General features: G+C 56.1%; 4 protein-coding genes and 2 long non-coding RNA genes across 8 annotated transcripts; 2 read left to right on the top strand and 4 right to left on the bottom strand.

Annotated features, from left to right (window-relative positions):
• Positions 1-17,845: 17,845 nt before the first annotated feature.
• LOC309850753 lies at positions 17,846-19,821 on the bottom strand. The gene is made up of 2 exons (XR_014304429.1): positions 18,855-19,821; positions 17,846-18,171 (listed from the first exon to the last, which is right to left on the bottom strand). It is a non-coding gene; the product is annotated as an uncharacterized lncRNA (long non-coding RNA).
• Positions 19,822-23,447: 3,626 nt separating this feature from the next.
• LOC309850756 lies at positions 23,448-24,899 on the top strand. Its single transcript, XR_014304432.1, has 2 exons — positions 23,448-23,790; positions 24,308-24,899. It is a non-coding gene; the product is annotated as an uncharacterized lncRNA (long non-coding RNA).
• A 3,572-nt stretch (positions 24,900-28,471) lies between these two features.
• Positions 28,472-39,806, bottom strand: GPR142 (G protein-coupled receptor 142). Of its 3 annotated transcripts, none has more exons than XM_082707730.1 (3): positions 39,005-39,806; positions 32,464-32,622; positions 28,472-31,702 (listed from the first exon to the last, which is right to left on the bottom strand). In XM_082707730.1, exons 2-3 carry the CDS (start codon positions 32,584-32,586, stop codon positions 30,968-30,970), a joined length of 858 nt encoding a protein of 285 aa, XP_082563856.1. In that variant the 5' UTR covers positions 32,587-32,622; positions 39,005-39,806; the 3' UTR covers positions 28,472-30,967. The 3 variants fall into 3 exon arrangements, with proteins under 3 accessions (XP_082563856.1, XP_082563855.1, XP_082563854.1); XM_082707729.1 differs by lacking the exon at positions 39,005-39,806 and adding an exon at positions 33,466-33,604; XM_082707728.1 differs by lacking the exon at positions 39,005-39,806 and adding an exon at positions 33,466-33,590 and having other exon boundaries at positions 28,472-31,839.
• On the top strand, positions 38,444-42,981 carry BTBD17 (BTB domain containing 17). The gene is made up of 3 exons (XM_082707727.1): positions 38,444-38,592; positions 39,816-40,092; positions 41,646-42,981. The coding sequence occupies exons 1-3, from the start codon at positions 38,508-38,510 to the stop codon at positions 42,718-42,720; spliced, it is 1,437 nt and encodes a 478-aa protein (XP_082563853.1). The 5' UTR covers positions 38,444-38,507; the 3' UTR covers positions 42,721-42,981.
• A 545-nt stretch (positions 42,982-43,526) lies between these two features.
• KIF19 (kinesin family member 19) lies at positions 43,527-69,200 on the bottom strand. The gene is made up of 20 exons (XM_082707726.1): positions 68,783-69,200; positions 67,216-67,296; positions 56,554-56,664; positions 55,831-55,918; positions 55,403-55,539; positions 54,251-54,376; positions 53,723-53,917; positions 52,170-52,316; positions 50,653-50,775; positions 49,221-49,386; positions 48,383-48,557; positions 48,055-48,253; positions 47,174-47,444; positions 46,963-47,084; positions 46,336-46,469; positions 45,972-46,077; positions 45,673-45,769; positions 44,747-45,144; positions 44,394-44,553; positions 43,527-44,159 (listed from the first exon to the last, which is right to left on the bottom strand). The coding sequence occupies exons 1-20, from the start codon at positions 68,819-68,821 to the stop codon at positions 44,029-44,031; spliced, it is 3,006 nt and encodes a 1,001-aa protein (XP_082563852.1). The 5' UTR covers positions 68,822-69,200; the 3' UTR covers positions 43,527-44,028.
• Positions 69,201-72,220: 3,020 nt separating this feature from the next.
• DNAI2 (dynein axonemal intermediate chain 2) lies at positions 72,221-101,217 on the bottom strand. The gene is made up of 13 exons (XM_082705037.1): positions 101,101-101,217; positions 94,901-95,094; positions 93,333-93,494; positions 92,182-92,303; positions 89,267-89,409; positions 88,181-88,294; positions 83,530-83,669; positions 82,328-82,450; positions 79,874-80,097; positions 76,374-76,509; positions 75,740-75,886; positions 74,728-74,955; positions 72,221-73,681 (listed from the first exon to the last, which is right to left on the bottom strand). Exons 2-13 carry the CDS (start codon positions 95,081-95,083, stop codon positions 73,595-73,597), a joined length of 1,809 nt encoding a protein of 602 aa, XP_082561163.1. The 5' UTR covers positions 95,084-95,094; positions 101,101-101,217; the 3' UTR covers positions 72,221-73,594.
• Positions 101,218-105,292: the final 4,075 nt, after the last annotated feature.

The following is a 105,292-nucleotide window of genomic DNA, read 5'->3' as shown; positions in this document are numbered from 1 at the left end:
GTGTAAAAGCCCGTAGACATGATGCAGCCAGCTTTATTATCCTCATGTGCGAACTGGAGGCCCCGGGTGGGAATAGAGCAACCCCCCAGGTCACGTGATAATGGACATAAGGCTTAGGTGTGGCCTTTGACCTCCTGTCATGAAACCATACTTTCAGAACCAGAAGGAGCTGCAGAGTTGTCCAGAGAGCACAGAACGTGCTCATCTGTGAAATGGGGTAAAAATCTGTGCCCCATGTGATCTCTGTGAAGATTATGCCAATCCACAGATCTGAGAGCCCTTGGCCAGAATGCCCATGAATTGGGACTTTCCGGCCCCAGGCTCGACACCCACCACTGCCCGGCCCCGGGTCTGTGTAGGGAGAGAGCATCTCGCAGAAACAGGGGCGAGGCTGGCGCTTAGGCTTTCTTCAACCTCAACCTCGGGCTTCAGAACCAGTTGCGTTGTTTTATTTAAAAAGCAGATTTCAGGATGACTGGGTGGCTCGGTAGGTGGAGCTGCCCGCTCTGGATTTAGGCCCAGGTCATGATCTCCATGACTGTGAGATCCTCGGGTGGAGGGCGGGGGGTGGCCTCCCTGCTAGGGGTGAGTCTGCCTGGGATGCTCTCTCCTCCTCTCCCTCCCATGCACATTCTCCCCCCACCCCCTGCCCAATAAATAAATAAATAAACAAAAAAAAATAAATAAAATCTTTAAAAAATAAAAAGCAGATTTCTGGGTCCCATTCCGGATGTAGAACCCAAGTCTCTAGTCAAGAGCCTGTTCTACAAGGTGTACCCCCCCACACATGGGATCAGGGATGCACACTGACCTTGAGAACCAGGGAGGCAAGGTTTAACCAAGGATTGTTGCAGGCACCTATGAGGAAAGGAAGGGGAAATGCAGGCAAAACCCAGAAGGCTTGCAGGCTTGGGTTTCCTGCCCCTCCGGAAGGAGGGACTTGGGAGCGTGCGCGTAAAGGGTGACGCTGGGGTTAGGGAAGCACAGAGCGGATACCCCGCAGAAGCACTCCAGGAAATGAGGGCCTTGTGGTTTTCTCTATTCCTCCCCCACACCCACCCTCGGCCCCTCCTGTGTTAAAAGCGTGATTAAGGGTCAGGAAGTTCCTGTGAGGCTTCTCCTCCTTCGTCTTGCCCTCCTGCTCCTTCCCCTCCTATTTTCCAGCCCCGTCTGTAAGTCCTCCCAATAAGGGCGCCGCTCCTCCGAGCTCAAGACTCCCTCAGACTCTCTTTTCAGAAGCGCTGCAGAGGTCGGTGGGCTGATAAAGTGTAAGAGCCGCCGAAATACAGACCGGCCTCGGCTACTTCCCTGGAGGGGAGAGGGATGGCAGGCGTCGGGGCCGAGAGGCTGCTGCTGACGAAGGCATGTGGTCACGGAGCAGTCGGGTTAGATGGCCGTGCTCCTGGGAACGGGGTCTTGTTGGGGAGACAAGCAGTGAGAGGGCAAGGTGTGGCGTCCCCAGTGGGAGCAGCACTGCAGGGAGAAGCATTGCTGGGACGCTCGTCTGTTGGAAGGTGAGGATCCCGAAGATGGAAAGGGGGCCGAGCTCAAGAAAAAAAATAGGAGCCAGTCCCAACCACAAGCCCTCATAAACATTTTCCTGGCGCTGACCCTTGTAGGTTTCCTCTTCCTGGAGGTCAGAGGCGGCCATCACTGAATTATTTTCGGCTGGCGTCTGGTCTTCCCCCTTCTTATCCAGCCTCCTCTTTCTAGAAGTGGTGAGACTCCAGAGGAAAAAAGCAAGTCCTCTGGAGGAACGTGGTAGCCTTGGCAGCTGGTTTAGGGGATTTGGGGTCACGGTGAAGTAGGAGAAGGAAGACAATTTTCCCTCTACCCTTCTAGGTTCTCAGCTGGGAACTCTGTAACACATGACCGTTAATAGGAGGAAAAGAAACAAGTTTACAGGAGAACCATATGGGGGAAATGAGTAACTCCAAGAGGTGATTTAGAATTCAGGCCTAAATACTATTTCAGCTAAGACAAAAGAAAGTTCTGGGCAAGGCCAGTACTGGGGAGGGGACCAGGAAAAGTAGGCAAATAAGAGAATAAGATTTGTTATGCAGATTGACGTGGGTGTTGGAGAATTAGAGCCTTGTCCTTCTCTTCCTGGTAGAGAGAGGGAGACACGCTTACCAAGGGGAGATTTCCTTTATAAATGTAAATTTTCCCTTACAAAAGGGTAACTGACAGTTTCCAGAGCTTCTCCGGGTGTCTGCTGTTTCTCAAAATAATCGGCTCAAAATAATCCTTATGCCAAAGAGGCATATTTTGAGGAGGCATGCTCTGCCACTCTTCAGTGACAATTTAGGAAAAACCACACCCGGTAAGCTTCTTTCATGTTTTCCAAAGAGCCACACACCTGGCCATTAGCTACAAGAACACCTGGAGGTTTTTGCATCTAATTTCCATAGGTGATCTTGCTCATTCAAAGGTACCTTTCAGATTCAGCTGCCCTTTTTTTTTTTTTTTTTTTTCTGCCCTTTTTCTCCCTCTGCATTATGCACTGTGACTGTTTCCTGCTAACAGATGTGGGACAGGAGCCATAGACTTTGAGCAAAAGAGGAGTGGGTACTTGCCCCATGGGAGCTGGTGACTCCTGGGCCTTTGCTTGTCCAAGGTCACTTTGATCAGCTCCAATGAAAGCAGCCCAAGCCGTAGAGATTGATTCCCTGACAATCCTTTTTGCTCTAATATCTTACTGCATTTCAAGACAGTCATCCTGCTCTCTGCACCGCTTCTGAACCCTGGGCTGAAAACAGTGGCCCCCTTGGGGTCCTAGGGCCCACTCTGTCAATCCAGTGTGGTCCAGGAAAGCCCTCTCAGAGGGTGCCCACCCACTGCTGTCTGACTTTCCAGCACCCCCCCTGCAGGGACTGAGGGGTTCTCCCCAGGGCTGGAGCCAGAGCCACAGCCTGACCTGACCTGACCTGCTGTCCCCCCGACCCAGTACAACGTGCATGTGCACGGTCAGCTGTGGACAGCACTTCATGGCTGAAATGGCCTGCTACAGGGAAGGAAGTGGGAGACGTTACAGAATCACCCAGGATGCACAGTCTGTCAGTTAAAGCATGATCGCCGCACGAGGAATCAAGTGACTGGGTTCAGGACTCTGCCTAACTTCCATGTTCTAGGCTGTGTAGCTGCGAAGTCATCTGTTCACCTCTCTTGGGCTGTTTCTCACCCATATAATGACAGTAACATTTACTACGTGCTAAGGATGATTATAAGCTATGTATTAACTCCTTTGGTCCCCCAACATTCTATAATATGAGTTATAATGACTCTACCTGCTTATAAATGAGGAAACTCAAAGAGGTTGAAGTAATCTGCTGAAGACCAAGAGCTAGTCAAAGATAGTTGACTCCAGACCTTGGCCTCTTTGCTCCTACACAGACTGTCTCTGTAGGGTAAAAACATAGTACTGATTTAGTGCTGTATCACAAATTACCATGAAATTCAGTGGCGTAGAGCAACCAATGTCCATCAGGACATGCAACCTCTGTGGGTCAGGAATCAAGGAGCGGATTCAGGGAGTGCCTGGCTCCGAGTTTCTCATGAGGCTGCAGCTAAGGTGTTGGCCTGGGCTGTACTCATCAGGAGGGGAGTGGGCTGGGCTGGAGGGCCCATTAACAAGATGGAGCCCTCACATGGAGCTGGTTGTTGACTGGACACCTCCGTTGCTCTCCTAGTGGAGCTCTCTCCACAGGTTGTTCACATGGCCTCGGGACATGGTTGTAGGCTTCGCCCAGTGCAATTCCTCCAAGAGGAGGCAAAGCAGACACTGGAATTGAGCCACGGACAGTACACGCATCTTTTCCACAGTAGCCTACTGGTTACACAGGTCTGCTCTCTTGGGTATGGAAGGAACCATACAGAGAAGCAAACTTCAGAAGGTGGGGCCATCCTGGAGGCTGGCGGTCGCAGATAGTGACAGAGAGCAGCTAACGGAGGTTGGGACAATTAACTTAGAGAATAGATGTAAACACGCTGTAGAGGTTCGGTAGGGCTGTTGTATCACAGACTGGGTAGACTTAGACAAGAGAAAAATGCCCTTTCACTTGTCCGGAGGCTATCGGTCCCAAATCAAGATGTCTGTGGGGCCATATTCCCTCTGACGTCTCCAGGGAAGAATCTTTCTTTGTCTCTTCCAGTTCCTGGTGGTTGCTGGTGATCTTTTGTGTTTCAGGCTCACAACTTCTTCACTCCAATCTCTGCTTTGTTGTCACATGGCCTCTCCCAATGTGGGTCTTTACATGGCCTCCTTCTAAGGACAGGATTCATACTGGACTTAGGGTCCACCCAACTCCGGTATGACCTTATCTTAACTTGTTGACATCAACAAAGACCCTACTTCCAAGGAAGGTCACATTCACAGGTACTGGGATTAGAACTTCAAAGTATCTCTTCAAGTGTGGTGTGTAAAACCCCGTATATATGTGAGTCCGGATTGTCTTTAAATTTTTTTTTTAAGATTTTATTTATTTATTGAGAGCATGCAGGCAGGGGGAGGAACAGAGGGAGAGAGAGAGAATCCTAAGCAGACTCCTCACTCAGTGGAGAGCCCCACACTGGGCTCAATCTCCTGATCCTGAGATCATGACCCAAACTAAAATCAGGAGTTGGACAGTCAATCGATGGAGTCACCCAGGTGTCCTGAGTCTTATCCTTAATTACAGCACAGCTGGTTGAAATTGCTGATGGGAGCAGAGGGTTAGCTTGGCCACCCTCCTGGAGGCCAATGCCATTGCTATGGCAGCCTTTAGGTCACTTTGAAAGTCCTGCTGTCTTGGCCATTTTCCCCAAGCCCAGGCTGCTGTCTCTCACTGGAGTGTCCTCATACTTCCCAGTGGGTTGTAGATTTGATTCACCAAATTTGTGTCCATCAGATTCTTCCTTAGACCCTCCATTTGCCAGCAGCTGATTCTGTTCCATGACTTTCTCACCCGACTGCCCCAAGCATCTCCGAGGCCCATGTCTCCCTCCCTGTTTCTGAAGCCACTGCTTCTCTAAAAGTTGTTTCTTGGTGGAGTCCCGGCACTTTCCCAAGGAACACCACTCAGCCCCTTGTTCCTGGCCCTCACTGGCTCCTTGGCCCAGCCAGGCACCCGGCGATGTGTGTCAGAAAACTGCCCAGCTGGGCAGTGGTTCCCAGTCCCCGCTCTGCCTCCAGTGAGCTGGGTGACCTCCAGCAAGTTTCTTCAGCTCTTCCTACAAGAGCTCTGAATTTGGCAGGTGCATTCCAACGACTCTGTACTGCATACTCCCACTGTGCCAGGCACGGGGTGCAAAGGCAGCTGAATCACAGTCCCTGCCCCCGAGCAGCTCTGATCTAATCAGCAGGAGTCATGTCAACAGGTCGCTGAGATACGGGATGATAGCAGGTATGGAAGTACGAGAAGTGCTGTGGGATCAAGGACAAGGGACTGCAGGCTAGCTGGGAATCTGGGTGGAAGAGCGTCCAGAAGAGAAGGAGCTAGACGTGGGATTTCAGGTCAGTGCCAAGCTCAAATAGTTGGTCATGAATGGATGTCACAACCAGCAACTCTCAGCTCTGATTCAGCCCACAGAAATGTTGTTTTATCCACCCAATGTTTAAAATCGGAATTGACTACTACAATTTAAAAAGTAGATTTTACATGGAAATCTGGATTCTCAGGTTCTCTTAGAAAACTGGAAGATGTGGCAGCTCTGGGCCCACATTGCTCCCCAGTGACCATCAGCTGGAGCACTCGATTTGCCCCACTCCCCTCCATTCCCTCTCGCCTCTCCTGCTCAGCTTTCTTTCCCCGACGCTGCCCGCCTGACCCTCGTCAGCACTGCAGTTGGTGTTCCCTTTTCCAACACCCGCTGCCGCTGCCGTGTCCTCACTTTTGTGGGGCACCGTATGCCAACTCCGGCTGGCTGGTGATTCAGTCCCAAATCCACACAAGATTTTGGGAGAAAGATGTTGGGGGCACACTCAGCCTAAAAGTTGAATTCTGAGGATGTTGGGGAGGTAACCTGAACTTGGTGGTGACAAATGACCAGAATGAACGTTTTCACGTTTCGGGAGGCCGGAAGTCCCAAATCAAGGTGTCAGCAGGGCCACGCTCCCTCTGTCCTTCCTTGCCTCTTCCAGCTTCAGGTGGCTCTAGGCGTCCCTTGGCTTGTGGCCATATCCTTCCCATCTCTGCCCTTGACCTCATGTGGCCTTTTCCTCTGTATCTCTGTGTCTTCTTTCTCGTTTCTTATAAGGACACTCATCCTGGGTGTAGGGCTCCCCCCAATCCAAGATCATCTCATCTCAGTATCCTTATCTTAAGGACACCTGCAAGCCTTTATTCCAAGCAGGGTCATATTCTGAGGATTCTTAGAAGAAAGGGAGAGACACCATTCAACCCACCAGCCCCCAACCCACTCTGTTCTAGTTATCTATTGCCGTGTGACAAACCATCTTAACCTTTAGTGACTTCAAACAGCAAGCACCATTTTCTTAGCTGTCACGTTTTCTTTGGGTTAGGAGCTCAGGAAGGGCTCAGCTGGGCAGTTCTTGGCGTGGACCGTGGATGGAGCAGGAGCAGCATGGAACCGAGGCAGCTGGGGCCCCGACAGGCATCTTTCTTCCTGCAGCCCCAAGGCCTCTCCCTGTGGCCTTCTTAGGTGGGCTGGTCTGGGCTTCCTCACAGCCCGGCAGCCTCAAGAGTTCTGCCAGCTTTGTGGAGAGCAAGGCGGAGAACTTGTATTTCGTGATCTGGCCTTCAGCGTCACCGATGGTCACCTCCGTGGTGCTCCATCCTGGGAGGCGGTCACAAAAGCCCACCTCAGTTCACACCAAGGTCTCTGCTGGAGGGCATCTCCCTTTCCAGAAGCAGGCGCTAAGGTGCGGCCAGGTGAGTTATCACAGTCGAGTTATCACAGCTAAGAGCCACGCCTGCCCCCAGGAAGGGGGCTGGGGACCAGAACCACAACCAGGGCTTACTGGCCGCAGCCAGTTTCTCTTCCCCACGTCCCTGTCCCCTGCCTGACGAGGCTACCACCACTCTCCAGGATGGTTTGGACATGATCGGGATGCCCACAAGGCCAGCTTTCGGACGGGCAGCCAGGGGACATGCCACTCCTGTTTGTGTCATCGTAAGATAGTTTCCTGTTCTAGAACAAAAGGAATAATGCCTCACCAAGCTGTCCCTAAATGTAGTAGCTTCAAACAATTTATGTATCTCTCTCATGGTTTTGTGGGTCCAGAGGGTTCAGCTGGCCAGTTCTCCCCCGTGATGGAGGTGGTCTTCTCTGAGACAGCAGTTGGGGCCGGATGGGGCTGGAGTCCCAGGTGGCAGCTCAGGGCTCCTCCGTGTGGCCTCTCGCTCCCGCAGGATGGCCTCCACCTCTCAAGGGGTGACCCGGGATTTCGAGAGCAGGTGGGAACGCCAGTCCTCTCACAGCTAAGTGCGAATCTGGCTCAGCATCTCTCTCGCCATATTCCACTGCTCAGAGTAGTTACAAGGCCTCCCGGATGCAGGGTAGGGAGGAACGGGCTCTGCCTCGATGGGGTGGTCATCCGCAGAGGGCAAGAACAGAGGCCTGCTACCTTCAGAGGCAAGCTACGCAGAACCAGGGACAGTCCCCGTTCCTCAGGCTCCTGAGCTGCCCAGCTTAGATGGGCTGTTCCTGTGACCACCCAGAGGGCCCGGCTTTGGCTGGAGCATGGGGACCCAGAAAGCCCTTCAACTGAAAAGCTGCTGGGCAGCCTTAGTCCCCTCCCCCCCCTCCCCCAGGTGCCGCTGCCTTGCCCTGGGCCACGGGAATGTGGGCCAGCACAGGCCCTGGGCACCAAGGTCAAGGCTGTGATATCGAGGCCTGGACGTGGCCAGCATCCAGCCCGGCCTCCCTCCCTCACCCTGACACAGCTCTGACCAAGCAGTTGCATGGCTTCGAGGGGGTGGTGTTGGACCGTCTGCTGGACAGCTGTGCAGGCCCCGATGTGGGGGCGGAAGGGCAGTTGAAAGCGGCACAGGGAGCTGTGCAAACAGTCGTCTCGTTGCATCCGCGCTGTGGCTGTATCTCGTTATTGGAGAACTTGTCACCAGCACCGTCTGTCTGTAGTTCTCCATCGCCGAGGAGATGGAGACTTGCTTGGCCAGCCTTGCCCCTCCTGCTTGTTTTCTGACCTGGCCCCCTCCCTGGCTCGGGGCAGCCGCTCCCCTGTGACTTCGAGCACATTCCCCAGCCTTCCAAACCAAGAGCGGGCCACCAGCTGCCTCCTCCCTTCTGCGTTCTTTCCCTGCCCCTTGTGCCATCCTACTGACGTCCTCAGGGACCTCAGGGTGCGGGGCACCAGGGTCACCGGGAACCACCCGCCAATGCTCGCCCCGGGTGTGTTCACTTCCTGAGGCGTCTGTAACCAACCACCGCACACTGGGTGGCTTCAAAGAACAGAAGCAGCTTCTCTCCCAGGTCAGGAGGCCGGAAGTCCAAGATCAAGGTGTGGGCAGGGTGGGAGCCTTCTGAGGGACAGCCCATTCCACGCCCCTGTCCCCGCTTCTGACGGCTGCTGGCCACCGTTGGCTCGCAGTGACCACGGATTTTTGCGAGACACCATTCAAACCGGGACACGGAGGCATGGGACGTTCACCGAAAACCCCCCAAAGAATCTTCCCACCAGGACACTCCGCTCTCCCGGCTGAGACAGGCAGGTGGGCAAGAGACAGGCCTTCCACGGAGATGGTGACTCAGCGGCCACTGCCCTCTTCCTCTAGAGAGTGGAAACCCCGTGATTCCATCCCACGTAGGGGCGTTCCCAGGCTTCCCGTTCCCTCCCACCCTACTCTTCTCAGATCTGCGCTCTCACCGTCTCCCTTGTGACCGCGGCTACCTCTGTGTCTCTGGGGCAAGGGATCCCTCCTTGGAGCCTCCGCTTCCTTACCTGTAACCCAGGGTTACTAAGAACCACCTCTTAGGGCCGTACTGAGTCAGAACTCAGTTTAACTTAGCGGTTCCTGGCCCAGACCTGGGCCCTGGAAGGTGCCAGTGAGTCAGCGGGGAGTCACAGCCGCGGGCCGGGCCCTGCCCTAACACGTTAGCTGTTGTGTTCACGGCTTTCCGTGTGTTATCTGAGCTAAACCTCAGGGCTCCAGGAACGAGGTACTATTTTTATCTCCATTTTATAAAACAAGGAAACTAAAGTTTAGAGAGATTAAGTAACTTGCTCAAGGTCATTCGGTGAGTAAGTGGCCTGTGGTCTGAGCCGAAACCCTGTTTTTCCCACTGGAGACTGACCCTGAGCCCCGAGGCTCTGTAGAAGAGTAAACACATCTCCTTGGCTCTTGGGCCCCCATGGGGGAGGGGGCTGTGGCCCCTCCCTCCGCCTCCAGCGGGCTCTCTAGACTCGCATACCCCCCCCCAGAAGGATCATTCCTTGTTACCTCCTTAAGTGGCTTACCTTGGTGATTTATGGAGCCACAACTGTGCTCATGGGGGAGATCTTTTCAGGTGTAATTAAAAAATTGGGCAAAGTTGAAGTGATTTACGGGGCTGGGGGTGGGGGTCAGTTCAGCCAACATCTTCTTCCCCTGTCCCCAACGCAGACTTTCCTGCCCTTTGGTGGTGGACAGCCAAGCACTCCAGGAAACAGGAATACCCCCCACTCCCTGCTGGTCCAGAGGAGTTTAGGAACATGGCTAATCCTAAAGGCTGCTCAGACCTGCCCTAGCAGGGGTCTGGTGAATTAGAGCAGGGGTCGGCTAAGGGCAAAAGACATTCCTGGGCCAAATGTGGCCCGCTGCCCGTTTTTATAAATAAAGTTTTATTGGAGCACAGCCACATCCATTTGTTGACAAATCTGTTGCCTGCTTTCATGCTATGATGGCAGAACTGAGTAGTTTTGGTGGAGACCCTGGCCCGGAAGTGGAAAGTCCTTGCCATCTGGCCTTTACAGAAACCTGCCAGCCCCTGAATTAGGGGAGTCCCTATACTGCTCTTTCTACAAGATTATTTCTCTCTGGGCTGCTGTTTGGGTTGATAGAGGAGGGAAGAGCTTCTTCTGTTCTGAGTAAGAGTTCTGGTCCTTTGGAGGGGATGTGTTGGTGTTTCTCCCAAACTTGACAGCTCGTTCGGGACAAGATCAGGTCGCAGTCCGAGGCAGTGCAGACTCGGGACCCAGGTCATTCTTGACCCCCACCCGGAGCACACCATTGGCCGCGGAGCAGCTGCAGCCTCCAGGAGATAACCGCTGCTTGCTTCTGTCCCCTTGGACCCCCATGTCCCAGGTGGAGGGGCTGAGAGCCTCTGTAACTTGAGTTTAGGTATTAAAGTGACCTGGTTTATGCAGCTCGCTGGGGGGACCTGGGCCCCCCGCCAGTCCTTTCTCTCCCTCTCTCCCCCTTCAAGGGAGACATCCTGGGGACCTGTCCTCCTGGTATGGGCAGAGTGACAGTCGGTGGGGACTGCTGCTATTACAAACAATGGTGGTCTCTTTAAGTGGTCCTTTTCCCCCTGGCATATCCTGGGTTCCCCAAGGATTGTGCCCCCAGCCACTTTCCGAGACCTGGGAGGGGCTGTGAGCAAGGGAGGGCTTTTCCTGGGTGGGTTCTAGGCACCTGGGGAAGTCGGCACCCACACCCATGGGCGAGGAGCTTCAGCCACAAATAAACAAGTACAAATGCACATGGCCTCATTCCTCCTTGCTGTCCGGCGAAGGTGTGCCAGCCCCTGGCTGTGCCCTTGGCCACTGAATACAGTTGGCCCAGGCTGGCTTCAGTGCCTGCTGAGCCATCAGCATGCCCAGAGCCCCAGCTGCAAGCTGGATCCTTGGGAGGATGACCTCAGCACCACCCCCCCCCCAATTATGGTGGGCTGCTGCCTCAGTGATTGATTTTTTTTTAATGTGCTCTGTGCTGACTCTTCTGTCCTACAGCATCCTTCTCTCTGGCACCATGGCTCCTGCCTGCAGGCTGGTCTGGCCAGATACCCAGGGAGGAACATATGTCCCATACCTGGGGTTCAGAGTCCGAGGGAGGAGCCAACTCACAGGCAACAGGGAGCCACACCTTCTCTTCCAGCTACCTCCCCTGGAACCCAGATCCCGATCCTGGCCGATCTCAGCCAGTGACACCCTCAGATGGAAGGTGGTCACGCAAGATGGAGTGACCCACACACAGGTATAGAAGAACAGCTAGCCAGCCATTTAGCAGAGCTGGAAAATTCTGGAAGACCACAAAATACATCATTACGTTATTATATTTAACCACTGTGAACATTTACAAACTTTTTATCACAAAAGGAATTAATATTTTTAAAAATTATGAAACAAGATCAGAGTTGTTTGAACTTGAAAGAAGATATCCTGATGCCTGCCGACCTCCTCCACCCGCTTCTCTACCTAACCCCATTCCATCCCCTAGAGAAGCCAGTTCGGGCAGTAGCTTTCCAGACATTTTCTGTGCTGGATCGTTTATGTCTGGAAACAATTCCATGAGATGGGCAGGTCAGATAGCGAAGTTGCCAGTTTACAGGCAGCAAAAGCGGGGGTCACACAAGGTTAGAGACCCCAGAAACAGAGGGACAGAAGGAGGGTGAGGCCTCCAGTCCCAGGAAGGAGGCCAGTGGGGAGCGGGTATCCCACAGCCGGACACTGGGCAGATCAGTGCAACCAGGAAACCCACTTTCTCCTTCTACTCTGCTCTTAGCTTTGGTGTAGACTCAGCCTCGCCTGTTCTAGAATCCAAAGATTAGTGTGTGTTCAGACCCAACGATCACAGAACAAGACAAGATGAATTCCCACTCCACTTTAGAAGAAATTATATGTGTACTTTCTGGCAAGCTTTTTGACCTGATGAAAAACGTGCTTCACACAGATAAGTACTATGTTGCAGGCGAAGTCAGAAGTGTTACAACCGTTTCACTGTCAGAGTAAACACAGCTCCGTCCTGGGAGTGAGTGGAGAGCACTGATCTGTGAATCTTTTTATAAACACTTAGCAACTCCATAGCAAGGAAAAGAAAGCAAATTTGCATTCGTCATATTCCTCAGGCAAAATACAATCTGTTCTCCCAGGAAGCAAGGGAATGTCTGTTTTTGAGTTTTCTATAAAATCAGCATTTCTCTCCTCCTTTAGAACCGACACAAAGTCTGATCAGAGTGTGAAAGTCCTATAGCTAGGACAAAGAAAGTTGAGCCATCGTCCTAAGTCTATACCTGTGGCGTAATAAGAAATATATTCAGAGGCACCTGAATGGCTCTGTCGGTAAAGCGCCTGCCCTCAGCTCAGGACATGATCCCAGGGTCCTGGGATCAAGCCCCGTGCTGGGCTCCCTGCTCAGGGAGAAGCCTGTTTCTCCGTCTCCCACTCCCCCTGCTTGTGTTCCCTCTCTAGCTGTGTCTCTTTCTGCCAAGTCAGTAAATAAAATCTTTTTTAAAAAAAGAAAAAAGTATGTGATCTTTGTCCTCTGTTCCAGGCATAGAGCTCCTAAAGCCCTTGTCCTTTCCTAAGTGAGAGGAGGCGCTTTTGGTACTTAGGACAAGCCCTTTGGGTCACACCTGAGTTTATGCTAAAGAGGAGACTTAGTGTGGGGTCCCTACAGAGCTTCCCTCTGGTCTGTCCCTATGGGGCTGGGTAAAAGGAAGAGCAAGTCATTAGAACTGAGAAGCTTTCAACCCCTTCCACCGATGGAGGCCGTGCGGGAGATTAAGCTGTATAAAAGAACAAGATTTGTCAGGCTTCTGGGCTCCTGCCTCCTCTGGGCTCGTGTGCTGGGAGGGAGCATGGTGCCCCCCCCCCCCCCGCCATGTGGACAAAAGACCTGAATAGACACTTTACCAAAGAGGACAGACAGACAGCAGAGAAGCACGTGAAAAGACGCGCATCACTAGCCCTTGGGCCAACGCAAACATAAAGCATAATGAGGTACCACTATACACCTATCATAATGGCTTCAATTTTAAACACGGACGCTGTCAAGCCTGGGCAGAGAGATGCAACCCACCTGGAACTCTCATATGTTGCTGGTGGAAATGCAACATGGGAAAGTCACTCGGGAAAACCGTTGGGCAGTTTTTCATAAAGTTCAACGTGAGCACGGCCGGTGACCCAGCAATCTCAGCGTCCGTACGTTTCCCCCGGGGCCAGCTTTGTCGGCCACAGCACTAGTGACATGGGGAGCCAGATCATTCGGTATCATGAGGCCGGCCAGGGCTCTGTGGGAGGTTTGGCAGTGTCCCTGACTTCCAGCCCCTAGACACTGAGCATGCGACCATCAAAAAGTCTCCAGACATTGCCAGATGTTCCCTCGGGGGCAAAATTGTGTCCAGTCGAGACCCACTGCTCTGAGAAAAGGAGAACTTTTGTTCACGCGAGAGCTGGTTGTCTAATGTTTCCAGCCTTCCGTGCATGATCACTTAACCCTGGAAATAACCCAAATGTCCTTCCACACATAAGTGGATGAACAAACTGTGGAGCCCGCGACTGCGGGATCCAACTCAGCTGTAAAGGGAGAGAGCTCTTGGCACTTGCAGTGAGAAGGATCCCAAAGGCATTATTATGAGTGAAAAAAAAACGGTCAAAAGGTTACGGGCGCCGTAGACTTCCACTGCGATGACCTGTTCTCAAAAAGACAACCTCAAAAAAAAAAAAAAAAAGAAAAAAAAAAAGACAACCTCCAACTTAAAGGGGGGCGTTGAGGAGGTCGAAATGTCCCGACCTGATCTGATCATGCGGGGAGATGACACGAATCTGAACCCCAAAACACCCAACGCAGATAAAAATCAGTTTTATTCTGTTAATTTTAAAAAATAAAGTAAGAGCAAAGAAGGGGAGGCTGAATTAAGGGAGAAATGGGCTATTCTAGTCAATATCTTCTTCCTTTAGGGTGCCTGGGTGCCTCGGTTGGAGAAGCATCTGCCTTTGGCTCCGGTTGTGATCCTGGCGTCCCGGGATCGAGCCTGGTGTGGGGCCTCCACCTGCAGGCGTGTTTCATGCTGTTACTCAGCGCAAGATGGGAAGTGCCTGGGTCTCTGAGAGACTGTGGAGCAGAGCAGCCCCGGCAGCTGAGACATTCCCCCCTCCAGACCCTGAGATGAGAGAGAAACTTTTGTTTTATTTTAGAAAACAGTGGTGGTGTGGGGGTGCGGGAGCGGGGAACATGTAGCTAAAGCCTTCATGTTCCAACCTATTTAAGGAGAAAGGGAGAGGAAAAACTCACTTCTGTTTGCTTTCTTCCCTTCTATTCCGTTTTTTCTGGGTGATTCCAGTTGCCAAAGAAAACAAAGAGCTGGTGGGGCAGCCCCCGGTCTCCGTGCAGAATCTCGGGACCACCCCTCCAGGCTGCCGAGAGCCGGGCAGGACCAGGGAGGACGAGACGGGTGAGAATGAAAGGGAAGGAGAAAAGAGCATCAGAAGGAAGGCCCACCGGCCCACGGTGCAGAACCAGCACTGGAATGCATGCAAAACACTTTTCTTCTTTATTTGTGCAAGATTCCTAAGAAGCAGGCAGCTCACGGCTGCGCTGTTTCAGAGGGCAGCTCCGGGACAGGCAGCCTGGCGTGGTCATACTTCCAGGCTGCTGTTTCCCTGGGTACTTAGCTCATGTCAAACACAGGACAACCCTCTGAAGTGGGCGGTGGTTTCGTTCCTGCTTCAGTGATGAAGTAAGGGTTACTTCCCCAAAGTCGCCCAGGTAGGAGGCCGCCAACTCAGAGTTCGAGGCCAGGCTCTGACATCATAGCTGGTGCCTGCACCTGTCTGACCTGCGGCCTGGCTCATGTTCTAGGTAGGAACGTTCTAGGCAGACATGACAGCAGCCACCTGAGTCCCCAGGACTCTCAGGTGAGGTGGGAAAAGGTGAGGGGGGAGCCAGCAAACCTGGATGCAAGTTCTTGCTCAACCACCTGCTGTGTGACTTCAGAGAAATCACTTCCCCTCTCTGGGCCTCTAGTTCTTCTTCTGGAGAAAGGGACTGTCCTGAGGATTGTAAGTGCAGCACAAACAAAGGAGTGTCATGTCAATGTCACATGCGGGGGGAGTGTAGGACGGGACAATATCTTCTGTCCACTGTCACATTCTGTCCTGGGAACTTGCTGGTGGCCCCTCCAGTTCTAGGATAGTTCCATTCCATTCCGGGGCACATAGCTGAAACTGTATTTTCCTTTTCAATAGGTCCTGTAGTCACAGGTCAAACATTTGAAGTCACAAAAAAGGTATATCATGAAAATACCTGCTCCCCTGGAAACGACGGAACCCTTTCCTTGGGTCTCTGACCAGAGACGACCATATGCACTGTTTTCCTTTTCTGATTTTTACCCAAATGGGAGTTTGTCAATTGATTCATTTATTCATTCATTCACCGAGACTCGAAACCAGCCAAACCCGCAGGCTGTTCTGCTCCTGCTTTACTTTTCTTTAGTTTTCCCATTTCACAATGTCACTGGGACCCGTGTCCAGCTCCGTGCTCCAGTTCCTTGTCCTGGGCGTACCGTAAGTGTGTGGAATCCCTCACCTGCAGAAGGCACCTCAGATCCCTTGTCATTCTTATAAGCAATGACCCTTAGGTGCTTTTACAGCTGTGCGCCGTTGGGCGTTCCGTTTCTGGAAGTGGTGCTGCTGGGTCACAGAATCTGTGCACTCGGTAGGTTCTGCCAAACGGCCCTCCGTGGAGGATGTGCGTGTCTACAGTCCTGCCGGCGAAGCCCCGGAGTGCCTTTCTCCACCCTTGCCAGCTCAAGGCACTGTTGAAACTTTGATCTTTGCTCATCTGCTCTGTGGAAAATGGGCCCTGGGCGTTGTTTTTGTTTGATTCTTTTATTCAGAGTGAGGTTGAGCATCTTTTTAGTGCCCCGCTCTGGACTGGCTCCTTTCCGCACACAGCGGAAGGCCAGGGCCTTGCCTGCTACGCCCTCTGCAAGATCCAGGACCGGGTTTGTGTTTCTGTCCCCCAGGTTCTTGCTGAGTCACTCCAGAAGGAAAGGGCAGCAGGCTCGGGTTATTTCTGCCCCGGGAGCCATCCGAGCTGCCAGTCCTGGGAGGACCTTGGTCTCTGGCATCGTCCGTGGGCATCCAGCACCCAGCACAGGCACGCAGGATCGTTGTGCCTGTCTGATCCGGCCTCCCTGGGCCCCCAGGGAGAGATGGGGTGTGCAGGTGGGGATCAGGACAGGCATGTTCATGAACTAGGCATGGAAAGGTCTCAGCTAGATTTGGAGAGGGCACACTGGGAAGGAACGAATGAGCAACGTCCTGAGCTATAAGTAACAGAGTGAGAGGAGCCAGGCCAGGTGCAGTGGAGGGGGATGTAGCTGTTGAGAGAGGCTCCGGGCAGGGTGTGCAGTGAGCCACAGTGAAGGGGTCGGGAAAACTGGGAAGAGATCCTCACGGGCAATCTCCAAAAGCATCCTGCATGAGATACACCCTGTCCCGGGCGCTCAGTTCACCACCACAGCAGGGCTCGTGCTAATCCCTGGCTGGAGTCTGGAGCAGAGACACTCCCTTGGTGCTCACAAAGGATTCAGGCCACCTGTGTGACCAGCGAGAGGCGCGGAGGGGCCGGGGACGCTCGCTGCCCGTCTCTGCGAGGTGGCTCGGCGTCCGTGCGGCAGCCCAGGTCAACTTGTCATTTAACCTCAGTGCCGCCCCACGCGTCTGGTTGCGTCTTGCTCCTGGACAGAAGACACCAAGAGGAGCCAGTGGCTAGGTTCCTGGGCCCTGGGGAGTCTGCCGCCGTTATTTCCAGACTCAAACAGAACGCACATTTGCACAGGAAATTGCTGAGGCAGCGTCATCCTGGAGCCCCACGAAGCACGGGGCTGATGTGAGAGTCCATGACCTCTGGCTCCTCTGAGCCCACAGGAGAGCTGAACGGTGGCATCTGTGAACTGCAGTAGAGCCCAGGGCCCTTCCTAAGCTGCACCCCTATCTTTGCCTGGCCTGTCTGCTCTGCTGGGGTCGATGATCCAGGGCTGCTCTTCAGCAGCGGACCAAGAAAGGGGGGCCTTCTTGTATGTTGGACCCCCTCTCCTGGTCCATTCCGGGCTCCCGGTGCTGCTGCTTGGTACGCCAGCTGCTGGTACCAGAGGGAGCATCCTTGGGTGAGGAGCGGGCTGGAGGGGTTGCTGCTGCCTTCCTGCAGTGAGCTTCTTCCGGCCTTAGCCACAGCCCACAGTGGAGCTTTCTAGAACTGTAGCCACAGTGCTCTCCTCCTCACCCCCACTCTCTCCCCAACCTCCCTGGGGGAAATGTACAAAAGTTGAGGTAGTCCCCAGGGGCTCCAAGAAAGGCTTAATTGCTTTCTGAGAGAATTGTCCCCTCCTCTCTCCAGTACCTCCCTCTACCTCTTCCCCAGCCGCTAGAGGCCCTTGCTTAGCGCGCGAGGGCTGAGGACCTGTGCTCCCTGGCTGTGTCCCCAAATAACCAGCAGCCACACGCCGAATAGAAGCCAGCTTCTCCAAATATACTGCTTCACCTCCTTTGCTGAAAAATAAGAACCCTATGTTTGGGGGAATACATGTGCATTTTTCTGTGAGCCAGGCCCTCGCTGACAGCAGATGGACGCTGGCCCGGGCCAGCTGAGTCAGCCAGACTCCGGAGCGAGCAGACAGTGCGAACCGAGGCCTGGGTGGGAGCCAGCCAAGGAAAGTGGAACACAGAGACATTAAGAGGCTTTCACCCAGGTTAGTCAGCACCTTGGGCTACTCGCTTCGGGTCGAGGGCCAAGCAGAGGGATGCATGTGCTTTGGGAAGTGTAGGCTACTAAGAATCAGTAACAGACCCCAAATATGGAATAATTATCCAATTTATAGATAATGGTTCAAATTACAGATAATGGTATAATGGCTCACATGCCTTAGAAATATATTTTGTACTCATATAATACACCAAGGCACATTTTTTTTTTTAAAGATTTTATTTATTTATTTGAGAGAAAGAGAGCAACTGAGACCGCGAGTGGAGAAGGAGGGACATAGGGAGAAGGAGAAGCAGACGCCCCGCTGAGCAGGGAACCAGACACAGGGCTCGATCCTGGGACCCTGAGATCATGACCTGAGCTGAAGGCAGATGCTTCACCGCTTAATCGACTGAGACACCTGGGTGCCCCTCAAGGGAGGTATCCTTGACGGGCCAGTGGCTTTCCTCCACGTGGTGATCCAGGAACCCAGGCTCTTTCCTTCTGGGTGCTCTGCCATTCCCCAGGGCCTCATTGGCATCTGCATCTAGTTGACAGAGGAGGAAGGGTAGGAGAGGGGAGGGACACCTGCTTCTTAGGGCCTTGGCTCAGAAGTGGCACACAGCTCTTCTGCTCACATCCTATTGGTGGGGATGGGTCACATGACCACACCTAGTCACAAGAGCTGCTGGGAAATGTAGTTTTTGCCCTTTAATGACAGCTACAAGGGGAGCAGGGATTTCAATGGACCTCTAACCACCTCTGCCAGAGGATGAAATCAAGGCAGTTGGTCCATGCAACTGAGAGAGACCAATTCATTCTGGAACTTATTTAAGGAACTATCTAGAAGAAGAGTCTGGGTCTTAAACTAGAGAGTCTGGCTTCAATAACTGGCTAGAAGAGATTTTGCTTTTGCCAAGGACCAGAAGATCTAATAGCATCAGAATGGGGTAGAAAGACAGGAGAGAGTTAGTAGAGAAGCCAACTCCTAAGGAACCTGGATTATGAGGCCTAAGAAGCTGTGCTATTCACCCACACTTGGTCTGTCTATCTATAAATAGTTCGTGTCCAAACTTCCTGGCTCACCAATTGGAACTGGGGCCCCTGGCAGAGGTTTCATGGACAATGGTTTGGATGCCTATGTGTGGAGGAGGGCCACAGCCAGAGTGCAGGGTGAGTTCAAACCCCAGGGTTTGGGGTGAAATAGGAATGCTACCTTCGCCTTCTCACCCGGGGTCAGCCTACGCAGCTTGAAGCCATCTCCGTGCGGGCCTCTGGGTTAGGTCTCCTTTGCTCAGTAACAAACCGCCACAAACCTAGAAGCTTAACAGCACCCATGTCAGCTCCTAGTTTTGTAGGTTAGAAGTCTCGGGTGGGCGCGCCTGGGTCTCCGCTTAGGGCCTCAAAGCCAAAATCAAGGTGTTGGCCAGGCCGAGCTCTCACTAGAGGCTCTGGGGGATAATCTGTCCCCGGGTCATTTAGGTTGTGAACAGAACAGGTTTCCTGGTTGCATGGGGTTGCAGAACTGAGGTCCCCATGGTCTTGCTGACTCTTGGCTGGAGGGTCTTTCTCAGTTCCTAGAGGTGGTTCTGAAATCCCTTCCATGCAGAGCGCCCGTCTTTCAAGCCATGACCCGGTACATTGAATTCTTCCTGTGCTTGGAATCCCAACTCTCCCATTGCCACCGGAGACTTTGTTTTTAAAGCGTTCATGTGATTAAGTCAGACCCACCCAGATACCTGTCCTGTTTGAAGGTCAACTGATGAGTAACCTTAATTTCACTGCAAATCCCTTTTTGCCATATGACCTGGTCTAATTATGGGAGCAAACCCCAGGGAAGGAGGTCATGGGGACATCTTAGAATTCTGCCTTCCACAGCACCTGAGCCTTTGTATCTGGGACCTAGAGTGGTGTCCGAGAAAGAGACTTTTGTCTTCTGGTCCAAAAGCTGCCCCACCTGGTTCCACCCAGCCTTGGCAGGTTGAAGGACAGGCCTGGCCACAGCCCTTACCCTATGCAAGGGAGGTCTAAGAACAGAGGAATGCAGCTGACCACCCCCGTCAGTTCCTTTTCCTTAAAGCCTCCCAGAGACTGGGCCCCCCTAAGGAGGAGCTCAATGTTGCACAGGGCACTCCGCACCGAGAGAAACAAAGGCAGTTCCTGTTATCAGGGATCTCAAGGCAATGGCCCTGACTTGCCTCCCCCGCACCCCTGACCTCCCGCACTCAGGTCTCCTGCTCTGAAGAGAGCCGCGTAGTTCTCCGGCCTCCCCACCTTCTTGCCTCAATCCTCCCTCACACCCCCTCAGGGAAGGGCAGGCCTGGGCACAGTGACTTCAAGCCTTGGCAGCTCCCTGGCATTCCCTGACCCACTTCCTGGCCACCCAGATGGTTCCCGGCCTGGAGAAGCAGCTCCTGGTCTGTCCCCCATGGATGGCCTGCCCCTGGGGAGGGCAGCGTCCATTGGAATCAGGAGGTCCTGCCCCCCTGGGCTTCTGGCTGCTGCCGCTCAGGTTTGGCCCTGCCACCTCACGTCCTAGACTTGCCTCTGGCCTGTTGGTTGGCTCCAAGCTTCACTGAGGGTCTGCCCTGCACACGTTTGCAGCACTTTCTGTGACACGTGTCTAGGTCCTTTTTATGCCTTTTCCTTGTAGCCAAGACAGGTAGGGCCTCTCCCTCCACCTGAGGCCTGCTGCCTTCCATTCACGGCTGGAATTCAGGAATGTGGGGGTCTGCAGCAAAAAGCACTAAAAATGTTTTCTTAGCTGAAGGCCCGTGTCCTGGGGCCACCGAGAAGAAAGACCCTTGCGTGGCCCCCTTTCCTTCCCATCTCGGACTTGGTGTCTCGGCCCCACCTGAGTGGACCGCGGTCTCCCCTCTTGCAGGCAAGTGCTGGGGGCTGGGGGACTGGAACAGGCCCCTCTTTCGATGGTCCATCCCAAGGGCAAAAGCAAAGCTCCGCGGGAGTCTAGCTGCGGGCCTGGGAGCCCTTCCTTTCCCCTGGAGCCCCGTGGAAGGCAGCAGGAAGCACGGCGGGGCTCTCTGCAGGCAACAAGGGGTGTGAGGGGAGCCCTCCTGATTCCCTGGGGCTGGGACAGACCCTGCAGCCTGCTGGACAGGGCTGGTTCCCGAGGACGTTCCCTGGTGTGCCGGGATGTGATGTCTGCCTACGGGGAACTTTGAAGCTGGGAGGAAAGTATCCCGTTGGCCACATGGTTATCACGCACGTAGCCGGAGTGCATTCACGAAAGCGCGGATCGTGACGCCCGTGTGTCCCACGCCGAGCAGCTGCTGGGAGTCCCACAGTCAGCTGGAGCAGGCCAGTGCTCGGCTGGGGCCTGCGGTGTTGGTAGGGGAGGAAGAGGCGAGAGGCTGGGAGCCCAGACTGGAGGGCAGGCCAGGGGAGGAGTCCGGGTCCCATCCTGGGGCCCTGGGAAGCCACTGGAGGGCTCCGTGCGGGGACAGTCAGGACTGCCTCCAGAAAGAAGGCTCTGCCTACAAGGCGGGGAGGGTCAGGCCTGAGCCTGGAGGAGGGAGGCCAGGGGACCCTCTGGAGAGGGGACAGGCCTGTGGACAAGGCCCCCTCCTACCCGTAAGCACCAAGAGTCCACAGTCGAGTCTCTCAGGAGAATGACGCCCCATCTGATCTGGCACCAGGCAGCTCTGCCAAAGAAGACTTTTGTCTCCAAGCCCTGTCTCTCTTCACGTTTTCTCCTCTCGACCCTTCGGGTCCCCTGCGGCTTCTGCACGGGGTGCCACTTCCTTTCCTCCGGGACTCCCTCCGGACACCAGCCTCTCTCCTTAGCTTTTCAGGGACCAAGCCCTCTGTGGGATGCCGGAGAGAGAACGCAGAGGCCGGACGCAGAGACCCTGAAGCGCTTCCAGGCTGTGTGGAGGGCCCCTGCCCACTGCCCCGTCTTGCGAGTGTGCTGAAGTTGGGGCGCAGAGGCCTGCAGGGGAGCAGCGGGGGTTTGGGCAGTGCCCGGCCCCGCCCACGCTCAGCCTCCCGATGCCCGGGCCTATGTGAAGCCCGCAAGGTCCTCGGACTACGTGGTCTCCAGGCCTTGGGACTGAGAAGTCACTGCCAGGTTGTGACCACACCCCTGCTGTGGCTCTGTGTGGGTGTGTGTGGTTGTGTGTGTGTGTACGGGTGCGTGCAGACCTCAGAAAGCGGAACCAAGCCCTTGGAAAAATCAACAGCCACACCTGTTTCTCACCCAAATTCTCGTTCCTTCATAGTAGGTGTGGCGCATCCACTTGAGGTGGGAGAGGACCAGAGGCTGGAGGGGGAGGGGCCCGGCGGGTGGGGAAGGGGGCGGGGTTTGCACAGACACAGTGGCCACATTCAGAAGCGGTTTCTGCTGCTTCTTTCCAACAGACCCAGGAGTCACCTTGACCCACCTGACCGGCATAACCCAGGGGAGTTGGCCTTAATCCTGGCCTCTCTTGGGCTCAAAAGAATCCAGATCACAATAGGTAGGGTTAGATTACTCGGGCCAGTAACTCACTCCACAGATAGAGAAACTAGGGCTTGCAGAGGCCTGGGGTTCTGGGGCCAGTATGGGATACACACTGGCAGCCAGGTCGCCTGACCTCCCAGGGTGTCTGACCCCCACCCTCCAGGTCACCTGACATCTCAGACCACTGCCCCCCCCCACAATGCAGTGCGATTTTCCCTATGTGGGAAATCCCTTTCACTGCACTACTTAAAATAATTGTGGGGGATCCGGTGGGGTCTGGGTTGGTGGCATGGGCGGTGAGAGAAGTCTCCCAAGGAAGAACAAAAAAGATTGTTATTGCATAAACGGCTACGGAGCAGCAGGCAGGACAGCAAAGGAGAGACGGTCTGCCACGAGGCGGTGGTGAGAGGCTATAGTTACAGGGCGGAGGGAGGGCGTATGGGGACAGGTGGAACTTTCCCCTTTTTGGTTCCTTAGGAACTACTGGGGCTCTCTGTAAATAGCCCATCCGTCAGTTAGGGCCTAAGGCTTAATGAAAGTCTGTTTGCATCAGCTCAGGGGTCACTATGGGCCCTTTGGCCTCATTCAACTTTCCAATGCTCAAGCCCGTTGCCTCAAAATGTCCTCTACAATGATCAAGGAGTAACTCTTGAAGACAAGGGATGGAGATCATGGGGTCACCTTAGAATTCTGCCATCCACAGGGGCTGAGGCTCCTGCCCCCCTACCCGGCTTTACTCCAGGCCAACCCCTGGGAGGAAACAGCCTCTTCCACCCCTGGCTGCCTCTGTCCATCAGGGAGATGGACCAGAATCCCCAATCCATTGATTATTAACAACGGAGTGGGCGGTGGGGTGGACACACCCGGGGGCGGACTGCTTGCATCCCAGAGGCTGGTTCCCTTCCGGCCCAATTGGCAGAAACCCACAAGTCTCAGGCTGTGGTTTCAACTTTCAAATCAGGAGTGATCAGGTGCTCACAGGTTGCCGGCGGGGAGAGAGCCCGGAACTTGGCCTCTCTTAGTGCAGCTGCCTCCCCAGCCAGCACACCCTTACTCTCTGTTTTTGCATTTCTATCTGATCTCCTCGCTGACATCATAAAAATGAGTATTCACTCATTTAATAAATATTTATAGAGAGCGAGCGCAAAGCATCAGGAGAGGAGCCGGAGAGAAGGCGCCGGGAGCTTGCCTTCAGAAGGTTGGAAGGAAAAAGTTGTGCACAAAACCAATGGGTTCTTGTCCAACTTCTGAAAGTTAACTGGCTCTGTAACCGAGCTGTCACCTAACCTTTCCAATTTCTGGTGTGCTTGCCTGAAAAACTGGGCTGATATGCACAGGTTGTTGGTGACAGACTGAGTCTACAGATGGACAATGGCCAGACCATCCATAAAAATAGAACTGTGACCCACAATCCTGCAGCAACCAGCTCAGGAATCCAGTCATGGTTTGTAGGAAGCGGCCCAGGAAGCCAGCGGGTAGCTGTGAGTGAGACACGCAGGGCTTCGGACCACTATCTCTAGCAACTGGTCCCCAGAAGCCAAACAAGAGCCTTGTAACAATCGACCCCACATGGTGTGGACCTGATTGAATGACAGCTTCCCTAATTCTTGTCCCTGCTTAGGACCAACCAGAGAATACCAAATCTGCGCCTAACCACTCAGTCCTACAGGATGCCCCGTGGCTGGTTAGCCGCCCCTCGCTGCAGCTGTGCTGGCCCTGGTCTCTAGCTTCCCTTTGCGGCACATCTGAGGTCTTCTGTTTGTTCCACTATATGCTTTCCTGCTCCCCATTCCCCTCGAGTCCCTGTGAAGCATGGGTGATGGTGGCTGACCCCTCGTAGCAAGCTCCAAGCTCCGAAGCACTAGCCTTTGCTGGTTCTCCTGTGGGTGGCTCTCATCTGTTCCCATGCTGGGGTCAGAGCAGTGAGGGGACGTGCGAGTTGGTTAAGAGCTCAGGACTTCTAGAACGGTAAGGTGGAAAGACTGTAGGTAGGAAGGCTCCCGGCGAGGACCAGAGCAGGTGTTCCGAGAAGGGAAGCCTCCGGAGCCTCCTGACCTTGCCTTCTGAACTTTCTCCAGGCCACCGATCTGAGCTCGATGGTGGCGGTATTTGGGTCAGCCTCCTCCAGGTCCGTTCTCCTCACATGCTGGCACGTGAGCACGAGAAGGACATGCCCCAGTGTCCTTGGCATTAGAAGTGCCAGCTGTGGCCAAGCCAGCTGTAGCCAAATGAGCAAGTCCGGTTACCAAGGACCACTGAGGCAGGGCTTTCTAGGCCCATCCCCCACTACGCCTTGCCTGCAGATTATCTCTGGATACATGTCCAGCATCTGGGGGGACACTTCTGAGTGCCTGGACCCAGGCTAAGCTCCCACAGGCACAGGGTGATCAGTGGGTCAGGGAGGGCCGGAGTCCCCAGTTCAGGTAGTGGTGGAAACTTCTCTCTCCCCAGCAGTGCTCCAGGGGCCATTGTGGTGGTGGTGGTGGAGGGGGTTGTTGCCTCCTTTTGTTCCCAGGTCTCCTCCAAACTCAGCAGACCCTTCAAAAGCATCTGGGCCCCTCCATCCTGGCCTCACCCTCTCGCCTGGACTAGCCGCTGGTCTCGGGGTCTCCAGTTTCCCACCTCGATCTATTCTTCACAGTGCCACTGGTGGGATCTTTCTAGAACGCAATCTTGAGAACCTTCAGAAGCTCAGCCTACCACACAGAGAGGCCTTTCAGGCTGGGACCAGCCCAGCTTCCCAACTTTACACCAAACTACTCACTGTTTTCACCTGATTCCGAGAGTTAGAATAAAGGGGCATGTGCTGGCGTGTAGTTGGACGTGTAGACTTCCTCTCGCACACCCCTTCTGGCTCTGGGCTCTCTGCCAACTCCAGCATCTCCGCAGGCCTTGTACAATGGTTAGACGTACAGACTCCAGAGGTAAAGGGGCCTGGACCTGAGCCCTGCCTCTCCCCACCCAGCTGCGTGTTCTTTGGGCAAATAACTCTACCTCTGCGACTCTCAGTATGTCCATCTATAAAATGGACACAGTAATTCCTGCCTGGTGGTGTTAGTGTGAGGATTCTATGAGATGGTGCGCACAAAAAACTCAGCCCCGTGCCCGGGACGTGGGAAAGGCTCCGAAGACGCTACCTTTTCTACAAGGTGCTGCATCCGGGGCTGAGCAGCTTGCCCATGGACGTGACCACAGGCCCCATCTAGTCCAACCTCCATCCATACCCTGAGATTGGAAATGACTTCCCAAGGTCTTGCAGCGCGTTGGTGTCAGAGAAGGGTTAGCTGCCTTCTTTGTTTGTAGAGAGGGCACTTGGGAAGGGGTTGGGGTCACTCTCATTGCCTCCATGAGAGTTCGTGACGCAGAAAATTCTAGAAGGGTGCTATCCCCTGGGCAGGAGAACCAAGATAGACTAAAAGCAGTAACACCTGGCATGTCTTGGTGGCGGACAATCCCCAGATCCTTTCTGGCAGGGCCTGCCGCTCCCTCAGGCAAAGGGAGAGCCATCCTTTTCTGGTAGGGGATGCCCCGCTTGGAGGGGGTCCTCGGAACCCCTCATCCACCCTAGCCCCAGCCCCAGCCTCACCATGTCTGCCGTCCCAGAGGGATGGTGTGGCGCCCAGCACAGCACTCACCAGCCATCTCGCCTCTGGAACCCTCCAACCAGCCTGGTGGGCACCTTAACCAGGAGGGGACATCCTGGCGCGGACACTCAGTTCCCACGTTCCCAGGCCCAGGACCCTTTCAGCAGGTGGCTGAAGGAGCTCTCCCCGCAGCCCTGCCCCCTCACCCCTCCCTGGGAAGCCCACTGATCCCAGCCCTGCTCTCCAGCAATCCCCTCACACCCCGGGAGACTGGGTCACTCGGTCCTCCTCCCACAGAGAAAGAGCAACCCCCTCCCCTCCTCCCCTTCTCCCCTTCTGGGCCTGGATGCCCTCTCTGAGACCACAGCCAGCTCGCACACCCCTTCCCCTGCCGGCGGAGGACCCTCTCCCCTTCCGCCATCCCACCCCCGTGGCACCCGCGCCCCTCCTCCCACTCCGCTGCCCTCCCCCCAGCCTCTGAGGGGTGCTGTGGTGAAGCAGGGGCCCATGCCAGGGCCTCTTGGCATTCCTAGCCCGGCCTGCTAAATATACATCCTGAGTCTGGGAAGGAAAACACCACAGACCAGTTAACTCTTTCACTTCCAGCAGCCGCTAGAGGGCGGCCACGGAGGGGTGCTGGCAGGCCGGGGGTGGGGGCGGTTCCCAAGGATCTTCTGCCCAAGCTGAACAGGAGGGCAGGAGGGCAAGCCAGCCCCTCTCAGCAGGCCGGAGGGATGGGGTCTTGGGGTCAGGGCTCCGGGGTCGCGGATGGGGGGCACCTGTGGGAAGGAAAGCAGCTGTGCTCGCACGCCCACCCCCGGCCCCTGCGCAGGAGGAAGGCAGGTGGGGCCCCCTTGCTCAAATCTCATGGTGGCCTGGGGTGAAGTCAGGCCCTCACCCACTCAGCTCTCCTTTTACAGAGAAGGGGACGGAGTGTGGGGCAGGTGGCCCACTTTCCTTTGGGCAGGGGGTGGGAGGGTTCCCCTTTTCAGGCTGCTTGGACAGAGGAGTGAAGGCCTGAGATAGGAGGTGGCCCGCGTCTCACGCCTGGCCGGCCCGGGATCAGCCTCCACCGTCCCTCCTTCCCTCCGGGGTGGGCGAGCCCCCCCAGCACGGCAGCCCCAGCCTAGGCCTGCCACCTACACCCCCTGAGGCCTGCCAGGCTGTCCTAGCTAGGACCGGGGGTCAGCAGGCTGGTGAGGTCAGTGGGGCTGGCAGGGCTGGGGTGGAGACTAAGGTGGGGGGAGGCAAAGTCTCTCCCTCCAGCTCTGTGACCAGAAGGTGGAACTTGGCGGGTTCCAGGGAAGGTTTCAGGCAGGGATGGAACCACCCTGGGTCCCACCTCTGCTTGTGACTCACTGCGGGGGTTTGGCAGTCTCTCTCCTCCCTCACCTCCCCAGCCCCTTTCCCTCCATCCTTGTCACGTGGGGCCGCTGCCAAGGCTCAGACTTTCTTGGATGCCCAAGCGGCTGCCGTGGCCGGGACCCCCTGGCCAAGGGCGTGGGGCCAGGGGGAGATGGACTAGGGTGGGGTGAGTGGGACCCCAGAGGCACTGATCGAGGGGCAGGCTCCCCACCACGGGGAAGGCAGTGCCACTGACCGGGATACCAGCGGGAGGGGCTGGCTGGACCCTGCCATGGGTGGGGGAGGCGGCCAATGAAAGGGCCCTTTACACAGTGCCACGCACAGGAAACCATTCCAACCACCAGAATGAACTGGGAAAACTGCAGTGTCCTGGGGGCCCTCTGGGCTCACCAGCCCCAGCGTGGCAGCTGGCATGGCTTCACGGTGGAGGGGAGTGACAGGGGGAACAGCGGATCCCTCCTGCCTGGCCACTCCCCAAGCTGGCTGCAGGCCCCAGGGCAAGCACTCTTTCTTTGCAATATCTTGGATCTTTCTACAAATCTGGCTTGAAGCCCGGCGGGTCGGTTTCCATCCAGCCAGTCCTGCAGCGCCCCCTGCTGTCTGAGACCATAGCGACAGACAAAAGGAGTGGGTGGGCCCCGAGACCCTCTGAAGGGCTCAAGCTTCACCTTTGGCAAAGGAGCTGGGCGTGGGGAAAGGCAAGATCCCCAAGATGACGTGTAAAAAACCGTCCAATCGTCCCTGCTACAGCATCTGTCATCTGGCTGGCCAAAGGGCTCAGTGTTTAATTCAGTAAGTCCTGCTTGGGGTAGGGGGCTGGGGGACCCTCTCCAGCCTCGTTGCCGAGAATAGCAGGTTCTCTTAGAAGCCTCTCCCCTCGTCCCCTTCTTGCCCACTGCCACTCCCCACCCTGACAGGACAGGGACAGCCGTGGGCCCCTTTGACCCAACCTGTGTGCCCCTTTTTTGAACAAAAAGAAAAAGGAAAAGAGTGAGCGGTAGAGCCCCTCAAGGGGAAAGCTGGGGGAATCTGGAAGCAAACCAGCAAAGCTGCACCAGGGCCGCGGGACTGAGCACGTGGAGAACGCACGCGGGCGACGCTGGGCGTCCAGGCAAGTCTCTGAGCCCCGGCCGGATGGAGACGCTCTGGGGGTGGTGGATGCCACAGAGGGGGACCCTGGAAGCCTGGCCAACAGCACATTTGCCCTCCTGCCCAAGCACAAGGGAGAAGGGGGCCAGCATTCCAATCAGGAGTCGGAACATAAGGAAAACGTTCTGAGCTAAAAGGTCCACTTGATGTGGAGTTGAGACCGGCTGGAGCAGACTCTGCGGATGGACTGGTACAGGAGAGACGGTGAGCCACGCCACGGCCACCCCAGTCTTGCCCTCCTTTGGGACGTCATGGAGAGTTAATAATAAAAACGCACGAAGGCAGCGGCTAGAGCAGCTTTAATGATGCCCCGCATGTCCGTGATCCAGATATCCAGGGGAAGAGCTCTGCGTTTTGTTAAAGGTTACAAAGACATTTAAAAGGAATGTTGCTCAAACCATCTTATCAGGAAACTATGATCGTGCTTTTCAAATCTGGTAAGTCGGGGACCAAAAAGTTGTAAGCGGCGCAAAGCACTGCTGAAGACTCCCATCCCCCAGTCTGTTGCCCCTCCCACCCCCACCCAGTGCACCTGCAAGGTGCTGGGAAGATGGGGAACCAGCCACCCTGATCTCCACCAGCGGAGGGCCTCTTGCTCAGCGTGTCACTTCTCTGGGATCCCATTTCCTCCGTCGGAAAAACGGTGACTATACCCAGGGTTGTTTGGAAAAACTGGTGTCGCCTCAGCCTGTGGGTCCGTGTGAGGTCCCATTCACGTTAACACCCTGGTTCTGGTGGCTTCATGCCCCCACCTGTGCCAAACCCTCCGTGTCCCCACAGAGCCTCCACACCCACTTCTGGAAGCATCTGGTTTCGTCCGTGATCAGAAGCCGCTGCATGCATGGGTCTTATTCCATTGGCCCACTGGCCCATTGAGAGGGTCCGGTCACTGGTCTCGCCCCAGCTGCAGTCCAGCCTTCCATGACAATGCTCTTTTTTGGTCCTGGAGGGCTCTCAGAGGTTTCTTCTAAGGGGGGTAAGGTTGCCCCTCCACGGTGTTCCACTGGGTTCTGCATCAGAAAGGCGCCTTTCTTTCCCGTGCCTCCCTCTGTAGGCGGACCGGGAAGCATCGCTCCAGCCTCTAGAGCCTGCTTTTCCCCGAACTCCCTGGCCTTGCACGCCCCCCTCCTTGGGGGACCCTCCGTGCCCAGAACGAACTCAGGGTCAGCCTGGACCCTGCGCTGCCAGCAGTGATGGTGCTGGGGGTCCCCCTTCCTCTCTCTGAGCACGAGACCTGATGTGTCCCAGAACTCAGAGCTTTCAGAACAGAGAAGGGTCACGTGTGGCCTGTCCCATGCACGAGGTTTCGGTTCCAGCTGCCCAACCGCAGACAGTCTGCAGGGAACCACTGTGTCCACGCTCCCTTGTCCTGCCTCAGGTCAGGTCAGGCTTGACCACTAAATGTGACCGTGGCAAACTTGGGACAAATATTTTGGTTTTCAGAGCTCTTAAGAACTGTGGATAAAGGACGGAGGGCCTGTTTTTTCCCTTTTTGGGTACGGCTGAAAGTCCCCTCCTGGTGCCTCTGTTCTGGGGAGAAGGGGAAAGCCGAATATTTATTTTGCACTGACGGTGTGCCCTGTGCATTTCTGGTTCTTTCTGCTGGGCCATGCCACTAAGGGGTTGGGTGCTAGTGGGCCCCGGCAAGGACCGCCCATTGAGGGGGAAAGGTCAGCTCCGCTGGACTGACTGGGAAGCAGAAAGCAGCCACTAATGTGTTTACCCAAAGCCCAGAGCAGGTGGGAGGTCCATCTGCTAATCTCTCCCAGCTGCCTCTCCCGACTGGCACCATGGCAGAGAGAAGAGAGGGGCCCAGGAGAGGCTGGGAGGGGCCCGAGGCACCTGATCTGCTGGGCCTTCCTCCCCCCGGGGTGGAGCAAGAGGCCCTCCTCCAAGTGGAGCAGGCTGGGTGTGCCCTTCCCATCCCTCGTCCTCGGGGCTGAGAAGCACTTCATGTCTCATCAGGCAGCAACAATGAAAACCCGAGGGCCCTTCTGGGGCCCTGAACCTGTTCTGGCTCCAGGGCAGAGAGTTAAGTGGAATGGAAGCAGGATGATTGAGACTCAAGGGGTGGTGTCACCCCAGAGCTGGGACATCAAATCTGCTTTCAGATCACCCCTTTTCCCAAGCAGCCATCGTCCCCTTACTCAGCAAAAGCATTAGGTTCTCCCAGCCTCCAATATACAGGGGATCCTACCCATGGTTTCCTTCCATCCTGGCCTTACCACTGGAAGCCAGAGAAGTGAGAGGTAGGCTCTGGAGGGCTGGGGTGGGGTGGGGGCTGGAAATGATTCTTGTCCATCCGCCCGCCCAACCATCCATCCATCCATCCACCTGCCTGTCCATCCATCCATCCATCCATCCACCTGTCCATCCATCCACCTACCTGCCTGTCCATCCATCCATCCGCCCGTCCGTTCATCCAGCCACCCACCCATCCATCCATCCATCCACCTGTCCATCTTGCCTTTCATTCATTCATCCAGCCCCCATTGATCCGGCCTTCGTAACATGCCAGGTGAAATATCCCTCATGAAGGAATGTCCAGAGCAGCTGACACTCTTAGCCTATGCCTGGAAGAGCCCTCTCCTTGTGCCAGGAAGTGGAAATTGTTGGTGCAGCTAATTTGAGAGTTGGATAAATTGGACACCCCTGCACCTGGGGAGCCGCCCCTATAGGAAGGAGCCTTCCCTGCCCCGCCCTCAGGTGGCAAAGTAGGGTGTTGATAAAGTTTTGCGAGGACACCACAAGGGCAGCAGTAGCTCTGGCCCTGCTGGGCCCTGCCTCTATGGTCCTGCCCCTTTGGGAAGTCCTGGGGGCTTTAAGGCAGGGCCCACCATCAGGCCCTCTGGCCGTGACCCCAGCGTGCAGGGCAGGTGGGCGTCATGGAACACCTCTCGGACGGTGGCCCGGAAAGTCTTGCTGACAAAGCAGTAGAGTCCAAAGTTGACCGCGGTGTTGAGCATGGCCGCCATGTTGGCCACGTCCAAGGCCAGGTGGACCCTCCAGTCCCGGTGGACAGGGGCCACATACAGGTGGTAGAGCATGACGAAGATCCGGGGAGCCCAAAGGAGGGCGAAGAGTGTGGTGACGCCCAGGAGGATGGCTGTGCTCTTGCCCACCCGGGGCCGCTGCCCACTCGGGCTCCGCCTCCGTAGCCGGCAGATGATGGCCGAGTTGGTGATCAGAAAGACTCCACAAGGGATAAAATAGACCGTGAGGCAGTGAGCCCACTTGAGGACCTCATCCAGCATGCTGGGGGGGTCCACGTCCCTCCACACGTCCAGCCACCAGTAGAAGGGGATGCCGGTCAGCACAGAGACACTGAGGACAGTGGCGATGGACCGGCGGGTCCGGCCTGGGGACGAGGTGGCCCGGTGCTGCAGGGGGTGGCACAGGGCGCTGTAGCGGTCCACAGTGAGCAGGACAGCAATCCAGACTGAGGCATGATTGGCGGCGAATTCCAGGATGTTAGCGGAGCGCACCACAGCCCGGGGCACCTGCCGGGCCAGCACCGCCCCCTGCAGGAGGAAACCCACGAACACGATGACCACCTGGGTGACGATATCTGAGGCCGTGAGTGCCAGAAGGTAATAGTAGGAGGGCTTCCTGGTCCTGGTGGCCAGCCGGGCCAAGGCCACTGTGGTCAGGAGGTTGACTGATGGCGACAGAGGTCACAGAGGGCAGAGGGGTTAGAAGGGCTGCTTAGACTATGTTTCCAAGGGGTTATTCTCATCTTTCTCCTCTCCCTGGCTTCTCTTTTCCTCTTCCTCGACCCTTAAAGCTCACTTTATCAGGGAGGCTAACCAGGTCAGCCGTGCCCTGTCCATCGAACCACCACAGGCCGTGGTCTTCACTTGGGGGCAAGGTGGGTCATTCCCCAAGGCTGAGACCATCTGTCCTTTCCCGACTCCACTTCCCGACCTGTCCCCTAGCTCTGCTGCTCTCGGAAGCAGTAGACGGTAGGGGAAGATTTCAACCAAGCTGAGGGCAGTCCTACATGGACTTAGCCTAGCACAGGGCCCACTGCAGGGGGTGGGGAGGTGGCGTGGAGAGGGCTGTCTCTTCTGGTGACCCCTTGGCTTTAGCCAGGAGCACCCCACATCCTGGCCCCTCACTTTTACTCCTCACTAGGCTTGGTTCCCCAATGACCCAGATGGCTCTATAAAGTCAAAGGGTGTCTTGGAGTCTAAGGTTCTGGGTCCCAGGGTTCAGCACAGAGGATGGACACCCATCGAAGCTGGACCCCCATTTCTGCCCACCCCCAATGCTTCCCACTCACCAGGCAGCCCCAGGCCCAGCAGGGCACTGTAGTAGATGACAGGGATGATACCAGCCACACAAGGGGACTGATCCGGGATTTCTGGCCAATGGCCTTCCAGCTCCTGGCTTGGCCCACTGCCATTGACTGTGGGCAACGGGGTCGCTCGTGGTGGGCCAGCTAGGGAGAGTGGAAGGGTCGGGTTAGAGCATTAGGTCTCTCTCCAGCCTGCCCCTGCCCCCGAGATCTTTATTCCCCCCATTCTCTGCATGTCCCCTGGTCAGGCCCAGCAAACGGGCCACCCCTATGGCCAGGTCCAGCCCACCCCGTCCCTCAGGGACCTGACTCCCCCATTAAAGGGAAGAAGTCCTCTGTGGCATTTCTTGCTGCCACAGCACTATTTCTCCATTGTGTTTCTCGAGGCGCATCTTCTGCCTGGAAGTCAGGGCCCTGAGACAGGCCGGACGGCACAGTCAGGGAGGCGGGGGGCCTCCGTCTGAGCTGGGGTCCAGAGTGGGGCTTGGGCAGCCATGTTTTTAGTGAGCGGTCTGGGTGATTCTCACCCACGGTGACTCACAGCAGCCACTCGGCTCTACTCAGCAGTCGCCCCCTCTCGAAGGAGTGACATTACAGGGTTTCCTGCCCTTCTTCCCTAAAGAGCAGCCCTCTTTGTCGGCGAGCACTACTGGAGCTGGGATGACCCTGGTGCTCAGGTGGGGAAACTGAGTCTAGAGGAGTTAGGTGACCACATAGTCTGGTCCTTGCTCCATTCAGCCTACACTTTAGGTCTCTAGGTTTCATAGTCCAGGTTTAGATTTCCCGCTGAAGGCCCCCCTCCGCCGCCCCAGTCATCCCTGCCCTCCCCCTCTCCCCCGATGTTGTACCCCCTCCCCCACCCCAGCTGAACCTAGTTTCCCCGCCCACCGCTCATTAGCAATCCATTTCAAGCTTCTTGATCCCCCATCTGTCCCTCACCTGCCTGCCACTGTCCTCTCCCCTCCCACCTCGTTCTGGATACTTCACCTGCCTCCTGCCCCTCAAGCGTCATGCTCCTGGGTCCTGAGTCCTAGGTCACCTCGCGGCTTTTCCGGGGGGGTCCCCGCAGCTCCCTCCCAGCATTGCCAGCTCTCCAAGGGGTGGTTTGCCCTCTTCCCGCAGCACTGAGACTGGGCTGGTCAGTGCAGAGAGGTGGGGTGGTGGGAGGAGGGAGGAGGAGGAAGGAAAGGGCGGGGCCGAGCTCCGGGGAGTGAACCGCCACCGTGGATTGGGCCTGGAGCAAAGCAGGATCCCAGAGGGTGCACAGGCAGGGGTCAGGCTGAGAGGGAGGCCTTGAGGAAGGGGCTGGACTGGGGCTCTGGAGAAGCCGCCTCATGTTCAGGGCACTCTGGGGACTGGCCTGGGTTCAGCCATGGCATTGACATCTTGAGGGTGAGGACTTCCGGAGAACGCAGAAGGATCCCATCCGTGGCATCAAAAGAGAGGAGGGCATGGGGGGGGAGGGGGGACCAGTGCAGAGCAGGGGTGAGGCCGCCATGGGCAGGGCCCAGATCTGGAGAGAGGCCCCATAGGCTAGGTCTGAAGGAGTCAGCTCTGTAGCCGCAGCAGGCAGTGGAACGAGGAAGAGGCTCCCTGGGGGCTTTGGGCCTGGAAGGGTAGCTTGAAGCCCTTGCAGTGGTGGCAGCAACCTCTGGGAGAAGCCTGGCTGGGCTACTAGCAGCTCCGGGAGTCTAAGACCCAGTGGCCCCCACGAGCGGTTGTTTTCTTAGCCTTGGTGGAACGGACCATCCCCCCAGGAATATTAGTCACTGGCAAGTAAACAGCAGCAGGTGCAGGGAGCGCTCTGGAGAGGCTGGAATCTGTGCCCACTCGCTTCCCCCACTCCCACAGTGGGCACCCGGGACAAATGTGTGGCCTGACTCCGGAGGACATCTGAGGTCCAGTCTGGAATCACTTCCCGTGCCCATCTCGGGGAATGGAGTAGGCTGGCCTCTGGGCTCGCTCAGATAGAGCCCACCTCTGGGGCTGGGGCTACCTGGACCCTCACCTGCGTCCCCCTCTGCACACCCACCCTGGGCTAGCACAGAGGACTTGCTGCCCCCTGGTGGCCGTGTTCTGACCCTATAGGCCCCCAGAGAGCACCGACTTTGGCTAGGTCCTTAGTCAGGGTGGCTGGGCAAGCCCAGAACAGCTACGACCCACTCTGATCCTCAGGCCCTGTCCGGGACCCCAGCCCCAGAGAATGCAAGAAGCACAAATAATTCCCGGGGCCACCACCTCGAGGCCATGGGTCAAGGAGGAGCCTCTCACAGTCAAGTTGAAAAGACCAAGGGTGTATGCAGAGCTCTGGCAACATTTCCTGAGCGCTTACTCTAGCTCCTACACTTGTCACCCCCCAAGCTAACTCTGGTGACCTCTATCTATTTCATACAAGAGGGGACGGAGGCTCAGAGAAGTTCAGCAACTAGGCTTAGGGGCCGCCGAGCCACCATGTGGCGGTGGGAACATGAACTCAGGTGTGTTCTCTGCTCCCCCGTCTGGAGCAGTTCACTTGTCCTGGCCTCCTGCAACCTTCCCTGGGAGAACAGGCACGCAGGCAAGAAGCTCGGGCTTTAGAGAAGAAGGGGATGTGGGTCAGACAGAGCATTCAGGGAGAAGTACTGCTGTCGGTAGTGGGGAGGGGTTGGGGGGATGGGGAATATCACACTAGAGGGTGTTGGGGAGGAGAGTAGATCTGCCACTATGACGACACAGCCTGGCTTCCCAGAAGCTTCCGGTAGCCTGTGACTTACTTCAGGGAATTTATTAGGGAAAGATTCCTTCTGGTTTATTATTAGTGTGTCCCGCTGAGTACACAGGCCAGGAACCTAAACTCAGGATCCCCTGTTCCCCAATCAAAGCGTCTGAGGGCACTTCCCTAGCTCCGGAAGGGAGATGTTACAGGTCTAAGGCAGTCCACACTCTAGGTAGGGCGGGTCTGGGGGCCCACCGCTCTGGGGCGCGCACTATCCCCCCGATCCAGCGTCTCATCATCCATTCTTTTTTTTTTTTTTTTTTAAGATTTTATTTATTTATTTGACAGGCAGAGATTACAAGTAGGCTGAGAGGCAGGCAGAGAGAGAGAAGGAGGAAGCAGGCTCCCTGCCGAGCAGAGAGCCTGATGCGGGGCTCGATCCCAGGACCCTGGGATCATGACCTGAGCCGAAGGCAGAGGCTTTAACCCACTGAGCCACCCAGGCGCCCCCTCATCATCCATTCTTATAGATACAGAAAACTTTCACCTTGTCCCAAGTTTGCCAGAATTTTCAGTGGCTTTTACAGTACTAGAGATTCCTTGCCCACTGGGGATCCTATCTGTCTGAAATAGCTTCCCATGTAGGGACCCAGTGTAGAGTCATGGGAAGAAAAGTCAAGCAGAAAAGTGGCATTTGAATCTCGGCTGCCGTGAGATCTCAAACGAGTCACTTAGGTTATAAACACTCTTTGTCTCAGGCAGGAAGCAGCACTCCTTTCTGGGAACTGTTGTCGCTTGGGAGCTCATCAGACTTGCTCTCAAGGAATGATGCAGCTTCCAGGTCCACAGGGCAAAATCAAACAGAGTTCTCAGATGCTCTGTCTCGACAGCTGTGCGGGGCCAATCCCTCCTCTCTCTCTCCTGCTCCAAGATTCTCACACACGACACACATGCACACACACGCACACACACACAAGCACGCAGGCATACACGCCAACAACTCTCAGACTAAGACACCAAGAACGTGGGATGCCTGGGTGGCTCAGTCAGTCAAGCTGCTGCCTTTGGCTCAGGCCATGATCCCAGGATCCTGGGATCGAGTCCCGCATTGGGCTCCTTGCTCAGTGGGGAGCCTGCTTCTCTCTCTGCCTCTGCCTGCCACTCTGCCTGCTTGTGCTCTCTCTCTCTCTCTCTGACAAATAAATAAATAAATAAATAAATAAAATCTTTAAAAAAAAAAAAAGGAAACCAAGAACAGAGAATGCCTATTTCTGGAAAGTCAGTTTCGAAATTGTTAGAGGAGGTTCAGGAACAACAAAGTTCACAATCATAGGAGGTGGGGCCCCTCAGAGATTGGAGGGGGTCAAAGGTGACCCTTCTGAGTCTTCTTGGTATTGTGGGGGCTCCCGATCCCTGCACCCTGGGAGTGCGTACGTGACAATCACCCAGTGTGCTTAGAAAATACAGGTGTCCCCGCCTCTAAGTAGAGAAGAGTTCATGGGAGAGTCCAACACAGGTGGACTACACCTTCTGGAAAGGCAGATGCAGCCCCAAGGAGGCTGGAGTCAAGAAGAGTTTACCGAAAGCTGGCTTTCTGGGTAGTGGGTTCTTGTACCAACGTCTCCTTATCATCAGATAATGCTCCTCCTGAAAAACATTGCACTTGGGAACAGGGGAGCTCTTGGGGGCCCGGAGCCCCATCACACTGAGGCTCTGTCTTGCTGGGCCGGGCTGGGGAGGTGGTACAGTCCATGGGAAGGGCAGGCAGGCAGCCAAGGGATGGTGGATCTGGACGAGGGGAGCCAGGCGTGAAGGTCAGGGCAGCCGGGAGGGGTTTCCGCTGGGCTGGAGAATTCCATCTCTGCCAACCCGGATGAGGCAGGTGCCAGACCCAGTTCTTGCTCTCTCTGCAGCTCTGGAGTGGGGGTGGAGCGGTCGGTGTCTCTGTGTCAGCCGGGAGCAGAAATCAATGCATGGACATCTCTGGGACACAGAGAGCGTGGGAGGGCAGGCTCCATCCCGTCAAGGACCCCGCCTGCCTCCGGGGAAACTGAGCTGGATCTCTCGGTCCATTGGTCCATCCATCGAGCTTAAAGGAGTCTGTCCCAGGAAGAGCTGGGCCAGGCCCCACTTGCTCCCCCAAAAGGTGAGGCTTCAACAGAGCACAGGGACCCACCCACTCCCCCTAGACCCCGCCCTCCTCTCTCTATTCCTTTGGATTTAGAAGAGCACTCCTCTGCACGGACCTAACCAAGACCGTGACCTAGCTGTCTGCCTCGATTTCTCCCACGGTTGGGGTGGGATGCCAGCTCTGCTGTGCGTCTCCCTGAGACTCTGGGAAGGGAAACATTACATCTGGAAGTTAGAAGCTGGTAAAAGAAGCCTTCTGAGAGGTGTGCCTAGAGACGGAGGCCCTCGGAAAAGTGAGTTGAAGAAAGTGACAGGGAAGCCAGGCGCCCACCTCAGCATCTTTAGTCCCCGAGCCCAGATTTGTGCTGTCTGCTGAGGGCCGGCCTCTTGCAAGGGGGCCAGCCATGCTCTGGGCAGAGGGCCTCACATGCAAAGGGGCATGGCGCAGTGGATCCCTGCTCTGGGCTCAGCCCTGCCATCTTGGTTCACCTTGATCCTGAGGGATGACGGTCACAGTCCCCAGGGGACCACTCTAAAGGCCCATCACCCTCCCGAGCAGGCTAGGAATAGGCTTTGACAAGGAACACAAAAGTGACGCGGTGATCTCATGAGCCCCTATTCAAGACCCTCGCCCTGCTCTCTGCAGAGCTAACCCAGCCCAAAAATGCAAGAAGGGGAGGGATGGGGGCCCGAGCCGCTGTTTCCCTCTCCTCTTCCAGGCCCTTCCTCTGCAGCCTGCTCGCCATGGTGCTTTAGGCAAGATGCTGCCAAGAAAACTTTGTGCCAGGACGGAGACCGGGCCTGGGGGTTGGGGAGGGGACTGGGGACCCTCTGGGCTAGCTGCTGCCAGAGGTCCTGGAGCCCCCAGCCTGCCCTGTGGAGAGCCTAAAGCCTCCCAGGAGAGAAATGACTCGCTCTGCTGGGTGGTGGAAGACGTGGGGGAGGGTGCCGGATCTGTCCCCCTTGGGGGCCCATGGCAGCACAATAGCCCCAGGCTGCCGCTCTCTGGCTTAAGTGGTTGCCTGGGCAACAGCTGGGGCCAGTTTCCACCAATCCTCAGCAGAGACTGGGTGGGGGGAGGGAAGCTGATCAGGAAGGGGGGTGCCATCCCCTTGTGCTGAACCCTATATAAGGAGGAGGGATGTGAGCACCAGTGGTCTGGGCTTCACTGTCTTTCCAAGGAGCTCAGGGGCGGGGCACAAAGATGCTTCGCCTGGGCTCTGCCAAGCCTGGGTCCTGGGCCAGCTTCTGGGCCATCCTGACCTTGGTAGGTCTGGCCACTCGAGCAGGTGAGTGGGCAGTGGGTGGGGTGGGGGAGTGGGGAGGGCCGGGAAGAGAGGCAGGCCCCTTCGGCCCTAGCTGCACCAGGCCGGGAGGGGGCGGTGTCCAGCTCCACGCCTGCCTCCGAGGGAAGAAGGGCTGGGAGGCAGGCCTGGCTCTTGCAGACAAGAAGACCTTTCTAGCGTCCATTGTCCGGGACAGCGGACAGCGGGGCCCAGGCGGCCAGGAGGAATGCGGTCAAGTGACAGCTGGGGGAGGCGGAGCTGGGAAATGAGCAGCCCACCCACCTCCGACCTTCCCCGTCTCCCTCCGTCTCCCTGTCTCTTACACACGGATGCTCTGCTCTTCCACATGGGCGTGTGTGCATGCACGCGCGTGTGTGTTGGGACAGGTGCTCACGGGCTGCTGTCAGACACCTACCTTATCTCCCTCGGAGGCTCCTCACACTGTTCTCTGGGGAAGCTGCTGGCAGCCTTTTCTCTCCCCGAGTTTTCTGTAACGGAGCGCATGTCCCCATCTGACCCTCACGGCGTCCCTGGAAACACAACAGAAGGGCCCAGTCTCAACACACAGGGGCCCTGGGAGGCCCCCTCCAGCACCAGCTCACCCTCGGTGTTTTCTCTGCCCCCCGCCCCAGCCTTCTCAGTGACCCAGCACCGCCAACTCATCCTTTTCAAGGGCCTGTACAGGGCTGGCTCTTGTCCTCTGGCCGGCTCCTTCCTGTCACTTTCTCAGGGAGCCGTCCCTGATTTCTGCCCCTCAAGTAGCCCTGTCCTATCACATCCCTTATTCATCATGATCCCAAACTAGGGTGCTTATCTGTGCGCTTGATGCCCATCAAAGGAGCTGGTGGGTGCTTGTCTCGGGAGAAGAGAGGAATGGGGGCCACAGTCCTCGCCTGGTGCTCCGGCGTCATGGACACCGGTTCTGGGCATTCTGTCCCTCACTGCTTCACGATCTCTTCTCGCCAGGAAGCTACTCCCCGTGCAAGAGCATCCTCTCGGGGGGGGGGGGGGGCTGCTTAGGGTCAGGCTGACAAGCTTCCCCACGTGGGAAGAGCTTTTGCACACATGCACACCTCCCCGGGCCCCACGGGCACAGACAGGCAGGCACGCAGCCTCCCCGGGCCCGCGCCCGAGTATGCGCATCTCTTGCTGGTCCCTCGGCACCCCTGGCTGGCACCCCCAATCCAGGGCCTTCCTCAGCCGGGCCGTGTCCCTTCCCGCCGCAGCTCAGAGAGCCGACGTGGGCGGCGAGTCCACAGGCACCTCCATCAACCACTCCCAGACGCTCCTCCAGCGCCTGCAGGAGCTGCTGCGGCAGGGCAACGCCAGCGACGTGGTCCTGCGGGTGCAGGCGGCGGGCACCGATGAGGTCCGGGTCTTCCACACGCACCGCCTGCTGCTGGGCCTGCACAGCGAGCTGTTCCGGGAGCTGCTGAGCAACCAGAGTGAGCTGGTGCTCCAGGAGCCCCGGGACTGTGCCGCCGTCTTCGACAAGTTCATCAGGTGGGCAGGGGTGCAGGGGAGTCTTCCTCCCTTTCTGAGGCCCTGGTTTCTCCGCTTACATCATGTCCATCCCCCCGACCGCATCAGGATGACGGACCCACGACCTTATAACCATCCCTCCTCCCACTGCCTTCTCCTGAGACGCAGCGGGACTCCCTGCCCTCGCCTGCGAGCCCTGGGGCCTCTGATGCTCTCAGAGCTGTTTCCAAACCTGGGCTTAAGCGCTTTTCAAAAATGCAGATTCCCGGACCCCGTTCTGCATCGTTGGCATCAGGTCTGGGGTTGGGCCCGGCAGTGACTTGGTTTTTTAATTAGTTAATGATTAATTTTTTATTTTAATGCCTCCATGTGGCTTTCGTGTCTGGCCAGGTTTCTGAACCTCAGGGCCGGCTGGGGGTAAGGCAGCTCTCTCTCATCCCCTGTTCCCAGCCGGTGGGTGGGCTGCACAGGGGGCACATTCACACTATCGTCAGAGAAAGGAGCCCTGTATTGATGGTTTATTCATTTATTAAATATTTTTATGTATTTATTTGAGAGAGAGGGAGCAGAGCAGGAGGGAGGGGCAGAGAGAGAAGCAGGATGCCCGCTGAGCAGGGAGCCGGGCATGGGCTCCATCCCCAGACCCTGGGATTGTGACCTGAACCCCAGGCAGATGCTTAACTGGCTGAGCCACCCAGGTGCCCATGTTTCAATGGTATAGACGAGATGGCTTCAGAATACCAGGCAGTAGGAAGAGGGTTAACACAGAAGGGCACAGGGTCTTCTCCCCACTAGTCAGATCTATGGAAGCAGCCTTCCTTCCACCCCACGGGGTGCCTCTGCTGACATCAGATTGGTTAGAATTTAGTCACATGGCCATGCCCACTCTAAGAGAGGCTGAGAACCATCTCTTATTGCCAGAGGCAAATAGTGGGGCTAAAATGCTGGGGAAAGGGGAGACGTGGGTGTTGGTGCCGCTATGGGCTGCTCTTGGCACACCCCCAGGGAGCGTGTGCCTGTGGGGGCCTGGCAGGAAGCGTGAGTGCCGGGGTGGGAGCAGATGGGGACGGGCAGTGAGTGAGCAAAACCCACACGGACAAGATCCAGTGAGAAAGATGAACTGGCGGGAAGAGGAGGACGTGGAGGGAATTCCCCTGTGTCGACGGCCTGCTTCGGGGTGGGATCAGTTCATTCTCCCCCACCTATCACAGTGACCCTGTTACCCCCTTTCCCAGATGATTAGCATAAGCTTTGGTGAAGTTAAACAACTTGCCCACTTGCAAGTAGGCTACGGATCTGAGCCTGGGTTGTAAAGCCCATGAGGGCAGGAGCCTCCTTTGTCGGCAGCCCAAAGCTCGGATCCTAGTAGATGCTCAGTAACATGCCGTTTCCAGTCCCTATGAGAAACGGTCCCTGAGACGAAGACAGGAAGCCTCAGGGCCCACTGCTCCGCATGCATCCCTGACCACAGTGCTCTCCACCCAAGGCCTGGTCCCCTCTGGGTTGTGTGTGTGTGTTGGGGTGGGGGGATGGCACAGCTGACCCTGCCCCATCTCTGCGCTCCCCTCCCGCAGGTACCTCTACTGCGGAGAGCTGACGGTGCTGCTGGCCCAGGCCATTCCCCTGCACAGGCTGGCCACCAAGTACGGCGTGGCCTCCCTGCAGCGCGGCGTGGCTGACTACATGCGCGCGCACCTGGCGGGCGGCGCGGGCCCAGCGGTGGGCTGGTACCACTATGCGGTGAGCACCGGGGATGAAGCCCTGCGCCAGAGCTGCCTGCAGTTCCTGGCCTGGAACCTGTCAGCGGTGGCCGCGAGCGCCGAGTGGGGCGCCGTGAGTCCCGAGCTCCTGGCGCAGCTCCTGCCGCGCTCGGACCTGGTGCTGCAGGACGAGCTGGAGCTGTTCCACGCGCTCGAGGCGTGGCTGGGGCGCACCCGGCCGTCCTCCGCCGTGGCCGAGCGCGCGCTGCGGGCCATCCGCTACCCCATGATCCCCCCGGCACAGCTGTTCCAGCTCCAGGCGCGCTCGGCCGCCCTGGCGCGCCACGGCGAGGCGGTGGCCGACCTGCTGCTGCAGGCCTACCAGTTCCACGCCGCCTCGCCGCTGCACTTCGCCAAGTTCTTCGACGTCAACGGCAGCGCCTTCCTTCCCCGCAACTACCTCGCGCCCGCCTGGGGCGCCCCGTGGATCATCAACAACCCGGCCCGCGACGACCGCAGCACCAGTTTCCAGACGCAGCTGGGCCCCAGCGGCCACGACGCGGGTCGCCGGGTCACGTGGAACGTGCTCTTCTCCCCGCGCTGGCTGCCCGTCAGCCTGCGGCCCGTCTACGCGGACACGGCCGGCACCGCGCTGCCCGCCGCGCGCCCCGAGGACGGACGGCCGCGCCTGGTGGTCACGCCGGCCAGCAGCGGTGGGGACGCGGCTGGCGTGAGCTTCCAGAAGACGGTGCTGGTAGGGGCGAGGCAGCACGGCCGCCTGCTGGTCCGCCACGCCTACAGCTTCCACCAGAGCAGCGAGGAGGCGGGCGACTTTCTGGCGCAGGCGGACCTGCAGCGGCGCAACTCCGAGTACCTGGTGGAGAACGCCCTGCACCTGCACCTCATCGTCAAGCCCGTCTACCACACCCTCATCCGGACCCCCAAGTAGCCAAGCGGGCGGGGCGGGGACCCTGCCGGAGTGGGAAACAGAGACCTGGCATTGGTGCCTCTGCCGCGGGGTCTGGGGTGTGTGTGTATGTGTGAGACGAATGGACATTCGGCCCTGGCCCCCCCTGGGTGGCGAGATGCCGGTGGTCTTGGAGCTGGGGTGGAGGCCAGGGGAGGGGTGGTCGAGCAGGTGCCTGGTTTCAGGAGCTGGTTTCGCAGCTGTCTTGAAGGCAGCGCTCTTGGAATAAAGTGATGCTCAGAGCGGAGGGGATGATTGAACCACCCAGCTCCCAGGTTAAAACAGCCCCAGGAGGGTCCCACAGGTGTGGGGGTACCTTATCTTTCATTAGCTTTTCCCGAGGGTCCCCCACCCCCCACATGGAACTGGGCAGGTAAGAGCAACCTATGGGAAAACTGGAGGACCCCAGGACCCCTTGCCAGAGTTTTCCTACCTTGAAGCCAAGAGGCTTACTTAGCTGGGCAGTTTCTGAACCCTGACTTCCAGAGGGGACCACCGTCCCACCCCCATTCAGGTAATTAGGCTTTCTATGGTTTGAGCCTCCCGAGGTCTCTGAGCTCTCATGGGAGGGAGCCGAGGCAGGTGTGAAGGCTGGTGGGACAGGGCATGAACGGACCTTGTCGGGCCCACCTGTCCTGGGCACAGTGTAGAGAAGAGCCCCTTTCCCCCAGGTGTTCAGGCATCTGTGTAGCCAGCCAGAAGGAGATGGGGTGTCAGGGAGGGAGGAGGATGGCGTTGGGGTGCCTCTTAATCAGTCTTGGCCGCTCCACATTCCATACAAGGTCTCATTTCCAACAGAACCGTCAAGACCCACATGGGATTTTATTGTTACACTGCCAGGTAACAAAACCAGATTCCCTCCTCTGCCACGGTATGCGCCAAGGGACGGTCCGCTCCTTCCCCAGCCATCCAGGATGGCTTCCTTGCTCCAGCTCTGGGCCCAGGGGCCCCTCCCACAAACAGCTCCCTTACCCCCCCACCCCCATCTCCAAGGCTGAGTCCGGCCACAGGTCTCTACGGGGTTTTGGCAACAGGGTTCTATCCAGAGCTGGGAGGCCAGGAAGTCCTGTCATTCTGGCCATGCCTCCTGAGTTCGCCTCCCGTCCCCAGTGGCACTGAAAGCATGGAGGTGCTGGGCAGACACCCTCATAATTCCTGGGCCTCAGGATCCCCAGCCTTCTGGGTTCCTGAGCTCCTGCTCGCAGGGGACCCCCATCTGCCCAGCCGCCATCTCCCATTTTCGGCTCCACCCCAACCAGGCTTGGGGGCAGGAGGGCTGTTCCATACCCCTCAGGTATGCCGGAAGCATCTGTCTTTGCCATGGGTGCTTGTGCCGTGAGCCAGGCGGGGCCCCCGGGCAGCCCGTCGGGAAATACCAGCTGCGTTGGAGGGAACAGTGAGGAGTGAGGAGTCCCCAGGACCTGTGACAGGGGAAGGGCAGGGGCAGGGGTTTAGAAATTCCTCATGCCCTCTCTGGTCACCCAGTGGCCTTGAACTCCCTAGGGGCACGACCCCAAGATGCCAGTCCCACAAATATTCTGTGAGAACCTGGTTTCCAGCAATGAGTGGCCCTCTGAGCAGGGAGCTCAGCATGCCTTCTCCCTGGGCTGGCCAAGGCCGCCGCCTTTCCCATTCCCTCCCTTGCTGGTACTGACCTGCGCTCTGGCTTGCAGGGAGTTTGACCTTGGCCAAAGGCAGCATGACCTTCCCCAGATGCCGGATACCAGGTGCTGGGTGTCCGCACACTGGCACCCTATGGTCCGAGATGCTCTCCATGGGACGGGGCCCCAGGAGGTGTGTCTTGGGGCGGGAGAGCTGTGTTGGTTGGAGAACAGGGAGGTGAGTCAGAGCTGTATGGTATTGCTACAAGGGTCCGCCCTATATGCCAGCCCCCTTGACCCCCTATGCCAGCCTGGGAGACAGAGGCATGGACGGTGGTGCAGGAGCCCCCAGGCCCCCATCCACAACGAAGGGATGCAGACACCCCATCCCTTGTCTTTTGTCTCACCCCTTGCCCTGTGACCTCAAAGGACCGGGACCGCCGCTTCCTCCTCTTGGCCTCTAGTGACTCCTCCCGTTTCTTGCCCGGGCTTTTCTTCTGGCCACGCATCCAGGGCCCGGCGCCATCGCCACTGTGCCCGACTGCCTGGGATGGGGCCTCGCCTGTGCTGCTTGACAGGTTGTCCTCACTGGCAGCGTGCTGCAGCGTGGGGCTGGGCGGCCTCTTGCAGGCCAGAGGGCCGGGCGGCTGCACATCCTCAGCCTCGCTGGGCGAGTGCGGGGACAGGCTCCTGCGCTCCCCGGCAGGTGCCAGCAGGTGGCGCCCCTCGGGGACCAAAGCCCGAGAGCGCCGCCGAGCAGCCTTCACAGAGATGTACTTGGTACCGGTCAGGATCTCCTTCCTCTCTGGAGCGGGACAGAAGGAGCACCTAACCTGAGCTCCAGACCACATATAATCTCCCCCCTCCCACACCCCTTCTCCAGCCAAGGCAGATCAGAGGGCCTGGGTCCTAATTCCAGCACTCCCACTTGCTTGCTATTCAAGAAACTTGGGGCACGTTTCGGACCCTTACCTTCATCTGTGAATGTGGGGTGGCGAAACTAACCCCACAGGGCTGCTGTGAGGATTAATCGAGAAAATGGGCTTAGGGGGTAGGGATCCTGTCTGTATTTGCTCTTAGAATTATTGCTGGGTGGGAAGAGGGGGGGGGCAGGATCCTAACTGTCACGTACGCCCCATTCTGACTTCTGATTGTGCCCTCAGTGCTCCATGTGTCCTTGAGCAGGAGGTTAATCCCCTCTGGGCACAGGAGCCTCTTTCCAGACTGGGTGGCAACTAAGGCGTGGGTGCAGTCAGCAGGACAGGAGGGCTGGGTGAGCCGAACGGTTTAGATGATGCCGGGCTCACGCTGACAGGGCTGGCAGGGGGCACACCTTTGCAGGACAAGGGGATCTCTGACAGATTCTCACTGCTGTCGGGGGAAGAGTTGATCCGGCTGCTCGGGCTGACCAGGCTGTCCTGAGTGGGGGCCTACGGGGGAGGTGGTTGAGAAGAGAAAGGCCTTAGACCCAGCAGGGACCCCTCGTGTTCTTCAGCAGAGACAGCGGGACCTCAGGAGTGAGGGTCATTTTGAGATCCTCCATCCCAACCCTTGGGTGTGTACCTTGTGTCCCCGCCACAACCCCACCCCCCAAGTTGTGGAACCCGGGGGTCAGGAGTGCTCAGTACTCACCTCCTGGGTCACCAGACCACCGATCTGGATGGGGGGCGGGGTGGGCACAGAGGAGCTCTTCACCTGCCAGGCCCGGGGACTGGCTTTGAACACGCGGTTGGCTTCACTGAGGTTGGCAGAGGGGGGTGGGTGGCTATTGACCTGGCTGGTCCCACTGAGGTCCCGGCTCCACCCCAGGGGAGAGCTATTTGTGTGAAGGGAGAACCCAGGCGTCCTGGCTCCAGACTTGTGCCACTACCTCCCTTTCTCGTTCCTGCCCCATCTTCCCCAGGGAACCCGAGTCTGGGTTGGCATCCCTGGGATACAGCCCAGCAAGTGGCGGCTCGAGCTGGCAGGACTGGCCGGAGGTGGTCTCTGGCCTCACCTGTCCATGCCGAGCGGGGGCAGGATGCTGGTCTGCAGGCGCTGAACCTCAGAACTCAGAGTCTTCACACTCTCTGGGTCAGACTCTGGTGTCAGCGCAGTTCCTGCTGGGGTAATTTTGGGCAAGGAGCTGTCCTGGGGAGGGAAGGGGGCGGGGGGGAGGGTGGTCAGAAGACTTGGTCCTGGACCGGACCAGGGCACAGCACGGGGTGCCAGGCACACCAGGTGACCAGGGCTGTAACGGGGCTTAGGAATTTGGAGAGAGCAGTGGGCTTGCGCTCCGGATCACAAGAGACACACTGTGGTCTGCTAGGCATCCCCAGTGGCACTGCTGGATGGTCTGGTCTCCTGGGAGGGCATCTGGGACCATTTAGGATAGCTCAGATAGCCAACCCTGACCTTCAGACTCTGGGTAATGACCAGTGCCAGAGAAGAATGCCCTGGGACGGGCACCTTACTCAGGCAAGGCAAAGCTTTGAGTGGGATAAGAAGGAAGGGGAGCTAACTCCTTGGGGTGCCCAGCCTGGTTCCATCCCCACCCCAGCTACCCGCAGGTTTTGCCTGGGGCATCCATCCCTCCATCAGTACAGGTGCTCCTGCCCAGGCCCAGGCTTGCCCGCACTCCCACCTGCAGGGCCCTGGAGGCCACCCGGTCCATGATGGTGGCCCGCTCCAGGCTGCCCTCCTCCAGCTCCCGCAGGTACACCTCGTACAGCTCCTCCAGGTGCTGCGGGACGGCCAGGTTGTAGTCTGCCGGGGCAGGGGCAGGACTCAGGGCGTGCCCTGGGAGGCTCCCCGGGTGGAGGGGGGCCCTGGGGTCTGGGACGCACGGGGCCTACCTTCGATGATCTGCCGCTGGCCTTGGATGATCTCGTCGCAGAGGCTGCGGTGCTGCTCCAGGCGGCGCACGGCCTCGCGGCGGTGGCGGAGGGCGCCGTCCCGAAGCAGCGCGTGCGACTGCATCTCCGTATTCTCCACCTCGAGCTCGTGCACGCGGCACAGCAGGCTGAGCACCTCGCGCTGCTCCTCCGAGCCGATGCGCCGCGGCAGCGTCTCCTCCAGGCGCCGGCCGCGCGCGCGCAGCTCTCGGCAGCGCTGCTCCAGCGCCAGCTGAGGGCGGCTGGGGGTCAGCACCAGGAGAGGGGCGGGTCCTGCACCCCCAAACCCATCCTCCTAGCTGTCCGCGCCCTTCCAGCCCCCGAGCTCCCTCTGGGCTGAAGCCCCGTTCTGGGGCTAACCCTCGAAGCTGTGTCTTGGGCCTTGAAACCAAGTGACCCTTGAAACCAAGGGCTCCTAAGTGACCCCTCTGTGCCCACCTTCTGTGCCACCCTGGCCACAGCCTGCCTCTGCAATCAGCTCTGTGGGTATCTGCCCCACTCCAGCCCACCTGATGTCCTCAGGGCTCATCACCATGCCCTGAAGCCCTGGTCTGGGTGTACCCTCCAGAGCAGAAGGACAAGATCCCTGGAAAGCCCTAATTAAAATACTGACCACCATTATTTGAATCCTTGGTATGCAAAAGGCTTTGATTTAATCCCCAACATCCCCACGAAGGACCACACCACGACTACTCCCATTTCAGAGATGAGTAAGCAAAGCACAAAGAGGGAATTGAGCGAGGTCACAGAAGATCTGAGGCCTGAGCTCCCAGGGCTGAGCCCTCCCGCACCGCGCCCCCAGCCCCTTCTGAAACCACCCCCCTGCCCCCACCCCCAGGCACCTTCTGCTTCCGCAGCTTCTTCTGCTCCCCGACCAGGGCGGCAATGCTCTCCCGGGCTGAGGCCACCTCTGGGGGCTCCAGGGTGTCCGGCTGGTCATCGCCCGTGTCGGAGTCCTTCTCGCTGTCGTCCTTGGTGTAGGATTCCTTGCGCTGCTCCTCCCGCCATTTGAGCGCCCTGCGGGACTTCTCGTGCTCCCAGCTGCCGTGAGCCCACCCCAGGGAGACAAGGGAGTCAGACCACAGGGGCACAGTGTGCAGCTACAGCTCCCAAACCCTCTGTCCAGGTCCGGGATGGGACCTGGACGGCCCCGGGGCAGGGTCTGCTTACCCGGCAATGGTGAGCAGGTGGCGGGACGTGTCGATCTGGACCTCCATGGCGTGGTTCTCCAGCTCCAGCAGGCGTCTCCGCACATCCATCTGCTCCTGGAAAGCGCTGATAAGCTGCTCCCGCAGCTGTCCCATCTCGGCCTGCTCGCTCTGCCCGCTGTGCAGTTGGACCTCGGCTGCCCGGAGGATGGGGGCAGAGGCAATCAGCGGAGGAGGGAGGGTCAGGCCAGACAAATCTGGGCCTGAATGGGGCTCTCCCTCATCTCTGTCTTCCTAAACCACCCAAAAGATCTCCTAGATTACTACTTCCTCCTACACCTTACTTCCACACTGAGTCTTCTGGGTGTGGTCCACGGGTGATCCCCAGGTCCCTTGTATGACCTGGGCATCCACTAGCCCTTACAGAACCTTTATGCCAACTATAAAAGGTGGCCTTTGGACACTTTACTGCCATCTGTGGGAAAACCATCCATAGCAAATACACAAATCTACAAGAGAATGGTACCCGTTCCAGTGATGCTGGGCACAGCCTCACGGCCCTGAGAGTGCCCCCCCCCACCACACACACAGCTAAGCGCTCACATGTCTCTCACTCGTGTGATCTCACCGACTCTTAGTCAATGTTAAGTCTCTGAAACAGAGACCACTGTTGTATACAACGCTTGAGAAATAGAAGGTTCAGGGCGGGTGAATGATTAGCCCAAGGCTACCGGCCCAGAAAAAGCTCGAGTCTGGATTTGAACCCGGCACCACCTGACCCTGTGCCTTGTGAGCAATGTGAGACAGGCTGGGAGGGCTGCCCGAGATGGGCCCCCAGGAGCACGGATCTACGCACACACCTTGGATGTGGCGGATGTCACCCCGCTCCGGCCGGCCCTGGGCCTGGCCCCGCCCACCCTGCTCATCGATCTTGCACTTGAGCCTCTGGATCTCGCCCCGCAGGTCTGCGATGATGCTGGTGTACTGGGCGATGTGGTAGGAGACGTTGAGCAGGTTCTGCTTCACCTGTGGGGAGCACACCGCGGGGGCAGAGCAGGTAGAGTCACCCCAGAGGCTGGGGCCAGCCTGCAGGGTCTTCTTTCTCTTTCTGCTCCTAGTCTTCCTAGTGACAGTCACAGTGCCCCTGGCTTCCAACCCCTAAACCTATCGCACTCCATGCCTCTGCCGGACCCACACTTCTGCTGCTGCTTCTGCTCTTCAACCTTCAGTGGCTCCCTACTGCTCGGGAGGAATGTTCTAATTCCTTTGCCTGGGCCCACCACTATCTCAAATTTCATTTTTTAAAAAAGATTTTATGTATTTTAGAGATAGAGAGAGAGTGCGTGATCGAGGAGAGGAACCCAGGGAGAGGGAGAGAGACTCTTAAAGTAGACTCCACGCTGAGCGGGGAGCCCAGGGCGGGGCTCGATCCCACAACCCATGAGATCAGGACCTGAGCTGAAATCAAGAGTTGGATGCTTAACTGACTGAGCCACCCAGGCGCCTCTCTCAATTTTCCTTTCGTCACTGCTCCACCAGGAACATTCCGCTCTGGTTGAGGAGCTGTGCTGTCGTCTCCAGCTGTATCAGATGCCATCTCCTTCCGGCTCTCCTTCCTGCTCTTGAAACCTCTACGCTTATTGCTACCCCCTCCTTCTAGAGTGTCCTTCCCATCTCTCAGAGTCCCACTGTCACACAGCCACACCGACAGTCCCCAAAGAGCTCCACCAGGTCCCACCAGCCCTCCCCCACTTCCCCATTTCCTCGCTGCCTCAGCACCTACTGCTGGCTTCACTTGCCAGAATATTAATATTCTGAACTGTCACTATTCAAGGACATGTCTCCTGCTCCCATGAAGTTCTTGGAGGGCTGGAATAACACACAAAGCCCCGGGGACAGTGGCTGGCAAAGGGCAGTGTTGCGGGAGGGTTCCTAAGTTCTATCTGGCGAGTGTCTGTTCCCACCCTTGCACGGGTCAAGAGAAGCTTCCTACATCAGGTGACGGGGACTCTAACGCCTTTGCCAAAAGGCGTTACATGGGTTTGGAAGCCAGCCGGGGCCACTTCTGGTCTCCGTGCCCATCTGGAAAGTCACTTCACTTCCTTCAGTCTCGCTTCCCTAAACCGCGAGATGGGAGCGTGGGGAGTCTGGCCTCGCTTGAAGAGTGAAGGAGTTGAGAAGGGCCTGGGGCCACATGGATCTGGGGATGGAGGCCAGGGCCACAGTGGCCGGCTCCAGAGAGAGTGGAGTGTGGGATGGCAGACTTCAGTCTCAGCCGGGAAAGGACCTCACCCTGGTCTTGATGTTCTTGGCCCGGCCGGCATAGGTCAGGGTATTCCGGGACTCCTCAAAGGCGCTGCTGGCGGGACTGATGTGGGCGATCATCACGGTGCGGCTGTTCCCGCCCAGGGAGTCCTGACGGCGGGGAGGGCGGGCTGCAGTCAGCCAGCGACCACCTCCCCGGGACCCTGCCGCCCCTCCCAGGCTGTGCTCTCTCGCGCGCTCTGTCACACGCACCCTCACAGACGCATTCCCTCTGGTGCTGGTGTCGAGCATCACACGGACTCCCCTGGGTCCAGATATCCCCCCCCTCCTTCTGTTCCTTCTTCCCACTTGTGGTTTCTTTTCCAAATTCCCATTTGAATATTTCAAGTATCTGATCCCGGTCAGGGCCTCCGGGCTTTCGCTTTCCCACCTTTCATACCAGAGAACGAGGAAAGGCGGCCGCCGTGACGGCTGGGGACCAGCGTGGGAAGGTGCCCTATGGGCTCCCCCCTGTCCCATCCCCTCTGGCATCTCAAGTAACCCCCCGACTCCCCATTTCTGACAGCTGATGGCACTGCTGTTACGGCTGCAGTGAGGGATGGGGGAACGGGGAGCACTGTAGGACGGGTGAATGTGGCCTGTGGCCACCCCTTCCCTTGCTCCCTGTGAACAGCCCTGGATGCAGGAGAGGCGAGTGGGGAGAAGCCTCGGCTCCCACGATTAGCAACAGAGCGACTTGAAGTCCCTGCTTTTAAAAGTGGCAGCATTTGCGCCACCGTCCCCGCCTCCCAGCTTATGGGCACACGGATGGCGGCCCGCTGAGGGTGGGCTCCGGTGACACTGGACCGTAGACTGTCTTCCAGCACTTACTACCATGGGCCCTTGGGAAGCTCAAAAATGGAAACAGTATTTCCCCCATGCCTGGGGTTGCTTCGGGAAGAAAGGAGCGAGTTGGGTGAGGCCCAGCCAGGGGTGGACCCCAAATGGCAGACCCTGTGAGCCCTGAGGCTGATGTCCACCAGAACCCCAAATCCAGGTGGCTCATAGTTCCCTCAGCCCTGCAGCCCTGGTGCGAGGGTGGTCAGGTGCAACGCCTTTCCCTCCCTATTGCCCACTCTGGCTGGGTTCACCAGGTAAAATACAGGTTACTCAGTTAAATCTGAATGTCAGATAAACAATGAATGATTTTTTTTTTTTTAGTATAAGTATGTCCCAAATGTTGCATGGGATATACTTACACTGAAACAAATTTTGTTATCTGAAATTCTCACGTAGCTGGGTGGTCTGTACGTGTTTTTAAAGATTTTATTTATTTATTTGAGAGAGAGGGAAGGAGGGAGAGAGCACGAGCGGCGCTGGTGGGGGAGGGACCAAGGGAGAAGGAGAAGCAGGCCCCGCACCCAGCAGGGAGCCCCATGTGGGGCTCGATCCCAGGACCCCCAGGTCATGGCCTGAACCGACTGAGCCACCCGGGCACCCCTGGTGGCCTGTCTTTTGATCTGCCCCATCTGGCAGCCCCCCTGGTGAGGGCGGCGCAGGGCTACCTTCAGCAGCCGAGTGAGCTTGCTGTCGCGGTAGTTGATGTACTTGTTGCTGCTTTTGTCGCTCAGCGCGTTGATGCAGTTGCCCAGGGCCAGCAGGGAGCGGTTGATGTGGGCGCCCTCCTTCATGCGCTGCCCGCGGTTCTGCGTCTGGGGAGGGGAGCGGAGGCAGAAGCGGCCTTGTGGGGCAGGGGACAGGCTTCACCACCGCCCTGGGCCGCGAGCCCTTCCCCCTCCCTCTGGGCTCTGAAACGTGGGGGTGACCCAGGGCCGAGGCTCGTCCTCCTCCTGGGGTCATCCAGGGCGTTCGAGAAGGCGAGAGAACCGGAAGGCCTCTGAAGAGAGTGGCGGACTGCTTCTGAGGAGGGCTGAGAGCCTGGCCCTTGTCTCCCTCAGGGGCTGGCCCCGCGGTGCCAAGAATGACGTGGAAGGAGGTTGAGGCCTCCCTGGCAAGCTGAGAGCTGGCGTGGGCACGGGCATGCGGCTCCACAGCGTGCCCTGGGCTTCAGGGGAAGGAGGGAAGTGCGTGTGTGTGTGTCTGTGTGTGTGAGAATATGTGGGAAGTGTTCGGGATGCGGGGGAAGAGAGAAAGAATGTGAGGGAAAGAATATGAGGAAAGTGTGTGTGTGAGAGAGAGAGAATGTGAGGCAATGAGTGTGGTGCGTGTGTGGAAGAAAGAATGTGTGCGTGTGTGAGTGTGTAGGGGGAAGGGTGTGGGAGCGCACTAGCGTGCACGTGTGAGTGTGCTGGGCTCCTCTCCTTCCCTTGGGCCTGCAGGGACACTGGCAAGGGTGAGGAGGCTCTGCTCAGAGCTGCCTGGGCCTGGGCCTCCAAAGCTGGGGCCTCAGGGACAGCCCTTTCTCTGGCTGCTCCGCTGTGTCCCTCCAAGAAGCCTCAGGCCCTCCCCGGGGAGAGGGGGGTGCTTCTTGAACACCCCTGCCCCATTGAATCCCAGTCTCACAGGCTGGAACATGAAACCCTGTTAATTCTCTCTGGCCACTGGCCTGTCCCCTGGATTTGTTAGCAGTGACATCACCCGGCCTCACCCCTTGGGGGACCGTGAAACCTCCCAATTTGCCTAAAGGAGGGGGACCTGGGCCTACACATTGGGGCTGAGGCCATAGAGCCGGGGAAGCAGGGCTTAGTGTCAGGAACAAATGTTTTGAGAGATGGTGATGGGCCTTTCTCTCTCCTCGAGGGGGTAGGCAGGGCCCCCCCCCCGGAGTCAGGGGCGTCTGTGTCCCCCATCCCAGCTCCTCATCTGGCCCAGTCACTCTCACCTGCCTGGGCCTCCTCCAGGGCAGCCCGTCTCCTTCCCCGAGAAACACTGCTCACCCCACGCCCTTTCCCACAGAGAGCTGCGATACCCACCCCCTCTTCCCGTCATGCTCCTCTGGGACACTCCTCAGTCCCTGACCCAGGGGGGCCCCCTCACCCCCACCCTGCCGAGGATGGCCTCCCCCGTGATCTCCTGCGGACGCGGGGAGGTCAGCATCCCTGCGCTCTCCCCGCCCCCCAGAAACCCTTCTCCCCAGTGCTGGGGGAGCTGACCTCACCTGGGAGGCGCGCTCAGAGCCAGCCAGGTCGATCATGAACAGGCGGCCCTGCCGCACCTCCTGCAGGATGTTCTTGACCCGGCTGCGCTGGCGCACGGCCACCTGGAGCACGGCGTGGGAGCGGGAGGACGTCCGGTTGGCAGCCGTGGGCTCCTGGGTCCTCTGCCGGTTGCCCTTCATCAGCAGCTGCATGATCTGGGTGGGGGGGTGGGGGGGTGGGGAGGACGCCTCTCTTGGGGATCCGTGGGGTTGACCCCACATCCTGCATCTTGGAGGTTGGGAAGGGGCCCAGGTGGGGTGAGGGGCAGTCTGGAGGCCGGTTGCCTCATTCGTCCCCCCAAGATGAGCGCAGCCAGGGGCACGGAGGCAGGTGAGAACCCCCTGCTTGGATACGGGACTCTCTGTGTCTGCCCCAGCTCCAGCCCCAGCCGAGCGGGCAGCGGCTCCCTGCCTGCTGTCCTCTGTCCCCTCCTGCCCCACAGGAGTGAACGGCCCTCCCCACCGCCCCGCTGGCTGTGCAAGACTTGCCTCTTTGGCGTTGATAGTGGAGACCTCGGTGATTCCAGCCACCTGGATCACCCCTTTGGAGTCCTCCCTCAGCTCTAGGTACCCCAGGGCGGGGTTCAGCAGGTCCCGGATCATCTCATTGTAGATCTGATGGTGCCAGTGGGGGAGGGGCGGGGGACAGGTGTGACGGGGAAACTAAGGGCAGGAGGTCCAGACAGGGACCAGATTCCCCATCGCTCCCAAGCAAGACGGGGACAGGAGCTCCCACATCCTGAGCCCCAGCCTGGGAGCTCCAGACTCCTCTTAGGGAAACTCTGGTTAAGGAGAAAGACCCCCTCCTTTCTATCGGGCGGGGGTAACAGGGCTTCAGCATCCACGGGGACATACTGGGCTGCCAGAACTTGGGATACAGAAAGCTTCAGAACCAAGTGGATTCCCTTTGCAGGAGGGCTGGGCACTGGGCAGAAGATAGGGACCTGACGGATGGCCAGCCCTGCTTGTTGCTAGGCAACCCTTACGCTACACCGCCCCCCACAAGGGCATCTTGCTGGCTGAGTCAATGCCGTGCTGGCTGCAGCAGTGTGGCTAGCAGCAACGCCTCACTGCCCTTCCTGAGCTGTCACCCAGGAGATTATCAGCTCCCGGACGGAGCGGGGGCAGCCAGGAGCCAGGTGGCACGGAGCCCACTGGCTCTTCTGCCTCTTCCGGCCTCTGCACACTCCTACCGCTGATGCCTCCTTGCTGCCTGGCGGGAGCGCTCCCACGGGGTGGGCGCTGGGGGCCAAGGCTGGGGATCAAAGGCTGGCAGGTTCAGGCCTGTGCACGCATGCAGGACTCACCTGTACCCATGCCCACAGCATGCCTGGAGGTGGCGGGGCAGGGCAGACACAGCTTTCAGGAAGGGGCCTTTGAGGATAGCTACGCGCTGAGCCGTTTGGGAGGGTGGCCGAGGTCTTTGCTCAGGGTCAAGGGTACTTTGAAGTATGGCAAAATAGGCAGAGCTTGGCTTTCAAGGTCTGGGGTCCTGAATTTGAATCCCTGCCCCTCACTTACTGTGTGATGTTGGCCTAGTGTAACCTCTCTGAGCCTCAGATTTTTGCAGAGTGGGACCAACAACGTGTGTGCAGCTGTCCCAGGGGCTTCTTGCCTACGCTGCGGTCAGGGGAGGCTCACCTCCAGGTAGGACATGGACACCTCATACTCCATGTCGTTGCTGGTCTCCTCAATGGCACGGAAGAGGTCATTGAGGGTCCGAACGTAGATGCCAGGCTCGTGGTCTGTGCCCAGCATGGTGTAGGTTTTCCCACAGCCTGGGGCAGAACACGGTGGAGGGTGAGCAGGGTGGGGGCGAGAATCCCGGCTTTGCTGGACAGGAGCTCCGGGCACACCTAGGTCTAGCCTCAAGGCTGGGTACCTCCCAAATGGCCAAGGAGGGAGGGGGCAGGGAGGATGGCGTTCTTGGCTGGTGATGGGGCCGCTGGGGCCAGCTGGCCTCAGCTGGGACCAGAGCAGTTCTCTCTGATGGAGGGTCAGGGGCCTGTTGCTCCAGGGGGACAAATGGGGCATACCGTCCCATCCCATGGTCTTGGCCCCTCCGTCACCTGTGGGGCCATAAGCGAAGACAGTGGCATTGTAGCCAGAGATGACGCCATCGATGAGGCTCTTGGTAGTGGCCTGATAGACCGTCTCCTGCCGGGAAACGTAGACCCGTCAGGGGCCTCAGGTACACGTGGGGCGGAGCACACATGCCCACCGGCCGTCCTGGCCCCCAGCATAAGCAGCTTCTGTCTCTGGGACTCTCAGCCCGAGGAGTAGGGGCAAGGAATGGGGGCTGGGAGGTCTCTGCTTTCGCCCCATGGGGGACACCCACCAGCCTAAAAAGAGCTCAGGACACCTGAGACACTTGCCCCCACAACTGGCTCCCAGCCCCCCGCCCCGAGGACGCATCACATCTGCTCCTAGGAGCACCCCTCAGATGGGGAAGACGGGGGTCCCTGGGAGGGTGTCAGCTTCCCCGAGACTCCTCCCCACACCAGATGGGCTTCGCGTGCTCTCCTCCAGCTCCCATGGGGGCCAGCCTGGGGGTGTTCCACACGGATAGCATCTGCCCACTGACTCGGGTGTGCCCGTGCAAGAGGCTGGGTGTAAGCCATATAGGCACATTTGCATGCATGAGGATGTGGTAGAGGGGAAAGCCAGCGAGCTCGCGGCGGAGGGAGGGCTGAGAGTCAGTGGCAGGGTCCCCCAAGGGCTGTCTCCTCAGGGTGGGGTTCAAAGGTTGGAGAGGGGCTCCTGCATGTCCCTAGGGCCAGGCCCTCCCCCACCTGGGTGGCAGTGAAGTCAAAGGCCACGTCAAACAGGTAGGACTTCTCCCGGGAACGGTGTGCCCGCAGGACGTCGTCGGGGTCCTCCATCGGGTCCATGAGAACCACCATCTGCAAAAGTCCCCGAGCGGGGGGGCGTCTGGCAGTCACCACGGGGCCAGAGGCCCACACCGATGTCAACTCTGGCCTCAGCTCTCCTCACCCAGGACATGGGGCAAGCTAAGCAGCCGCAGGCCCCCGAGCCTCAGGCCCAGCCCTACCCCGTCAGCTCCGCCGGGGTGTCTGATCTGGGGGCTTGGCTCTGGACACCCCACAGGGAAGCCTCCCTATCAACTGACAATGCCCTACAGGAGCCAAGAGTGCCAGGGACCCCAGGCCACAGACCTGGGGGGGGCCTCCCTCTAAAGGCAACACCATGCCCTGTGCACCTCTACCAGAGGGGCAGGAACAGTACCAATGGCTTGCATTTATGACGCATTTACTGTGTGTCAGGACCTGCTGTAAGCACTTTCGACACATGGACTCACTTAACCCCCACTCCAAGGCCAGGTGGTAAGGCCCATGATTGTTCCCACTTGACAGGTGAAGAGATCGAGGCCCCAAGAAGTCACTTGTTCGAGCTCACATACCAGCAAGCAGGGGGACTGGGACTGAAAACCTGGGACCTGGGTTCAAAGTCTGTACCCCAGCCTCCGCCAGTGGGTAGACCCAGGGGTGGAGCAGAGAGCCACTGACTGGGGGCTGGCAGGGGCGAGGAAAGTGGGCTGCGCTCGGGGCGACTTATCAAGGCCCCTGCAGCCTTGAGCCTGAGCTGTGGATGGAAGGAGGGGCCGGGGGTCGGAAGGTAGGATGATGGAACAGGTTGGCCATCCTGGGTTCCCCTCCCTGCGGAGTGGGGGCCTCTGGCTCCCTGTGCTTGTGTGTGGGGCTGGAAGGAGACGCACAGCACTTCCCCAGGCTCTTCCTGTGCTCCAAGGAGGATCAAGGGACCCATTTTCCAGAACAAACTCGAAGCCTGCTCCACGTCCAGCTCCATTCTGCCCCTCCCTTGGCCTCAGGGGTCCTGGGTGTGCTGAGCCTGGTCCCGGACTGAGGGAAAGTACAGCGGAAGGAGGCTGGGCCTTGGCCCGAGGTTCTTGGCCTGGGGAAGTTGTGGGGAGAGACAGTGCCCAGATGGGTGAAAAGGCTAGAAGGTGTTCAAAGAGGCGCGGGAGGGCTGGAGTCGGGGGGATTTAGGACAAGGTGGGAGAGCTAAGTCAGGGCAAGGCACGCCTGACCCATTGTACTCTTGTTAGCAGAGTGGCCTTGTGTGACCCTTTTAACCTGCCTGGGCCTGGGTCTTCTCCTCCGCAGGATGGGACAGGAGTATTGTCTGCCCGCGGGCTATGAAGAGCCCGTGAGATAACGTGTGTGGTGTGTGTGGGCACAACACCGGGCATATATTAAATGCCCAAGGGTCTTCATTCACAGGGAAGTGAGGAGGGACAGCGGCGGTGATGCGGGTGACGGGCCACCCCACCCCCTGGAGGGGGCCACCAGGATGCCACAGGCTCTGCGCCTGCCCAAGTCCCCTCGGGAGCTGAGCCTCCAGGTCGGGTCCCTGTTCTCCGCCCCAGCCGTCCCATCGGGATGCCCCCAGAGAGGCAGCTCTGTGTTGGGGAGCACCTGGGCTCATGATGGACAGCGAGGGCAAATCAAATCTCAGCTGTGCTCCAGGGCCGAACGGTGGTCGCAGCCATCGTGATGGCCTCATGGTGCCCTCCACTCCCAGAGGGAGCGCAGGGGGTAAGGACAGAGGGAGTGGGTGTCTTCACACCCAGACCCTCCTCCAGATACGTGATAATGATAGCTCATCTTCATGGAGGCCTTTCACAGGAATTCATTATCCCCAGTTGGGGACACCGAGGCCCAAAGTCACATAGCTAAGAAACAGTGGGGCCGGGAGTCCAGGCGGTCTGGGTCCTGGGCTCCCTGTGCACCACTGTGAACCTGCTGTCACGCATACCCTCTGCTCTCTCTGCTCCCTCTGGGGCCGTGCGTGGTGGGTGTGGCAGTAGGAGGGTGTGCCCCCACCCAGGTGTGGCGTCAGCACCCACTGTGTGCATTGTCCCTACCTAATCTGACTCTGGAGATGAGATGCTGACCCAAGAGGCAAACTGAGTCCTAGAAGAGGGCCAGGCATTGAGGAGGATGTGCTGTCCCAGCATCACCCCAGGTGGCACAGACAGCGACTGAGGAGCAGGGGCCAGGGACAGCCCTGTAAAGGGCTTGAGTACAGACAAGGCATGGGGGGCAGTCACCCTGAGGGACAGAGGGGACTGACGGACGGCGAGGCAGCAGGAGGCCAGCCTGGAGCCCCGCCCGGCTCTGTGGGGTGGGAGAGCCACAGCGGATCCCTCTGATGCACCCCTTTCAAGCAAGAGGTACACCCCTTGGACAGGGTCTCAGTCTGGGACTCCCACCGACTCCTCTCGGCGCTTGGTGTGTGCCGATGTCTAGTCCCCTCCTTCATGACTTGCATGTGTGCAGTAGGTGCACACTCGTGCTCGCTGCATGTAGAGGGGTCTAAGACCCTCGGGGGTCCCAGCAGAGCCCACTCCAGGGATTCTCATAGAAAAGGGAAGAGAGAAGGGGTAAGGCCTCGCCCCAGGAGGCCTGGCCCCAGGAGTTTCACCCGGAAGTCTCGTCCAACCTGGTAATTTAGGTAAACCGGTTAGGGGGCACGGCTCCAGATGGCTGGGTAGGGGCTTCGTGCAGGGAAAGAATAAGGCCACCCACTGGGCCCCCTCACTGCTTGCCAGAGGCTGGGTGGCCGTGGTGAGCTGAGTGCAGGGCATCTAGGCCTGCCGCTGTCAGCTGGCGTGCCCACCTGTCCCCGCCACTGCCTCAGGGCTGCAGCCCCAGTGCCCTATCAGCCTCCTCCAGGATCCAGTTCCTGTCTCTGGCCCTAAAGCCAGCAGCATAAGCCCTGATTAAGTTTCAGACCCCAACGAAGATAACGCTGCCTCCGAGTCCCCTGGCACGGGTCCCGGTGGGATGCAACAGGAGCCTGACCAGCCAATCCAGCTCTCACCCCTCGGGCGCCAGCGCTCCTGCTGACGCGGGCAGGGCTGGCAGCTGGGGGGGCCCTCTGGGGACCTTGGGTGCAGGGGAGGGTGAGCAGCCACACCAATGCTCATCACCTCGGATCACCTTCAAACAACCTCCATGCACTGCCAAGTTCATGGCACCCTGGACATTGGGCTCCTTTGATATCCAGGCTCCTGAATCAGTACACTGTCCGCACAGCTGCCGTGACCCCTCTTAAAGAGGTCTTTGTCTGGGTCTCCATCTGCCTGGGTCCCCAGCCCACGCCCCACCTCCCGAGCATCACCCCCATCCCTGTCCACCCTACCATACAATGAGGGCCTTGTGCCCCTCAGCCAGGTGAACTGGAGCTGAGCCAGGGAGGGTTGGGTGGAGGGGGCTCTGGGCTGCCACCCCAGAGAGCAGCAGAGGGCGTGCAGGGCAGGGGAAGCTTCTAGGTACGAGCCAGTAAGCGAGGCCCAGGGAGAGAGAAAGTGAGATGAAGTTTCCCCACATCTGACTCTGCAGGAAGCACTATAGGAAGGTTTTCTGGAGGAGGCGGTGCCAGCACCAAGTCTTAAAGGATCAGCAGGGGTTGGCAGACAGATGTGAGGTGAGGGGAACATTCTAGAGAAAAGTGTGAGCAAGGCCGGGGGTGAGAGGCAGGCGGTGGGCAGCAGTTCTCAGCTCCGAATCTCCGGGGAGGGGGCGGATCTTGTGAAAATGCAGGGTTGGGGGGAGAGCTCAGGGACTTTCCCTCCTGTTCTCACTCCCGGAATCTCCAGAGCACGGGCCCAAGATGGCCATAGGGGTGAGCTGTCTGGGCCCCCTCTGGGAGCACATGCTGTCCCCGGCCCCTGTGTAGCCTCCAATGCACCCCCTAAATGTCATCCTGGCCGGCGCCCCGCGTGCGCCCGGGGAATGTTTCCGAATAAAGCGGCCTTTGGGGGAGCTCTGTGTGTACCAGGCGCCTTGCTAAGTGCTTTGCACACATTTCCCCCAGACACTCCAAGATCCCTCCAGTGTAATGAGAATCGCACCATTAATGCCCCAAAACTGCACAGCCAAGCAGAGAGCGGGCCAGACTGAGAGCTGTCTGCTCCCAGAACCCAGGCTCCCATCACCCAGGCGGCCACCCCTGCCTCCCGAGCAGATGAGCGAACCAAAAGCAGCCTCGCTGGGCCAATGTGCACCTGGTATGGGGTGAACCGTGTCCTTCCCAAATTCAAATGTTGAGGTCCTAACCCCCCAGAACCTCAAAGTGTGACTTTATTTGGAAGCAGGGTCATTGCTGAGATACCGAAGGTAAGACGAGGTCACACTGGAGTGGCGTCGGCCCTAAATCTGGAATGACCCCGGTGTCCTTCTGGAAAGGTGAAGTGTGGATACAGACACGCATCAAAGGAAGAGGACCTGAAGAGCCATAGGGCCCCGAGAACCAACTGCAAGCCAAGGAGAGATCCTGGATGGACCCTTCCCTCAGGACCCTCGGAAGGAGCTGACCCTCCAGACTTCTGGCCTCCAGGATGGTCGAAAAATCTATGTCTGTGGTTAAAGTCGCCAAGTCTGTGGTATTTGGTTATGTCAGCCTCGCAAACCCTACAATACCCAAGGCAGGAGCACCTGCTGGGGGAGGGGCTTGTCGGCACCTGAGGGGGCGGGGCCTCGAGAGGCCACTCCCCCAGCCCCCAGGTGGTGGACTCAGCACGGGGGTGGGGGGGCTCTCTTTCACAGTCCCAGCATCATAAATGTTCACGCCCCCGCATGCTGGCCACCTGCCCCTGGGAGGCTTCAGCAGGGACTGGGGGAGGGGATCTAGTGGGGACTGGACCGCACCCTATACACAGGGGCCTCCCCAGGCTGGCCAGCGGGCAGGGGGCAGGGCCAGGACCAGGGAAGGTGGGCTCTGCCCCCAAGGGCCAGGCCTCCTGACTCAGCAGAGCGCCCCCCCTCCCCGGCCTCCCTCTCAGACCGGTTCTTCATTCAGTGCAGATTTTGACGTTTCCATAGTTCCAGACTTTAAGCCCGGAAACCCGAGATCTGAGATCCGAGATCTGAGATCCAGAGGGATGTAGGGTGCCTCAGGGGGGGAGGGCATCTGTAAACTCTATGCCCCTGACGGACAGGCTCCTCCCCAGCATCTCCTAGGTGAGAAATACCCCGAACAAAGCCTAACCGTTCTTCCTGTTACATGCCACAGCCGTGTAAGCTGCTGGCGCTCTGATCAGCTTTGCACTTTCCACTGGCTTCTTCTTGGCTTGCAAAGGTCGAGACCTTTGAGGCCAGGGTGGCTCAGTCTTGGCACTACTGGCACTCCGGGCCAGTGAGGGGACCTGTCCTGTGCACGGCAGGCGGCTTAGCAGTGTCACCGGCCATCAGAGGCCAGTGACATGCCTCGCTCCCCGGTATGGCATTGCCAGATGCCCTCTGGAGGACAAAATCGCCCCCAGTTGACACCCTCCAACCCAGATCATTCCTCCTGGAGCCTCCAGGGATGGCAGGGAAGATCTCCAAGGAAAAGGGTGCCCCATGTTGGGTTTAGGGTCAACAATGCTGTGTGACCTTGAGGAAACTGCATCTCTTCTCTGGGTCCCACGTTCTTCCCAGTTGGAAGTCAGGGAGGGCCAACAGGGCCGTTGCCTTGAAAAAAGAAATCACACCAACCCTGCCAGCCTACTCAGGAAGCGCCAGTGGAGAATGAGTATCTGGAAAGGCCCAGGTCTCAGAAATTCCATCTCCGGTCCAGGGAGCCTGCAGGAGCCCCTTTATCCTCAGGGTGGAAACGAGGCAGAGCCCGATGAAAGCCTGACTCCCGGTGGGGGTCACCCCTGTGAGGCTGCTTCCGGGTTTTTGTTTGCTTTTTCTTTAAGAAGGAGAATTTGTTGCCGGTCATATCTCTAACTGTAAATGTGCTCGCCCACGAGTGCTCAAGAATTGGAGACTCTGATCCCAAGAAAGGTGTCCCCTTCAGGCTCACTGGAAAGGACCAGACGGGAGCCTGCTGAGCTCATAAAGCCACCAAGGCCCAGCAGCGCTTAGCACAGAGCTGTACCTGGCCAGGCCCCCACAGGCCTCCAGGACTCCGAGGGCTCTGAGGCCCAGCAGGAGGGGAGGCATGGCCTCGAGGTTGCAGATGGGGCTGTGTCTCTGCAGACACCTTCATCGGAGACCCCCCAGGAGTGTGGGAGAGGCCGACTCCCAGCACCACGCAGATTCACCAAATGAGCATCTCTGGGGGAATTGGGGCCACACGGATCTGCCTTTTGAACTAGAACCTGCCTCGCACCCACCCAATCACGAGGTTTGGGGATCCTTACGTTCGGACAGTCATATTCACAGTAGCCAAGAAGTAGGGACCCCCACCCCATTGAAAACATGCTGCTCAGTGACTGGAGTCAAACATGAAGGACCATGGAGTGCGGAATTCCATTTATAGGAAGTATCCAGAATGGGAGAAAGTGAATAAGTGGTGGGCCGGGGCAGGGAAGGGTGGGGGGGTGCTAGGGAAGGGCTGGGCAGGGGGCGGCCCACGGCAGGGAGCCCTTGGATCCCTTCCCTGTCACTTCCTGCCAGGCTCAGCTTTTCGGGGGCGATGGGCTGGCCGAGAAGCCTCCAGAGGGTGGGTGCGTGGGGAAGCGGGGTGAAGGTGGGTTGCCCCCCACCGTCCCCCCCCCGGGGTACTCATGTCTGACGCTCGGCACCTGTCACCCCACCCTATGCTTTCTTTCTCTTTCATGGGAGCTGTGTGTGTGGCTGGGTTTCTCCCTCTCACTAGCTCCAGAAAGCCTCCCAACAGCCCTTGGGCAGGGCTCTTCTTACCCTGTCTTTTGTTGAGAACAAAGAGGCTGGAGGTCTGCCAGGGCCTGGGGACCCCAGGCACAGCTCCTCAGATGGGACCCCAGGAGCCCAGGGGCGACAGTGGGACTTGGAGCAGACAATGGCTAACTACGGGATTATGCTTGTTGTCAGGTGACTTAAATCCTGTAGGTAAACAGCCTGGAAAGCTGGGAGGAGGGTCAGCAGGCAGTGGGCCGGGTTGGGGGCGGGGCGGGGCGTGGGAGGGAAGAATGGAGCTGCTTCTACCCGGGAACTTCTAGACGCGCCCCCCTCCCCCGCAGCCTCTGGGTCTGCACCTGCCCTCCCTTTGCGGTCATGGATGGCGTCCCCGAGGGGTCTGATGTCAGGTGCAGTCCAGGCTCAGGCGCTGGCCACAGGCTTCCCAGAACACACGGGTGGGGAGGTGACCATTTCACCCCCTGACTCGGGAGAGAGGAAGCAGGAGGTGGGCCGAGTGTCACTCACCTCTAGGCTCGAAGCCATCCTGTACCTCAGTCCTTAAATAAACTAACATCTATTAAGCCCCTACTATATGCCAGGCACTTGGAAGCACTGAGCCTACATTAGCCTCCAAAAACTGCCAAAAAAAGATCATCTGATTTTGGTCCTGGATGGAGAGGGGGGCTTCAGACCACAAGTCCGCCAAGGCACCCAGACCACCCCCTTTACAAACGTGTGCCCTCCAACTTCCCCAGAATCCAGGCACATCAGCCTCTGTTCCTGGGGGACACTTTGCCTTTCTCACTCCCAGGCCTGCGACGGCGCCAGCAGGGGAAAAGTAACCGGTTCACCCAACCGAGACAAGAGGCAGAGCCCAGAGCTGGAGGCCAGAAGAAGCTGGGTTGGGAGGCTTTCTGTGGCACTGAGCCACCCGGGCCACGACGGCCACGAGGAAGGGGGCGAAGGAAAGAAGTGCGGACAGAGCAACTCTTGGTTCCAACCCCGTCTGCTTTAGAAGATGCTGATTGCTGTGAGGCCACTTGGACCCTCCTGCGTCTGTCCCAGGAAGAGACTCCAAGGCCGTGGTGTCCTGGGATACTCTTTAAGTCACCGCGCTGGCCCTCCAGGCTCCAGACCTCAGGAGGAAGGAGCAGCACTAACCCACCAGCTGGCCCGTCAGCGAGGCTAACAGCCTGTATCCCCCACCTCCATCAGGGCCGGGGGTGCACGCCAGGAGGGCCAGGTTTGCAGACAAACTGGGGGGGGGGGTCGCTGGTGAAGGACAGAGGTCTAGGGGTGGCAGACAGGTCAGAATGGGATTCGAGGGAAGTAGGCTGTCCGTTCTGCTTCTTGGGCTCCTGTGTCTCACCTCCTACTGGTGAGGGCCTTCTCTGTCAGCTGACAGATGGGGGTGTTAGGAGGTTCCCAGCCTGCCAACTGCTGTGGCTGCTCCAAAAATGTGGGCCAGAACAGCCATCTTTGAACCCACTGGGGACAGAAGGCACTCGAGGCCACAAGCCCAGCACTGTCCCACAGGCTATGCTGGTAGCCCTGAGCCCACGCCGCTCAGACGACCCGCCCTGCCACTCTCAGCGGACAAAGAAGCAGCCCTGTTAGGACTGCCCAGTCCAGAACCTTCTCAGAGACACAGCTGGGCCAGATCAGCCCAGACCCTCCCTCTCCACTTGTAGGGACAGAAAGGAGCCACTGTTTGGCATGTGTGGGCACCCAGTGGGCTGTACCCCAGACCAGAGCATTTCTATCAACATCAGTTAATACCTCTCAGCCCCCGCGCCGGCCGAGAGCCAGAAGCAGCGGAGGAAGAGAGTCATTATTGTCCCCGCCCTGAGGACCTGATATTCTTGGGGACAAACTGGACAGATGGGGAGTGGTCCTTGCCTGGAAGGCTTCTGGCTCATCAGGCTGGCCCCTCTTGTCGGCCAACGCAGCAGCTCTGGGGAGCTTTCAGTCACTAGCTGAAGATGCCCACTTACAACTATTAAACTCCTACCGTGTGCCGGGCACTGGGAAAGCGCTGAGCACACATGAGCCCGCAAAGACGCTCTTCAGAGGGCATTACGGTTGCCACCCCCACTTATGGGCAAGGCGGCTGAGGCTCCAAGAAACAACCCGTCCAAGGCCACCCAGTTAGCGACGGCACAGCCCATCCTGTGTGATGTCAGGTGTGTTTGCCCCTACTCCTGCCCAGCCTACCCGGACAGCTAGGGTCCTTGCAGTCACCCCTGGCTTTCTCCGAGGTCTCTGAGGAAGGCTCCCCCTTCCTGAGAGTGAGTGGAGGGGGGCGCCCGGACGGCTCAGTCGGTTACAAGTCCGACTCTTGGTTCAGCTCAGATCATGATCTCGGGGTCCTGGGATTGAGCCTCACGTGGGCTCCCTGCTCAGCGCAGGGTCTGCTTGTCCCTCTCCCTCTCTTTCTCTCTCTCTCTTTTTCTCAAATAAAAGAATCTTAAAAAATAAAAAAAAAATAAAAAATAGAGAAAGTGGAAGGCTGACACCAGTAGGCTCTGTGGTGCCCAGGAGAGCTGAGGGAAGAGGCTGGAGGAGGCACCTGTCCCTCAGGGAGCCCAGGGGCAGGTGGGCGGGCTGCCTCCAGCTCACTTCTCACTGCCCCTGGGCTCCCTGAGTCCAGCCCTCCAGCCCCACACTGGGCCCAGCAGGTGCTCCCGCGTGCCCTTCACTGCATGAGGCAATGCCCGTGGACTTCTCGGACTCACCGGCATACCTTGCTATCTTGATGAGCCCTGACACTCAGGAGAAGCCAACAGCAGCAGCCACCAAGCTGTCCCCACCACTGTGCCCACCCGCACCCCAGCACCTGCGTCCTCACTGCTGACCCTGACAGTCATCCTGGCCATGGTCCAAGCGTGTGCAGTCTGGCCCCTGCCACGTCCCCCGCCTCACCTCACACCTCTCGGCCCTCTCCCTCCTGCTAGATCCACCTGGGCCTCTTCTGTCACCCTTGGCCTTTGCACCTGCCAGGCCCTTTGGTTGAAGGGTCTCCCTCCGTGAGCCCCCAAAGTACCCGTCTCCTCTCTTGCTTTACCTCAAGCGCCACCTCCTAAGGGAACCCTCCCTGACCTGTGCTGACTCAACCCCTCTCAGCGCCACACGTTTCTCTGCAGCCCTTGCTGGGGTTAATGCTTTGATTAGTGCTTTGTCTCCTGTGCGACCAGGAAGGTACCGGAGGCGAGGGTGGGGTCTCTTCTGCTCATTGTGGTCTCCAGATCTGTGCGCTGCCCCCCCCCACCCCAGGTGCTGGGGACACTTGGTACGTATTTGCCCCCTGCACAGATGGGGGCGGGACTCGCCCTGCCCACCACATCACGGTGACTCTAGGACCAACAGAGCAAACGGACACCCTAAGACTTTACAGAACACCAGCAGTCTTTGCAAAATCTGAACCAGAGTTAGGCTCTAGCTCTAGACCTCAGAGATATGTGCTCCGTGGGCAGCAGACATGCTCCATGTGGAGCTGACCTGCTAAGTGGGGCACATCCTGTCACAGGTACATGGAAGGTATGTGGCACTTTAAGGGCTGGACTGGAGAGCTCAGGACCCACCCATGCAAGGGAAGCTTTCGGCTCTCCTTGGATCAATCTGGGAAGGCTTCTGGGAAGAAGAACCCTGGCTTCCTTGACAATGTCATCAGCGACACAACAGAGCTCGGTGGATGGAGGGAGGGGGATGCTGCAAGCCACGGGGACCCTTCCTGCCCCCACCCCGTAAGCAGATGCCCACCCTGCCACATGTGAGCACAGCTCTGTGCCCCCTGTGGCTCCCGGCCACAGCCCCGTGTACCTGCTCGTCCACTTTATGGGCTATGAGGGTGGCTCCTTCCTCCAGCTCTGCCACGCTGATGGGCCGGACCCGGAGTGCCACCTGGAAGGGAAAGCCACACCCTGAGATTAGAAGACAAGGGCCAGGATGGTCAGACAGAAGCATGAGAGGACCCCAGGATTCCCCTGGGCAAGGCTCCTGGGTTCTCCCCTGTGTGACCATCCCAGGCATCCTTGGTCTTAAGGAAAACTCAGCAGTTCAAGGCCACCGCCCAGGTGGAGGGGAGCAGGTCCACGGCATACGGGCTCCCTCTGAGTGTATGAATTTCCCCAAGGAGCCGGGCCTCGGGGAGAGTCTCAGGGGAGAGAGTGGTCTGCTTCTCCAGCCTGCATCAGTCACACGCCCAAATTAAGCACTTGCAGCTCCCCAGGGCTTTGAACTTGGAGACTTGGCACTGGAACAGCCTGTGTGTGCATCTGTGAGTGATGCACGGCTCCTGAAGCTGCAGGCCTGGCTGGAGGCAGGACGGGGCTGCACCTGGACTTCCTAACAACCCTTGACTGCATTCCTACGCGGCACAGGTAGAGGAGAGGTGCTCCCGCCTCTCTCCATTCTCCAGCTGGTAAGAGCTGGTGGGTCTTCATCCTGGGCATAGGTCTCCCCAAAGAACAAGGGGGTGCATTTCTTTTGCAGACCAAGGGGAAATGCCTGCTGGAAGTATGGGCATCACTGATGGACCCTCATACCAGGTAAGAACATCGCTCTCTGAGGGACCTCTGTGGACTGTCAGATCATCTTTACCGGCCTCCTGGGCCCAACCCCACAGGTGGGAGAGAGAGGACCTGCCATCCCTGTCCTGTGCTGGGACAAACATGGAGCCCAATGTGGGGCTTGAACTCACGACTGTGAGATCAAGACAAAGGGCTGAGATCAAGAGTCAGATCCTTCACCGATTGAGCCACCCAGGCGTCCCCAGGGGGTCTGTCTTCAGTCTCTACTTGCCCCAGAGAACCCCACTCACACCCCTTCATCTGTCCCAGCCCCCAGAGCTCAGGGAGGGGCTGCACCTTGGTTGTTTCTAACACTTCTCTGGAATAACGGGCAGCATCTGTGTTGAAACCCAGTAACCAGCTGTTCTCAACCCCATGCCAGCAACTCTGGCTCCCTGGGCTCCTGTCTGCCCATCTGTGATTCCCAATCCCTTTAAACTCTCAACCCCACAGCGCCAGGGTAGCTCTGGCTCAGGGAGCTCTGGCTCTCCCTGCCCCCCTGGCTTTTCTAGATCAGAGAGCAGTCTCACCCCAGAGACCCATCTACACAAGCTTTAGGGATGGGAGGGGGGTCCCCTGGTGGGAAGGTTTAAGGGGGGAGTGAGGTTGAAGCTAGGCTGACTTTTCAGCACGATGGCCAGGATACCTTCCTTCTTGACATCCAGGACTTGGGGAAAGTTGCTCTGGACAGTCCCATCCCTGACCTTAGTCGGGGTGAGGAGACAGGACTGCTGTGACCGTGGCCAACTCAGAGGCTGGGTTTCTGGGGTGGGGGGTTGCTATGAATGGGGGCGGGGAGGAGGTTGTCGGGGTCTCACCATGAGCTGCTGGTCCTTGGAGTCCCCGCTGTCCTTCATGCTTGCGGCGGATGGAGGGGCTCAGGTCGCGACAGCGGGCATGGCCGAGCCGCACCCCCACGGCCGCCGTGGGGTCCCTCGCAGCCTTCCTGCGCCGCCGCCGCCACCGCCGCCGCCGCCGCCGCCGCGCTGCCTGACAACCCGAAACCAACAACGCGCCCCGGCCAAGGGCGCTGACCAGGAGGCGGGGCAAGGGGAGGGCCCCGACGGCGCCTCCCGCCTCTGCGCCCCCGCCCCTCCCGCGCTGTAGGCGAGAGTCGGCGGCCTCTGCCCGGGAGGCGCCCGAGCTTTCCGGGGCGGCTGCCCGCCTGTGCGTCCCTTAGGCCCTTGGCGCGACCCTGCGTCCGCCCGGAGCCGCCGCGTCCGTTTGGGAGCTTCTGGGCGCCTCCCCGCGCCCCCCACCACCCCGGCGGCTCGCGCCCAGCGCCCCTCTCCCATTGACCTCCAGGGGGCGCCCGGCCGGCTGCGCGGGCCGTGCTCCGGGTCCTGGCCGCTTGCACCTGCCGCTCGCCTGCCCGCCTGCCCGTCTGTCTGGGCGCCTCCGGGCAGCGACTGGCTGCCCGGTGTTTCCAAGGGCACAACGTGCATCGTGGCTGTGGCCGGGGTGTCTGGCGCCGTGTCTTCAGCCACTGTCCAAGGGCAGAGGGGTATCGAGCTGTCTCTGCCCAGTCTGCCCACTGGAGAGTTGCAGGGGAGCACCTGCGTATGGCACGGGGTGTTTCACAAAGAGCCCGCCTCAGTGGACACCACTAGTTCGAATTTACATCCAACTTGCTGAACCACGGAGAGCCGGTGTTTCCGGTCCCTGCTCCGGGGCTTGGTTTCCCCGTGGTGGTGGAGGAGCTCCTCCTGGTCCTGAGGGTCCGTCTTCTTCATCTTCTCCTGCACCCCACCCCCACACCAGGGAAGCTGAGCGAGGCAGCCCCCCTGCAAAGACTGTGTGAGGGAAGCACACGGGGGATCTTCTTCCCGTGGAAGGAGCTGGGTAAGGAAGAGCCGTTCGTTCATTCCCCCAGGGCTGTCTCAGACAGCCTGGCACACATCCAGGGGCAGAGCACGGTGCCAGGCGGCTCCCTGGGACTGGCTTCCCCGGCTGCCCCTGAGGAGCTAGTGTTAGGTGTACTTACTAATAAACAGTGGCAGGAAGCTACCCGTGCCCTTCAATTGGATACATAGATAAACCAAGGGAGGCTTGGTGGAAACCAGATACTCCTGTGTTGGGCTGGTGGGTGGGGGGTTCCCTTAAAGTTTTGTCCTGTTCTCTGGCCCAGGTTGCCCCCGAGGCTGCACACCCAGGCTGCCTGGTTTGCAAATGGGGATGCTGCTGGGAGAATCAGGTCAAGTCTGAAGAAGCGTGATGTGGCTGGAAACCACCCTCCAGGTTTGCATACCAGACCCTGAATCGCATCTGTGTGGATCAGCCACAGGAGACCCCTGGTCATTTGGCCTCTCGTTCTTTTTTCTTTCTTTTCTGTTTCCCCACGTGCATGAATCCCACCCAGGATGGCTCACGGAGGTGAACACCAGAGAAGATTCTGAGCTTCTGGCCACAGCCCATCTTTACTTAAGAGACTTGTCACAACGTTGTCTCTGTTCTCAAATTGAGTTTTCTGCTTGCCTTCTGTGTTTCTGTCGACGACACCGCTGAGCCACCATTCGCGACCCCTCCCCCCCTTCCCCTCTACCCAGATCCTGGGGGCTTTGCTTCTGCAGGTGTTTCTCTTCTCCATCCACATGCCCAGCGCCTGCTTCTACTTCTCCTCCCCTGAGCAGCACGCGGCCGCTTGCTCTGCCCCTGCCCGCTGTCTTCCCCGCCCTAACGGATAAGCAGACCCAACTACCTCGCTCTCCACGCCTCCTCGCGCCTCCTCCCGGTCTCATCGCCCTGATCTGCTCCGCACACGCAGGCTCCTGCCATCATCGTTCTAAAAGACAGTTTGGCGTCATTACCTCCCTTGAGATCCCACCGTGGCTCCCCGAGGCCTTTCACACGGACCGTGCCCCTTAGCCTGGAGTCCTGGCCTTCTCCGGCTCATCTTTGGCCCCTGCCCTCGCCCCACCCCTGTTCTGGCCGCGCTCTATCATGGGCAGCCTTCTGGGTGGGCTGCTCCCTTCCGTCACGCCTGGCTTTTGGCTTTGTTCTTGTCTGTCTGTCCTGGAGGTCTGTCCTTCACTTACTCGTGTGGCGGGCAGCACAGACAAATGGCTTCTTCAAAACTCCTCTTACATGTCTCCCCCCACCCCTTTTCTGACTTCTTGAGATCTTTAGTCACATACCTGAAGCTTCTAGTGGGCAAAAGCTCCCCTCTGAGGCGACCACGGCTCCTCTCTCAAATGTCGTCATCCATGACCACTATTTGCACAAAGCAATGGTATTTTCAATCAGGGATCTGTGACGTTCTCCTCCTCCTCCTCTTCCCTCCATAGTCGCCTGCAGCTAGAACCAATGCTTTCGATGAGCCCTGAGTGCTTTTCAAGCCCTGTGACCCTCTGGGGCCTCAGGGACCTAAGTCCGCCCCTGCTTTTGAGGGGCTGCGGCTACTTCTAGCTCAGGAGGGGAAATGAAAGGGCCCCTGGGACACAAGACATCCACCGAGGACTTTCCCTTCCTGCTGTCATCCCTCTGAGCACCCTGGACTTCCCAGAAGATGTCTCTCTGTGCAACCGTGTTTCTCTATTTCCCTGTGGATTTGTCCGCTCTCGTCTCTTCCGTGGATTTGTCCGCTCTCGTCTCTCCCGTGGATGCCCAGGCTCCCGGAGGGCAGAGTCGGCGTCTGCTTGCTCGTCACTCTAGGGTCGGTACCCGGCTCAGGGCTGGGTGCAGACCTCAGAGCTCAGCCCTTTCTGCCTGCCAGTGAGCTCCCTAGAGACCTGCCCTGTCCACCATGATGTTTCCATCCCGTAGGCCCTTAGCATGTGGAGGTGCCGGCTCCTGGGTCTCTGGTTCTGGAAGTCAAGGAAGAGCCATGCGGGGTGCTGGTCTGACCCTGGGGGGTGACCTGTAGTCAACTTTGCCTCACCTGACGGTCCTGCTGAGAGTACCCCCTACCACTTAGGTCAGTCCAAAATGTGCCCAGACATTGCCAAACGTCCTGTTGGGGGCAAAATCGCCCCCAGTTGAAACCACAGCTCTCTGGGCATCTCTGGGACCCGTGTCCTTACATACTGAGGCGCCTGTCACAGGAGACAATACAGAGCAAGACACCTGGGGTGTCAGCGCCCTCTGCTCAGATGGCAAGGCCAGGCAGGGGGCAGAAACCCAGCTGGCCCACTCCTCTTCCTGGGACTCAGGCATTGCCCCCTCTCTCTGTGCCTCACGTGGCGCATCGGTGACTTGGGGACTGAAGATGGGGCCGCTGTAAAGGTCAGGCACTGGATAAATAGGTCCCACGATGAGTATTTTTTTTAATAGAGATTTTATTTATTTGACACAGAGAGTGAGCAAGTGAGAGAGAGATCACAAGCAGGGGTAGTGGGAGAGGGAGAAAGAAACAGGCTTGCTGAGCAGGGAGCCAATGTGCGGCTCGATCCCAGGATGCTGGGACCATGACCTGAGCCGGAGGCAGATTAACCAACTGAGCCACCAAGGCCCCTCCCCCCCACGTATTAAAGTCTGGCCACAGTGGCAACTTCATATTGTTTTTCATTTGGTCACAAAGGGTGGCTGACCCTGGGTCCCTCTCCAGTAAGATTCTAAACTCAGGCAAGGTTTTAAAGGGTATTTTGGGTCCCCGTTAGGACTATTTGACACCCACAGAATGGATGGTGGTTGGGGGACTTTGGGTGCACAGCTGGCTCTGAGGAGATCTCTTGGCTTTGGACGTTTCTGATAATGGTCACTGAGTGCTCTGCTGTACCACGGTCCCTGCTGTTGCTACGGGCCCTGCATGTGCCTGCTAGGGGGGTGGAGACTGCGTGTCTGAGCTCCTGTCCCTACTCTGCCCTGCGCTAGCTCTGTGACCCAGGCCAGTCTCCCCACTTCTCCTGGAATCTGATTGTTCCTCTGGAGAGTAGGGGCAATCAAAGACCAAGCCTTCCAGGGATTCTGCACAAAGAATTAGATGAGAGAACACAGAAAGCTCTCGGCACAGGACGTACAATGAGCACTCGCTGGTAGCACTGTTATTAATTTAATTTTGTAAGAATTAAGAGAGTGGAAAGCTTGCAGGCAAACAGCTATAATCGAACTCGCTCGTGCATCTCCTCCCCGAGGTAAACATGCCAGGGCAGGGGGGTTGGTGGGGGGGGGGGGTTGCCCAGAAACATTTTAGAAGCGGACGGACCATTGTTTCTGAGTTGTAGGAGAGGGGAGGTTCAGAAAGGAGAAGGAGAAGCCCCTCTCCCCGCTCACGGGTCTTTCTGAGGCTTCGCCACGGCTGAGGCAAGCCCGCTTGGAAAAGGTCTGCAGGCTTCACAGGAAAATGATTGCCCCAAAAGCCCTGCGGGGAGCTGAACCGGAGGGAACAGGCAGGGCCTGGCTGAAAGGCAGGTTGTGCTCCACTGGCTGAGGAGGGGTCCCCAGCTCCGCCAGGAGCCCTGCCCTTTCCTGCCCTCCAACAGGTCCCGTGGGACTGGGCTCAGCGGGTCAACGGGGTCCCATCCTTTGTGGGACTTCGGGTCGTGTCAGGGCCCCCTGCTCCCCCAGCCCTCCCTCTGTTGATGCTTTAAGGGAGGCGCTCAGTGCCCCGTTGGGAAGCCAGCGCTGTGCCAGGAAACGGAGGGAAATGAAGGTGCAGAGCGAGTGGGGCTGCGGGCAAGGCCAGCCTGACCCTTCTAGGCCGGAGTCTTGGCACGGTTGTCTTCTTCCTCCCCTTGGTCCTCTCCTTCCATCTCCTCATCTGCCTCCAGATCCCGATGGGTCTGCAGAAACAGTGCAGAATCACTGTGGGGGCGGGGGCAGGCCTCCCCTACCCCCTGGGAAGTTAATCCCCTGAGGCCAAAACAGCTGCTCGGTGCTCAGGAGACTGCTACCAGCTCCGTGGCCTCGAGGGCCTAGTGGGTGCTCCAAGCTGGCGGGTGCAGAGGGCGGGCAAGGTCTAGGGCACCTGACAGACTCGGGTACAAGTCCTATGCTTCCTGGGTGACCTCGGGAAGTCTCTTTGGTCCCCTGACCTGTAAAATGGACATGATTCCTCGCAGGGCTGTGACCCGGAATAGAAACAACAGGAGTAAGGACCCCGCATCTCTTTCTCAGCCCCGACCCCAGCATTTCTGGCCGACCACAGAAAACTTAAGAGAAAGGCAGGCCGAAGTGGGGTTGTCCTGCGCCCCGCACTCCCTGCGGAGGCCCAGCTTCTCCAAGAGGGGGTGTTCGAGCAGCGGGATGAGCCCCATTCGGGACCCCCAGCACCAAGCCCGCTGTCTGCCGGGTACATTGCTCCGTGGAGGGTGGCCCCTGTCAGCGCTGCCTGCTGGAGGGCGGGATGAGCCGGAATCTGGGACTCCAGTCCCACCTCTGCAGTAAGCGGCGGGAGGGCTGTGCCCCGCCTTGCCACGCAGACAGTGTGAGGATAAGGCCTCTTGTAGCCAAATGCTTCCAGACGCAAAAGGAGCGGCAAACATCAGAGCCGGGCCCAGCTCCAGCGCAGGGAGACAGAGTGGGAAGAGCTCGTGACATGGGACCAGTTTGTCCTCTCTAAGCATTTACCTGTCTTCCGCCACCTGCCTGCTCCATTGACACCCAGGAGCCCACCACCCATCTCTTGAAAGCGGGGCAGTCCACCTGGAGACTTAAGACTTCTCAGGAGGAAGACAGTCACTCCCCCATTTCCCGGATGGACAAGTTAAGGTCCACTTGCTGAGGCCACTTGCCTGAGGTCACCCAAGAGGTCAGCCAGTAGGAGGAACCCAGGCCTGGGGCTCCCCCCAAAACCCCTCCCACCCAGTGCCCCTGCTTGGGGCCCTACAGGCTTTGGCTTCTTCTTGATGGCTTCCACCTCCTTCTTCTTCAGCTCCGTGAAGATGATGTCGAAGAACTCCTCCTCGGCCTTGGTGACCAGCTCCTCCAGGTTGAGGGTGGTCTCCTCCTCTCTCTGGTCATCGTCCTTGCCCTCCGCCTTGCCCTTCTCCTTCAGCCGCATCTCCCGGTGCCTGGCCTCCAGAATCTTCTCCCGCCGGGTCTCCCGCTCAAATATCTGGGGCACATAGGGACAGGGAGGCCCGTGGGAGGAGGGTAGCAGCCAGCAGCCAGCTCTCAGCATGGGGTCAAGCTGAGTTCTCTTGGCTCAGTGCAGCCCCAAAGGGGTCTGTTCTCAGCACTGAGGGCAAGAGAGGAGGGCTGGACATTGAGGTCGGGAGGCAGGAGCAGAGCTGCCAAGTCGCCCAGTTCCAAGGGGTTTCCAGAACAAAGATGGCAGCGTGAAGAACGCCCTTACAGCTGTGCACGGTGGGGCCCTGGGCCCAAGGAAGCACCTGCTCGGGGGCGGGCCCACGGTTCCAGCAGAGCCTGGGGGCTGGCCCCAGGCCTGAGCACCAAGCCTCCAGTTCCCCGGTGTGCCCATGGTGCTGGGGAGATGCCGCCGGGGTCCCTCAGGGGGCGCGGGGGGTGCAGTGACAGATCTCAGCCTCCCAACCCCTTGCCCCAGGATCCTCGCCTTCCCTGTGTCTTCTCTAAGGGCATCTCTGACCCTTTGACAGGGTCTGTTGCAAAGAGATGTCATCTGTGAAGCCAGACAAACTGACCTATCAAACCACTTTGACAGCGACAAGCCCAGAGGGATGAGGTCACTCACCCCGGGCTGATGTGCGGGCAGGTCACGGAGAGTTCAGACATCCTGACCCCACTTACCTGCTCATGTGGGGGACACCACGCCGCCTCCCCAAAGGTCCATGCATTTCCTGGGAGGTGGGGGGGGGGGGCTGATGTTTGACTCTGGCTAGCCTGCTCTGCCGCGGGCTGGGTCTGTGCAGGATACTTACGGAAGAAGCTATGTTCTTCTCATTCCTCTGCAGAGTGCACAGCCCACTGGAGACCTCCAGCAGCGTGGTGGTCCCTAGCTGAGAACCGCAGGCGATGAAGCACCCGTTGTCCTGCACCCGGAGGCAGAACAGGGCCTCGTCACACACCTGTTGGAAGGTCCCAGCATACCCGGTTGGGAAGGAGAGATTCAATGACGTCTGACGCCCAGGGATGGGGGCGCTTCACCAAGCTCTGTGTTCAAACACCTTTGGTGACTCCCCTGACTCGCAAAATGAAGGTCACGCTCTGAGATGGGTTGTCAGAACCCTTTGCCCCCTTCGCTCACTGTCCACCCCAGCCCCCACCCTCCACCCTCCACCCCTTCCGTCCAGCCCCACGGCCATCCTGCCGTGTCCCAAACCCCGTGCCCTTCCATGGTCTAAGCCAGCAGGGCTCGGCTCCAGCTATGCAAATATAACATCAGCTTGGGTTGGAAGGGTCTCCTGCCAGGAGCCCATGCCCGGGCTGCCTGAGGCGTACGTCTGACGGGAGACCAGGCCTTCTACTCTCTTCTTTCTAAATTTCCCCCAGGTGATTCTACTGAGCCACCAGACCCCAAAGGCCTCCATGCATGGGGAGTGGGATATACATGACCTTCAGGCTGAGGGCAGGGTCACAATGCTTGAACACAAAGTCCCAGATGTCCAGGGTCCCATCCATTTTGGTGGTGAAGAAGACCGCCGGCCTCACTGGGCTCCAGGCACCGTCGGTGAGGTAAGACATGTGGTACCTGGGGGGACCCGGGGGTGTCACTGGTCAAGGACTACTGTGGTTAGGGGGCACAGAGAGGCTCCTGAGCAATGGCTCTGCTCATCCAGGCTCCCTGGACTCCAGGGACTCATCGCTGGGCAGGAAGTTCTTTCTTCTGTCTGACGTCTAGCCATGCCAACCTGCTCACCAGCAGTTCACAGTCTGCATTTTAAAGGTTACGGTCCTGGGGGGCCTGGGGCGCTCAGCTGGTTAAGCATCTGATTCTTGATTCAGCTCAGGTCATGATCTCAGGGTCCTGGTGTCAAACCCCACGTTGGACTCTGTGTTTAGCAGGGAGTCTGCTTGTCTCCTCTCCCTCCACCCCTCCCATGATTGCATGCTCTTTCTCTTTCCAATCAATCAATTAATCAATCAATCTTGAAAAAAAGGCTCCAGTCCTGCCAAGGGGCTGGCCACTGGTATTTCCCCACTGGAACAGGTGCATGCCGCTGGATCTAGGCCCAGTCTTCCAGCCATGGGACTCACAGAAAGGAGTCAGAGGAAGAGTGTGTGCAGAGAAGTTCCTAATATTGACATAGGATGAGTGCTATACTTCCTACTATACTATACTTCCTTTCTGCTATGAGGAAGAAATACAAAATGTCAACTCAAAATGAGTTAAAGACTTAAACCTAAGACCCGAATCCATAAAATTCCTGCAAGGAAACATGGGAAAATCTCCTTGATATTGGCTTTGGCAACCATTTCTTGGATATAAATCCAGAAGCACAAGCAACAAGAGCAAAAATAGACAAGTGGGATACATCGATGTAAAAAGCTTCTATACAACAAAGTTGAAAAATGAAAAAATAACTTAGGAATGGGAGAAAACATTTGCAAATCACATATGTGATAAAGAGTTAATATCCAAAATATATAAGGAACTCATACCAAAAAATTTCATAGGGAGTAACTCGATTAAAAAATGGGCAATGGGCTTGAACAGGTACTTCTCCAAAGAAGAGATCGAGATGACCAATAGGTTCATGAAAAGGTGCTCACCATCACTCATCATCAGGGAAGCACAAATCAAAAGCACAAAGAGATTCAAAAAAAGAAAAACCAAACCACACACATGAGGAGATAGCTCCCCATGCCTGTTTGAATGGCCGTCATCAAAAAGACAAGAAACAGTGTTGGCGAGGACGCAGAGAAAAGTCTATCTTCGTGCACGGTTGGTGGGAATGCAAATGGATGCAACCACTGTGGAAAACAGCACAGAGGGTCCTCAAAAAATTAAAAATAGCACTAGCCAACAATCCAGCACCCCCACTTCTGGGTATTTATCCAAAGAAATTAAAGTCAGCATCTCAAAGAGATACCCACACCCTCATGTTCATTGCACCATTATTCACAACAGCCAAGAGATGGAAACAACCTAAGTGTCCACCAGATGGTGGATGAATAAAGGGAATGTGGTCTATAGATTCAACGGGATGTTATTCAGCCCGAAAAAAGGAGATCCTGCCATTTGCAGCAACGTGGAAGGACCCAGAGAACATTATCCTAAGAGAGATGAGCCAGACCAGAAAGACAAATACTTTATGATCTCACTTCTATGTGGAATCATGAAAGTCAAACTCAGCAGCAAGAGAGTAGAGCTCTGGTTGCCAGGGGCTGGGGTGTGGGGGGAGGAGGAAAACAGGAAGGTGATGGTCAAAGGGTACAAATTTTCATTTATGTGGGATACATAAGTCCTGGAGATCTAGTGTGTGATCTAGTAATGCCTCTAGCTAACCACACTGTAGCAAATAGTAATGTTTGCTAACAGGGTAGAACCCATGTTAACTGTTCTTACCATACCCCCCATAAGAATAATTATAATAAAGGGGGCAGGAGAGAGGTGATGGGTATGGTTATGGCTCTGATGGTGGTCATGGTTGCACTTGTGGAACTTATCCCGATTCATGGAGCCTGTGTGCATTCAGTACAACCTTTTCCATGTCGATGACACCTCCATAAAATGGTTGAATATATATGTATATATATATTCAACAATTATATATGTTTTATATACATATTTTATATATATATATATATATATATATATATATATATATATATATGATGAAAAAGTCAGAACCTGGGTAGGTGGTGTTGAGCTCTAACTCCCCATGGGACCTGGAACAAAGTGTTACCCTCTGCACCCTCTGGAGAATAGAGAGATTGGCCCAGACGTCTGCTCCAAAAGCAGAGGTAGCCAGAATCATAAAGCCCCTGAGGAAATCCTTATCATGCCCCATTCCTTGGTCAAATGCAAGATCCCATAAAACAGCCTTGGAGTCCAGAGTTAATAATAATAATAATAACAACTCCTCCCAGGAGATCCTGATGCCCCCAGATGTGGAAACCCCTGGAAGAGAAGATGCCCATCCAGGTCCACAGTGGCACCAACACTGCAGGACGTGTGACCACGTGAGCTGGAAGGGAACCCCAGATCCACACACGTGAAGGTTGAGAAAGCACATGTTCCCCCACCTCAGGCCTCTGCTCTGGTCTCTTGGCTCTGCCTGCATTGTAACATCCCCATGGATGTGGCTCTCCCCGGCTCCCCCAGGGCCAGTGGGACCATGCAGGGGGGCTCAGTCTCCGGCATCCCCTTGGCCTCTCCTCTGGGCAGACTGGGCAATTCCACAAGCGTCTCTGATCCAACGCCAGAGCTCACAGCTCTGTCCCTCTCTGCTCCTATGTGCCCACCCTCCCAGGAGAGGAAACCCACAAAGCTGTCCTGCTGAGTGGTCCGGATTCTTTTTTTGTTTGTTTGTTTGGTTTTTTTTTAAGATTTTATTTATTTATTTATTTGACAGAGAGAGAGATCACAAGTAGATGGAGAGGCAGGCAGAGAGAGGGGGGGGGGGAAGCAGACTCCCTGATGAGCAGAGAGCCTGATGTGGGACTTGATCCCAGGACCCTGAGATCATGACCTGAGCTGAAGGCAGTGGCTTAATCCACTGAGCCACCCAGGCGCCCCAAGGTCCGGATTCTTAATCCAAGCTTCCTGGATTCAAATCCCACCTCTGCTCCTCACCAGCTGAGGGACCAGGAACAAGTGGCTCTACTTCCCCATGCCTTTGTCCCCTGACACAGACCACGAAGGATAAGAGGAGCTGTGCTACCTACTTGTGGGATTGTCTTGAGGTCCTGAAAATGAACCCAAGGCTGTTATTCTTACCAGCCCAGGCTGCAGGAACCACATTCCTCCATAAAGTGACCGGATTAGGCCGCTCCCAGCACAAGCTCTGGTGTGTGTGGAGGGGCGGTCTCTCCATGTTATGGGTGGGCATACGGAGGCTCAGAGCATTCCTGGGCTGGACCCCTCTGTCCCCTCCCACCCTCCCTCTTACTTGGTCCACATGATGGATGACTCCCGGCTGTCCTCTGACCAGATGCGGGCGGTCCAGTCACCGACGGTCAGGAAGTTCTTCGGGTAGAATGGGTTTCTCTGGAGGGCATAGATGGGGCCGTGGTGGCCTGAGAAGGTGCACACAATCTTCTCGGCTGATGTCTTGGCCTTGCGGTTGCAGGAGATGACAATGCCCTGCTCGGTGCCCACCATGAACTTGGTTGGCTGTGGGGGGGGGGGGGTGGGGGTGACACAGGAGCAGAAGGCGCCATGAAATGTCAGCTCGGGGCTTCATTGTCATGGGGAGCAGCCTCCTGGGATCTGGGCGGAGGGGGCTGAAGGTGCTGGGAGGGCCTTTGGTTTAAGCCTCAGCTCAGGCTGTTCCGCAGCCCCTGCTAAGGAGCTGTCCCCCCCACTTCCCAGCTTCATCAGACCCCCACTACCGCGAGACCTCGCGTCAGGGCACCCCATCTTAATGAAGCTTTCTCTACTCTTCTGGTCCCGGGGAGACTCATCAACAGTCACGTGATGAGCACCTCTTCACGGAGCACCATTGTGTTCATGAGGCATTTTGCTATACAGAGTCTAGAAAGCCCCCTCACCCAGGCTCCAGCCACTCCCTGCAGAACTGGGCAGAACTGCTCCTGGCACCTTTATTCACAGAGGTGAAGAGGTCAAAGCAACTCAAGTGTCCCAACCCCAGTGACCCTGGATGGACGCATGGGGTGTGCTCTGTACACAGTGGAAGATTGTTTGGCTTTAAAAAGGAAGGAAGTTCATGGTTTTACACAGGAAAAACAGGGGGCGCCTGGGTGGCTCAGTAGGTTAAGTGTCCAACTCTTGATTTTGCCTCAGGTCATGATCTCAGGGTCATGAGGTCGATCAGCTTCTGCATGGGCCTCCATGTCAGTGGGAAATCTGCTTGAGATTCTCTCTCTCCCTCTCCCTTAGCTCCTTCCTCCACTCGTGTGCACGGTGCACTTTCTCTCTCCTCTCAGATGAATAAATAAATAAATATCTTAATAATACATTATATGTTAATAAAAAAATACAATAAAAAAATCTTAAAAAAGAAAAGAAAAGAAACAACTGGACTCCAGGTTGGGAGTCAAAGGAAAGTGAAGAGACACAGCTTGAAAGGCCCAGAAGCGTGAGTAATGAAGGAAACCTCAAGACTCCTGCAAGCCAGTCATGGGGAGAAGTGCCGGATCCCTAAACCGCAGGGGAGTCATGGGGAGAAGTGCCCGGACCCGATGGACCGCCATGCCACCAGCCTCAGGCTTCTTGGTGGGGTTGGCCTGGCGAGCCTGGGCCTGGAGTCAGAGCCCTGGGTTTGAGCCCGGGTGGCTCCATGTTCTAGAGCGCGTGACTTCCCCACTAAGACTCATCTGTTTATCTGGAAAGCAGGGATAAAAAGTCCTCACAAGACCGTCGTGTGTGAGGACGCAGGCTCATCACGCAAGACAGTTACTAACGTCCGGCACACGCCTGTGCTCATCTGCAAGCCTGGGAGCGCTGGAGACTAGTGGTGGCACGGTCACCACATCCAGCACTTACTCTAGACACCCCCTGGTTTCAGGACAGAAGGCGTTTCTGCGTCCTCTCTGCTGTGACTACCATGCCCAGCGGTGGGGGTCTGTTAACTTGTCTTCCACCTCATCTCACCAGCTGGTTCCCCAGCCTAGGGTGAGCACGCCCAGGGCAGGGGTGAGGCCAGAGCACCTCCACGCCCCAAGGGCCTGGGAATGATGTCACATGACCCGAGAGCAAACAAGGGATAATCCCCAGCGGAAGCCAGGCCTGGGCTTCAGCAAGACATAAACTAGGAACCAGCCCAAGGCAGAGAGTCATCTGGGAAAGTTGTTTTTCTTGCTTTGGTGGTGGTGGTGGGGGGAGGGGGGTGTCTTCGTTTGCTGCTTCCAGAAGCTTCTATCCTCTGACACATTCACATTACTGCTCAGTTTCGGTATTTCTTTACCATCCCTTCCCGTCGCTAGTACTGGAATCATGCCTGTGCTCTGGTTTTCCGAGGAGCCTTCTCTGGCCTCATTTGCTTTTCCAATATCTCTTCCTTCCCTTCAGAAAGTGAAGCGACCCACACGAGGCAGGGCCAGAGCGTGGCCTCTCCTTGGTCCTGGGCAGGGCTCTTCCCACAGAGTGAGGCCTTTCTGGAATCCTGTCCTCTGCAAAAACTTGCCTTCTGCTCAGCGAGGGCCACTAGCCAGTGACTTTTTGTGTGAACGAGAGGGCTTGGCGTCTTTCCGCAAGAAGCTCTGCTGCCCCCTGCTGGAGAGTCCTTGAAAAGACCACGTAGGTCCAGGATGACCACCGGAGGGAGGGCCGGCCCTCCATGGAGCGGCAAAGAGCGCAGGGTAGGTAGTCCTGGCCTGCCCCGCCCTTGGCTCTGGCTGCCCCAGCGATGGAAAGCCGGGGAAGGAAGAGCTGGGACACTCACCAAAGTGGACTCGAACTCCAGGGAGATGGCCCCCAAGGCGTTCTCCAACCTCTCCTTTCTGGTAATGTCCAGGATTACCACCTCGGTGGGTTCGCTCATCTTTCGAATATCCCACCACATGACCTGGGGGAGGACAGGGCAACTGTGAGAACAGAGGCGCCTCGATTCTCCTGGCTTTTGCCTTCCCTACCTCCCCCACCCCCTGCCACTTTCCCAGGGTCCATCCCTGGGACCAAAGGGGTGAGTGTTAAGAGGTGCCCAGCAACCTGCAGGACAAACATGCTTTGGAGAACCACCACTCCGGCCCACGGTCTTAAGCTTGGCTCACGATCAGGGTCACCAGGCAAGCTTCGTAAAATCTAGAAACTGGGGCCTCACTCCAGACCTGACTGCATCAAAATCACCAAATGTGGGTTCTGGGATCTGAACTCTTAAAAGTCTCCCCACAATATGGCAATACATAGCAGTGTTGTAAATGCCCACATGTTTTGATCCAGAAATCCTACTGTATGCTATAGGTGTGCCTTCACACGTGTGCAAAGACCTATATACAAGCACACACTTTGTTACATTATTCTTAGAATGACAACATATTGAAATCCATTTAAATAAACTATGGCATAGCCATGCAGTTCTTTTTTTTTTTTTTTTTAAGTTGGCTCCATGCCCAGTGTGAAGCCCCACACAGGGCTCAAACTCATGACCCTGAGATCAAGACCTAAGCTGAGATCAAGAGTCAGACACTTAACCAACTGAGCCACCCAGGCACCCCCCCTAATGGAGTTCTTAATGGGCACGGGGCAGTGTTTTATGAAGTATAAAACCATCTTCAAGATAGACTAAATGAAAAATATCAAGTGCAGGTATTTACCTACGTGTAAGGTGTGCAGGAAGAAAGTGAAGAAGACAGATGTATTTGCTCCTGTATACAGAGACTATCCCTGAAGGCAGCCATAAGAAGCTGAGGCAAGTGGGTGCCTATGGGAAGGGGGGCTGGGAGGCTTGTGGGAAGATGTGGGAGGAAGGTGTTTCCCTCTCTGCCCTTTTGTACCTTTTGGATTTTGTCCCATGCGCATGCATTACTTACTCTTTAATTTTAAAATAAAATGCAAAAGGAAACATTCCCCCTGGGATTTTGAAGGGGAACCAGGGAAGTGTCATTGCTCCCCACAACCCTGCCCCCCACAGTGGCCGGCCAGTACCTGCCCATCTGTGGATGCCGAGAAGAACTCAGTTCCTGTCTTTGATTGCAGCCAGATGGAGCCATACACAGGATCTCGATGGCTGAACTCAATGGTGGACAGCTCTGCCACCAAGCTGCCCTTACGGGTGTCCCAACAGGCTGGAGGGGGGTGCGGAATGAGGGGAAGGTGAACAGAAGCCCAAACTCCCTTTCCGGCTACAGGGAGAGGTGATGGAGGAATGCTGCTTCTCTTGGTTTGGCAGGAAGGTGGTTTTTCAGAATCAGGGCTTGGTCCCAACCTGCCTGAGTTTCTTACCGACCCTTGAAGTTCACACACAATCTCTATGGGAAGACTCCCATAGTGTGAAGTGCAAGCTTCACTCATTTCTGTTGAGCCCCTACTATGTGTTGAGCACCACACTAGACCCTCGGGAAGCCTCTGGGATAAGATGGTTCCTGTTCCTGAGAGGCAGGAAGGGGGATGGTGCAAGCACAGCTCATGCTGGGATCAGTCTGGTGAGGGACACATGGGGGTGGTCAGGGCAAGCTTCCTGGAAAGAGTGAGAAGGACTACGGACTGAGGAGGAGCCTAGGATGAGACAATATATACAGCCAGAGAGAAGAGTGTCTCCACCCCCAGAGAAAGGCTCCTGAAAGTAAGAACATTGAGGCAAATCTCTCCTGCTGCATACACCCCTCCCCTTTTATCTTCCACACCTTGGCTGCCCCTGCTGGGAGATGGGAATGCAACTCACAGAACCTTTACTCACATCCATTACTGGGGCTTCACCTCTGCTGCTTTACTTTTGAAACTTATCTAGTTTCTGTCTTGACAGATTGTGTTTTCACTTTACCATGAGTGTGCAGCAAGGACCCACTCTATTACCCAGAGCTATTTCTAGGAAATCAACAAAAACACGATCCATGTTTTGATTTATGGAATTGAACTCCATAAACTTCCCCTGGAGCGGCCTGGCCCAGATATGGGCTTTTTTTTAGATAAGCTTGCTTGGTCTGGGCAGAGCAGTGCTCAAGGGTAGGTCCCCCTGCAGCACCTCCCACAGGCAGCAGAGCCCCCAAACCCCAGGCTGTTCTGAGCTGGTGGGATGAGCCCTGAAAGGGGTTATGAATAATGAGCGAGGCAAGGCTCCTGAATAAATCATGCACAGTGGCTCCGTTTGTTTTCTAGAGCCCTGGCATCAGGTAATTTGGCAGGAGACTTGTGGGATCCCATGACTGATCCTGGGGAGGAAGCAGCAGGCCTGAGGGGGCAGGAGTCAGAGGCCTCAGAAGAGTGTCTAAGAAGTTTCCCTGCCATCCAGCTCCCACTCTGGGAGGAAGAAGGGGAAGGAAGAGAACGTGTGAAGGTAGGAGGGTAGGGAGCACTTTTTAGGGCCAAGGTCAAGTCAGGCCTGGGATGCAGCCACAGAGGCTGAGGGCCAGAGGCTGCTGTCTGGGGGCCAGAGGTGGAGGGCAGGCAGGCAGGTGGGACCCATGTGGGAAGCATCCTTCCAAGCTCCCCAGGGATCCAAAAACCAGTTTTCTGGGTGTTCCATCAGCAAAATCAGCAGCCTAAGGACCTCTGAAAATTTCTTCCTCCATAAAAGCAATGAGAAAACTGGCAGAAATTATAGGTCAACTTTTTCAGAACAAATTAGCCGAAAGTTTGCAGCCATCCAGAGAGTGTTCAGAAGAAAGCTGAATGTTAGTAAGGACAGAGAGTTTTGGGGCAATTTTTTTTTAAAGATTTTTTATTTTATTTATTTGTTATAGAGAGAGAAGCGAGAGCAAGCACAGGCAGACAGAGTGGCAGGCAGAGGGAGAAGCAGGCTCCCTGCCAAGCAAGGAGCCTGATGTGGGACTCGATCCCAGGACGCTGGGATCATGACCTGAGCCGAAGGCAGCCGCTTAACCAACTGAGCCACCCAGGCGTCCCCGAGTTTTGGGGCAATTTAACTTGCCCAAGTTAAGACCCCAACTCTCCAAGTCCCATGGGGCAGCCTCAAAAAAATAAAAAGAACATTCCATCTCCCTGGTAAAAATCTGCAACTGGGCAGCCACAAGAGGGTAATGCAGCCAGAGCTCATTCAGAGCCTCCCGTCCAAAGAACCACCACTGCCTGACCTGCCTGGTGGTTCTCCTGCAAGTTGTCTGTATTCGGCTTGACTTGGAGCTTGATGAGTGAAAAGAATGTCTTATTATGGAGGCAGCTATTGAAAATGGTGATAATTACAGGCAACTGAGTAACTTTGCAGCTTCCTGAAGGTGGGCCAACAGGAAACTAATCACTAATCACCTTAAAAGGTAAGCATGGAGAACAAGATGTCCAGAGGGGCTTTGAAAAGCTCCAGCATATTCTTGGAGATCTGGAAGGCCACCTGCCTGGGCAGGGCTGCATGCATGCCCAGAGCTGAGCATATGCTCAGGGAAGAACAAGGGAGGTCCTCAGCCTCTGCCTCTGGCTGACCCCGAGGCTCTGCACAGAGGCTCAGGCAGGGATGGCAGCTGCCTGGCTGAGTGTCGCAGACATGCTCAAACAGGCACACGGGGGCTCTCAGCAAAGACTGGTTGGCTGCAGGTGCTTGAGGATAGAGTACAGACTTCACAAAATTGGTCCAGAAAATTCACTGAAGCAATGAACTACCACAACAAACAGCAAGGAAAACAAACCCCTGGGCAGGTATAGGGTCTGATTTCCAAAGTTGTCACTTTATATCCTGTAAAGAGAGTAATTTCCAGCAAAAAAAATTACAAGATATACAAAGAAATGAGAAAATGTGGCCTATACACAGGGGGAAAGGCAATAAATAGAGACTGAGCCCAAGGAAGACCACTGTTGGACTTATTGGACAAAGACTTTACATCATTGATTTTAAGGATGTTCAAAGAACTACAGGAAATTGTATCTAAAGAATTAAAGTATGGGAATGATATCTCGCTCAAGATAAAATATCAATAAGGAGATAAAGATGATGATGATGGTGGTGGTGGTGGTGGTGGTGGTGGTGGTGGTGGTGGTGATAGGGCGAGAGCATGAGCAGGAGAGGGGTCGGGGGACCGGGAGAGAGAGAATCTCAAGCATAACTCACACTCAGCAGGAGCCTGAAGTGGGGCCCAATCCCATGACCCTGAGATCATGACCTGAATTGGAATCAAGAGTCAGACGCTTAACTGACTGAGCCACCCAGGCACGCCAACAGATAGGAATTCTTTTTAAAAGGAAGAACAAAATAGAAATTCTGTGGAGTTGAAAAATATGTTCACTGAAATGACAATTCAGCGGAGGGGCTCAGCAACATACGTGAGCTGGCAGAAGACCCCCCGCCCCCCGAGCTGGAGGGAGGTCGTTTGCGATGACCCATCTGAGAAACAGAAAGAAAGAGGAACGGATCTACCAAAACTGATTCGAGAAGACCTAGAAAGTGTGGAGCAATCCAGAACAAATGAAGAGGATGCATCAGAGGGGCGCGTGGGTGGCTCAGTCAGCCGAGCCTCTGACTCTTGATTTCGCCTCAGGCCATGATCTCAGGGATGTGAGATGAGGCCCCGCATCAGGTTCCACGCTCAGTGCAGAGTCTGCTTGGGATTCTCTCTCCCTCTCGCTCTGCCCCTACCCCAGCTTGTACTCTCTAATCCAACCATCAATGAATGAATTAATTAAGAAAGAGATTGCATTAGCAATGAAAAGGTTTTTTTTAATTTTATTTATTTATTTGACAGAGATCACAAGTAGGTGGAGAGGCAGGCACAGAGAGAGAGAGAGGAGGAAGCAGGCTCCCTGCTGAGCAGAGAGCCTGATGCGAGGCTGGATCCCAGGACCCTGGGATCATGACCTGAGCCGAAGGCAGAGGGTTTTTTGTTTTGTTTTGTTTTGTTTTTTAAATATTTTATTTATTTATTTGACAGATAGAGATCACAAGTAGGCTGAGAGGCAGGCAGAGAGAGAGAGAGAGGTGGAAGCAGGCTCCCTGCTGAGCAGAGAGCCCAATGTGGGGCTCTATCCCAGGACCCTGGGATCATGACCGGAGCCGAAGGCAGAGGCTTTAACCCACTGAGCCACCCCAGTGCCCCGAAGGCAGAGGTTTTAACTCACTAAGCCACCCGGGCACCTCTTCATTAGCAATTTTTAACTTCCCCTAAGGAAGGACCAGATGCCCTCATTGGTGAATTCTACTGAACATTTAAAGAATTCGTACCAGATGTTCCTGATCATCAAAGGAGGAGGGAACGTGTCACCACTCATTGTGCATGGTGGGAATCACTCACACCCAATCCCATACAGGTGTCTCTGCCTGCCTTTCCTGAGATGGAGCTCCTCACAGGTCTCATTATCCCTCTGCCCCCTAGCTACTCTATCCCAGCTGGGGCAGGTGGGTGGTGAATGCTCCTTGTCTTTATACTTGACCTATAATTTTCTTAAAACTTTTTATTCTGAATTGGTTTCAGACCTCCTTTTGGAGTTTTGAATAATCGTAATTAAAATCGGAGTTTTAATAGTCGTAAAACTATTACAACGGGAGACCCAGCTGAGCTATCAGCAACCCCCAACTCGCCCGGATGTCTGGAGCCCATCCGCTGTGGGAAGTCCCCACCTCCCTTTGCGCCCCGAGGGAGGTTCAGCAGGCGTGTGGGCCCTGGTGGACAGCGGCGGGGGCTGAGCCCCTCCTTACCAAGCTGCCCGTTGTAGCAGCCTCCCAGAAGCACGTGGGAATCTTTGGGGTTGTACTCCAAGGTGACAAGAGGAGAAGATGGCTTCAGGACAATTTCAGGCCTGTTGGGGTTTTCTATAAAACAAACACACAAGAAATGGTCCCATTCGGGGACCATGGTCTAGAAAACGAAGGACAGGGTCAAAGAGTTTAACCCTTCTAGAAGTGAGAGGTGGCGAGGGACAGCCTGGAAACCCCACGCCCCCGTCCCCGTCTTCCTCCAGGTTGCAACCTCTAGGCCCCGGTGACCAGAATCTGGAACTCTTGACCCTAAGGGCTCTTCTGGTGGTTTTCTCTTTGGTAATCAGTAGTGTGTGGTGTGTGTGTGTGTGTGTGTGTGTGTGTGTGTGTGTGTGTGTCCATTTTGTGGGTTTGGTAGGAAACCAGGTTTGACCACAAGGTTTTTACATAAAAACAATTCTCCTTGACTTCTCCAAACCAGTTTCTTTGTCTGTATAAGGGGATTAATGGTGGAGTCCAGCCCTCAGGGTGACTGTAAGCCTTTGTTGGGTTGTTCCAAGAGTGTTGTGTGCTCGGTTCTGAGCTTGACGCCTACACGTACTCATAGCGGCTAACGTTTATTTTCACACTGGTGACAGTGAAAGGACGTCTGACCATGCATAGCCCCCCAACACCGGCTCCCAGCCAAGCTCACGCTCTTAGAGAGAGACAACGGATCTGTGCTTCCAAGTGGACACACTGTTCCTCCTGGCCATAGGTGAAGGACAGATGCCAGGAAAGGTGGCACAGAGGGGAGTCTGTCTGAATTGGGCTTTGCTGGGGTCTGGTCTTGAATGCCCTGATCAAGGATCTGGAAATGAAGGGAGTTTCCTGTTTCTGCTATGGCTCTGGTTTGGCTGCGTCTGAACCCAGACAGGGAAGGGATTAGGTAGCTTCCTGGGGTCCTTGTTCCCTTCCTATGAGGGACCAGCCCTGTGAGAGTCCCTGGTCTGCAGTTTCTATCTTCCACTCCTGTGCTTTTCTGACCTCTCCCCTGCCCCCACCTCCACCAGCTTTCCTGGCCACCTGGACTCCTCCGCTTCTCACCCAGGTCCCAGATGTATGATTCGTGGCTCATGCCCTCAGGCGCCCGCTGAAAATTCAAGCAAGAATATGCCACTGCCAACTTCTTGTTGCCATCGGGGTGCCAGGAGAGGTGTGTGGCTGACCGCTTGATCTCTTGGGGGTCCCTTTACAGGAGAGGAAGAGGAAGAATGGAGGTTGAAGCCTTCCCACACCTCTTTACCTCTTACTTAATTACTTCTTTATGAAAAAAAATTTTTTTTTTTTTTGGAAAGAGAGAGCATGAGAGCAGGGGACAGGAGAGAGGGAGAGAATCCCAAGCAGGGTCCATGCCCAGTGCCAAGCCCAACATGGGGCTTGATCTCACAACCCCAAGATCTTGACCTGAGCCAAAACAAGAGTCAGATGTTCAACCACTGAGCCACCCAGACGCTCCACAGAGAAATTTATTTTAAGAACAAAGTTTAGAGGACTCTCTTAATCAAAAACCCACCCTTGCCAGCCATAAACAGAAGGCAATTATAAATACTAAACCCATGGAAATAAAAAATACTAAATTCTAGTCTGATATTTTCATTTGCTGGAAGTTTTGAGCCTGATCAAGGATCCTGAAATGAAGGGAGTTTCCTGCTTCTGATATGGCTCTGGTTTCCCATCACTATTGAAATAAAAAGGGAAGCAGAATCCAGCAATCCTTGGTGTATGCCCAAAAGAGCTGCAAAGTTTTGTCCACACAAAACATTGCACATGAATGTTTTCAGCAGCTTTGCTCATAATCGCCCTGACTTGGAACGAACCAAGTTGAAGCTTGAAGGATGTCCACCCAAGACATCCTTCAGCAGGTGAATGGATAAATAAGCCAGGGTCTATCCAGACAAGGGAATATTAATCAGCATGAAAAAGAAATGAGCTATTGAGCCATGGAAAGACAGGGTGGAAATGCAATGCACATCACTAAGCGAAGGAAAGCAGTCTGTGAAAGGCCACAAAACTGTATGATTCCAGCTATGTAACATTCTGGAACACATAGAGACAGTAAAGAGGTCAAGCGTTGGCCAAAGTTTTGGGGGTAGGGAGGGATGGGTAGGTGGAACACAGGGATTTGAGGGCAGTAAAACCATTCTCTATGATACATTTGTCAAGACCTATGGAGGGTACAGCACAAGGAGTGAACCCTAAGGCAAATGGTGGATTTGGGGGTATTACAGGCTGACTGTTGTGCCCCCCAGATTCATAGGCTGAAACCTCTCCAGTGTGATGGTATTGGGGGGTGGCTGTGGGAGGTAATTCAGTCCTGAGCCATTCAGAATGGGATTAGACCCTGATATAGGGAGTCCGGAGAGCTCCCTCACCCCTTCCGCCATGTGAGTTCTCAGTGAGAACATGGCCGCCTGTGAACCAGGAAGTGGGTCTTCACCTGGCGCAGAGCCTGTCCACCCTGATCTGGGATTTCCGGCCTCAGAACTGTGAGAAAGTAGCTTCTATTATTTGTAAGCCTCCCAGGTTATGGTGATGTATCAGAACAGTGGTTCATGATGGTGACAAAGGCCCCACTCTGGGCCGGGGTGTTGATGGCAGGGAGGCTGTGGGGGTGCAGGGAGGAGGGGGCATGTGGGAACTCTCTGTGCTTTCTAATCAGTTTTGCTGTGGACCTGAAACTGCTCTGAAAAATAAAATCTTAATTAAAAAAAGGGGGGGCAGGAAGCAGAATGAGTAAGAAGTAGAAAAGGTCCCAACTGAGACTTTGTCCTTGAAGAAATCAGAAGGAACAAAGGAACATGGAAAGCCAAGTGACTTTTTCACTCCCTGATTCCTCCACTTTCCTCCTCCCTAGGAGCACTGTTAGAGTGAGAGGAGTGCAGGCTGGGATCCAGAAGACCAGAGCCCCATCCTTGGTTGGGTCACCCACCCACGTGCGTCCTGGGCACCATCCCCTCCCTGGGGTCCGTCCCCTCATCTGGCAAATGTAGAGGTTGGGATGGGATGATGTCTAACCCATCATCCTGCTAAGGTGTCCCTATGGAAGGTCAGACCCCAGGAAGCTGGGACAGCCCCCGCCCCGCCCTGGACCCTCTCCTCGCAGCCCTTGGTCCACTTCACACATCACGACTCTGTCCTGGATCACAAAAGTGTCCTTCCTAGTTGAGCTGGGACAGAGTCTAGTAATTCCCAGGACCTTCAGAGGGTCCCGGTTGCACAATGAATCCCTCAGAATTGGCATTGGAGGCTGGCCACTTCCAAAATCGCAGGAGTGTGTGTGTATTTTTTTTTTTTTAACAAAAAATAGTGCTACCCTACATATTGTTCTGTACCTTGTTTTCTCTGGTTTGGCTTCACAAAGTAAATCTTGTCATGGAAGGGGCTGCCTCCTTCATTCTGATGGCTGCATGGTATTCCACTGTGTAGGTCTACCAGAATTGCTAGAAGTAGTCTGCTACCGATGGATTTAGTTTGGTTCTGGTCTTTGGCTATAGCCCATGCCCCGCTTCAGTGAATGTCCACACACACAGTGATTCCACACACACGTATCTATAGGACAAAGTCCTGTTGTCAAACTGCTATCCTTGGGGGTTATTACCAGGTGCACTCCCATGAGTGTGGAATGAGGGTCCTGTTTGCTCACAGTGCTGCTGCATCACGAATGTCCTGTACTTTGAGCTCATTCGGCCCTGCCTGAGTCAACTAGACTTGCACTCAGCTTTGCAAATTCCCTTAGTCTTTCCCTTGAGTCTGTCTTCCTTTTCCATCAACCAGACCTTACCCCCAAGGTAAGGACCTGTCAGCTGCTGTGTGTTCTATGGCTCTGCTTCTTACCAAGATCGGAGCACAGATGGCATTGTACCCACAGCATGGAGTGATCGGCAAGGAGTGACCTTTGGAAACACCCACCTGTAGGGGTGACAGAGATCAGCCAGACATCTGCCTAGCTGGAGAGGTACCTGAAAACATTGATGGTTTTAGCTGAAGGGGCCTCCTCTGTCACCTCCATTTCATCCTCGTCATCAAAATACTCCTGGTAGATGTCAATGGCATTATTCTGCTTGATGCAGTGCTCCATGATCTGAGGAGGACATGTCGGGAGTTCTTAGCAGGAAAGGGAGGTCCCTGAAGCCTAACCAGGACTGGAATGGAGTCTGGGAGGGACAAGACATACCCAGTGGTTTTTTCTATTCTTCCTGCCCATCCATACCTTCTCCATGGGGCCACCATCACCTCCAAGGGGGTGAAAATTGGTTTTGGGGGGTAAAATAATATTACTTTCTATGTTGAACGCACAGATATACATAGAGTACATAAACAATGTACGTATAGTATTAAAACTTCAGGGGGAGGCAATTAGGAAAAAAATGTCTAAAAAGGCTCATTGGGGACAACAATGAAAAAAAAAAAAGTGAAGAAACACTGCTCCAGGCAAACAGAATTAGTAATCGCTTCATAGACAACACCCGTGTTCTGGCTCTGCAACCCAGAAGGCCCTCACCATTTTCCCAGATGCCCAGCAAGGAAAAGCCGAGCTCAAGGGCTACCTCTTTCAGGAAGCCTTCCCTGATCCCTTCAGCAGGAAGTTGAATCTCCTGCCTTACGGAGCAAAATAGCAAGTCATTCCTCATCTTACAGCATGTCCTCTACCTTACAGGACACTATCTCTGTATTTGTCATTGACCTCTAGGGGATTATAAACTCTTTGGGGGCAAGATGTATGGAAATTTTTTGCGATTTTTTTTTTTTTTTTTTTTTTTTTTTTTTTTTGCAGTTCATTCTTGCCATCTCTGCTGGCCTGGCAGAGGCTAGAAGCTCAGTCCACATGTGCTGAGTGAATGAATGATCCCTATTGGCAGGTGGCCGCTGGGTGGGGTTCTTTGGGGTCCTTTTTGCTCAAGGGGAGCTCTTGTCACTCCTCCTACAGCCTGTCCAGCCCTCGCACCCTCCCGCCTTCCCCTTTGGTTTGCTGTTGTGGATGGGTCTGCATGATCCCAGATAGAAGGTTCTTGAAGGTAGTCAGTGCTCTTGCCCTGAGTAACCACAGGAGCTGAGCACAGCGCCAGGCACGCCCAGCCGGGGTGGTGGCTGGAGCTGCAGGAAGCCTCACCGAACCCAGCTGCATGATGGCGTTGATGTAGTTCTCATCCTTCTCCACCTTCTTCCGGAACCGGATCGTCTGCTCCAGCTCCAGGGGGTTCACATCCTTGGGCCAGCCCCCCTCCACGTGGTTAATCCCCCGGGTCTCCATCTCAAACCGCTCCGTGTTGGCCTGAACAGAGAGGCACGGGTGAGATCATGCTTGCCCCAGGTGTTAACATGAGGCCATGACCGCCAACCAGCATCCCAGGCCCCCCGTCCCCTGGAGACGATCCCCTGGCCAAAGCCGCAATATGGTCTGGTTCCAGCAAGGAACTTTCTGGTCCTCAGATGGTCACAGGTGGCGACGGAAGTGCTGCCCTACAGAGCTAGCAGCTTTGCGATGCCGCTGCCATGGGTAATCCAGTTCTGACTTGATCTAAACCCTAACGGACCAGAGGGGCCCACCATTTGTTCTGTGAGATCCCAGAGAAAAAGAAGTGAGTGAGCCTGCTGCACCTTACCTTGTACTATGTCACAGGCACCAAAAGATGGAAATGATGGAGAGGGAGGGATTGCTCTGCATGTTCTCTGTGGCGGGGAGGACCATAGGGACAGTCATAGTTTACCCCTTAAACTTGCCACTTTGCCTCCTTTCTGTCCCCACCCCCATTTAAAATTGTGGTTAAATACATATAAAATTTATCACTTTAGCCGTTTAAAAATGTACAGTTCTGTGGCATTAAGGAACTTCCCAATGTTGTGCCACCATCACTGGCATCTAGTTCCAGAACTTTCTCATCAACCCAAATAGAGACCCCAAACCTGGGAAGCAGCCACTCTCCTTCTTTCCTTTCTAGGCCAGGGCTCACAAAAGCAACTAGTCTTCATGGGGGTGGAGACCCGAAGGCCATCCTGTCTATTTGGCTACTCCGAGGACAATGCCCCCGGTCCCCATGATAGCAGTGAGCCCCGGGAGAGCAAGGAACTCAGTGCGTTTGGGCCGGGAGGAACTGGAGCTGCTCATGAATTGTGTTTGGCCAAATCAAATGTGATATTCCCTGGGTTGATCTGGGACATGACCAAGTGGCTTCTCTCCCTCAAACTCGTTTTCTCTCAGCAGCGCCTAACACAATCGAGGTGTCTCACCCTCCCCTTTAGACAGGCAGGGAGCTCGAACTGCACCATGGCCCTCCACTCTCCTATCATGGGGGCCCTTCTGACTAGAACTTTCCATAGCACCCTTTCCCGTTCATAAGCGGAGCACGTGCCTGGAGATCCAAATCCCCACTCCCTAGGTTGACCTCTCCCAGGTGTGCCACATGCCCCAGACGACTCTAGCAAGGGTCCCAGGGGTGAGGCCAGAGCCCACAGGAGAGACAGCATCCTGAGTCACATTCGCCTGGCCTGGGGAAGGGCTGGTGCGGGGTCTTTTCCTGCCCCGGACACCGTGGTGGGTCACGATGTCCTTCTGTCCTCACCCTTCCAGCACCCTCCCTGGGCCACTCTCACTGGCTCCTAGTCACCGGGATGGAGCCACGCCATCCCACCCTGGCCGGCCACACTTCCACCGGCCGAGGCCCTGGGGCTGGGTCCCACCTCATGCTCTGACATGCTGGTGGAGCACTGGACGCCCACGTCCACCGGGTTCCGCTCCACAAACTGTTCGGCCAGCTCGGGGTTGGGTGGGATGTCGATGTTCAGCTCGGCCTGGCGGTCGGAGAAGTTGCATTGCTTCCCGAACTCGCTTCGCTTCTTGACGTACACGTACACGATCTCCATGGTCCCGGCGGCTGTGGGGTGGGGGTGGGGGGCAGAGGGTGGTGTGCGGTAAGGGGCCCCACCTGGCTGCTTCCCCTCACCAGGGTTAGTTCCAGATTCTCAGTCTGATTGAGAGGAGGGGTCCTAGGGGATTTGTTGAGGAGCCACATCCGCATTTAAAAAAAAAACCCATCTATCGAGTAATGACTACGTACTTTATATCTGGTTCTGTTCTTGCATTTGCCCTGAGGTGGACAATAGCATCACCATCTGACTTGGCGGAATCTCATACTTAGAGACACTGAGTGTCCTGCCTGGGACCATATGGCTCATAAGGGGTCCAGCCGCTCTGCCTGACTCCACAGCCCTTACTTACCCAACAGTACTGTTTACTGAACTAATACAGTTATTGGGAGGCAGGAAGAAATATTAAGGCGATCATGTTGGACTAAATTCCTTGCCACATGTTGGACATGTCTATACAGCCTACGAATCTGAGAGCCCCAGGCCTCTCTGGAAATGCCCACCCAACCACCTGATTGTCCACAACTGCCTTCCTAGAGTTCTAAGCTGGACTGGACACTGACTTTAAGTTCCGGTCCTGCTACTCTTCCCAGCTGCTTGACTGTGGCTGGGCCACTCAGTCCCTCCCACACCTGACGGCTCTCAGGCTGCTTGGCCACGGGAACGCAAGGATCAGACACACAGAAAAGTTTCCTCACAAAGGCTAACTGGGAGTTGTAGAAATGCAGTGAGCAGTTCCCACAGATGGCTCTTCTCTTCACTGACCCCTGTTACACCAGGACACTCTGTGGGGTCTGAGAGCTTGGTGACTTCCATGGCTGGCCAGCTGATGAGGTCTGTCTATAAGACTGTACTATGGAGGTGAGCAGAGTCGCCCTTTGCTGGATATTCCTAACTCTCAGAAAGTGGGTCTTTGATGGCAAATTCCCCAGGACTCAGATGGTGGGTCCGTGAGGCTCATGGGCCTGCCCAGAACCCTTGGATGAGTGGGTGGGAGCTGTGGGGAGGACGTCTGGACAGGAGCCTTGCCGTGCTTGAATTTACAACCAAAGGTCTTTGGTGACCCAGAGTTTAGGTTCTTGCCTGTGAACAGATGTTGCTACCTTTGAACTGGAAGGGGACCTGGTGGGAACATACTTGGAGGACATGGGTCCTGCTTTAAGTAAAACCCACAGACAAATGCCCAAACTTAGGAAACAGATGAAAAATGCAATAGAGATGATAGAGTGCCTCATTTTACCAAGCAATGTTGTGCTGGAGTTTTTGCCCAAGAATGCCCTCTGGGGCACCCAACTTGAGTCTATTAAAAAAAAAAAAAAGAAATCTAGGGGTGTCTGGGTGGCTCAGTCATTTGGGCATCTGCCTTTGGCTCAGGTCAAGATCTCAGGGTCCTGGGATCGAGCATCGGGCTCCCTGCTCAGCGGAGAGCCTGCTTCTCCCTCTCCTCCTCCCCCTGCTTGTGCTGTTTCTCTCTCTGTCAAATAAATAAATAAAAATCTCCAAAAAAATCTTAAAAAAAAAAAAAGGAAATCTAATTACATAGACTTTTCTAGGAATTCATAGGTTTTGTGAATGCCAGACTTAATGCCTTGTATTTGTTCCTATAGTTTCCATTCTCTCACTAACTCATTCAGCAAACATTTACTTAAAACTGAAAAATCAAGAAGGCGTGGTACTGGTGGTAAGGATGGACATGACATCCTTGGACATCCATGGATACTCCGTCAATGGAATGGCATTGAGAGTTCAGAAATAAACCTTTATATTTATGACCAACTGATTTTTGGAAGAGGTACTAAGGCAGATCAATGGAGAAATGATGGTCTCTTCAACAAAGGGTGCTGGGCCTTCTGGGCGTTCATGTGGGTCAGAATGACCATGGCCCCCTACCTCACACCCTACACACAAATTAACGCAAAATGCATCATGGACGTTAATGTAAGAACTAAGACTATAAAACTAAGGGGGACGAATACAGAAGGAAATCTTCGTGACCCTGATAGGGCAGATTCCTTAGCTATGGCACCAGAAGCATGGCCCATAAGAGCAAAAACAATAGTAAGTTGGACTTCATTCGAATTAAACACTCTGCACCGCAAAAGATAACATTAGAGCACCTGGGTGGCTCTGTGGGTTAAGCGTCTGACTCTTGTTTTGGCCCAGATCATGATATCTGGAGTCTTGTGTTGGGCTGCACACTGGGTGTGGAGACCCCATAAAATTCTGTCTCTGCCCCTCCTACCCCCAGCTCACAAACACTTATGAGCAATCTTTCTCTTAAAAACAAAATAAAATCCAAACGAAACAGAACAAAAGGGTGCCTGGGTGGCTCAGTCGTTTAGCGTTTAGTGATGGCCTTCCGCTCAGGTCATGATCCCCCAGTCCTGGGATCAAGGCCCATACCCGGCTCCCTGCTCAGTGGGAAGCCTGCCTCTCCCTCTCCCATTCCCCCTGCTTGTGTTCCCTCTCTCGCTGTCCCTCTGTCAAATAAATAAATAAAATCTTAAAAGAAAAAAGTTAACTATCTTAAAAAAAAAAAGAAAACAAAAACAAAAAACCAAGAAAACAAATGAACAACAACAAAAAAACTCGTAACATTAAGAAAATGAAAAGACAAGCCACAGACTTGGAGAAAATATCTGCAAATCGTGTCTGATAAAAGACTTCCATCCAGAATATACAGACACCTGCGGGTCCCCGGTGTTGTGAAGAGCAGTTTGCAGGTTCCCTCACTGCATGCCCCCCAGAGCCCCCCACATACAGTTCTCATTCTGCGTATGAAGAAACCAATGCCCAGAGACCTCAAACGCCTTGTTCAAGGTCACAGTTCTTAAGCTGAGGCAGAGCCAGTGCCCAGGGCCATCTGGATCTAAAGCGGTGATTCTTAACCTTGGCTCTAGGTTTAGAAACTCCTGGAAGGCTTTATAAAATCACAAGGCCTAGGTTAAACTGCGGATGATTGAAATCGGGGTCTCTCCACAGGATTTGCCAAACTCCCCAGGTAATCCCAGTGTGCAGCCCAAGGTGAGAACCACCGATTTACAGTGATGGTTCTTAATCTCTCAGCTGGCCTGTCTCAAACCTGGCATGTTCCTTTGCAAAATGGAGACACCCAGGCCCCCTCTTGCAAACGCTGACCCTGTGTCTGGGACAGGACCTGGCAATTTGCGTTTTTCACAATCCCCCCCCCCCCAGATTGAATATTATGATCAGACACATGTCTCATCTGCCTCCCCTCCCCTCCCAGTCTGCAGGGAACCAGACCACTGGGTCCTGGCTGCTGGCCCCTGGGATACAGGGCCAAGAACTGTGGGATAGCCCAGAAGCACGTGCCTGGGGTGGCCTTGGCCTTGGAGCAGCTGAGGCAGGGGTGAGAGGGTGAGGATGGGAGGGTTAACTTCCAGGTCCCTTTGCATCCACATACATTGTTCCTTAAAGACAGCGCCGCCCAAGCCCGGGAACAGCTGGACCTGAGACAGACTGGCAGAGAACAGAATTTGTCGCTCTTTCTCGAGGTTTGGAAACTCTCCTGTACCAAGAGAGGTAGAAGCGACGGCTAGGACAGCAGAGTGTAGGAGCAGAAACACGACGTGCAGGAGGTGACCCTAACAGGTTCGTTCTACATGGGCGAGCGTTGAGGGGCCACGGGGCTGCTTTGGGGTCCCCAGAGTCACGGGCTGCCTGGTGCTTCCTCTGTGAAAAGACGGTTGCTGAAAAAGCCAGCTCTTTGGAGACACAAGGAGGCTTACGAGCGGGAGGAAACTCCAGAGGCACAAAAATAACCTCTTTTGCCCAGATCATATTTTAAACAGCTTTGCTTTCCTTCTTGGTGCCTCCCAAGGCCAAGCCAGGAGCGAGAACAGAGGCATTGTTTTCTATCTGGAGGCAGACAGAAGGGACATTTAAAGCCTGGCCCGGTGACGGGAAGACAGCTCATTCAGGGATCCAGAGCAGGCTCTTTCTCACAAGCTGGCGGGGCCTGAAGATGAATAGCAGGGTCAGCACGGGGGTCTCAGGAGGTCTCTCCCGCTTGGTGGGACAAGGGCCCGTGGCTGGGCGTCCCCAGGCGGTGCTGTCTGTCTGCAAAGCGGGCTTCCGAGGGGGGCGGGGACAGCCCTGCTGCCAGTTTGGGGCCGTTGGGGGAGGGGGCCCCCACCCGTGGGAACCTAGAGACCCAGGGATAGGCAGGACCCCGCGGGGAGTCTCAAACACAAGAACACACAGGGCTGGTGAACATCAAAGCGACAACTGTCTCCCACGTCCCAGGGCTGTCGGATTGGAACTTTCACCAATGATAAAAACTCCTCTTGTGCGATGATAATGAGCAAAGTGATTCCTGGAAAGAACCTCCCTGACTTAAGAGAAAGTGGGCTTTGGGTGCCTGGGTGGCTCAGTTGTTAAGTTTCTGCCTTTGACTCAGGTCGTGACCCCAGGATCCTGGGATCGAGCCCCGCATCAGGCTTCCTGCCTGGTGGGAAGCTTGCGTCTCTCCCTCTCCCACTCCCTCTGCTTGTGTTCCCTTTATCGCTGTCTCTCTGTCAAATAAATAAAATCTTTAAAAAAAAAAAATAAGAGAAAGTGGGCTTTCCAAGCTTGTGTTGGGGCTGAGAGAGGGGTGGCAGTTTTCGAGCTTAGTAGGGAGAGAGGAGGGGGGCTGCTTTCCCTCCGTGCGGGACCCCACCTAACATAAACACGAAAGCATTTTCCTCTTCCTCGTGGTCCCTAGGGCAGCCCCCAGTTTTTGTACCAGGGACTGACGGCCTCTGTCTGGCACCTGGCCTGGCAGAGGAATGCAGGTGAGGCACTTCCCTCTTTTTTTCTTTTAAAAAGATTTTTATTTATTTATTTGACAGAGACCACAAGTAGAGAGGCAGGCAGAGAGAGAGGAGGAAGCAGGCTCCCCACTGAGTAGAGAGCCCGACCTGGGGCTCGATCCCAGGACCCTGAGATCATGACCTGAGCTGAAGGCAGAGGCTCTAACCCACTGAACCACCCAGGTGTCCCTCCTTCCCTCTTTCTTATGTCCTTGTGTACCTTCTAGAATGTGGGGTCCTAAGGGACTCACTTGTCTTCAAATGAGGCAGATCTCCCTAGGAATCCAACCCGCCCCCTACCATGGCATCCCACAAGGACAACACAAGGCACACTAGGGTCAACCTGAGCTGAGCTTCAAGCACATGGAGGATAGGGACAGGCAGAGGTGCGAGAAGGCCCCCAGGACTGAAGCGTGCTGCCTTGAGGTTCACCAGCTCTCCCCACTACAACGCTGTCTCCTTGAAGACAGACTACGGAGTTTCCCCTCACCCCTGTCCCCATCTCCCGGTGCAGGAAGGAGCCCAGCACTCCCTCTGTCCCATGCTGAGTACTAGCCCTGTCCCCCAGGGCTCTCCCCTAGAACTCTCTCCCTCTTCCATTTCTGATCAGAAAAACAAAGCACAGCTATGCATAGATATGACGGGGGAAGCACACAGGGTCTGAAAGCCAAGAACACACTTCTGTGATTCTAGAGATTGTGATAAACTTTGAACGTGTTGCCGGAAGGTGAAAGTAAACGTGTGACCTTGAGCATGGTATCTCAGTGGGCGTAGGAATGTCCCCCTCGGGTTAGGAAGTAAATAAAGCCATGCATTTAGGGGAACTGCGACCTAGTCCGTGATCAATAATGTTGGATTCCCTCTCCCCCACCCTTTATCAGAAAGCCCACCTCCCCCCCGCTCCAGCCCAGATTGCACTAGCCAGCCAGCCAGCTGTGAACCCTTTAGAGACCTCCTGTCCCTCCAGGAGACTGGTGAGTCAGGAGCAGACTAACTGGGAGTTCGGGGTGTAGGAGTCTAGGTGACCAGAACCTGCAGTGTCCTGTGACTCAAGAGAGTGCTGAGGGCAGCCAGAGGGATGGAGTGGGGACACTTGACACCCACCTCCCGGGAGGAGCTGTCCCCAAAGGCTGCCCCCACGAGGAGCTTCTTGGGGCTCCCCGTTTCACTCTCCTCCCCTCTCCAGCCCCGCGCCCTTACCGTAGGTCCTCTCCTGTCGCCTCCAGGCCACAAGGGAAACACCGGAACCGCAGTGCCGGCCCCAGTGCTTCTCAAACGGCTCAGCCCCGCGGAGTTTACCTGTTGCCTAGCAACCCTGACTGGGCCGGGACGCGGGGCGGGGCGGAGGGCGAGCACGTGACCGCCCATCCCGCAGCATCTTGTGGAGGTCTCCAGAGTCAGCAGGAAAATGAACCAAGTGAGGCAAACACCGATGGTAGTAAACGTTTGTGGGATCTCTGCCAAGGTGCTTGTCCAAATCTCCAAAAATGCATTGGGCGAGAGCCTGAGAACATGCACATTACTGTAGTCAGCGCTGCGAAATCCTGCGCCCCGGGGGGTGATGCCAGGCTCTGCTATTATTTGTCTGTGGTCTGGCAGGTTGTCTTACTGCCCCTTCCTTTGGGTTCCTTGTTCACTCAATGGGAATTATGTCTGCACCCAGACACAAGCCGGCGCCCTACTTCCCACCACAGGGAAGCAGGCTAACCAAGTTCAGGGATGGGCACTGGAGATCTGGACTGGAGTAGGCAGGGGATGTGTCAGCCAAAAAGTGGACCTGGGGGTTGGGGCTGGTCCTGAAAAATGGTGATGAGTTGCAGGGGAAGGAGTGAGGGAGAGGACTCCAGACTGGGGGGAGGGCCTGGCGTGTGCGAGGGAGGGGTGGTTGCGATGGAAAAAGACGTTTTGGGGAGGTGGATGCATCATGGTGGCAGGAGGTGACAGTCCCTGTGGGGGAGAAGATGAGATAGGAATTGGAAAAGGTCAGCTGAGGCCAGTTTGGTGTGTGTGTGTGTGGGGGGGTGTCCCAAAAGGCAGGCTAAGGCACCTGGAGCGCTTCCTGTGGGTTTTTGGGGGCTGTGAAATTACAGGAAAAAAGCAAATGTTCCCCCACTCTGGTTCCCCAACTTCTTCACAAATGCATCTTCTCTTCTACCCATCTGCCTTTAACTGGGCAGGTGCAACAAAATTCCCAAGATGGCACTTAGCCCAACCATACTAACAAGCCCCAAAGTGACAGCCACCAACACCTCTCCGCCCCCCACTTGGATCCTGCTCCCACCAGTGCTTCCAGGTAAAGGGCTCTCTGGGGTGGGCGCTGAGGGTGGTGATGGGGGCGGGGGGCAGGAAGATCTGCAAGCCCCACTGAACTGGCTCTGTACAGTCAGAGGCAAATTAGACCCAAACAAAGCATCCAGAAGAAACAGATCGGCTCCCCAGTGGAGCACTGGCTGGTTGGGACTGGAAACACACACATCCTCCTCCCCTGCCCCGAGCCCTGGAAGGCTAAGCCCCTGCACACACACAGGAGTCCCCGGGTGGGGGGAAGTAGGGTAGTGAGTAGGCAAGAACAGGGAAATGGGAAAAGTTGAAGGAATTCTCCAGTTACCTTTCTCATTTTATTGCAATGATATGCTCCAGGTTCCCCACCCCCCACCTGCACTCAGAAGACCTGTGTGCTTGCAAGGGCCTTGGGAAGCTCTGTTCTCTGGCAAAACAGCCATCACCCTTGGGCAGGCCCATCTCAGCGGCCCTGGGAAGGCAGCATGAGGTTATATAATTAAGAGTATGCCTAGGCATCGGGATAAAAACAATTTTCAGGGGCGCCTGGGTGGCTCAGTGGTTTAAGCCTCTGCCTTCCGCTCGGGTCATGATCTCAGGGTCCTGGGATCGAGCCCCGCATTGGGCTCTCTGCTCAGCGGGGAGCCTGCTTCCCCCTCTCTCTCTGCCTGCCTCTCTGCCTACTTGTGATCTCTCTTTATTTATCAAATAAATAGATAAAAATCTTTAAAAAAAACAAAACAAAACAATTTTCAGTGTCTCTCTGATCTCTGCCCAATCCCAGGGGAACTGGCTACTGAGATTCTTTGCTGAGAGCAGCCCCTGCCCTGGCCACCCCCAGGCCAGTCCACAATCCACCGCACTGCTGTCCACCCCCCACAATTCTTCTTCCAATTTTTTTCTCTATTGCGGTAAAATACACATAACACAAAATGGATCGTTGTAACCATATTTAAGAGTGCAGGTCAGAGGCCCAAGGTACACTCACACTGCTGTGCCATCACGACCATCCATCTCCAGAACTCTTCCATCTTGCATAACTGAAACTCTATACCCATTAAACCCTAACTCTCATTTCCCCTCCCCCAGCTCCTGGTGCCCATAATCCTACTTTCTGCCTCTATGATTTTGACTACTCTTAGCACCTCATATAAGGAGAATCGCACATTATCTTTTTGTGCCTGGCTTATTCCACTTAGCAAAATGTCTTCCAGGTTCATCCATGGGGCAGCCTGTGTCAGAATTTTCTTCCTTTTTAAGACTCAATAATATTCCATTGCCTGTACAATGACATTTTTGTTTATCCACTCATCCACCAATGGACACTAGGATTGCTGCCACTTTTTACGACTGTGAATAATGGTGCTGGGAACGTGAATGTACAAACATCTCTTTGAGACTGGCTTTCGATTCTTTTGGGAAGTAGAATTAATTGCTGGATTCTATGGTCATTCTATTGACTTAATAGAATTTCTTGAGTTTTCATGTTTTGAAGAGCCACCATACTGCTTTCTATAGCAGCTGCCCCATTTTACATCCCTACTGACAGAGCACAAGGGTTCAGATTTCTCCACATCCTTTCCAGCACTTGTTCTTTCCTGTTTTGGGATAGTGGCTCTCTCTCTCTCTCTCTCTTTTTTTTTTTTTCAAGATTTTATTTATTTATTTGGCAGAGAGAGAGCTCACAAAGGCAGAGAGGCAGGCAAAGAGAGGGGAGGAAGCAGGCTCCCCACCGAGCAGAGAGCCCGATGTGGGGCTCGATCTCAGGACCCTGGGATCACGACCTGAGCCGAAGGCAGAGGCTTTAACCCACTGAGCCACCCAGGTGCCCCTGGGGTAGTGGCTCTCTTAATGGGTGTGAAGCCATGTTTCAATTCACCATAGCTTTGATTTGCATTTCCCCAGTGATGAGTGATGGTGAACATCTTGTGCTTGTTGGCCACCTATATGTCTTCTTTGGAGACATGTCTACTCAAAACCTTGGTCCAGTTTTGAATCAAGTTTTATTTTGTGGTTGAGTTCTCTATCGATTCTGGATATTAATTCCTTATCAGATACATGATTTGCAAATATTGTCTCCAGTTTTGTGAGTTGTCTTTTTGCTCTGTCGATAGTGTCTTTTGGTGTCGCCGATTTAAACATTTTTGTGAATCCAACTTGTCTACTTTTTCTTTCATTGTCTGCCATTGGGGTCATGCTCCAGAAATTATAGCCAAATCCCATGTTGTGAAGCTTTTACCCTATGCTTTCTTCTAATGGTTTCATAGCTTTAGGTCCTACATTAAGGTCTTTGTCCATTTCAAGTTAATTTTTGTATTTGATGTTAGGTAAGGGACCGACATAATTTCCATGTGGATGTCCAGTTTTTCCAGTGCCATTTGTTGAAAAGACTGCCCTTTCGGGGCACCTGGGCGGCTCAGTGGGTTAAAGCCTCTGCCTTCGGCTCAGATCATGATCCTGGGGCCCTGGGATCCAGCCCCGCATCGGGCTCTCTGCTCAGCAGGGAGCCTGCTTCCCTTCCTCTCTCTCTGCCTACTTGTGAGCTCTCTCTGCCAAATAAATAAATAAAATCTTAAAAAAGAAAGAAAGAAAGAAAGAAAAAGACTGCCCTTTCCCCCATTGAATGGTCCTGACCCCATTGTTGAAAATCATTTGACCACGCATGTGAGGGTTTATTTCGGGACTCTGTTTTACTCCATCGGACTCATGTCTTGACATCATGCCAACATTACTCTTTTTTAATTATTGTGGCTTTGTAGTAAGTTTTGAAACAGGAAGTGTGAGTCTGCCAGGTGTGTTTTTCTTTTTCAAGATTCTTTTGCCTATTTTGGGCTCGAGGAGATTCCGTACAGATTTTGGGATTGGTTTTTCTGTTTATACTGCAAAAAATGTTATTTTTCAATAGGGGTTGTGTAGAATCTGTAGATCACGTTGGGTAGCACTGACACCTTAATGATATTAAGTCTTCCAATCCATGAACATGGGTATCTTTCCATGTATCTATTTCTCTCAGTTCTTTCAGCAGTGTTCTGTAGATTTCATTGTACAAGACTTTCATTTCTTTGATTAACTCCTAAGGAGGTTTTTTTTAGATTTGATTATAAATATAATT

This window comes from Mustela nivalis (genome assembly GCF_964662115.1).
Source record: "Mustela nivalis genome assembly, chromosome: 17".
NCBI classification, from domain to species: Eukaryota; Metazoa; Chordata; class Mammalia; order Carnivora; family Mustelidae; genus Mustela; species Mustela nivalis.
This window is presented reverse-complemented; position numbering and strand designations above follow the sequence as displayed.

Excerpts from the sequence above, each read along its gene's own strand:
- GPR142 (XM_082707728.1), bottom strand. The coding sequence starts at position 33,490 with ATGACGCTTGAGGGGCAGGAGGCAG. Across the intron at positions 32,623-33,465 it reads GCTTGAGGGGCAGGAGGCAG|CTGGCCCACCACGAGCGACC; the intron begins GTGAAGTATCCA and ends CACTCTCCCTAG. Across the intron at positions 31,840-32,463 it reads GCTGGGCCTGGGGCTGCCTG|TCAACCTCCTGACCACAGTG; the intron begins GTGAGTGGGAAG and ends TGTCGCCATCAG.
- BTBD17 (XM_082707727.1), top strand. The coding sequence starts at position 38,508 with ATGCTTCGCCTGGGCTCTGCCAAGCCTGGGTCCTGGGCCAGCTTCTGG. Across the intron at positions 38,593-39,815 it reads AGGTCTGGCCACTCGAGCAG|CTCAGAGAGCCGACGTGGGC; the intron begins GTGAGTGGGCAG and ends TTCCCGCCGCAG. Across the intron at positions 40,093-41,645 it reads GTCTTCGACAAGTTCATCAG|GTACCTCTACTGCGGAGAGC; the intron begins GTGGGCAGGGGT and ends CCCCTCCCGCAG.
- KIF19 (XM_082707726.1), bottom strand. The coding sequence starts at position 68,821 with ATGAAGGACAGCGGGGACTCCAAGGACCAGCAGCTCATG. Across the intron at positions 55,540-55,830 it reads CTTCGCTTATGGCCCCACAG|GCTGTGGGAAAACCTACACC; the intron begins GTGACGGAGGGG and ends GTTCTGCCCCAG. Across the intron at positions 54,377-55,402 it reads TGTCCATGTCCTACCTGGAG|ATCTACAATGAGATGATCCG; the intron begins GTGAGCCTCCCC and ends TGGCACCATCAG.
- DNAI2 (XM_082705037.1), bottom strand. The coding sequence starts at position 95,083 with ATGGAGATCGTGTACGTGTACGTCAAGAAGCGAAGCGAGTTCGGGAAG. Across the intron at positions 82,451-83,529 it reads CGGCATCCACAGATGGGCAG|GTCATGTGGTGGGATATTCG; the intron begins GTACTGGCCGGC and ends GTCCTCCCCCAG. Across the intron at positions 76,510-79,873 it reads TCATCCATCATGTGGACCAA|GTACCACATGTCTTACCTCA; the intron begins GTAAGAGGGAGG and ends GGGTCCCCCCAG.